The sequence below is a fragment of the Phyllopteryx taeniolatus genome, chromosome 1, assembly GCF_024500385.1.
Source record: "Phyllopteryx taeniolatus isolate TA_2022b chromosome 1, UOR_Ptae_1.2, whole genome shotgun sequence".
NCBI lineage: Eukaryota > Metazoa > Chordata > Actinopteri > Syngnathiformes > Syngnathidae > Phyllopteryx > Phyllopteryx taeniolatus.
The window spans coordinates 15,814,897-15,956,320 of record NC_084502.1 but is presented as its reverse complement, the minus strand read 5'-3'; the positions used below and the strand labels follow the sequence as shown (position 1 = coordinate 15,956,320).

Below are 141,424 nucleotides of genomic sequence, written 5' to 3'. Positions count from 1 at the left end.
TTATCTATTATCGTAGCCCACAGCGTTGAATTTAGTGGTGCTATTTGCAGTAATGGTGGCAGCTCGGGTTTGAGGCAGCGTTAGATGAGTGAAGTCGTTAAATAGATTGCATATAGGCCTACTTAGAATCGATAGTCTATCACCTTGAGTGTCATTATGCGATGCTTGTCATATGGTGTGGATTTGTGGAAGTGGTATGTCAGCACAGGTAGTAAAATCAGCTGTTGACGGCGGAAATGGTTGATTGAACTGTGAGAGAGTGGACAGAGAAGTCCGACCTTTTGCTTATCGCATTTGATATCCCTAATGGAAGGCTAATGGAACAATAATCAACGTATCATCATCAGTCATCGTATTGGAATGCATTGGATTAGTTATAATATCACCATCTTGTTTGCTTTTAACGGCGAATAAATCTACAACTGTACTAAGAAGTACTTTTGGGTTGGTGGTTTTTGCTGACAAATGGTCAGTAATTGCACTTTATAGAACCACTTTATTATTTTTTTTCTCATTATGTTTTATCATGTTTTTAAATTGAGAACATCAATTTTGATCCTTTTTGTTGGCTGGAACAGATTATTGGCATTTAATTTCATTTAAACGGTGAACATGTATTTTCTATACACTGGTTCCTCCACTTTCGAGTGACCAAACACAATTTTTTTCGAGATACAAGCCATGGCTCAGCTCTGTGTGTGTGTGTGTTTGTGTGTGTGTTTGTGTGTGTGAACAATGATTTGAGTTACGACCGCTAGATAGCGGCAGCGAACTTTACAACAAGTAGCAGTATGGCAAATAGTGAACAATTCTTCAAAAAGATGCTAGATTAAAACTTCACCTGTATTGCCACTCCCAATTGAAGTTTACTGTAAATGTAAACATAAAACAAAAAGAGATTCAACCAACATAACATAACTTTACTTTATGCAAATCTGTTAGCACAATGGTAACACACAATGCAAAATTCCATACACGAATACACTAACAAAACTACCATGGGTCTTGTGGTACTTTTAAACCTTTAAACAACAGCTATTAAATACAAACAGTGCAGCAACACATGTAGCCGGGAAATGTAACAATATGCACAGGCATATATTCTTAATGCTTGCGATGTAATTTAGTCTTCTTTGTGGTTCACCATCAAATTTACCTGTATGATACTGTCCCCTGTTGGCCCAGAGGGAGCCAGATAATGTCCATGGGATTAAAGCATGAAAAATTAGAGCTGAAACAGTTTAATTTTTTTACATTGTATTTATTTGTATTATAACTGTATATTTTTAGACAGTAAAATAATGTACATTGCTATTTTTCTTATGAAAAAATATGTTACAAAATAATTACTCTTTTTTTTATGGCATTTCCTTTCATTTTACTGGTGGAAGATGACATGAGATGCAAGTGTTTTGAGCTATGAGTGTTGCCTCGGAATGAATTAAACCTGCAAGTCAAGGTACCACTGTAGTTTTGTAATCTTGCACCAACAAGCTGATCCTCTTCTTCTTTGCTGCTTCATTCTTATTAAGACCCGTTTATTGCTACACTAAAAAACATCATTATCTCATTATTGTAATTTCACACCCTTACCGGCCTTTTGTGTCGCACAGAGACTTTCACCCTTTATTTTGCAGTGTTGCATCATGATAAAGTGAAAGCTGTTGTTCATGTTGTTTGAAAAATAAACGTGTGTGACATGAATGCTGCCCCTCACGCTGTCCAGCTGCCTTGTGTCAACCGTCGAGACCTTCAAGTTCCTGGGAATTACAGTCTCTCAGGACCTGAAGTGGGCGATCAACATCAACGCCGTCCTCAGAAAGGCCAGCAGAGGATGTACTTCCTGCGGCTTCTGAGGAAGCACGGCCTGCCACAGGAGCTGCTGAGGCAGTTCTTCACAGCGGTCATCGAATCAGTCCTGTGTTCTTCCATCACAGTCTGGTTTGGTGCTGCTCCAAAAAAGGACAAAATCCGACTGCAACGGACAATCAAAACTGCTGAAAAGATACGCACCCTTGAGGACTTGCATGCTGCCAGAACTAAGACAAGAGCGTGCAAAATCCTCTCGGACCCTCCACGTACCGGTCACCAGCTCTTCCAGCTCCTTCCCTCAGATAGGCGCTACCGATCAATGCAAATTAGAACTAGCAGACATTCCAACAGCTTCTTCCCTTTTGCAATCAACTTCTTAAACAGCTAACCTACAATTCCATTGCAACATGCTGCCATTTTTTTTGTCTTGAGTTTGTTGCCACATTTCTGTTGGGCCAATTATACATACTCGTGCACTCCTGTAGTAGTCTCGCCATGCTGCACTACCTGCATATCTGTTGTTGACCAATACTGGCCACTCATGCCAGAGTAGCATCTGCACCACTTGCACACTGACTGAGGAGTATCTGCAAAATTTGCACAATCAACATTGTCCCAGAGTGCTAGGGGGCTCCGCATCCTTTTGCACAATTGTCAAAAAATAAAATAAAATAAATAAATAAATAAAATTGTACCGGCATTACCAGATAACTAGCAACCCTTTATTGCTCAGTGACTGTTTTTCTCAATGTCTTTATGTCTCAAAAGTGTTCTCTGTCAATTGACTGTCTGTTGTCGTACTAGAGGGGCTCCAACTACCGGAGACAAATTCCTTGTGTGTTTTTTGGACATACTTGGCAAATAAAGATGATTCTGATTCTGATGATTGACTCTTGAGATCAACTTTTGCCTTCATATTTGTTGTTTTTTAAAAAATGTTTTGGTTGTTTTTGCTTTGCGTTGCCTTCATATTTGTTTTCCGTAAAAAAAATTAAAAAAAATAAAAATAAAAATAAACATTCCAGATGACGTCACGTCAACTGTCAATAGTCAACGTCGATGACGCCCCCTGAAGGTAACAGGATTTAAGTCAGCCACATGTACAGTCATCATACTATTATTTTAGACATACAATACATATTTAATTACTTTGTTTAAAAAATATTTTGTGTGTTTGGATTTAGGTTTATTCTATTCAAAGTAATGTAATTGAATGCTTAACTTGAGTTTAGCTTGAACGTGGTTTCTATTGTTATATGATTTTGATTTTACAATAAAAAAAATTTAAAATAAAAACATTTAAAAATCTGGTGCAGATTACGTTGAGCGTCGAGCCCATTCGACATATGGCCGAGCCAGAGTCTCCGGTCTCGGCCGGCTTGGTTTATTTGTTATTAATGACTGGGAGTGTTCCCTTTATTCGAGTCGCCGGAGGAAATTCATTGGATTCGACCAGTATGTACACCGGATTTTGAAAAAATAAATCCAATACATTCGGATGAACACATTGAGCTGTCCAGCTAGATGTTCAAGGTCAAGTGTCCTACGTGTAAAAACTGGATTTATAAACAAACTTTATACATATTCCCAAATTGCATGATAGACGGGATTAGTTGTCATACATTCGTAATGTTGTCCTTATATTTATTTTGAAAGCAAATTACGGAAGTGTCTGTTATCCACCACGGCTGACTTGACTCTGATGTCGGCACATGACAGGTGTGGGAACTCCGGTTCGACGAGGTAGCAACAAATAAGACAAACGAGACGACGACAAATAGATACTCGTGCTAAATATATACAATACGTCGAATTGTGTTAGATTAAAACGGTGACCGAAGAAATTTATGGGATTTCAAGGGGAAAATGAGCTAACAGAGAGCGAAATTTTCAAGAGAAAGTGCGCAATAATAGTTTGACGTGAATGGGCTCGGTGACCTAAGCAGGTAAGCGGTTACATTTATTTATCACCCCGTTTGCGTTTTTTGATATGGTGGCAGGTGAGCTGCCTCACGCACAATAGCAATAAGCCCGTTTATGAGATGTATTCAATGTGTTAGTCATTTCCAAATATCTGGTCGTTGGTGACTCCTCTATCAGCGCTTTGCTTCGATCAGACGAACACTATTTTAAAAGCTTTGTGGAAGAAATGAAGCACTTCCGCATCGGGGTGAGGGACGGTCTTTTTCCTAACCTTTGGCGCAAGGGCCATGAAGAGGGCCATCATGGTCCCCTACCTGCTACGTTTCAATGGGTTGTGATGGGAATCATTCTCTCATTCCCTACTCCCTAATATTCACTGTATGGAGCTTTTTATATAGCGAACTAAAGTCCACTAAAAATCCCTGTAAGGGAATTTTTTTATATACAGTAATGGACTATGTAGTTGACCCCTGAAAATCCCTAAACGGGTACATCTCAGTAAAGCTGAAATAGTGTCAATAGCTTAATCTTGTTAGATAGTTCAATTCAAAAAGTTAAACTCATAGAGCTGCACTACACACACACACGCCGAGTGAAATATTTCATGATTTTTAAATATATGTATCATTGTGATGATTATAGCTTACGGCAAACGAAAACCCAAAATTCACCATCTGTGGAAACTCGAATATTCTAATTGATTGAGATGTACCTGTCTAGTGATAATAGGGAGTTGGGGACAAGGGAAGGATTCCGTAGTACACTGATTCTCAAACTTTTTACACCAAGTGCCACCAACTAAAAAAAAAAAAATTACACTTTGCTCTCTAAGTACCACAATAATGAACAACTTACAAATGCAATAGTGTGGTCGGCCCAAGTGTTCATCAAAAATAAGACCGTATAACAACAGACACATTGAAGAGTGTATTAAGGTTACATGAAGAAACATTCAAACTAGGGATGGCGAATAAACAATGGTTACAACAAATAAAACAACAGTTTTAATATTAGCTGAGAAAAATAGTAAAGTATGATATTCATAGCAAGATGACCTTTAATTGTTAAATGAAAACTGCTGTTGTCGCAGACATAGGCACTTAGTGCTTGTCTCATCAAAATGAGTTTTATTCCTAAAAAGTAGTTAATATTGTAAGTCACTGTTACATAATGCCAAGCTCGAACATTAACACGGTGCTTGGAAATATTGAAAAAAGGTAAATAGAACTGAATTGCGACCCTAGTGAGGATAAGCGGTATAAGCAAATGGATGGATGGATGTGTTTGGACAGTGATTTCTTTTGTGTAGTACATTCACATGTTGTCTTCAAAGGGGTCTTTTCCTAGTGATTGACATCAGGAGCTGCAGTTGGTTGGGTTGACCATATGCTGTTAATTCATTGTTTGCGAATTCTCAATACTTAATCCTAGTATTTTGTATTTGTGTGTTTGAGTGTTTGTCCCGTTCAGTAAAAGGCCTAAAATGCTACTGTGACTGTTGTTCAACTTTTTAATTCCCACCTCACTCGACTATCTCAAGTTTTCTCTTTGCTCGCTCCAAAGTCAGGGTCACTGTATTTGGGATCAGAGGATTGCTGTGGAAATTTCAAGGTCCTGATGTTGGTGTGACATTTTTTTCCAGATATGCCAGCTGATGACAAGGTTGCCATTCTGACCGACGATGAGGAGGACCTACAGAACACATCTGTGCCGGAGGAGGCGTTCAACAAACTGTCATTGCAGCAGAGAAGTGTTCCTGTTCCAGATCCTCTATCCATCGACGCCTCAGCCGAGCCACTGGAGGTCTCGCAGTCCAGCTCCTTGGACTGCTGTCAAAGGATGTTCCTCCACATCAACACTCACCTCCTCATCTCTAAAGTCTTCTACTTTTTCTTCTACGCTGCCTACGGCTCACTGCACCCGCTGCTTGCGGTCTACTATAAGCAGCTGGGAATGTCTGCCAGTCGAAGCGGCCTCCTGGTGGGCATCCGTTACTTCATCGAGTTCTGCAGTGCGCCGTTTTGGGGTGTGGTGGCTGACCGCTTTAAAAAGGGGAAGGCCGTGCTACTGTTCTCGGTCTTCTGCTGGTTGGTGTTTAACTGCGGCATCGGCTTTGTGAAACCAGCCGACATGAAATGTGTGGAGAAGGGTGCCGACGTGACGATGCCGCCCCCGGTGGCCACCACTCACCCACCTGGAAACTTCACACAGGAGAGCAACTCCAGCGATCGTGTCCGCCGCAGCCTCATTGACGTCCTTTGGCTCCCTAAGTTCCCAGCCTCCAGAACCAAGCGAAGCATTAATGATACATCCCCTACGATTAACACCACCACCGCCACGTCCACCACTTCTGTTCCGACAATCAGTCCCAAGGAGTACCAAATCATCTATGACAACACCCAAGTGGAGAACATTTTCCTCATCATTCTGCTGGTCATCATCGTCGGCGAGTTCTTCAGCGCTCCTGCCGTCACCATCGTGGACACGGTCACGTTGCAGTATCTCGGCAAGGCCCGCGATCGCTACGGCCTGCAGAGGATGTGGGGCTCTCTGGGCTGGGGGCTCGCCATGCTGCTGGTGGGCATCTGGATCGACCACACCCACATTAGCGCCACGATCGACGGCCTCGGCTGTATCCTGCCCGACTTCCGCTTGCGCAACTATCAGATCGCCTTCATCGTCTTCGGTGTGCTTATGGGTGCGGCTTTTGTTGTTGCCACTCAGTTCTACTTTGAAACGGGAAGTGACTATCGGCAGGAGATTCCAGAAGGCGTAACTGATGAGACGGGCGGCCCTAGGGCTCCACCCGCCAGCAATAGAACCGTTCTCCATCAAGAGTTCCACTACAGCGATCTTCTGAAGCTACTGTGCAGCGTGCGCTACAGCTCGGTTCTATTCGTAGCCTGGTTCATGGGCTTTGGCTACGGCTTTGTCTTCAGCTTCCTGTACTGGCACCTGGAAGACCTCCATGGCACCTACACGCTCTTTGGTGTCTGCTCTGTCCTGAGTCACGTCTCAGAGCTCACCGCCTACTTCACCAGCCATAAGTTCATCGAGCTGGTGGGACACATCAGGTCAGAGCTTGAACGTTTCATGAAAAAAAAGTATTTTCATTAAAATTTTACGAGTACAAGATAGATCCCGGGTGTCCATTTCAAGGCCTGGGGACCAGATCCAGTCCGCCACATCATTAAATCTGACCCACTAAAGCAAATACTTAATGTTTATTGCAAAGTGTATTTGTTCTTTTCATTTTTGACAGAAAATCTTTTCCGAAATCTTTTCCGAAATTGCAATTTTTCTTCACTACAAGCATTTATATTCATTTATATTATATCCCTTGTTAACAGAAATTGGACAACAGTTGTAGACTAAAATATTTTTATTACACACCTGACACACCTGAGATAAATTACCAGATGTCTTCACATAGATTTTTTTGTGCACCATCAAAACTTTTCTTTGCAAAAAAAAGTCAAGTTTCTCTTTTGTTATACAAATTTTGTTCCCACAAGGGAAAACATTAAACCCTTGGGTTCTTTGGTGGCTCGAGTTCATTGCTCGAGCAGCTTGACGAGCTTCTCGCCAACATCCAGACCCACTCCACTGTTGATCTGCCTGTCATTGATGTGGTTCATGAATTTGTAGTCAGCTGCAACATTTGAGAACATGTATTAGATGTCCTTCTGCCAGCCCTCCACATTCTGTGTTGATGCCATTGAAGGGAAGATTACACATAACTGCATTCTCTGTGTGGACGGAGGCCATTAAAGGGAGACCACATAACTACATTGAAGCGCTGCAACTACATGGCGGTGCTATTTCAGAGGTCACAGCTAGCTGTGACGTGCATGTGAATGTGTGTGTCTGCAAACATGTTGTGTGTGTTCCAAGCAAACACAACGATCTCGATGAATTTGTGGTGTAAGGGTGGGTCATGTTTAGATGGCTTGTTTTCAAATAGGGCAACGTTGATTGTTTTGGACATGAAAACCTCACCAAGATGGCGTGTTTTTTCCCTTAGGGTGCTTTACATCGGCCTGGCCTGCAACACTGCACGCTACTTCTACATCTCATACCTGAAGAATGCCTGGACCGTGCTGCCAGTGGAAGTCCTCCAAGGTAACGCGCATATGTGCTTTACGACACAGGTGCCAAACTCAAGGCCAGATCCGGCCTGCCACATAATTTTATTTGGCCTGCTAAAGCAAATCACGTGTGCCTATTTGTTTCTTGCAGAAATCTCTACCTAAATTGTCTTCACTTTAAATATTAGGATATTGCAAGCATTTTTTTGTGAACAAACCCCATTTTCCAAATAAATTGAACAATAGTTGAACAAATTATTTTTCTTGACTTCAGATTTCAAAACTAGTTATCTATTTGTTGTCCATACTGAATATGATGAAGCAACTCTATATTTATATGGTTTCACACTATATAGAGTGAGAGAGAGAGAGCGAGAGAAACATTTTCACATAGATTGCATTATATACGAACATAAAGTGCATTAGTCACACATAGTATATGCAAATATAGTCACATGAATTTCATTACTTACATCGACTACATTGAAAAATATAGCCAAAAGAAGTAAATATGTTTTGTTTGCTTTGTTTCTTTGGAGAAGAGGTTACAGGATGTCATGTGACATGTTTGCATTGCAGGTGTGACTCACGCCTCTGTTTGGGCCGCTTGTATTTCCTTCTTGAGCGCTGCCGTCCCGCCAGCTCTGAGGACGTCCGCCCAGGGCATCCTGCAGGGTCTTCACCTGGGGCTGGGTCGCGGCTGCGGGGCCATGGTGGGAGGACTGCTGGTCGGTTATTTTGGTATGACGCCCTAATACATTTGAACTTTTTTTTCATACCTACAACTTCATCCTCCAGTGATGGTAATGTGCCACTGCTATAGCAGAGGTCTTCTTTACTCATTGTTTTCCCCTCGGGAAGCATTGTTAAAGATTATTGGGGGTGATTCAGGATGACCACTCACACACACTACAGAAATGCTCTGTACCTCATATACTCTATGGCAAAATGGTATTTCATTCATGTATTTGAACGGCAAAAAAAAATGTCAGTAGTATGTGTGAGTGTTTCGGTAGTTTATGAGTGAAAAAAAATCAAAGATAAATAAAGCAGACAAAGCCGATAAAGCAGACATCCATGCAAAAGCCTGGATGAATATACAGACACTGTCACATCCTATATCAGTGTCAGTGAAGAGGTGTGTGTACCAACAAAGTCATTTTGCACATTCAATAAAACCACACAATACCCACATTGACCCTTTACTAGCATTTTCCCAGAGCTGTCATCCTTTTTTCCATGTATGGCAACCCAGAGAAAGCAAAACAACTATACACTGATGTCAGTGCTTTCAATTTTTGCAGGCGCTGCATCATCATTCCGGGGGATCGGCATGGCCTCCCTGGTCATACTCCTCATCTTCATCCTCATCCAGTGTCTGACAGGCGAAACGGAAGGAAATGGTGGGTAACCCCCTGTCTTCCAAACCCTCAGTCTGTGCCAGGGTATCAGTGGGCATGTACAGGATGTAAATACAGAGAGAGGCTCCCTGGTTTACACGGAGGTCCTGACATACCACATTTCGAGGTTAGAAACGGAGTACAAGCAATACAAAGGCACGCTCAGTTCGCGCTGTACAAATTTTTTTCCCAGGGTGCCTACCCAAGTATGGAAAAGTATGGAATTTGATTGCATAAATTTCCAAGTCTGGAAAAGTATGTAACGGTTCCAAGAATGTTAAGACAAAAGAGTTTCAAAACAGTGTAGGTTTTCAAATTAGGATTTCAAGAGATGACGTGAGAAGGTCAGGATAAAGTTGTTTGCGTGTTGCTATTGCGTCCCACATTCATAAATTGTGACCACTGTATTCTGAGTTCTCGGGGTTACATTTTAAGAATGTTTGTCTCCCGATGAAAGTGAGCAGGATGAAGTTTTCGGGCTGTTGGGATTGCCCATAAGGAAAATAGAGTAAGGTCACACATTCTGACGGTTGCAATTAGGGTTTCAAAAGAGGGCTAGGGTTTCAAAGTAGGATTTAAAACAGGGTTAGGGTTTCAAAGCAGGGTTTCGAAACAGGGTTCGGGTTTCAGAGTAGGGTTTAAAATTAGGGTTAGGGTTTCAAAACAGGGTTAAGGTGTCAAAGCGGGGTTAGGATTTCAAAGTAGGGTTTCAAAACATGGTCATGGTTTCAAAGTAGGGTTTAAAACAGGGTTAGGGTTTCAAGTTAGGGTTTCAGAACAGGGTTAGGCTTTCAAATGAGGGTTTCAGAACAGCCCGCGACCCTAGTGAGGAGAAGCGGCTCAGAAAATGGATGGATGGATGGATGGTTTCAGAACAGGGTTAGGGTTTCAAATGAGGGTTTAAAACAGGGTTAGGGTTTCGAAACAGGATTTGGGTTTCAATTAGGCTTTCAAAACAGGGTTAGGGTTTCAAAGATGGGTTCAAAGCAAGGATTAGGGTTTCAAAGTTGGGTTCAAAGCAAGTATTAGGGTTTCAAAACAGGTTTAGGGTTTCAAAATGAATTAGGGTTTCAAGACGGGGTTAATGTTTCAAATATTAATTGTAATAAGTAAAACAGATTTTTATCATCATACCTGTGGTTGTTATTTAACATTATCAAACCAGAAAATGTATTTGCTGGAGTACTAAATAGTTTTTACATTCCCTTCCTTGTCAAGCCCTCAAGTGTTGCAAGGGGAAATACATAGGTTTTTTTTTTTAAACTTTGTTTTGACTACAAAACATGAAATTCTGAAAACAATATTTTGGTTGGCAAGTGACCATGGTATAAGCGGGTTAATGGCCTTTGAGTTTTAATTTAAAAATTTCGAATGTGTAGTAACACTGTTTTTAATTTGATTGTTTTATATTTATTGCCACATGGAACAGTAAATGAGTGGCTAGCACAGAGGCTTGGGGGATCGAATTCTGCCGCCTCGTGTGGGGTTTGCATTTTCTCCCCATGCTAACCACTCAGCTATTCACATCTAAGACTGACATTTTCTTCTTTCTCTTTTCTCCAACTAGAGGACAAAATGCTGGCAGAGAACATTCCAGTCCCCTCCAGCCCTGTTCCCATTGCCACCATTGACTTGGTGGAGAACCAGAGCACCAGAGGGAGCCCCGCCCTCAACAAGCAGGCTGCCCCTCTTCCTGTGAAGAAGACTAAGTACCAAGAAGAGCAGGAGGACATAGCTAAGCCCGCCTGGGTGCTCTCGGGTTCCCCCTGGGTCACCATCGCCTTCGCTGTTGTCCAGATCACAGAGATGATGAACATGGCGAAGATTGGCCAGCTGCCACGCGAGACTCAGCCGCTACAGGTGAACAATGTCGCTTTCACAAACCATATCAATTTATATTTATTTGTTTTACTGTCTGGTAAGAAAATGTTTCATTTAGTTTCTGTTTGGTTAAATAGACCTTTTCATTGTGCTTGTGAACACCGCCTATGGAAAATCAGGTAAAAGATAAAAACACCTTCAGATTACAGTAAAACCGTATAACTTGATTATTTCTCAACACGTATCCTCTTTTATTTTGTCTGCTACTCGGGTAACACCGTTTTTAATTGGCCGACAAGTTTCTCTTAAAAATATCCACCAATAAGCTTGTACAAATTCCAAGAGGTTTCTCCAAGTCGACGAATCAATATTACAGGGACGTTTCAAACGTCCAGTGTTGGGAAAGTTTATTTTCTACACAAACTAGCTCAAAGTTCAGTTCACCAACTTTAAAATAAATTTTAACCACGTTCACCATTCAAAAACTGAGCTACTTCATGGTTGTTGTTGTTGTTTTTCCAGTATGTTGCTGCAAGCTATTACCCTCAAAATACTGGCATTTCCTCATAGTTGCCTCCCATTCAGTCTGCACGAGTAGCCAACTGTAGCGTTCACCCTACAATCTCAAAGCATGAGGAAAAACATGTTTGAGTCCTTGAATGGTCTTTTTTTTAAATGTGGAATTAAAATAAATAGACTGTAGTCTTTAATTAAAACAAAAACAACACTCTAGTCCTTAATGTGCAAACACAATCTAAGATAGGAACCAGGCTAAGGTAGGAAACTACATCCACCTCCAAGGATAGCATGCGATTCTTGAAATTTAAAGGAGTGTATCTTATAATCTTTGGAGGCAGAGGGAGTGGTGTTACTCATACTATAGTGCTGCTGTGAGTTGCATGTGTGACGAGCCACTACTGAATGTGGGGAAATGCAGCTCCACACCACTGTCGCTTCAATACACTACAGAGACTCTGGTGGATTACCGATACATGTCTTTTATTGTTCCACTCTGCATTCTGCAACACAGTATGATGGGAAAGATGGTGAAAGTCACACTCAATCTCAGACATTCATCATTATTAACAAATATTTTTAGCTTATCTCAAACAATAATTTCCATATTATGATCCGATGATAGCTGGGATAGGCTCCAGCAGGACTGCGACCCTAGTGAGGAGAAGCGGCTCAGAAAATTGATGGATGGATGTGTGATCATAGTGTTTTAAGTAAAGCATTCTTATTAAAAAAAAAAAATAAAATCCTTGTGATACATTTGTACAATTGTGTATTACAAAAGAACCAAAGAAGACATTCACTTCTGTGAACGCACTGCACTCAGCCACAATGTGACTGCCTAATGTGAACATAAATGGTGACTGCACTGAACCGGCTGACAAATGATGCTTAATCCCCCGACATATAAAGGCTTGTTAACAGTTTAGCCGGGTTTTCTTCTGGAAGTCTTAAGAAAACCTGGCACTCTTGAACGAAAATCAACTGCCGCTTGAAAAGCGTTGACAGACGCCTGAATGAGCGTGTTCACAATATTGTTCCTCAGGCAGGAATACACAATGTTTAGCTCTCATTTGACCAAAATATGAACGACTTATGAACTTTCGTTGACTGAACTTATTCAGGTACAACACTGCGAAAGGTGTCACTTGCCCTAAAAAAAAAAAATCAACTTAAATTAAACATTGTGAAAAGAATGTGGGCAGTAGAATAGGTTATGTACATCTGTAATCAATGTTTTGGGGGGAATTTATTTGTTATGGAGGATTTTTGAGGCGTTTGAAGTGCTCTTGCCATGTTTTTTTTCTTAGGAAATTTCACAAAGATGGCAGCCACTTGTCACGGTGCTATTCGATGCTCGGGATGTTGTATTTATATTTTCTAAATGATTGTGGTTTGTCTACACCCCTTCCCAGCATTTCCACCTTCTGGCACTATATCCAGCCACGTTATCACGTTGACCAAGTGTGTTTGTCCCAGGTATTGCCCCACCATCAGTAATTTTCCACCGCATCCTATGTGAGATGTTTTGTATGTATAAATCCTTATTTTTTTATTTAAAGACTCACCATTAGGGCTGTAAACAAGTCTTTGTTAGTTGACTTTCATAGAGTGAGTAGGACTGCATAATTACCTGGCAGCACAAGGGCGAGGTGGGTCACACCTACACTATTCATCTCCGTCTATATCAACAGTCTGTATTTCCACCAAGTCTATTTATAAATCGACTTATCTTTTGAAATGTCAATTACGGTTGGCATTCCGTCTCCCAGAACCAATTTACCTCATGTAACATTTTTCAACTGACACTTCACAGTCAAACCATGGTGGTACAGAAGAAGGTTGAAATCATTATTTAGGCCAATTCCCCTGTTTTCTCAATGGCTCTGCCTTGGTCTAATGACATGGAAGAGTTTGCCAGTAGTGCCTTCGGATAACGCTCAGTGTTTTGCTGCCCGTAAGTATGTGTGACGCCTTGGTGAAAAGGTCTATATAGTGTCTTTAACTATGGCCTCTGTGATCTACTTTAAAGTGAGCGTGTACTGTGTATTGACAGGATATGTCATGTTATAATTATTTCCTGTGTGATGATTTCAATCTTCTGACTTGATGCTTCCTTGTCTTAATGGTGTCCTAATGGAAAGTTACCCTGTGGGTACATGTCTTTGTGTGCATTGGGGTGTGTTGTATGTGAGGGGCCATCAGCGACAAATTTCAATTTCACAATTACTTCTCACATGCTACTGAAATGTTCTACTACTGAAATTGTATATTTCAGTATATGAGCATATTTCAGAACAATATGTGAGAGGATTAGTTGTATGAGAGCATTTCATAAGTGCGTGAGCATAAAAACATTCAGTAGTGTGTATTTCAGTCGTGAATATGAAAGAGTTTCAGTAGTGTGTATGGGAGCATTTCAGTCGTGTGTGAGCGTAAAAAAAAAATCAGTAGTTTGTGAGTGTTTCAATCATGTATAGGAAAGTGTTTCAGTAGTGTGTATGAACGCTTTTCAGTCATTGGTATGAAAGCGTTTCAGCAATGAGTGCAAGAACGTTTCAATAGTGTGGATGATATCATTTCAATGGTGTGTGTATTTAACTATGAAAGCGTTTCTGTGGTATGAGAGTGTTTCCGTAGTTCGCATAAGCATTCCAAATTCAATAATGATGTCAGACCATTTCAGGTTATCACAGTATATGTATGTATATATATATATATATATGAAAGTGTTTTAGTAGTGCATATGAGAGCGTTTCAATATCGTGTGAGCATAAAACAATTCTAGTAGTGTGTGTGTGTGTTTGTCATGTACATGAAAGCGTTTCAACAGTGTATGAACACGAACACGTTTCAGCGTTTCAGCAATGAGTGTGAGAACTTTTCAATAGTGTGCAAGATATCATTTCAGTGGTGTGTTTTATTTGAATATTTTATTCGTGTTTATGAAAGCATTTCTGTAGTGAGAATGTTTCCGTAGTTTGCATGAGTGTTCCAAATTCAATACTGTATGTGTCTGAATATGGGGAACGGTGGAGACTGGTTAGAGCGTCTGCCTCACAGTTCTGGGGAGTTTGCATGTTCTCCCGGTGCCTGCGTGGGTTTTCTCCGGGCACTCCGGTTTCCACCCACGTCCCAAAAACATGCATGGTAGGTTAATTGAAGTCTCTAAATTGCCCGTAGGTATGAATGTGAGTGTGAATGGTTGTTTGTTTATATGTGCCCTGCAATTGGCTGGCAACCAGTTCAGGGTGTACCCCCGCCTCCTGCCCGAAGATAGCTGGGATAGGCTCCAGCACGCCCGCGACCCTTGTGAGGATAAGCGGCTTGGAAAATGGATGGATGGATGTGTCTGAATATATGTACAGTGGAGCAAAAAAGGTATTTCGTCAGAATCAGAATCATCTTTATCTTGTCACGTATGTCCAAAAAACACACAAGGAATTTGTCTCCGGTAGTTGGAGCCGCTCTAGTATGACAACAGACAGTCAATTGACAGAGAACACTTTTGAGACATAAAGACGTTGAGAAAAACAGTCACTGAGCACTAAAGGGTTTCTAGTTATCTGGTAATGCTGGTACAATTTTATTTATTATTTTATTTTTTGACAATTGTGCAAAAAGATGCAGAGTCCTCTAGCACTTAGAGCAGTTTGAATGACTAATATAGCAATAGTCTGGTGCAATGACCATTGTGCAAAGGGCGTCCAGACTTCAAGGAGTGTATGCAGTTTAAAGTGACGAGTAGCGTGATAATCTGGGAGAATGTTGATTGTGCAAATGTTGCAGTCGGTGTGCAAGTGGGGCAGATGCTTCTCTGGCATGAGTGGCCAATATTGGTCAACAACAGATATGCAGGTAGTGCAGCGTGGCGAGACTACTACAGTGAGTGCACAAGTAATGAATGTATAATTGGCCCGACAGAAATCTGAAAACAAACTAAAAACAAAATAATTGGCAGCATGTTGCAATGGAATTGTAAGTTAACTGTTTAAGAAGTTAATGGCAAGAGGGAAGAAGCTGTTGGAATGTCTGCTAGTTTTAGTTTGCATTGTTCGGTAGCGCCTACCTGAGGGAAGGAGCTGGAAGAGCTGGTGACCAGGATGTGGAGAGTCCAGGAGAATCTTTCATGCTCTTGTCTTAGTTCTGGGAGCATGCAAGTCCTCAAGAGTGGGTAGGGGGGTACCGACAATCTTTCCAGCAGTTTTGATTATCCGTTGCAGTCGGAGTTTGTCCTTTTTTGGAGCAGCACCAAACCAGACTGTGATGGAAGAACACAGGACTGATTCTATGACCGCTGTGCGGAACTGCCTCAGCAGCTCGTGTGGCAGGCCGTGCTTCCTCAGAAGCCGCAGGAAGTACATCCTCTGCTGGCCTTCCTGAGGACGGAGTTGATGTGGATCGCCCACTTCAGGTCCTGAGAGACTGTAATTCCCAGGAACTTGAAGGTCTTGACGGTTGACACAAGGCAGCTGGACAGCGTGAGGGGCAGCTGTGGCGAAGGATGCCTCCTGAAGTCCACGATCATCTCAACAGTCTTGAGCGTGTTCAGCTCCAGGTTGTGTCGGCCACACCACAGCTCCAGCCGCTCGACTTCCTGTCGATATGCAGACCCCTCACCGTGTTTGATGAGGCCGATGACAGTGGTGTCATCTGCAAGTTTGACAGCCGGGTGCGTTGAGGTGCAGTCGTTCGTGTAGAGAGAGAAGAGCAGCGGAGAGAGGACACAACCTTGGGGTGCTCATGTTCGTGCTGATGAGGTGGTCTCCCCCAGCCTCACCTGCTTCGTCCTGCCCATCAGAACGCTGTAAATCCACTGGCAGATGGCAGGCGAGACGCTGAGTTGGAGAAGCTTGGAGGAAAGGAGTTCAGGGCTGATGGTGTTGAACGCTGAGGTGAAGTCCACGAACAGGATCCCTCGCATAGGCCCCTGCACTGTCAAGGTGTTCTAAGATGAAGTGAATGTGACAACAAACTCAAGACAAAATAATTGGCAGCATGTTGCAATGGAATTGTAAGTTAACTGTTTAAGACGTTAATGGCAAGAGGGAAGAAGCTGTTGGAATGTCTGCTAGTTTTAGCTTGCATTGTTCGGTAGCGCCTACCTGAGGGAAGGAACTGGAAGAGCTGGTGACCAGGATGTGGAGGGTCCAGGAGGATTTTGCATGCTCTTGTCTTAGTTCTGGGAGCATGCAAGTCCTCGAACAGGATCCTTGCGTAGGTCACCACACTGTCGAGGTGTTCTATGATGAAGTGCAGTCCCATATTGACTGCATCATCCGCAGACCTGTTCGCTCGTTAGGCAAACTGCAGGTGGTCCAACAGGGGACCCGTGACGCTCTTGAGGTGGTCCGGCACGAGACGTTCAAAGGACTTCATGACCACAAATGTCAAGGCGACAGGCCTGTAGTCATTTAGACCCAAGATTGTAGGTCCGCGCAGACTTTGAAGCAGGATGGGGACACATGGTCTGGGCCTGCTGCTTTGTTAATCTTTTGTTGTTTGAAGATGGTTCTCACATTCTGTTTGTGGATGGTTAACGCAGAAGTCAGATGTGTGATTGTGGTTGGTGGTGCGGCTGGGTGGGTGTGGGGGGTGAAAGTGTCCTTTTCAAATCTGCAGTAGAAGGTATTCAAGTCGTTGGCTAGTGTGCTATTGTTCTCAGCTTGGGGTGATCGTCGCTTGTAATTGGTCAGCGATTGGAATGCATGCTGGACTGATTTAGAGTCGTTAGAGCTAAACTCTTTTTCCAACTTTGCTGCATAGTTTCTCTTTGCAATGTTAATTTCTTTAGTCAGCTGGTTTCTAGCTCGATTATACAGGGCCTTGTCCCCACATTGATTTGCGTCCTCCTCAGCTTGGCAAAGTTGCTTAAGTTTGGCAGTGAACCACGGCTTGCCGTTGTTGGAATGTGCGAAATGACTTTGTTGGTACACACACCTCTTCACAGAAACTGATATAGGATGTGACAGTGTCCGTATATTCATCCAGGCTGCTAGCTGACTTTTCAAAGACACTCCAGTCTGTGGAGTCTAAACAGTTTTGAAGTTCTATCTTTGCTTCATTGGTCCACTTTTTCACTGTTTTCACTGTAGGCTTCACACATTTAAGTTCTTGCCTGTATGTCGGTATTAAGTGATTTAAGCAGTGATCAGACGAGCCCAGTGCTGCACGAGGTTTGGCACGGTATGCGTTATTTAGCGTAGTATAGCAGTGGTCTAAAATTTTATTTTCCCTGGTAGGACAGTCGATGTGCTGCTTGTATTTAGGGAGTTCGTGGTTGAGTGTAGCTTTATTAAAGTCCCCGAGAATAATGAGGGGTGAGTCTGGGTGTTTTTTCTTCAATTTCGTTTACTAGTTCGGCGAGCATTTCCATTGCGGCATTCATGTTAGCTTGAGGCGGAAGTAGACACCAGCGAGAATGAATTATCCGAACTCACGAGGCGAGTAGAATGGCTTACAGTTCAAAAACAGCGACTCTAAATGCGGGCTGCAGTGTGTGCTGAGCTCCGTGACGTCCGTACGCCATTTTTGCGTTGATATAGAAGCACATCCTTTTGTTTTCCCCGAAGATTCCATGGCGCGGTCTGCCCGGTGAAGATGAAAGCTGGGAAGCATGACGGCGCCATCGGGTACAGCTTCACAAAGCCAAGTCTCCGTAAAGCACATGGCGGCGGAATGTCCATATGCTCTCTTCAGACGGGCCTGGACATGTATTGGCTTAAGCAGGGGGACACGTCCGGCACTGCAGGGTTTGAGTCTCTGGCGGCGTAGTGTGTTACTGATGGTAGCCTTTGTTATTTTGGTCCCAGTTCTCTGCATGTCATTCACTAGGTCCTCGTGTAGTTCTGGGATGTTTGCTCACCGTTCTTGTGATCATTTTGACCCCACGGAGTGAGATCTTGCCTGGAGTCCCAAATCGAGGGAGATTATTAGTGGTCTTGTATGTCTTCCATTTTCTAATAATCGCTCTCACATTTGATTTCTCCACACAAGCTGCTTAGGTATTGCAGATTCAGTCTTCCCAATCTGGTGCAGGTCTACAATTTTGTTTCTGGTGTCCATTGACAGCTCTTTGGTCTCGGCCATAGTAGAGTTTGGAGTGTGACTGTTTGAGGTTGTGGACAGGTGTATTTTATACTGATGAGTTCAAACAGGTGTCATTAATACAGGTAACGAGTGGAGGAGAGAGGAGCCTCTTAAAGAAGTTACAGGTCTATGAGAGCCAGAAATCAAATACTTATTTTCCACCATAATTCGCTAACGAATTCTTAAAAAATCAGATGTGATTTTCTGCATTTTTTTATTTTTTTTCTCATTTTGTCTCTCATAGGTGAGGTATACCTATGATGAAAATTACAGGCCTCCCTCATCTTTTTAAGTGGGAGAACTTGCACAATTGGTGGCTGACTAAATACTTTTTTTGCCCCACTGTATATGAAAATGTTTCAGTAGTGTGTATAAGTGTTTCAGTATCGTGTGAGCATAAAAATTCAGTAGTGTGATAGTGTTTCAGTCATGTATTGTATATGAAAGTGTTTCTGTAGTGCATGAGAGTTTCGGTCTTGTGTGAGCATAAAATTTCACTCATGCGAACGAGTGTTTCAGTCGTGTGTGGGGTAATCCTGCATTATGTCCCTGACAGCCCCCCGTAGTGGTATAACCGTATGTGAAGATGTCTTCGTGCATGTTCTCACTTCCACTGCTCTTCTTTCCATGACATTGCCGTGAATGTGTGAGCACAAACCTCGATGGCATGTGTCAACTATTTCTCGTCTTAATCGTCAGGTTCCTAATGACGGAGCAGTGGTGATGGCGCACGGAACTACAGGTGACTGTGGCGTCGTACCCGCATGTGGACCGAGCCCCATCCCCACAACATCTACAGACTGAAACAAAATGCAGGAGACGCCAGATGTCTTTCGGTCTGCAAATTTAAAAAAAAAACAACAAAAAAAAAACTTCAAATCTCAGTAGTTGGACTTGGTGTCACTTTAAGACTTTTTAAAGCCTTCTGTTGATGACAAAGTGCCTCTTTAATAAGGTGATATGATGGTGATTTAATTTAATTTAAGCGTTGTCTATTTTCGTGCTTTTCTGAGCTGGAGGCCTTTATTTTATGCAAAACCAGTTTTTACGTCAATATTCAACAAGTCGATTTTACTCTCCATATGTTCCACATTCCCAGTAAAGCACTATAATACTCGAAACAGTGTTTAAATCCCTTCTGTCATCGCAGTCATTTCAGATGGTTCGTATCATGGATTAGAGGTGTGATGACTGCAGTTCGGGAAAGAATTGTCGTCAAACTCTCATTGAAAGTGACCACTTAAAATAAAATGCCAAAGAATTCCCAATGCTGTACATGTATTGTTAAATGCCTTTCATGTTTCTGATCTCGAGCCTGCGCTGGTGATTTGACCTTTTGTAAACTTTTTGAATGCACGTTCAACTGTTTGTGTCACTACTTTTTGTACAACTAGCTGTTCTCTAACGAGGCGCTAAACGTCAAACTGCACAATGGATGTACCAATACATTTTCTTGTTCAATAAGAATTTGTATTTATACAGTCCTCCTCCTCGTGCTGTTCGCATTCAAACAGGAAGCGGCCACGGAGTGTCAGTTATCAGCGGGTTGCAATAAATATATAGAAGGACAGGAAGAATTACAGAGAGGCATAAAAGTGGACGTAGTTGGAAAATAAAAACAAAGAAAACGGTTGTGACTTGTGCTGTACAGCTCCTGATTAGAGAAAAGCAAGTTGTACAAAAAAAAATCTGAAATATTGAACAGTTTTAGATGCGCATTCAAAATTTAAGCAAAGATCAAAATTACACAACATGAGTTTCATGAACTTTTTGGTAGTAGTGTATAACACAAAGGTGAATTAATACATGGTGTAAAAAGCTAAATGTTAGATGACTGGTAGGAATGTTGCGCTAGCTTTAGTACCACATGAAATGCTCTGCAGTCTTCCCTGCATGCAGGATCCTGCAGAATGGTGTAGAAGTTGTCTCATTAACCACTTGATGGCAGTAGCGCACTGAGAGGATTGCCTTTTTTCCTACCCCGCCCCAGTGGCGTGCGTGTGGTAGGTTATTGAGGTCGTGGTGCGCTGGCTTCTGATTGGCGTGTGTAGGAGGACAGTATTACGCTTCCTCAAAAAGTAAGACTATTGTTTTTAAAAAAAAAAATGTCAAAGTGAATTTGTTAGTGTGATATGTGTGCAGCCCCCCCAGGACTCATGCTGCTGCTTCACAACATGCAGAACCCAAGTGTGCAGAAAATTACTTTTCTAAACCCCCTCGGGACCCCAAGCAGAAATGACTATGGAGCACCCCCTCCCAAAAAAAACAAGACAATGGAAAAACAGATTTTTTAAATGGATTAATTTAAATAAAATACAATATCAGCTGTGTCTCTTGGGCCACCTCCTACCCAGCAACAGCTAGTAAGCAGGCGATTTCCGACATGTTCTCATCGCAGCCTCTAAAGTGGTGCCGTTGTTTCGTCATTGATACGGTCCCCTTCAACTTGGGGCCCTAGGTTCAGGGGCAGAGCGGCTCTATGCTCCTCATGCGTTGGGCAATCATTGTGGAAACAAATTCTGGTCACGTTACAATCAGTACCCCGGTTGACGAACGGCATTAAAGGGGCAAAAAGTTCGATCGGCACCCCCACCCCAACTAAATTTTGGGCCACACCACTGAAAAATTCCTGACTCCGGCCCTGCCTTGGTTGCAGTCTGGGTTGCCTGCCCTTTTGCGGAGTCTATGGTTACTGGGTCAGTATTTGAAGCGCCGCTTGTGACCTTATTGTTTACTGTATATTTTCTATTATTGCCATGATGGAGTCCCAGGAGAGCGAGGACATTACCTGGACAGCCACATATCAATCATGAGCTCCATCATCAGATGTTAATCGATAAAACTTGTTGAATCAATGATTTCAAATCACGGGATCCACAGTGGTCCTTTGGTGTGAAGGGTTACGCTCTGGATGATTAGTGGCGCTTTCACATTTCTCAGCATGTTCCATGTTGTATTTCATCTTAAAATATTAAGCACATTACAAGCATCTTTGCAGCCATTCTGTTAACATAATCACGTTTGGAAATTACATGCATGAAACATGATCACAAGAGAAAATTTTACATTTTCATCAACGGGCTACAAAGCTTGATGGCTTTGTCCCAGAATGTTAAATTAGCTTAATTTTTTGTTTTTTAAATATATAAATACATCTTCCTACCTTCAAGGTACTCAAAAGATTTGGAATACGGATACACCGCAATTTTAAACATCCTAACCCATTTTTAAAATGGGAGCGTTCCACACACTCAACTATATCTCTCCAGCCAATTGTAGCTTTCCTCGCTCAAGCAAGTTGTCTGTCCAAGTGGCAGCATGGTGTCACAGACTGCTAGAAAATACAAAGAAAAAGAAAGAGAGTAGTTTTGTAGTAGAAGAATTAAGGCAAGCCTTTTGACCGTTATTTGACATTGTGATCTCCAGTTTTTGGTCCATGTATACACTGCATAGATCTTATCTAGTGAATCTTATTTTGAGTGAAAACATCTTACTGCACTTATTTTAAGGCTGTTTTGACATTTTGCTAACATTTGCAACATGTCAAAAAGATTTAATTTTATGAATCTTAAGCCAATTCATACTTGAGGTATTTTTTTTCCCAGTATACGCATGTTGTCCTCAATAACGACAAGTTGTTCTGTAAATTGTGGCATCCAGTGAAGATGCCTTTTTTTCAGTCAGTCAAGATCTCAACAGCGGTTGACTTTACCTCCCTCTATTTGTTTCTTTTTTACTTTGTGTCATCATCTGCGGAGGATGTAAAAATTAACCAACCTATTTTGGCGTTGTAAGAACAGATATCTTTTTTTTCATGTATTTTTACAGTAAACAGACAAACTTTGGTCCACATCCTCCTCGGCCTCAACAAGGAACCTTTTTGTCCCGGCTGGATCAATCACGCCATAGATGACGCCCACCCTGTCAGGCTCTTCGTGGGTAGCCCGTAGCCCAGCAGGCAGGCCAGTTGGACCCCGCCTGGCGTGGTGTCCCTCTGGGCACCCCTCGGGCCCCCGCAGCCTGCTGGGTCAGCACAGTGGGAGCTCTGACATTCAAATTAACCTTAGGAGAGAATCTACAATTGTTATTAGTATAGACTGAATTAGACATTTAGATATGATAAGCTGCAATAAACTCATGAAAAATGGCAGCTTTATGCAGGGGTGAAAAGTACTGTACTGAAGTAGATTTTTTCAGATACCTGTACTTTACCTGAGTATTTATTTTTTTACTTCTACTCCTTCCGTTCGAAAACAGATATCCATACTTTCTAATCCTTACCGATTCAAAATAGGCTAGCAACTTTTTCAACCTTACAAGGATGACAACCTGCTGTAAAAACATAAAAGTGAAGTCTAAATCTTGGTTGACTGTAAGACATGCAAGTAAGGTGTGATTTTTCAGATGTTATCATGAGCTTGTTTAACAATTTTTGTTAATTCGTCAGACGTTAGCAAAGCCATTTTGTTTTGCCATTATACAAACAGATATTATACGGGACATTTTCATACATTTTGATCAATAATATATATATATATATATACACACATGATCTTTCTCCTATTTCTTAATAGGCCTTTTCCGTGAAAACTAACACAAATGCATCTTAATGTCTTCAGACTTCTTTTTATGGTTCTTTTACAAATGGTCTGTCTTTGTCAAGCTGTCTTCACCGCGAATGCCGATGGAGAGAGCCTCAATATCTCGTTGCAATACACCAGCGAGATCTGTGAGCTGAAGCAGCCATTTTGCAGTCACACAATAGCAGACAGCAAAATAAATGGCTATTTCTGAGATATGAATGAATACGTGTGAATTTGTTAGTGTTGCAACTATTACATGTCTTTACTGTTATTAGGATTGTATAAAGACGAGTGTAATGGGTTTAATCAATGAGTAGTCGGGATCACTTATGCACTTGTATCCTCAGAGTTTGAAGGGCCACATTAAGATTGATGCACAAGTTCATACATTCTAAAAGATGTGTTCTTTTATCAATCTAGTTCTAGTTTGCATAGCTAACTTACGCCGTTACTTTGTCAGTTGCTTAAAGTATAATTTGCTAAAGTTTTAACATTTGCCAAAATCATTTGAGTTCATTTTTCCCCCTCATTAATGTACACACAATACCCCATATTGACAGAAAAAAACGGAATTGTTGAAATGTTTGCAGATTTATTAAAAAAGAAAAACGGAAATATCACACAGCCATAAGTATTCAGACCCTTTGCTCAGTATTTAGTACAAGGACCCTTTTGAGCTAATACAGCCATGAGTCTTTTTAGGAATGATGCAACAAGTTTTTCACACCTGGATTTGGGGATCCTCTGCCATTCCTCTTTGCAGATCCTCTCCAGTTCTGTCAGGTTGGATGGTGAACGTTGGTGGACAGCCATTTTCATGTCTCTCCAGAGATGCTCAATTGGGTTTAAGTCATGCCTCTGGCTGGCCCATACAAGAACAGTCACGGAGTTGTTCTGAAGCCACTCCTTGCTTGTTATTTTAGCTGTGTGCTTAGGGTCATTGTCTTGTTGGAAGGTGAACCTTCGGCCCAGTCTGAGGTCCTGAGCACTGGAGAAGGTTTTCGTCCAGGATATCCCTGTACTTGGCCGCATTCATCTTTCCTTCGATTGCAAACACCCCAAAAGCATGATGCTGCCACCACCATGCTTCACTGTTGGGACTGTATTGGACAGGTGATGAGCAGTGCCTAGTTTTCGCCACACATACCGCTTAGAATTAAAGCCCAACATTTCTATCTTGGTCTCATCAGACCAGAGAATCTTATTTCTAACCATCTTGGAGTCCTTCAGGTGTTTTTTTAGCGAACTCCATGCGGGCTTTCATATGTCTTGCACTGAGGAGAGGCTTCTGTCTGGCCAGTCTGCCATATAGCCCCAACTGGTGGAGGACTGCAGTGATGGTTGACTTTCTAGAACTTTCTCCCATCTCCCGACTGCATCTATGGAGATCAGCCACAGTGATCTTTGGGTTCTTCTTTACCTCTCTCACCAGATTGTTGAGTTTGGCCGGACGGCCAGCTCTAGGAAGGGTTCTGATCGTCCAAAACGTCTTCCATTTAAGGATTATGGAGGCCACTGTGCTCTTCGGAACCTTAAGTGCAGCAGAATTTTTTTTGTAACCTTGACCAGATCTGTGCCTTGCCACAATTCTGTCTCTGAGCTCTTCAGGCAGTTCCCTTCACCTCATGATTCTCATTTGCTCTGACATGCGCTGTGAGCTGTAAGGTCTTATATAGACAGGTGTGCGACTCCAATGAAGGTGTAGAACCATCCTAAGGATGATCAGAAGAAATGGACAGCACCCGAGTTAAATATATGAGGGTCACAGCAAAGGGTCTGAATACTTATAGCTGTGTGATATTTCAGTTTTTCTTTTTTAATAAATCAGCAAAAATTTTAACAATTCCATTTTTTTCTGTCAATATGGGGTGCTGTGTGTACATTAATGAGAGGGGGGGGGGGGGGAACTTAAATGATTTTAGCAAATGGCTGAAATATAACAAACAGTACAAAAGTTAAGGGCATCTGAAAACTTTCCGTACCCACTGTAGGTTTTATTTACTACTCGGTATTTTATCACTGACTACTGGAGCATTTATTAGCCTCCTAATGCAATCCAGCGAGGCCTATGGAGCTTCAGAGTCGCTTAACAGCACAAGCCAAGATGGGAGCAAGCGGAGGTAGAAGCTGCCTCAAATTTTGAGTTGTAAATAACTTTGGGAGAAAAGCATGGGAGACATTTACCCATATAAAACCACAGCAGCATTTAAAAAATGCTAAATCCTAATTTAAATTAAACCTGAGTTTCTTTGTCGTTGGAGTGATTTCCCGCTTTGACTTTTGAGCAATAATATGAGATACAAGTGCTACATGGTGGCAGTGAACTCAACTCACATCACAACAAGCAGCAATTCGGCAGATTGTGAACAATCTTTCAAAAATGCTTCGGACTTTATTGCCACTTCCATTTGAAGATTACTATCAAGCGAAACAGAAAACAAAGACAATTCCACGTTGTGTATTATAGCTAATATCCTATTGTGTATACAGTGCTGTGAAAAACTAATGGCCCCCTTCTCAAATGATGTTTTTGCAGTTTCCCCATTTTGTTTAAAATCATCCAAAAAATGTAAATATCAGAAAACTTTAAAATGCTGTTTTTAAATGGTGATTTCATTTATTAAGGGAAAAAAAACTATTCAAAATTACATGCCCTCTGGACTCCGATTAAGATGGGGGTCCTTTGGGAATTTGTACGGGCTAAAGATCAGTCACATTGGAACATTCTGCAACCGCACAAAATTTGGGCATCTTAGGTTTTCTGGACAACAGGTACTCCCTTTGTTGAACTGATACTGCATGAGCTACTAAACAAAGCAACTTCATGTCAACCGCTGCCGTCACGCGTCAAACTGAGATTTGAAAACTGAAAGGTGACAATCATTTGACTAATTCAATCTAATTCTGTTTGATGACTATTGGCATTTATATTTCAAAATAATGCATATTTTTTGTTCATGACAGAAAGTATATTTCAGCAGATTCGTCTCATCTTTGCTGTCTTTTTATAAAGCAGTAAATTGCATTGTTATAATAAACTATCCTACAAAGGCTTTGAGGACCAGTTACATTTTATTTGATGATGTCACTACTGTATGTTTTTATAAAATGCAATATTATAGAGTGCTATTTTTATTATTAGAAAGAACTACAAACATTTTGTAGGTTTTTTTTTTTAGGAGGCTGGAACGGATTAATGGTAATTTCATTCATTTCAGTGGTGAAAAATGATTTAAGATCCGAGTGTTTTGAGTTACAACCGTGGTCATGGAATGAATTAAAGTCGTATCTCAAGGCACTACTGTATTTGACAAGGAAAAAAACATTTTGACTTTTGAATTTAAGTAGATTTCAGTGGCTTGCAGTGGAGTTGAATCAGTATTTTTACTTTTTTTTTTTTTTTTTTTTTTAACAGTACAGGGTGTGAGTACTAGTGCCACTTCTGGCTGTATGGGGTTGAAGTAAGCTAAAGGCTCAAACGTAGAAGCATTTTTGTGGACGCTTGCTTACATAGTGTTTGTGTGTGTGTGCCCGCCATGTCAAGGTGCAGTGAGTGCCCCCGCCTCCTCATGAGATGTGATCTGTAATTAAAAGTGTTTGTGTGCCGACTGCTCTTCTTTGTATGAATGTCAGTGACTGCGCTCACTGCGAGGTGGGTGGGGCAGCATGTGGGTACTTGTGTGCCAGGAAGTTGCAGAGGTTTTGTTTCTAATTGAGTCAGGGACTTGTGCTGGCGAGGTGGGCGTGTGCGTGGGGGGGGGGGGGGGGGGGGGGGGGAGGCGGTGACTCTAATCCCAAGATGCTGCTGCTGTTGTTGTTGCTGGCTGCACATCAAAAAGTTCACAGCAGTAATCATGCAAATTATGCCTATGCCCTCATTGTTTTTAAAATTGGCATTGTTCTGTCTTCCTCATCTCTGATAGCTGGTGTGACTTTTATAAAGAGTAACACATGATGGGTTTCCAAACTACAGCCGGGGGTGGTGGGGGGGAATTGCAGCCCGCCATCTGTTTTTTTCTGCAACCCATGGCGGCATATACTAAAATTAACAATGACACGCGTGCTGTTTTCCTGTTAACTGTCTACTACTACTCCTATTAATAATAATAATAACATTTGTATTTATAACTCGCTTGTCATTTGAGGACCGAAGGCAAACCCAGTCATCGAGCCCTCCACATTCATGGACTGCAAAGATTTTGAATATTAGTGTTTATTATCAACTATAAGTGTGAATTTTAGAAAATTCTCATCGTTCCTAAAATCGATAAAGTCCTTAAAATCCTTCTTGAGGATTATTATCCAACAAGTAAATCAACTAAAAACGTTTACTGTAACGATAAGAATTTAAAAATCAAATGAATACTTACATCTTGGTGAATTATCTTTGACTTTTCTGTCACTCTCCACTTCATGTCTGCTGCACCCTCCTTGGCCGTCACTGACAGCAGTGCCACCGCTACTTGCAAGAGTTGTCGGTTACGCGCATTCACTGTGAAAAGGTTTGAAACCTTTGGTCGTTTTGATTTCAAAATCTGTTTTCCAATTGCCTTCTCTTCTCCACTCATCTGTTCTAACTTTGTTTCATTGTCCTCACAACGTGTCAACAAGTTTGTTTTCCTAGTGCTACCCTCTTTGTGCAAGTCTGCACATGCACGGTAAGAAAATGCAATTGTCCACTGCATGAAAAGGGAGGGGTGACTATTTGAAACAATTGTGACATCTTATGCATTTTGATGTTTTTAATCATGTGAATTCAGACTAAAACAATAATAATTGTTTGAAACTGAAAAAAAAAAATCACTTTTGGGGGGCCCTGGAAGTCTTGGGGTCCCAGGCAATTGCCCATCATTTCGTTTTCAATGTTTCTCTCCGGTTTGGTTGTATGGTGTCAGATAAGGGACCTGAGTTTGATTTTCATATTTTTTTTAATTTAGGAATGAAGAAAATGGATTGTTTTATTTGTTGTTTTGGCTACGTCCACCCTGCTACCAACATAGAAGTTGACTGCAAGTGTCGTGGCCTTGGTTTTCCTTGGGAGTGTCAACCGTCTCTTCAGCTCGGGGCCCTCGGCGATTGCCTGGGTTGCCTGGGTGTGACTCATCTCCAGGCTGCTCTGTGTGTTCACCATGGTCATTTGCACTTTCCACTTTGAGTCAAGGCGGATTTTCACACTGCAAACGCCTATTGAAAGTCACATGCACACGCACGCGCACACACACACGCACGCTACTGTCTCTGTCTGCATGTCGTATAACCTCCGTCTGCACATGCTACGCCCACACACATCCTTGCCCAAAATGCCCGCACACAGTTAATGTCCTCTAATACACACACACACACACACACATCTACATCACTCCTATGTACACACTTCCCGCCCACACAAGCACACACGTGTTCAGTCAGACGTAAGCCGCTCATACATCCCACACTCAACAGACACAAAGTAGGAGCCTTACGCACACACACACGCACACACAAGAATTGTGCCTGATAAAAAAAGCTGCTACTTTTATACTAGATCGACTAGCCTTTTTCCCAGCGGCGTCCACGCCCGTCGACAAACTTGAGAAACCATGTTGGCTCCAAATGAGGAGGGACGTTTGTGCCTTTCGGTTGCTGCCTCTCCCCCCCCTCCCCTGTTTACCCCCACTTCTCTCTCCACCAAAGGGGGAAGTTGGATTAAAAGAGCTGCTGGAGTGCTGAGGATGTGGGCTGTCTGGGAGCGGAGAAGGGGAGCAACGTGGGTGCTCTGACAGGGCGAGGGGCTGACAGGCCCAGGCGTGGGCGTGTCATTGAAATGGCGTTCTCCTCCGGGGGGAGCAAACAGAGGACGAAGAAGAAGAAAAAGGCATAGAAGGAGGGAGCGGTGAAAAGTGAGATATGACGGGGCTTCCTGCCAAATGAGGCACATGCCCTATCAGCAGGTGGGAGGGCAGACGCCAACAGACACAAAGAAATTAAAAGTCACACCTACGCTTGTGAAATGACTGACGGGACTTTAGGAGTGTGAAAACCTTGGAAGCTGCCTACTTTGGTGCTCTGCAAATTCCCACTATATTCAACTTCCCTCTTTTTTACGCAGCTCAGTGGAATGTTCACATCCGAACCAAATATCGACAAAACGATGTAAAAAAAGACAGAAATAGAGAAAGGGAAAGTCAACCAAGGTTGAGATCAGCGCTTGCATTACTAAGCTAGCGTTAGCACAGTAAACCAGCCGACGTTAGCCAGCGCTGCTACTTTGGTAACACTGAATGTTTTTGGTTTGAACTTTTATTATTTGGAAATCACAATCAATTAAAAATCCAAAAAGAGGTGATAAACTGACCTGTGGAGCAGAAATGTTGCGAATTCCACATCGTTTGCGAATCCTTTCGGCTGGCTGATGCCCCTTGACCTTTGAAAGGCAACTCTCATCTTCACCAATGGGCCTTATCGAAAAGAACCGTAGATGCTGTCTGCAACGAGAATTATTCACGGATAATGCCTTGTCTTGTCCTAAAAACCACCAGCATCCGGCATTCAAAATATTCTCTGTCTAATCAGAAATCCTATATGTTTGAAATCGACATCATGAGCTAATTTATCTTTGTTTTGGTTTTGTTTGTTAGTCAGTTCACAACGTTAGCAAAGCTAGGGGAACATGCTCAGAAACGACTGACAGGACTTATTCAATTCAAATTTGCTGTGTTTTCACATTGGAACCAAATATCACAATAAGCCACCAAGGTTGTCCAATGAGACAGTTGATTTTGTTGGAAGAGGCTCCACGCAAAGCACCAGGATGTTTGGGAAACAAGGACTTGTGGGAACAAGCAGGCCCAATGTTGACCCACCTCGCTGCGTGGGTGTGCGCACATCTTATTTGCTGCTGGCGCTCTAATTTGTTTGCTCCTAATTCTGCACTATGCCGTGCGTTGCGTGTGCATGTGTCCGTGTGAAGTGGGTGAAGAATGAGGTCAAAAACAAGCTGATGCTCCTTTGTCGTCTCCTGTAGTATTGGATTTGATCCTGTCTGATGCGCTCGTCTACAGCAACACTATGTGGGAAGGTCATATCAGCATACGAATACACGTACACAAACGCATATACGCAAAAGAGTTCAGACAAGGATTTAGATGGAAGGTGGGTGGATAAAAATCCTATACCTGTTTCAAGTGTGCATTTTGAGACCACATTGTTACAATTGTTTTATCCATTTACAGTAGACATACAGTAGATAGATAGACAGAATTAGTAGTGTGAGCAAGAAGTTGAGGCGGTGAGTGTTTAAGTAGTGCACGTGAGAGCATTTCTGTAGTGTGTGTGACAGTAATGAGTGTGAGCAAATAGTCGTGTGAGTGTGTGTGTGTGTGAGAGCGCATTTCAGTAGTGAATATCAGTGAAAGAAAATGTGTGAGATCATTTTAGTCATGTGTTTCAATAGTGCCTATGAGCAAAACGATATGGTGTGAGGTAATCCTGAATCATACAGGATCTTGCTTTGACCTCGACCTGTTCACCTTTTTCTATCACTGAGCATCAATGATTCATGACTACCTTTGGTGCACTTTTTCGAGCCCTGTTTATAAGGTGTGCCATCGAAGTGAAAAGAGGCAAAGTGCAGCGGATGCATGAATGCAGTCATTGAAATATGCCGACACTAACTTTGTGCGTGTCGGCTTGCAAAAGTCCTTTCGTGTCTGTGGGCGTGTAACCTGCTCGTGTTTGGTATTCCGTGCAGAAAGCCTCCCACGCCCGGTGTGTCCACCCACGCGCGGATTTGCGTCACACGGGGAGCAGCGTGGGCGCGAGGCACACAGAAGACGTGAAGACGTGGAGAGAGAGAGAGAGAGAGAGGCAGCGGAATATCCCACAAGTAAAGCTGAGGGTGTGTTGAAAAAATAAAGAGGAAGTACTAAGAAAAAATAAAAGCCTTGGCTTCCTTACTGAGGTTGCTTTGTTTACATAAGGCAGAATTCAGTCTACAAAAGCAGTTTCTCATTTCTTTGAACAAGTTGCAAATGATTAGATACAATTCTTGATTGTTTCCTACATTATCAATTGCATACGTCATGTTGATCAAACTATATTGTCCTGTTCTCTGTTGAATAGTCTCACCCCCAACAACATTTAAGCACTCGTTAATTGTCTTTACATGGAAAATGGTTGAACAATTTGTCATAATACTGTATGTCAAGCCTACTGTATTTATAAACATTTTCATTCGACTTTGCATCTCTAACAAAGGGAAATGTGTGAAGCATTAGCTCAACCATTTGATCAACCAGTTTTCTGGAATAGCTCAAAGGTGCAGCTCATGAACCATCAACTGGCAAGTACTGTCATTGGAGCAGAACACAATGTTGCAATGTCTGACAATGGAAGAACAAGAAATGTAATGAGGTCAACAGCAAAAGAAAAGAACAAGAGAAAGAGCAGTTATGCTGTGTGGCGAGGGAGTTGGGAAGTAAAACAGTAGTAGAAGCAGAAAAGGCTGAGGACAAATGCATGTTCCTGATGAAATACTGTTAGAGTCCATCTTGTAGACCACCTTCTTAATCATGGCTTGAGGTGTTTTTTTTCCACTCTTTTCTTCTGTTTTTTTTTTTTGTGTGCTGTCTTTTACTTTCTGTATCACAATGAGCTGAGGTTTGTCAACAAATTACAGTACAAACATCCATCGATCCATTTTCAGTACCGCTTATCCTCACTACAGTCGCGGGCGTGTTGGAGCCTATCGCAACTGACTCTGGGCGAGAGGCGGGGTACACCCTGAAACTGGTATCATACAGAAACAGACAACTATTCGCACTCACATTCACACCTACGGGCTATTTAGAGTTTTTCCAATTCACCTACTATGCATGTTTTTGGGATGTGGGAGGAAACCGGAGTACCCGGAGAAAAGAGAAAACCCACACAGGCATGGGGAGAACATGCAAACGACACACAGGTAAGGCCGGATTTGATCCTGGGTTCTCTGAACTGTGACACCCAGACTTGTCATTCTGGTGGCACTGACATGTTCATTGAAGCAAATATTTAGCTTTGAGAGGTGAAGAAAGGATTTTGAGCAAGAGACTGACTTTTGCAGGAAATCCATGGTGTTTTGATTCAACATACAGTTTTTACCAAAGTGAGTGAGAAAAACTGTAACGTAACGACCATGTGTACCGATAAAAGCCATAGGACTTAAAAAGTTGCTTACAGTATTTTTTTAAGAAAAAGTTTCAATGTTATGATAACAAATCCATATTTTGGGAGAAAAAAAATACAATTTTATTATTTGTTTTTTTATTTAAAGTCAGCGTAAAACGAATAATATTTTAACAACAATTTCCAAAATGCAACTTTATTTTCATAACATTACCTATTTAATCCTGGAAAATACATCATTTTTCTCTGGGGAAAAAGGTCTTGAAAAAATACATCCTTCATTGTCAAAAAATAGGGTTTGTAATCATATGCCTATTGTTTAAAAATCAAAGAAAACGTATGTAAAGATACATACAATTGTATCAGCTCTTTTAGTGAGCCCAACGCTAAGGTAACGAAGAGTAATTGCTTTAACATGTTTGTCCCATTGATCACCGTATGCAATTTTTTTACATAGCAAATGATAATTTATAGCAAATGATGTTGCAGATCCCCATCAATATGGAACTCAAATTTGAAAACCATTGACTTAGATAAACAGCTTGACATTTTCAGCGCTGATAGTATTAAATAATAAAATATAATATACTGTTTGATATTGATGTTATAATAATACACAATTATACATTTGGTAAGAGCGTGGGGTCCACTGAGGTGGTTGCGGCTCGAAATCAGATATAGTATCCTTTTGTTGTTGTTGTTGTTGTTCTTGAAATAACACGCTTAATTGGTCCAAAAATACATTTCACAAAAATACATTGGTCCAAAAATACATTTCACACTGAGTAAGTACATTTAGGGGTAAATTGAGACAAGATCATTTTTATTTCAGAATATATACTCTACTTTTTGTGACTGTTTGTTTGGTGGTGTGCCGTGAGATTTAGATCTAATGTTACATAATGTGCCTTAGTTTTAAAATTCAAAATTCAAGACGGTTAATGTCATGTGCGCGGTCCCAAAAAAAAAAAAGTCGTTTTTTTAAAAAATGCAACGAAAATCTTACTTGCATGCTTCCCTTCACAAGAATAGACAAGCTAAATAAAATAAGGTTAAAAAAAGAAGTGAAAGAGACTATAAGAGACATCAGAATAAAAACAGTATGAGTTGGGGTTTAAGTGCAGTGTCATTGAGTTCATATTACAACCAGTGTCGCCACTAGGCCTAATACTCAAGCCCCTCCAAACACACACACACAATGGGCCACAATTATTTGAGCCCCCACCCCCGCTCCCAAATCCACAAATATTTTTTAGGGTGTGCGAAGCCAACTCGAAAGTCTAAACCAATCGACACTCCTGATTGCAACAGTTAGTAATGTATGTGTATGAGGTTTACAACTAGTTTTATGAGTTGATGTGATGGCCCAAAAAAGGTTGAAAACATTCAACTCACTTATTATGAGTGCAGTACATAATAAAGATTCAACATAAAACATGAAACTGCTAAAAAGCTTACGCACTTGTGAGAGCATGGGAATATGTACACTATATATTTTGTAAAGCAAAACCGGGACAAGCCAGTTTGACTCAATATAGAAAGAATTTGTAGATCATTGCTTTTCAATGTGAACGTCAGCTACGGGTTCTGATAGTTTTTTCTTAAAGTTAAACAAGCACTATTTATAATATCTCGACTTTTATTTTCTTAAACAGGCGGAAGTGCTCGTGTTTCCGTGAGTGTCAATTCGCGTTGTGTGCTCAGACTGTGCTGGGGAGTGGAGAGACCCGAGAGGACTCAAACACTTAAACGCGCAACACACACTCCGAGAAAAAGGACGCACAGAAGTCTTTTTTTCTGATTTTTCCTATTTGCTTATCTTAACGACAAAAATAATAATAATAATAATAAAGTTTACAGAGGAGGCTCAGATAACCGAGCTTCGCTCCTCTCGAACCAACAAATAAATCGCTTTCGCATTTCTTTTTCTTTTATTTCCAACTGGAAATTATCTATAGATTCTTGACATTGGCGTCCGTGGCTTTTCCGCGCAAGTCGACGCTGCGGGGCCGTTTTGTTTGCGAGCTGGCCTGCGTGCTGAGGACGAGTGAGGGAGAAGGGGAGTGGAGCGCCACACGAACGCACCAAAGGGGCCCAAAACACACCAGGTAGGCGCAACTCCAGTGCACGGGATCGCGTGCTGCTGGACTACTGAATTGTGCACTGCATATTGTGCAAAACGGGACGTCACAAACATACATGCTGTTGCGCAGAAGGGTGCAATGTCAAATTGAATCGACAATCACACCGAAACTCATGGCGGACGTTTAATTAATTCATGCAGCCTTTCCTCGTCATCTATTGAGCCTGCGTTAGACACATCTCAACACACAGCACCAAACAACAACGTCTCCAAAAGAATCTATACTGAAACCATGATCTTGTCTCAATTTACTCACTTGTACTCAGTTTGAAATTTGGACAGCAAAGTGCTCCACAAAGTCTACTTGCTATGCAGCTTGTTGTATTGTAGTAATATACTTCAGATTTAACAAACAAACAAACAAACAAACAGAAAAAGGACAAAAAACACCAGTGTTAGCAGTCGCCATGGTGATGAAGTTGCTGGGAATTTCTTGTGAATCAGTTGATTCAAAGTGTCTCTGCATGTGCAAGCACTGAAAATAAAAGCTGAAACTTGTGAATCAGGAGTGTACACAAACACTGGTACAACAGTTCAAACATGTAGTGATGGCCTATCACAGGTCATGTATATTTGTAAGACGCTGATGATCTCATGACAACATGTAGATTTTCTTCTTTGCAGGTGGTTCATACCAATACTGCTAAAAACCAAGATGAAAAGAATATGCATATTTGGTCTGGCAGCATACAAGTTTTATTTCTGTGCTTGTGACCTGTCACTGTTGTCTCTAAAGCTGAAAAACAACAAAATAAAAACGGAGCACTTTTATGACTCTATTCAAAGCTAAAACCTCACCTCTCACCCAGAAAGGACGCGATACGACATACTGTATGTGACGCAACCTAAAACAGACAAAGACAGCCACAAACATGAAGGCATGAATTTGCGCCGTAGCCTGATGAGCACTACATGCATCCCCTTCCATCTGAAACCCAGGGGTCCTCACATCCACGCATAGAGCAGTTATGGCCGCAAACACCTGTGCAACATTAATTCTAAGATCAACATGTAGATACCGTGGTGCCTTGAGATATTAGTTGTTCAGTGTAGAGGATAAAGAATATATGCATGAGAGTATTGTTATATTTTCTGTCGACATGTGTTGCTCCACCGTTTGCTTAAAGGGTTGTAAATACCGACGTAAATACCGACGTAAATACCGACGTAAATACCGATGTTATTCGTTCACCCATCTATGGTGTTTTGCAATGTTTGTTAGCATTAATCTAAATGGATTATCTGAAGAAAATCTACGTGGTTGTAAATACACGATGTGTAATTCTCTTGGTTTTTGTTTAGTTTTACAGTAAACTTCAAGTTGGAGTGGCAATAAACAGCTTGAAGCCTCTTTTTTAAAGAATTGCTCGCTATCTGACAAACTACTGCTTGATGTGAAGTGAGTTGAGTTCACTCCCAACACACAACGCTCATAACTCAAATGTTTGCTATCGAGTCAAAGCAAAAAAAAAACATCTGCCAAACGATGGCTCGTATCTCAATAAACCCGTAAGACGGGGTACTCGTATCTCAAGGCACCATTGTATTCTGGCATTTGACGCGACAAGATAGTAAAGTGTCGTACTGGGGGGGGGGGGGGGGGGGGGGGGGGAACTCCACCTAGTATCATGGTTGATACCTCTTTGCAGCAGCTGGGCCTGGCCTTTTAGAACCGCTTCACAACCTCATGCTACTGTCTTGGTTCAGACAGCTTTTGTGTGTTTCCCACCCGGGGCCCCTGCTCGGGGCTATTCTAGGCGAGGCGAGCCCACCACCTACACATCCTGCAGGGGTGGAGAGAGGCATGTGGTCCTCCCAGCAACTGTGCCTATTGCCAATCTCTCCTCTGCTGAAATGACAAACAAGGTTTCCTCAGGATTGGACTATTGCTCAATGTAAGGGTGAACAAGGTCAATATAGGGTGAAGTGTCACCTCTTTGCGTGCCTTTGGCATGTGCTAAAAGGAAAACTTGACATGGCCTGTGTCGTTTGTCATTGTAATCCTTTTTTTTTTTTTTATATCAGGGGTTCGCCAACCTTTTTATTTTCTGTGAGCTACTTTTACACACTGAAAGTGCCCCACAGCTACTCATGTTTAGTAACATTTATTAACATTGCTAATGTCCAGGCCACAAGTGAATATGCTTGTTATGCACATAATGTAGCAAACAAAAATAGTAATACATGACCCACATTTTGTAAAGCAACTTAATTTCACCAATAATATATATATTTTTAAAATTGTATACACCAGCATGTGCCCTTTAATACTTAAAAAAAAGAAACATTTCTGTATAAAAGCTCAAATAATATTCACCAACAAGCATAAAAAAAATTGAAAATGTGTATATAACTATGTGCATTTCCTGCAGGTCTTCCAGGCTTCCTGTGTGGAGTTTGCATGTTCTCCCCGTGTCTGCGTGGGTTTTCTCCGAGTACTCCGGTTTCCTCCCACATTCCAAAAACATGCACAGTATTTTAAATGAAGACTCTAATTTGTCAATAGGTGTGAATGTGAGTGTGAGTGGTTGTTTGTTTATATGTGGCCCGCGATTGGCTGGCGACCAGTTCAGGGCATACCCCACCTCTCACCCAAAGTCAGCTGGGGTAAGCTCTTGTTTCGGTTCTGAATGTGGAGATGGAATGTTGCTGCTGCTCAATTCAGGGGTGGATCTATTCTAGTGATCCCACAGGGCTGCTGGCCACCCAAAATATTTGGAAAAAATCCTTCAATTTTTTATCTTTAAAAAAAAAAAAAAAATGTTAAATATATCTAAAACTATGTATAATTGCTGAGTATATTTTTAACTAAACTAATGGATTGGTTTTAGCATGTGAAATTACAAGTGAGGAAAGTGGCACTTCGATTTTTCTGCATGTGGCCCTAAGAAGAAAATGTTTGAACAAACCTGATGCAAAGAAACAGGCAACAATTATTTAAATCCACCCAATGCTGAACGTCATTAGACAAAACCGGGAAAACAGATGAGTGGACTTCCTGTGTGCGCAGCCAAACTACGATTGCTACTGGCTGATGACATGTTGGTTTGAACCCGAATTTGCTAGAATATTCATTTCTTTTTTGCTAGCATCTTCGCACAAATGTTAAATACATGTATATTGTTTATTTATACATATATGATATGATATGATATGATATACATACATGAACGAAGCCTAAACATCGGATATGATCATCATTGATAGCTCTCTCATCTTGTTACAACTTGTGTAAAACAAGTTCTATTTTAGATGTTTAATATTCCTACAGGTGCTTTGTCCCAGTCTCCTGCTGTAGGGCTCCGCCACTTACGTGAGGAAGCGCTCCGTCCTGTTTTGCCGAATGCGGAAGTTGGTCGCACATAACCCCTGTTTGTGAAAGGCGTTAACGCCATTTCCTCTCATCTCTCCAGACATGGCGGCGGTGTTGCCGAGGACGCTGGGTGAGCTGCAGCTCTACCGGATCCTCCAGCGAGCCAACCTGCTCTACTACTACGAAGCTTTCATCCAGCAGGGTGGCGATGACGTGCAGCAGCTGTGCGAGGCCGGTGAGGAGGAGTTCCTTGAGATCATGGCACTTGTCGGTATGGCCAGCAAGCCGCTTCACGTACGCCGCCTGCAGAAGGCGCTGCGCGACTGGGTCACCAACCCGGCCATCTTCAACCAGCCACTCACCTCGCTGCCGGTCTGCAGCATTCCTGTCTACAAGCTTCCTGAAGGCTCACCCACACTGCTGGGTGCCCAGGACCGAGCCAACACATCCAGTGTCAAGCTGCCCAAGGCAGTCGCCACCTGCTCTGACACGGGAAAGCTGGATCTGACTCGGGACAAAGTATCTGTAGGCTCGCCCCTTCCGGGCAATGCCGAAACACGGTTCTGGTCGGGACACAGCAATGATAGCGAGCACAGCCTGTCGCCGTCTGAGCTGGGCTCCCCATCCTCTCCCAGAGACGTGATGGAGGCCCTGGATGCGGCTGCTGTGCAGTCGGTCCTAGAGTGTGTGGACAGGATGACGCCGGGGCTCACAAAAGCAGACCTCACCGAGGTCAAAGAGCAGCTCAAGAGCAACAAGAAACTGGCAAAGATGATCGGACACATCTTTGAGCTGAGTGACGATGACCCGCGGAGGGAGGAGGAGATTCGCAAGTACAGTGCTATTTACGGACGCTTCGACTCCAAAAGGAGGGACGGAAAGCATCTGACACTCCATGAGGTGGGACAGTATTCCTCCAGCGTAGAAACACATGAAGTAATCCATTTTGGGCTCATGATTGTCTTTTTGATGGTGCAGCTGACAGTAAACGAGGCAGCGGCGCGGCTCTGCATGAGGGACACGGCCCTGCTCACCCGCAGAGACGAGCTGTTTGGACTCGCCCGGCAGATCTCCAGAGAAGTCACATACAAATACACCTACCGCACCAGCAAGTAAGCGTCACTGCCCTACATCGTCAAGTTCTGGCATCACAACAACACTTGTGATGTGAAAAGTTTGCTGTTTGTCCTCAGGTCTCGCTGTGGGGACCGAGACGAGCCGTCTCCCAAAAGGATTAAAACTGAGGTGAATTCTTTCTTCTGTTTGTTTCCCAGTAATGAAAAAGAGTAGTGTCAAATAAAAAAAATAATAGAGATCTTTGGGAGCACCACAAGCACAACATTTTGAAATTGGAAGTGTAAGAGAAAGAGGTAAACAATCATATTACTTAGTTACAGAATAGAAATCTATCACTCAATTTTTGGGAAGCCAGCAACCCACATAAAAAAAAACGTGTTTTGTTTGCTTTGAAATTGGATGTACAGTAAATGCCCATTCTGCGTAAGATTGCATTTGACTCTTCGGACAGCACAGCTGAAAAACTGCTCTGGGGGAGGCTAGCACCAATTGGCGCAGTCCGCTGATAATCGGCGCGATGCGCTGATATGACCCATGCAGATGCCAGGAAGTGCAGAGTTGATGCTGAGTTTTGTCATAGATGATATGGTGTGAGTCCTTCTTGTGACTGGTGAAGAAGTCTTAGCTCATCCACATGCTCCAAAAATTCATTGCTGAATAGAACATACGTCATGGTAATTTTTGTTTCTGGCATTTCAAAAATGTTAACGGGAGCGAAAAAGATCCGTCCTTCCCGTTGCCTCCCATTTTTCCTATCCTCTTCCTCACCACAGAAACCACAGTCGTGGTTACGCGCAGCAATGCCGGTTTGCATCTGCCTTTCAAACACGCTATTTTAAGACGCAAAATCAACCATCGTAATTTGTCTCAGGTTTGACAAATCACGTTGCACATGCTGACTTAATCTAATTGCATCTACTCCTCCCAGAATGTGCAAAATTAATTGCCTCGCAGTTTTGCCGGTTTGACAGATGCAATCCTGGGTGTGCTTGTTTAATAGATCAGCTTCCACATCTGTTTGTGTGCGCCTATTTTTTGCATGTGCAAACCTTTAGTAAATCAGGTCCAAAGTCTTGAAAGATTATGACGAGAAGAGCCGCACCTTCTTAGTGAGTTAATCTCTGTTTTGCTTCTTCAGGAGAACTTCTTCGACATCCAGGAGGCGTTGCAGGCCATCCACATGAGGCAGGAAATGTTGAGGGAGCAGCTGGCCTGCGCCAAGTCCAAAGGAGACGAGAGCATTGGACGGAATCTGCAGGTATAATCACGAAGGTCATGACCCCCCCCACCCAAAGTCTGATTTGGTTTCAGATGCGATGCGATTAGTGATGTTCCAGCTGTGGCCTCATTGACATTGATGTCAGTGGGTATTTGTGGCAACTGATTTTGGTTTTTGATGAACATGTTCCTCATCACAGCGCGTGGTCCATTCATTGTAATGTGGAAACACGTCTCTTTATGCGTGCGACTTCCTGTGTTAGTGTGTAGCGTGCACGTCTGAGCTAATGCGATTTTCCAAAACGTTATTCAGTGAGGGAAGAGATTTCATGGCTCATTCTCAGTGGAGGACGTGACACTTTGATGTTCCAATTAAAAGCGACAGTGACATGCGCCATTTCACTTCCAGCGAGACGTTCGTGTTGACGCTCACTGATGGGCAGTGGTGCCAAGTAACGAAATGCAAATACTTCGTTACTGTACTTAAGTTGATTTTTCAGGTATCTGCCCTCAAAATTCAATTTTTTTCTACTGTTTTATGCATAACATACTGTAGCTTGACATCTATGCGGTTTGTCGATTGAATGCATAAGGCAAAACGGTTGGATTTAGAATTGCTGTTATTGTGACGTAGTTTCGTCAATTCATATTCAAGTACCTGCCACTTCGTGGTTGATACCCACCACCTCAACTCAGCTGAACAGCAACACGGTTGTGTTTTACAACAATACAGTGGAACCTCGATTTAACGGACTCCGATTTAACAGATATCAGAAGTAATGAACCCTCTGGACAGTGTGTGTGTCCAATGTGTGTGTCATTTCCAGTTGTCACTAAAACCGACATTGAATGTTAGTTCCAGAATTGGCCAGTGTTGTTTACTGGTGTCGTTCCACAATATAGGCAGTGACTGGGACACACATACTGTATTTCCAGGTCACAGATATACAATATGACTACATCCGACCAACAGACATGGCCGTGCCTACGTGGTGGCCATGTTGAATGTAGCGAAATTCAACAATGCATCGACGTGGCGGCCATGATGGCAGGAGTTTTATCTATCATTGCATAGAGCTGTGTGTAGAGACGCGTAATAGTGGCGTTTTTTTCCTTTAAGAGATGTCTCTGGAGCCGTGCTGCAGTATGGAACATACTATTTTTGGTACAGTAACAGGTTTTTTTTGTGTGTCAAGCAGTTCGTCTATGGCATCTAATTAACGGATTTGGAAATTGGAAGCACACTAATTCCTTGCGGCTCATGAAAGCGACCCACCTGGACTTGTCACTAGTCACTACTACAACAAGCACACCAGTATGTCAAGTTTGGATAAAATGTCAAATTTTTCAGACATTTTCAAGCTTTTTTATATTTATTTTCAATGACTTTGCACTGTACTTAGTGTTTTAGGCTATGAAAAAAATATAAAACAATAATTATGTGCTGTACAGTAATACGGGTGCATTTGGCCACAAAAATATAACAGACAATCGCCTGTAACGGAAGACCACCTCCCGCCCCTATTAGTCCATTAAATCGAGGTTCCACTGTACTTTACTACATTTGTAATTTATTATGTAACTGTGAGTGAAATAACGAAGCTGGCGGTCGTTGTCGCCAAAATGTGCCCCAGTTCAAAAGTGAATGGGAATGGAGGACGAGCTCATACACGACATAAAAAGGACATAAATTGAGAGAGGGAAAGTCAAACATCTTGAGGTCTTGATTGAGATCTTTGAGAATCTAATGTGAGAGCCACCGTGTGGACAAGGGCTTCGTGCTGGCGTGGCTGCTTTAGAGAGTCTCGTTGTGATGGTGTGGAAAAGCCCAACGATGACCCAGTAGGGTAGACAGCATTCCACCCACCCTCGGCTTAAGAAAAATGCTAGATCAAGAAGCATCCATTTTCCTAGGACTAGTAGTGGTGTTTGTTTGATAATAGTTGCGGGCGTGGTTTCAGCGCATTCAGCGGACGCACCCACAGCATCTGAGAGCGGACACAACAGCTTGATTTGTCACGATTTTGAAGCCTCATTTTATATTATTGGCGATTTCTTTTTATCAAATTCAGCAGGGTTGTTAACAGCACTCCTGTTTGTGTTTGTGTCAATTTTAGAAGACATTTATTTTCACTTTACAGGGACTTTAAAAAAAAAAACACACGTAAGGTGTATTTTTGTCCGTGGTTATCATTAGCAAATGCAGCATTTTTTGGCAGAATTAGCTCATTTTAGCCACTGCAAAAAATGACACCATCAGAAAAAAAGAATTAGTCTGGGGTTACAGGGGTTGTGTTTGTATCCTCAGATGCAGCTGGAGCGTCTGCTGGCGAGACAGATGGAAATCCTCCAGGACGCCGCGGTCCAGGAGCGACTGCAGGCTCTGGACTGGAGGATCCCCCCTGCTGCCTTGAAGTACCTCACCAACACCCAGAACACCAATGGGGCAGCCAATGACGCCACCAAGGAGAATCAAGGTAAACTGGTTCACAACACCTTTCTGGTCAAGGACTAACATTAAAAAAAAAGCTTTTTTTTTTTTTTTTTTTTTTTGCATGTAAACTGATTTCTCTGAATTTGATTCTTCTTCTGTGAAAAAAACAAAACGTGAGGATTCAAGTTTTTTTCTTCAGGGCTCATCTACTCTTCCTACATCACCCACTCTGACAGCTTCTTCTATCGCTCTTCCCACAAATCCCACAATGCACCTGTAATTAAGCCGCCTACGCATGTTTACCTCCAGCCAGTTGCCCAGAGGGGGCGTCTCTCTCTCTCTCTCTCTCACTCCCGTTTTCTGTCTCTGTTTGTCTCTTTCTGTCTCCTCCCTGCCTTAACAACATTGTTGTCATTGATGTTAAATGGTATCTATGTGCAGCATCTGGTTTAATGTTGCTGCTAGAATGAGCTGAGCCTCATTGCTCCTCGTCCGTCTCTTCTCCAGATGAGCGACCCATAAACTTACGGGTCGTGAGTCAAACCATGCAAGAAGGGGACCTCCCGTTAGGCAAACAACTGGCCAATGAGCTGAAACGTCACCACAACCACAACAGCAGCACAGATGAGACCAAAACACCCGCAACAGGTCAGTGTGTGGTGATTTGATTGACTGCTGTTCATTTTTTTGTTCTTGCTTTTGTACGCTGACACTGTCAATCTAAATGTTTATGTTCTCAGAAAATGGGATGTCACTGCGGGCAGCCGGGAACACAGAAAAAAAGACCATCAAGTCAGAACCTGAGGACTCCACATAGTGCCTCCCATTTGGTCTCACTCATGGTAGTATGCAGTTTTCAGCCGTCACTAGAAACTAAGCAAGCACAGCCACAGTAGAGCCTTAACAACCAATGTTGCCTCATGAAGAGCATTTATTTTCCTTGATTTCATCTCTGTGTCAGTGCCAAAGCAACAAGAGAGCATGAAGACATGCCCCTTCGTGCTTAGCGGGTCTTTTCTCGACTAGAAGTATGTGTTCTTACCTCAGAACAATTGTTTTTGTTGCTTCTGTTGGTGACATTTATGCTGGGCCTGAATCTGAACTCTGCCTCCGTCATTCTCCCAAATCCACGTTGGTGTTGGAACCAAATGGGTCGACGGTACTGTCAGGAGACTGAGTTTGGGTCCAGTCCCAGTATCAGGTTCCTTTTCTTTATTTTTGGGATGACTCCACCTCTCATCTCGCTTGTCTTGTGTATATTTATGGGAGATCATTTGTGAAGAAGTATTTCTGAGCAACAGCAGAGGACCCGTGTGACAGTCAGGTTCGCTAAGTAGTCATTGCTTCATGTCACACTGCTGGTTGAATCCAGAACCACACATCTGCAGACAGAGTACTCCAGGACTGAAGATGTGACATTGCACCAGGGTTCACCTTTAGGTGCGTGTCCTTGCAGAGTGTAAATAGTTCTGTGATAGCAAATTGTGTTAACCTAATCTCAACCAGGGTTCTGCCATGTCAAGTGTAACTTTGCTGTATATGTTTGTGTCAATAGTGTTCATGTGTATAAAAAAGAACTTTCAGTGTCACAAAGGAAACAATTCAAGTGTGAAAGTGTGGTGTATAAAACCGGCTTTACACACCGTCTATGATGATGTTGATTAGGTATCTCTTAATGCATATTTCATGTCTGTTGCTGTCTAGCCGTAGAAACATTACAATATTCTGTGCGTTCTGACAAGTTGGTCCGACACTTCTCCCCCTGCAGGTAGTTCACTCAGTGGAAGACCAATGCAATATACAGTATATGTGACTAACATGTAGGAATTGTTTTGTGACTGTATGTCTGTCCTCCGAAGCTGATAATGTTGTCTTAACGTGCGGCACACTGTATTTGTATTTAAAGACTTTTCATGGAAGTCATTGTTTCATGTCAAGAAACTAGTGAGGACTCCCGATGACATTGTGATGTTTTCAGTGGAGCTCCCCAGCCTGAAGCCTTGTCGGCCTCTCATCACTGTCTCCTCATAATGGTATATTAGGCTCCACCAACTAGTTATGCACCTGTTTTTGTTTTTTGTTTTTTTAACACTAATATATTTTATTTGTTATACAGCACATAACATTAAACTTTATTTTTTGAACCCCATTGTGATGACTGCTCTCTGTCAGTGACTGCTTCCTTCAGCTCCCATGCGGCTTTTTATGGGTTTCATCTGATTCCCTTCTTTGCTGACCAGGCTGGGGGTTGACACTGTATTCTACAACAGGTGTGTCAAAAATAGGGCCCCTGGGCAAAAACCGGCACGGTAGGGGGTTAAATCCGGCCCGCAGGATGAATTTGAAAGTAAAAAACACTGCAACAAGCCTGCAGTTGTGTGGTTCTGTAATTTAGGGAGTATATTTAGGGTTTGAGAATTATTATGCATGGAGTAAAAATGATTCCTATCATGTGCGTAAGTTGATTTCATTTTAAAGTGCATTGACGTGGCAAGTCATTTTTTCCTTCCAAATGACTTAAAGTTTTGTGCTTTTAAATCACTGATCAGTTATAAAGCGCACGTAGATGAGCAACTGAAGCAAAATACACTTTTTTCTTATGAAATCAGGTTGTTCTGATTGTTTTGTTAAAGGTTCACAAAATATTACTTCCTAATTTACTTCCATTGCTTTGCATTACAACAAAGGAAAAAAACACTAAGGCTGCACTTTGACACCGATTCTGTTCATAACTTTTATGGACAGAATTTCTAGGCACAGCCGAGGCGTAGAGGGGGTCCGGTTTGGTGGCCTCACCTCTGATTTTTGCAGATGATTTAATTCTGTTAGCTTCATCAAGCCGTGATCTCTAACTTTCACTGGAGCAGTTTCCTGCCGAGTGTGAAGCAGTTGGGATGAAAATCAGCGCCTCCAAATCTGAGACCATGGTCCTCAGTCGGGGTGCATCAGGATGGAGTGCCTTCTCCAGGTTGCAGTTGAGATCCTGGCCCAAGCGGAAAAGTTCAAGTATCTCGGGGTCTTGTTCATGAGTGAGGGAAAAATGGAACGGGAGATCGACAGGCGCATAGGTGGAGCGTCTACAGTGATACAGACTTTGTATCGGTCTGTTGTGGTGAAGGAGCTAAGCCCAAAGGTGAAGCTATCAATTTACCGGTCGATCTACGTTCTTACCCTCAACTATGGTCACGAGCTGTGGGTCGTGACCGAAAGAGCAAGATCCCGGATACATGCGGCTGAAATTAGTTTTCTCTGCAGGGTGTCCGGGCTCTCCCTTACAGATAGGGTGAGAAGCTAGCTCATCCGGGAGGGGCTCAGAGAGGATTGAGAGGAGCCAGATGAGATGGTTTGGGCATCTGATTGGGATGCCTCCTGTTCCGGGCACATCGCACTGGGAGGAGACCCCGGGGAAAATCCAGGACACGCTGGAGAGACTATCTCTCTCGGCTGGCCTATTAATGCCTCGGGGTCCCCCCGGAAGAACTGGATGAAGTGGCTGGGGAAAGGGTAGTCTGGGCTTCCCTCCCTAAGCTGCTGCCCCCGCAACCGGACCTCAGGTAAGTGGACGAAAATGGATGGATGGATGGATGGATGGATGGAAAAACACCAAGCTTTTGTTATTTATATTACGCTGTGATTACACTGGTCCGGCCCACTTGATGTCCAACTAGGCCGTATGTGGCCCCTAAACTACAATGTGTTTGACACCCCTGTTGGACCATGAATGTGCCTGGGCTACAGAAGTCCAGCCAGGTTACAATTCCACCTCTAGCCCATTGAAAGGTATCATTCTCGGTTGGCTCTGGTTGAATCCCAGCATCGGCTATTTGCATTCACGTCACATCAAGACATTGTGAAACTAGTTGATGACTCACTCTGACGCAGGTTCTGTTCACATACTTCCTATCTTTTTCCTCACACGCATATGTACACACTCTCACACACACACGCACACACACACAGACACACACACACTCACAGACTTTCTCTGTAGAATCGCTCAGCTCATGAACGCCCACGCCCGCTGCTGTTCAGTGGCAGCCCTGTTCTGCACGGCCACCCCTCCCCTTCCTGTCCTCCTCCCTGTCCTCCTCCAGCTTAAGTCACTGATGATGATGAGGATGAGGAAAAGGAGGAGGATGATGATGGGTTGCCGTGGCAATGGTTGGAGGTGGGTGGCTCCACGGGCCTGGTGGTGGGCGGCAGCCAGCCACTAAGCAACGTGGGCGGGATCTGCAGAACGCACCCATCACCCTCACTTTGAAAGCTTTGCAGAATGTGTGGGTGTAGAAATGATGTGATTCCATGGGGAGGGAATTTTTACACAATAATGGACTTTAGGGGGTGAGAAAATTGGCACTTTTCTTGACAATTTTCACATCATACATTTGATATTCACGGCACCAATATTAGCAACACCACTTGCAAGATTGTCTTTCTTTAATATCCATAGGCACATTTTTGGCAGAGATTTTGTTACCTGCTGAGAAAGCTTTTCCGTGTTATTATAAACCAGGAGAATATCAGATTTTTAAGCCAAGTGGACCAAATGTTGTGCAGAAGCAATGTTACATGATTTATAGACATCCAGAAATAACGTTGTTGTGGGAATGCACGTTTGGCAGAAGCAATTTTAATTTCCATTTAAAATATAGCCCAACATGTGTCATCAGTATTTTACCAGAGCGTGGTGCTGTGATCTGTGATACAATACTGAGGTAGCACCCGTCTGTTGAGAATCGACCATGTGCACTAACGGGATAGTTCACATGGTGTCGCAGCACCACAATAATATAACTGCACTGTGCACCATGGACCATTCAAAACTACATTCTGCCTCCAAATCGCCGTGACCAGCATGTACACAAATTCAGTACATATGGCTGAACTGTGCAACAGTCATTATTATTAGCCTCATGAAATCATAAATAAATAGTATATAAATAGTCTGCCTTTACTATTCTTTATTAGTACGTTGGCGTATGTCTTTTTTTTGTATAATAAATGAAAGATTGCAAATATTTTTCCCAGCCCAGAAAAGGAATATGATTTGGTGATTGACGGCTTTCTTGACCAATCGGATTGAGAATGTACAATTTTCCGAGAACCAATCAAAATCCGTACATTTCTATCGCGAGGACAGCTGGTCGTTGTCCACTCACGGGGCCCCGTTACTCAGTTACTCCTTGACTTTATTCCAGTGAGAAACGCACTCCACTGCTCGGGATCATTCAATTTGTTGCTGGATTCTCTCCCCGTCAAGTTTACTCTTTGTCGACGGGATTGAAATGTTCCATTTACGGCCAACGGCACTGCTCAAGGAGATATTTCAGAGGCAGCTGAAACGACATTTGGCAGGCGGAGTCCACGCATCACCTGCAGCCGGCTACTGGAGCCGCTCTCCGGCCACGGGGACAGCTGAGCAGCACAACGCCAGACGCTTTTGTTCCAAAGGAGATGGACACAATGAGGCCGCAAAAGATTCTTCAACGGAGAAGTGAGTAAAAGCGATAAGCTTCGGATGTTAGCCAGCTATAGCCAAGTTCAGTAATGGGAAAGACACGATTTCATGTAATTTACTGAAACTCCGAATTACGATTGTAATAACGTGGGTTTGTCAAGGGAGGGTTAGTTAGCACACAAATTTGTGTTCTACAATAAATAACATTAGCAAGGCCTCTCGAAATGTTTAGGAAGCTAGTTGTTAGCGAGTAGTACAGTAGCTTGAGACTGTACTGCTGGAGCAGTGGTTGGAAAAATAACCAAGTACAAGTACGTTATTGTACTTAAGTAATTTTTTTTTGGGGGGGGGGGTATTTGTGCTTTACTTGAGTACAGTGGTGCCTTGAGATAATAGTTTAATCATTCCGCTACCACGCTTGTAACCCAAAACACTCGCATTTCAAATAATCTTTCCCTATTGCAATGAAGGGAAATGCCATTAATCCATTCCAGCCCCCCCCCCAAAACAACTCAACAAAAATGTTTGTAATGGGGTTTTCAATTAGAAAAATAGCACCCTATAATATTATACTTTATATAAACATACAGTAAGGACCTACAGTGGATTGGAACCTCGATGTAACAGAATAATGGGGTAGTGGTCGTTCGTCAAAGCCGGTTGTCCATTTATTTTAAGCCCTTTTCTTTGTGGTCTAAAAACACCAAGTACAGTAAAAAACAAACAAACAAACAAAACTTTGTACATACATATTTAAAAAAAGCATGAAAATGTTTGAAAAGTTTATCCAAACTTAGCTTTAAACATTGCTGTGATGGTCGAATACTGTCGTGAATGTGCCGTTGCACATTACCACCTGTAAACAGCTTCCTTCAGGTCCCTACTTTAACACACTTTCATGCATTTAGGCTTATGCGCAACACCTGGGGGTCCACCAAAGATATGAATAGGTAGATACAACACGCCCCCTTTTGAGCTATTACTTAATTTCAATGTCCGTGGTTTGCCTTTGATTGGAACACCGACCTCCCCAACATGGCCGCCACCTTGGCATTTCTGTTAGCCTTGGTGTTATAGCGCGACAAACACAGCTTTTCTCTGTCTGTTCATTGGCACTCAGTGACGGTGTGAATGTGAGTGCGAATGGTTGTCCGTGTCTATATGTACCCTGCGACTGACTGGCGAACAGTTCAGGTGTAGTTTGCCTTTCACCCGAAGTCAGCTGGGTTAGGGTCCAGTGCCCCATGACCCTAACCAGGATGAGCGGTGTTGAAAATGGATGGATGGATGGATGCCTGTTCATTGGGCAAGTAAACACCGGCCAATTGTGGAACTAATGGACTCTGTCTGGTGCAATGGGGCATGTTGCGTACCAACTGGACACCATCATTCAGTATGTTAAATTAAGGTGCCACTGTAATTAAATCCTTGTTTTCCCAAGGGAGACGCAACAACCAAAACACAAATTTCATTTGGACTATTATTTCGGAATAGTACAAGGAGTAATGATTTGGAAGTCATATGTTGCTGTCAATACAAATAGCAAATGGGGATTGAATGGGGCGACATGGTGGCCGACTGGTTAGAGCGTCAGCCTCACAGTTCTGAGGACCGGGGTTCAATCCCCGGCCCCGCCTGTGTGGAGTTTGCATGTTCTCCCCGTGCCTGCGTGGGTTTTCTCCGGGCACTCCGGTTTCCTCCCACATCCCAAAAACATCCATGAATTGGAGACTCTAAATTGCCCGTAGGTGTGAATGTGAGTGTGAATGGTTGTTTGTTTGTATGTGCCCTGCGATTGGCTGGCAACCAGTTCAGGGTGTACCCCGCCTCCTGCCCGATGATAGCTGGGATAGGCTCTAGCACGCCCGCGACCCTGGTGAGGAGAAGCGGCTCAGAAAATGGATGGATGGATTTAAAGGGCGAGTCTGAGCTCCATGTGATGGCAACATTTTCTTTCAATGTTAAACTTCACAGTCCAACTACATGCTTGTGTTGTTCTGTCACTGTATGACTTTCACACTACAGTTGTGCCTTAGCTAATGAATGCTCCAATTTCCTAGTTTTACGAGTTACAGAGCTGTCAATTGGTAGATTTATTTATTTGTCTTTTGCCTTGTGTTACAACCCAACGTTTTAATTACGAGCAAATTTCAGATACGCCGCCATTCGAGTGAAGTGGAGAAAAAGCGAGAGTAACAGTCACCGATGCACTTTCTGCCATTTATTTAACAGGACAAACAGTCCAACACGTAAATACAAAATGAAAACACTTGCAAGGAGAAGACAGCTAAACTGTACTAACCAAAACAATTTGAACTCACAAGTTAAGGTATCACTACCCCAGAAGACGGCAATTTCACAAGTGGGCTATAACCCTCTGTTAGGTGTCCTGGCAGCTTCATATCGTGACCTGCATCAACTGTCTGTTTTCAGGAGGCACCCAATGCAATGATCAATGATCTGAACACCAGTACAGTGTCTATTACTTGGATTTAGATTTAAAGCAACTGAGCTGTAAAACAGAGGCAAGTTCTAATGAGTCTGACTGCTCCAGATTTTGCAGATGTTCCACCTTTAACTGTAACACCACCCTCATTAAGGAAGCAAGTTTTTTTTTTATGTCTTGTCAGACAGAAACAAACAGATGTTTTGTTCATGTTATGTTTGTGCAGTATGTTATGTATTTTTAGGTACAAGACTAAACATAATACTCGCAGGCATAAAGTTTGTTCTCTGAAAACGACTAATATTACAGCAAGTTACTGCATCACTTAGTTGTGACCGTGTCCATATACATTCACATGTAATAAACTGGCCCCAGTTTGCCAACTTTGCCAAGGCCAATGAATTTTGATATAAATTGTTGAATTCTTTACATTCTCTTTAATTATGTTCATTATTATGTTATTATAAAGTACAATATCATAGAGTGCTATTTGTCTTATGAAAAACACATTGTAAAAATTAAGTGTTTTTTTGGGGGGCGGCGAGGCTGGATGGAATTCATGGAATTTCCATTCATTTCAATGGGGAAAGATGATTTGATATAAGAGTGTTTTCAGTTACAAGCATGGTCAGGGAGCAAATTGAATTCATATGTCAAGGCACGACTGTAAATGCATTGCTGTACTTGCAGATTCTCACAGAATCTAAAGTCCCTGTCTTAGTATATACACACACAGCACCTCTGCAAAGTTTTGTAAAAATGTCTGTCATTTGATTGTCTGTTGTAGTGTTTCATGACTGCTGTTAAAAAGATACTTAAACAACAACAAAGCTATAGGTGGCCTAAAAAATGTTCAGTCCTTTACACTACATAGATTTCTATACCTGTTGTATGGTCCATTGTCACAAATTCATGACTATTTTCTCTGCACATTTTCTTCCCTATGTTGATCTGCTTGCGTTGCTTTGTAAGTATCTTTCTACTTTAATTTGACTTTTCATGTTTTCCATCAGTAGAAGAAGCCCCCACCCTCACCTATGCTTCCTTTAAATAAGACCATATCCTTTCAGCAGCTGCTTTGCTCCTCCGCCTCATCCACCGTAACCATCGGCTACTTCCAGTCTCCCATCCTCTCCAATCCTTTTTCATCATCTTCCCTTGAGAGGGAAAAAACGTCTCGGTTTCAAAGGTCCAACCAGCTTTGCTTCTCCCAGCACGCTGGCCTGTCTCCCATATTGCACTCCAGCAGCCTGTGAGCAGACAGCTTTGTGCAAATCCAATCAAATGTTGATTTAATTCATAGCTGGGTGTCCCCATGCCCTCCTAACCTAACTAACTCTCTTTGATGCTGCAAGTACCAGCCAGGTCCAGACCTAGGTGCATTCTTTCATCTCTCTGGGAACATTTCACATTCACTATCTCATCCACTATTGCGTGTTGCTTGGATTTGACCTTCAAGTATCATGTCCCAACAGCAACTGCTGCACTGACACAGACTCTGCTTGCAATTGATCGGAAAACTGTGTAACACGATGAGAATCACTGACACTCCCTGGCTGGTAGTCTATCAAGGACACATTGGTGCAAATGCACTAAGTTACTCAACTCAGTTGAGCTTGTGATATATCACAGCACAGTGAGTTTGGGATATTCTTATTACTCAAGTCTCATCTCACCTGTCTGTCTGTCTGTTTGTCTGTCTCATGCAGGAGAAGGAAGGCAGGTATTCTACCTAGCCTGGAGGACCTGCTCTTCTACACCATAGCTGAAGGCCAAGAAAAGATCCCAGCACACAAATTCACCACAGTGAGTTCTTATTAGGTTGCAAAATTCTGGGAATTTTCAACGTTTGAAACTTTCAATGGGAATTCATGGGAATAAACTAGGAATTTACAAAATTGATGGTTGGCTCGTAATAGGTTAATTTAAATATAGTTGGGGGAGTATTTAGCATAATCCTGACTGAAACAAGCAGATTGCATGCAAGTGCAGATGAATATAAGGAACCCATTTCCTGAAAGTGTTTACAAAAAAATGCAGCGGCTCGGCTTCAGAAGACTGAAGAAGGATGATTATTCATCTGCATGTTAAATGGGACTTCTTTGAAGGGAAAAGAGCTTTTTATTTTACATTCTGTGGGTTTTTGGGGATGGGGGCCACAGTTTTGTTTATTTTTTAATGGGTTGTGTCAGGAGGTTGAGAAATATTTAAGTCAACATTCGTGTTTTTGTTCAATGAAATAATTGATTTTCCAATAAAGTACTTTAAAACTACTCAAGAGGCAATACATACATTTACCAGAAATGTTCCTCACCTTTAAAACCAATAGTCCTTACTAAGAAAAGTGCTCGTCATTGTTTTTGTTGATTTTTAAAATTGTTTGTATTTTTTAAAACTTACTAATTATTAATTATCCACCCAACCATCCTCTCCTCCATCCTCAGGCTCTCAAAACCACAGGGCTGCGCACAGGAGACCCCCGTCTGAAAGAATGTATGGAGATGTTGAAGGTGACCGTGAAAACGACATCAGACGGTGCCCTGGATAGACACCTCTTCAAGAAGTACGTGTTTGAATAACAACAACTGTTTTTTAAAGTTCTGTGTTTTCTCCATTTGAAGATTATGGCTCTCACCGTGGTTCGCTGGAACCTAAAGCTTACGAAATGGCTTTTTAACCCTTTCCAGACTGATAGATGTCAATTATTTTTCATCTGTTCTTTAATTTCTTTGGATCGTGGCATTTTTTTAGCAGCTGTTTTAGATCTTTTGGGCGACTTTATTTTGCCAAACAAGTTCTTTTCAACTGATTTCTTGAATGAACAGGTCCGCAGGTAATCAGGATTGAATGTGGTCAGTGAAAATTAACCAAAAAATTTTATTAGCCACACTTAATTCATGATTTAAAAACGGCGGTCATTACTTTTTCACACAGACCCAGGTAGCCTTGAATAATCTTTTTGCCATAATTAATAAAATCACCTTTTAAAAACAGCGCTTACTGTTTACTTGGGTTATTTTTGTCTGATATTTACATTTGTTTCATGATATTAAATATTAAAGTGGGGAAACTATGCAAAAAAGAGTAAATGTATTTGAGAAGGATTTCACAGCACTGTAAATCAGTCACTCAATCAAGTTTAATCTTTTCGAGAGGGGAAGTAAAAATAAACAACTGACATAATATAGTTGCAAGTATGCACACCCTCTTATAACTAGCAGGGGGCTGTTTTAACCAATAACATTCAAACTCATGTTAAATGGGAGTCAGCATAAACCCTCTGATTAACCCTGAATAAAGTTCAGATGTTTTAGTATGCTTTTCCTTACTAGCAGAACCCTGTAGGTTTTGTGCTAACACTGACTGCTATTTGGAACTATTCATAATTCCCTCCACCTTGACTAAGGCCCCAGTTCCAGCTGAAGAAAAAGCAAGATGATGCTGCCACCACCATGCTTCACTGCTGGTATTTGTGTTGTTTTGGTGATGAGCAATGTTGTGTTTGCGTCAAACATACCTTTTTGGAATTATGGCCAAAAAGTTAAACCTTGGATTCATTGGACCATAACAAAATCTCTCAAACGTGGGAAAATGTGAGATGAATAATCTGACACTCAAGGTCAGGATGCAAATGCAAACAGCCAATTCAGTACAGAAAATTCTGCATTGTTCTCCAAATGTAAAAAATATCTGCTGGGGTGACTTGGTTGGTGTCAAGTGGTTGAAATTTCCACTATGCACATAGGCAAAGCAGGTTTGGTACAAATTATGACAACGATGCCCGACAGACTATGTTGACTTGCAGATGCAGGGCATGTACAGTATGATGGCTCGTGGCCCTGATCCACCGTGTCGTTTTCCGGAGCTTATTTATAGAGCACATGCAAGAGGCACGTGAGCAGTGGGTAGAATGTAGCGTGTGTTTTCCCCACAGGGATCCCACGCTACTGGGATTACAGCTAGTGATGCCAGAGAGATAGCTGAGACACAAATCTCTGTTAGCCCAGACACTTCCACACCATTGCCTTGTTTTTAATGGCTGAAACAACTTGGACCAAAGGAAAAATTCGAATTATTTGATGAAGTCTTAATACAGTGGGCTTACAGTTTACTGGAGGGGATACATTCCAGACCCACCCAGAGGTGAAAAACGTGATAGAGTGACCATAACAAAAATGTGCTTTATAACATATTTAGTCTTAATAAAACACACTTTTTAAAATATTACTTAGTGCCCCTTGTTACTCTCTCCCTTTCAAGAAATGGGAGACTATCGTATAACATTACTTTGGTGAAACAAGCAAAAGGTAAAGTGTGGTAAATGGGCTTTCAATTTATTGTGCTTTTCTACCTTCTTTAACACTGTCTCCTCATTTACCTACTGGTGACACAGCCTCAGGAGGAACTAGGGGTTAATTATATTGCTCAAAGACACTTTGACGTGATCACGGGCTCAGGATTGAACCCACAACCTTCAGGTCGAGAGACACCCCCCTGAGTCATGCCGTAACAAGCCATGCTTTTTTACATCCATCCATCCATCCATTTTCTACCGCTTATCCGAGGTCGGGTCGCGGGGACAGTAGCTTTAGCAGGGACGCCCAGACTTCCCTCTCCCCAGCCACTTCATCCAGCTCTTCCGGGGTGATCCCGAGGTGTTCCCAGGCCAGCCGAAGTATGTAGTCTCTCCAGCGTGTCCTGGGTCGTCCCGGGGTCTCCTCCCGGTGGGACATGCCCGGAACACCTCACCAGGGAGGCGTCCGGGAGGCATCCGAATCAGATGCCCCAGCCACCTCATCTGGCTCCTCTTGATGTGGAGGAGCAGCGGCTCTACTCTGAGATCCTCCCGGATGACCGAGCTTCTCACCCTATCTCTAAGGGAGAGGCCAGACACCATGCGGAGGAAACTCATTTCGGGATCTTGTTCTTTCGGTCACGACCCACAGCTTGTGACCATAGGTGAGGGTAGGAACGTAAATCGACCGGTAAATTGATAGCTTCACCTTTCGGCTTAGCTCCTTCACCACAACAGACCGATACAAAGTCTGTATCACTGTAGACGCTCCACCGATGCGCCTGTCGATCTCCCGTTCCATTTTTCCCTCACTCATGAACAAGACCCCGAGATACTTGAACTTTTCCGCTTGGGCCAGGATCTCAACTGCAACCTGGAGAAGGCACTCCATCCTGATGCACCCCGACTGAGGACCATGGTCTCAGATTTGGAGGCGCTGATTTTCATCCCAACTGCTTCACACTCGGCAGGAAACTGCTCCAGTGAAAGTTAGAGATCACGGCTTGATGAAGCTAACAGAACTAAATCATCGGCAAAAATCAGAGATGAGGCCACCAAACCGGACCCCCTCTACGCCTCGGCTGTGCCTAGAAATTCTGTCCATAAAAGTTATGAACAGAATCGGTGTCAAAGGAACGTAGATCAACCTGTAAATCGAGAGCTTGCCCTTCGGCTTAGCTCCTTCTTTACCACAACGGATCGATACAAAGTCCGCATCACTGCAGACGCTGCACCGATCCGCCTGTCGATCTCCCGTTCCATTCTTCCCTCACTCGTGAACAAGACCCCAAGATGCTTGACCCCAAGATGCTCCACTTGGGGCAGGATCTCATCCCCGACCTGGAGATGGCACGCCACCCTTTTCCGACTGAGGACCATGGTCTCAGATTTGGAGCTGCTGATTCTCATCCCAGCCGCTTCACACTCCGCTGTGAACTGCTCCAGTGAGAGTTGGAGGTCACGGCTTGATGAAGCCAACAGAACCAGATCATCTGCAAAAAGCAGTGATGCAATACTGAGGCCACCAAACTGGGCCCCCTCTACGCCTCTGCTGCGCCTAGAAATTCTGTCCATAAAAGTTATGAAGACCCTCACAATGCATTTGGGCCTGCCACGTCGGACTGGCATCTTCCCCCACCATCGGAGCCAACTCACCACCAGGTGGTGATCAGTTGACAGCTCTGCCCCTCTCTTCACCTGAGTGTCCAAGACATGCGGCCGCAAGTCCGATGACACGACCACAAAGTCGATCATCAAACTGCGACGAGGGTATCCTGGTGCCAAGTGCATGTGTGGACACCCTAATGCTTGAACATTGTGTTCGTTATGGACAATCTGTGATGAGCACCGAAGTCCAATAACAGAATACCGCTCGGGTTCTGATCGGGGGGGCCGTTCCTCCCAATCACGCCCTTCCAGGTCTCACTGTCATTGCCCACGTGAGCAATGAAGTCCCCCAGCAGAACGTTGGACTCCCCAGCGGGAGCGCTCTCCAGCACCCCTCCAAGGACTCCAAAAAGGGTGGGTACTCTGAACTGCTGTTTGGTGCATAGGCACAAACAACAGTCAGGACCCGTCCCCCTACCCGAAGGCGGATGGAAGCTACCCTCTCGTCCACCGGGGTGAACCCCAACGTACAGGCGCCAAGCCGGAGAGCAATAAGTATACCCACACCTGCTCGGCGCCTCTCACCGTGGGCAACTCCAGAGTGGAAGAGAGTCCAACCCCTCTCGAGAGGACTGGTACCAGAGCCCAAGCTGTGCGTGGAGGCGAGTCCGACTATATCTAGTCTGAATTTCTCGACCTCACACACCAGCTCGGACTCCTTCCCTGCCAGAGAGGTGACATTCCACGTCCCTAGAGCCAGCGTCTGTCGCCGGGGATTGGATCGCCAAGGTCCCCGCCTTCGGCCACCGCCCAGCTCGCACGGCACCCGACCCCTATGGCCCCTCCCACAGGTGGTGAGCACATGGGAAGGGGGACCCACGTTACCCTTTCGGGCTGTGCCCGGCCGGGCCCCGTGGGTGCAGGCCCGGCCACCAGGCGCTCGCCTTCGAGCCCCACCTCCAGGCCTGGCTCCAGAGGGGGTCCCCGGTGACCCGTGTCCGGGCAAGGGAAACCTGAGTCCATTTTTTGTCATCATCATAAGGGGTCTTTGAGCCGTGCTTTGTCTGGTCCCTCACCTAGGACCTGTTTGCCATGGGTGACCCTGCCAGGGGCATAAAGCCCCAGACAACTTAGCTCCTAGGATCATTGGGACACACAAACCCCTCCACCAAGATAAGGTGACGGCTCAAGGAGGAGATGCTTTTTTCAAAGCTGTTTATTTGTCACTCCCAGTTAAAGTTTACTGTAAATCTGACAAACGCAAATTAAGCTTTGTATATTTAAACACGAACATGTTTAACCAAACCAAATAATAACAAAAAATGGCTAGTTTAATGCAAACATATAATGGAAAAACTGAATCGACGGGCTTGCGGAAATTTGCATTGGTTTTAGGGTAATTATAAATCTTCAAAAACTGCCACTTGAACACATTTGGAGCAGCATCACATACAAGAAAAACATAAATACAGTGAAGTCTATATTTAAACATCAACATTTTCAACCAGACCATACAGTACTAAAATACTCGTGGGTATATAGTCACTCCTCTGGGGTAACAATGACTATCACTGGAGTTTAGTTGGGGACCTTCTCTGCATCGTCTTCTTGCTCTTAATTGCACTGCATCCCTTCCAGTAGACCTCAGCATGGCCCTGCATGTTGTGGCACAACGTGGTATTATGCTGAACGCAAGTCTCAATTTAGGTACTCTACTGTAAAAATCCATAAAAAGCAATCAATCTTAAAAATCCACGATATAACTGTTGCGGAAAAGATGGGCTGCGATATAGCGGTGGTTCACTGTAATCTATTTTAAGATGCTGGTCAACCTCTGATGTTGTTGTTTTTTTTAATATTAAAATATAAATGCAATTAATTATGTAGTCACCCTAAAATTTGATGACGGGAGTTGGATGGTGACAAAAAACCCCACAGAAGACACACTTATGGACTTAATTCACTGTTCAGAAGTATCACAGGATTTGTTAAAAATTTTGCTCAATGACTACCACGTTCAACTTAGGGGTTCCCACTGTACATTTCACTCAATATTTAAATATTCATTGTTAACCCAGCCATCCAGCCCTATGCTACCTATTCTGGTTGCATCTGATTTAGGGTGAAAGACAGACTACACATGGATTGCTCGCCAGTCAATCACAGGGCACATTCACACCGTTGCTGAGTGGGAACTGAACCCAAGCCTCCTGCATGGAAGTCAAATGTTGGTATTGGGGTTTGGTGATGTGTCTGCTGATTGTGCCACTTACATATAGCCTCACACTAATTGACAGTGAAATTTGGTGTATTGGTTATGAAGTAGAGAAGACAGAAGATGCAAAACAATTTGCAGTTCCCCTTTGTTTTGTTTTTTTAGGTTCGGGATCAACAAATAACTGCGGCCTAGCTCGGCCCCTAGTCATCATGGTTATGAAAGCTGTACTCTGTGTTAGCCTGATAATAGAAAAGGAGGTAAATTGGACTAATTTAACTTTGATGATCCTCTTGAGGAAAGCATCTCACAGACATGGGAATAAGACACATGGGAACTGTTTTAAATTGTGAGTAAAAAATGCATACTATGCCTCCTTCAATACAGTACGTTTTCTTTTGTGTGCAGATGCGTGCAGAGCAACATTGTGTTGCTAACTCAAGCCTTTCGAAAGAAATTTGTCATCCCGGACTTCCAACCGTTTTGCCACCACATTGACGAGCTCTACGACAATGCAAAGAACATGTCCGGAGGGCAGGTGAGTGACAATACAAAAACCGGACTGGCTAGGTGGAGTCAGTAGAATTTGTTATAAAGAAATTTTCCTACAGGTGGCTGACTACATTCCCCAGCTGGCTCGCTTCAGCCCAGACTTGTGGGCCGTCTCCTTGTGCACTGTGGATGGTCAGAGGTATAACTTCACTTTGTAATGTACATCCCAGTACAGTGAACCTCAGTTTGTAGGGGGGGGGGATGTATATTCCAGACCCACCTGCGATAGGTGAAAATACATAATAATATTTTAATTATTTATATAGCGCTTTCATACACAAGGTAACTCAATGTGCTTTGTATGATCAGAACCGTTTGAAAAATAAAGAGAAAAGCTTAAAAACATTACAAAACAAAGAGAACAAATAAAATTCAAAACATACAGTGCAGGAAAGATCATTTAAAAGTGGAAATGTTCTAAAAAGCATGAGAAAAAAAATAAGAGTTTTTGACCTGGACTTAAACACATTGACACTTGGGGCTGACTTCAATTCTATTGGTCACTTATTTCATTTGCCTTCAGCAGAGCAGCTAGAAGCTGCTTCACCATGTTTGCTTCGGACTCTGTGCTTCATCATCTCATCTGAGTCAGCAGATCTCAGAGCCTTACTGGACTTATATTCCATTAGCATGTCTTTTAATGTATTCAGGACCTAAACCATTTTGTGATTTATAGACCAGTAGCAGAACTTTAAAGTCTATTCTAAAGTTGACTGGGAGCCAGTGTAAAGACTAGGAATTGGAATATAATGTTCGGATCTCTTTTTTTCTGGTCAGAACCCGAGCTGCAGCATTCTGAATAAGCTGCAGCTGTTTAATGCTCTTTTGGGGGAGTCCAGTCAGAAGACCATTACAATAGTCAAGCCTACTTTAAATAAAAGCAGGGATGAGCCTCTCCTTCTGCTTGGCACATGCAAACCTTCACTCTGGATATGTTCTTCAGCTAGTAGAATGCTGTTGTAGTGATTGATTTTATATGATTGTTGAAAGTCAGGTCGGAGTCTATCAACACACCAAGGTTGCGGACTTTGTCTGTGGTCTTTAAAAGAGTGACGCCAGGTATTTATTAACAGCAATCTTTTTTTCTTTACTGTCAAAAACAATTATCTCGGTTTTGTTGTGGTTTAATTGAAATGTCATTCAATTACTTACATAATGTGAAGCAACAAAGACAAGCTAATGGAAATAAGCATCGATGTTATGGTAATTATAAGCCTTAAAACAACTGCTATTTTACATGGAGCAGTAACACATACAAACAGAGTATACAACAATACTCACTGGCATATATTCCCTCTGCTCAGTGGGAACGACTATTATTGGAATTTAGTTGGGGACCTTTGCTGCCTTTTCTTCTTGCTCTTAATTACGTTGCACGTCTTCTAGTAGAGCTCAGTGCTGCCCTGCATGTTGTGACACAATGTGGTACTACACTGAAGGTGTGCAACTCCAAAACCCACAAACCTGTTTTATCGCTTAAAATCTGCAATACAGGTGAACGGAAATATAGCAGGGGTTCACTGTACAGTACCTTGTGTCAAGAATTGCTTATGACTGCGTGCCACCATACATGTGCATCTTTGTTCCAGGCACACTGTAGGTGACACCAAGGTGCCCTTCTGTCTGCAGTCTTGCGTGAAGCCTCTGAAATACGCCATCGCTGTTCACGACCACGGCACAGAGTATGTGCATCGATTTATTGGCAAAGAGCCCAGCGGCCTGCGCTTCAACAAGCTTTTCTTGAATGAGGATGGTGAGGAAGCACACTTGCACGCCTCTGACTGTCATGGCTGCCCGAAAGAGGTGGCCGTTGCCGTGGAGGCAGGATGAATTATTGATGAGAGGTTGCATCGGGGGCGGCAGAGTGGTTGAGTAGTTAGCACATCCGCTTTATAGTACTCTTTAATCTGGGCTGTCGTCTTGTGCTCCCTGTGCACAAATTGGTTTTCTCCGGGTAGTCTGGCTTCCTCCCACATTTCAAAAACATGCACGTTAGTTTTATTGAAGATTCAAAATTGTCCATAGGTGTGAATGTGACTGTGAATATTTGTTTCTCTATATGTGCCCTGCGATTGGCTGGCGAACATTCCAGGGTGTACCCCCACCTCTGGGCAAAAGTCACCTTAGATAGCCTCCAACTCATCCACAATAAGGATAAGCGCTATTGAAAATGGATGGAGGGGTTGTATCAGAGCGGTATGGGTGTGGTGAGACGAAAATTTCTGGTACATTTCTGTTAAGTTTCCATTGGAAATGTTGTAAATAAGAACCATAAATTTAAACATTATGTTTTGTCATGAGCAGACATCCATACAAAATGTACGATTAAATAGCATGGCATTTCAACAGATTTGTAAGTAGAACTTAAGTTTCAATATTTTATTGAACAATCAATTCTTTCATCGAATAACAAAAACTTGAAAGTTGAGTTAAATACTGTATTACTCAGCACACCAACCAAAATCGTTCAAATATTAACAAAAATGCAATTCATCATGCATTTCAAACAGCATCTTCCCTCAAGCTTCTCAAGACTAGGCTCTGAATTTTTGCCAAAACCTTCAACATGGAATGGGCTCTTCATATTTAACTGTACTTACATGAAACCTGCTAGTTTGAGTCAGTATTATGCTCAATATATTCTCACCAATGATATTTATATTATGTTCCCTATTAAGTAAGAGCCATGTTTTAAATTTGTAAATTCCAGGTTTATTCCCATTATTCCCATGGAAAGTTTCAAATTTGAAAATTCCCTAGAATTTTGTAGCCCTTCGTGAGACTTCACCCGAGTACCTGCACGGTGTGTGTTGTTGGTTATCTGAACAAGCCTGGCGGTCCAAAAAGTCAGCAGTCAATATATTTGTTTTCATATTGACCTGGAGTTATTTTGCTTTTGAAATCTGCAAATCTAATGTCATTTCTATAAGAGATGTGATTTCTCAGATGTGATCTTGAACTGCATGTTGCAGACAAACCACACAACCCCATGGTGAACGCCGGCGCCATCGTCTGTACCTCTCTCATCAAGGTAATATAACAGACAAGTCAAATAGTCTAGATTTATTAACCCAATGTTGATTTAAATTGAGTTAGTTGGGCAGGTTTTCAGAAATGTCAGATTAGTGCACTCAGGGAGATTAAGGTTATAATCATGGTGAAAGGGGATTTGGTGGAAAGCAGCATAACCCGGACATTGTGCGCGTGTGTGCTCAGTTGCTCACACTCCTAAAACATCAGGCTCAAGAGTGCCCCCTGCAGTACTTTATAAAAGTGACTGGCAGCGTGAGAGAAAAGGCTACTATTGTTGTGGCTTGTCTTAAATAAGACTGAAGCGATTGAAGTAATTTGTGACTGTGTTACAGCAAGGAGCCAGCAATGCTGAGAAGTTTGACTATGTGAGTATCACCACCTACAGCTGTCTTACAACATATACTACTAGTGATTGGAAAATACATTTGCTTGACTGTTCAACAAACGGAAATACGGTGGTACCTTGACCCATCCCCCTTTTCTTTAGCGGTAGTTTAGCGGAAAGTTTTTACTTATTCCTCCTTTGTAAGGTTTGTTCGCAAGTGGTACGACAGATTTGTCATTGAACTGCTTTTCATGGTGACTGTTTTTCGGCCCATCTTGCATACAATGTTATTTTGAACGACATCAGTCTTGTTAAATTCTAACCATTTCCAGGCTAGTGACGTCTCACTATTAAATCATCCGCTAAAACGGGAGACTCATGCATACTTCCTTGATGGGAAATGCTTGCCACTGAGTCATGTGAATGAATCCTGTCCGCTGATTCGGTGAATGAGGACTTTGATGCACTTCCTTCTTTCTCTCCTCTTCCTTCTTTCTATCCACCCATTTGGTTGTTTTCCTCTCGAGACAATATGAATATTCGACAATGTGAAATTTCGTTAAAGCAACGTTCACGATGACATCATAGGCAATATACCGTATTTCGCCGACCCCTACTTAGATCGCAAAGCAAAAAAAACAATATCAAGCAACTTAAAAAACTCATAGGTTGGGGCTTTGGTAAGTCACGGTGTCTGTACTATACTTCCACATCATGATTACTTTAAATGATAACCCTGCAGGTTATGAACTTCATGAACAAACTGGCGGGAAACGAGTATGTCGGCTTCAGCAACGCCACGTGAGTTTAACAGTGTGTCAATATTTAACTGAGAATGAAACAAAGTTGATCCATGCTGGCTGTATCCCAGGTTCCAGTCTGAGCGTGAGTCTGGAGACAGAAATTTTGCCATCGGCTACTACCTGAAGGAAAAGAAGGTCAGCTATTGTTTCTAGATAGAAGGACGGTCACACATGAATGCCATGCGTACTTTCACCTGCATATCGATCCATTACTCTCAGACCCTTACAATATTCCCACTCTTATGCCCCCTTTCCATTGTACCGGTTCTAACCCCAACCAGCCTCACTCCGCCACGTGTGGTCGCTTATTTGCATATACAACTATTGTCCAATTTATGTTAATGGATTTGCAGAAAAAGGCTTGTAAAACTAGTTGAAGTAAAAAAAAAAATGTAAAAATTGCAATTTCAGCACACGTTCTAAGCCCAAATGAAAAGAGCAAATCAATTTTCCAACAAACATGAAATAGACACATTTTATTTGTGTTAGTGGGTCACATAAAATTGCGTGGCGGGCTGTATCTGGCCCTCTGGCTTTGAGTTTGACACCCATGCAAGTGTCAGGGGGCCTTGAGTGACATGGAATTCTCTCAAAATAAAATTCATTGATTGTGAAGATTGTGTCCACATGTGGCTTGACTTCCTTCTGTCTCCAAAAATGAGCTGAGTCATGTTAACTCTGTGTTTGTGCTTCCAGTGTTTTCCAGAAGGAACGGACATGACATCCATCTTGGACTTCTACTTCCAGGTAAAAGATGATCAGGTAATCGGCTTAAGAGAAATGACTACCAGAGATACTGACAATGTGATTGGTTTTCTGCCAGTTGTGCTCCATTGAGGTGACCTGTGAGAGTGCCAGTGTAATGGCAGCAACCCTCGCCAACGGTGGCTTCTGTCCCATCACAGGAGAGCGTGTACTGAGCCCGGAGGCAGTGCGCAACACACTCAGCCTGATGCACTCATGTGGAATGTATGATTTCTCTGGACAGTTCGCCTTTCATGTAAGTATCTGTGTCCCGCTGGTGCAGGGATGTCAAGCTAATTTTCATCAAGGGCCACTGTTATGCCCCTTCAAGGGGCTATTGTCTTTATTTGAAGTTGAGAATGGATTTGGTAATAATAAGTGCATCTAAAACTGGTTATAGTGGAGAAAAATTGCAAGTTCCATACAGATGTTCTGCCAAAATGAAAATAAGCCAAAATTAGCCAAAAGCGGGAAGTAGACACACCTTATTTGCTTTCATGGCCACATAAAATGATGTGGCCGGGTGGATCTGGTTCCCAGGCCTTGAGTTTGTCACTTGTGCCCTTGTTTGTATATGCTACACTACAGAGGGAGGAAAAAGTAAGCGAACGCTTGGATTTAACAACTGGTTGACTCTCTTTTGGCAGCAATAACCTCAACCAAACTTCCCTGTAGTTGCGGATCAGATGTGCAAAATGATCAAGATGAATTTTGTACCATTCCACTTTACAAAACTGCTAAAAGCTTCCTTGAGGTCATGCCACAACATCTCGGGATGGGCTCAGGACTTTGACTGAGCCACTCCAGAACACACACTTTCTTTTTTGGAGGTAATTCTGTTGTTGATTCTGGATCATTGTCCTGTTGCAACACCCATCCTCTTTTGCACTTCAACTGTTAGACAAATGACCTCAAGTTCTGCAAAATATCTTGAACTTCTTTCCCTTTCTGCTTGCCCTGCAAGGGGTCACACCAAAGCGTGTCATTGTTTTCCATATAAGCCTATCTCCTGCATCCTCCTCTCTAACACCAACTGCCCTCATGTTGTCCCTCACTACATCTACAAACCTCTTTGGTCTTCCTCTAGCTCTCTTGCCTGGCAGCTCCATCCTCATCACCCTTCTAACTATATACTCACTATCTCTCCTCTGGACATGTCCAAACCATTGAAGTCTGCTCTCTCTAACTTTGTTCTTCTGCAAAATAGCGAGATAAACTTGTGAATTCCTTTTTCCATTGATGATAGCAAGCTGACCAGGCTCTGAGGCAACAACGCACACCCATACCATGATGTTCCCTCCACCATGGTTCACAGTTTGGATAAGGTTTTGATGTTGGTGTGGTGTTTAATTTTTTCTTTGTTCCATTGTGGTTTCCTCCCAGACAGTTCAACTTTGGTTTAGTCTGTCTACAGAGTATTTTGCCAGTAGTGCTGTGGAACGTCTGAGTGTTCTTAAGCAAATTTGAAACGTGCAGCAATGTTGTTGTTTTTTTTTAAGACCGCAACAGCTTCCTCCATGGTGTTCTCTCATGAATCCCATTCATGTTTAATGTTTTAAACAAACATTAAACAATTTGCTGTTCTTGCAGTCATCTTTACAGGACAGTAGCCCCTTGGAAAAGAAGCAACAGTGCTGAACTTTCTCCATTTGTAGACAGTTTGTCGTGGACTGATGATCATCATCTTTTAGAAATACTTTTATAACCTTTATTCAGGTCAACAATTCTTAATTGTAGAGTTTCTCAGAGACTACTTTTCCCTGTCCTGTGAATCTTTACATTATTTTCAATATAAATAAGAGAGCATAATTGTTTGTGTGATATTAGTTTAAGCAGCCACTGTTTATTCTTGTGATTTCGATGAAGACCAGACCATATTTTATGACCAATTCATGCGGAAACTTAAGAAACTCCAAAGGGTTCACATACTTTTACCTCCCACTGTATGTTGTACAGCTCACGTTCTCAAATTGGTTTCAGGTGGGTCTCCCAGCTAAATCTGGCGTCGCTGGCGGGATCCTGCTTGTTGTTCCAAATGTCATGGGCATCATGTGTTGGTCTCCTCCTCTCGACAAGCTGGGCAACAGTGGGCGAGGAATCCAATTCTGCACGGTAAAGTTTCAGCGTTGGTCATTTAAACATGTCGTCATAGCAGGAGAAAGAGACACGGACAGAGATATTTTTTGTTTGAATTGAACTTTATTAGCCATTTTTTCAACTGTACACGTACAAGGTCATTGCCTAATAGATTATCTTACAAACATAAATATAGCCGTTAATTAAACCATTACAAAAGTAAATCTGTTAACTCTTCTTGTGACACAACACAAATTTAGAGGCAACACATAGAGAAAGACAGACAGAGAAAGAAAGAGAATGCGAGACAGACATATTTTTAAATCAGCTTTACTTGCTTTTAGAAAGACAAAAGACATACAGAGAGACAGACAGAAAAATGGAGAGACAGATGGATATAGAAAAAGCAACAAATTAACAAAGACAGACACACTCAGAGAGAGAGAGAGATCGAAAGAGTGGCAGGCAGAGAATGTCAAAATAACAAGACTGAAAAAAAGACAGACCGACAGAGAAAGACAGAGATAGAAAGAGAGACAGAGAGAAAGATAGAGACACAAGGGCAGAGAAATCGAAAGAAAGCGCAGTGCCCTGTCAACCAACCCATTCATTGTGTATGTGCTGCATGAGTATGCTGTGATGACATTTTAGTTCATCCTGTAGGAGAGATTGTGGTGGAGTGATTTCAGAGTGACAATAGCAAGAGATTTTGGCAGACTTGTACAGTGAGGAGAACATGGAGGAATCATTAATTAATGTGGTGTCCCAGTGTCCAGAGCTCTGAGACAGATAGATGACCTACCACGACAGGGTGCAAAAGAAACTGCTCACTGGTCAGCCTGAAATATACATCTTGAAGCAGTCTTCGTGGAGCTATAGCTCACGGGCCAGCCTAAACCACACCCCCCGCCTCCCCGTTAAAATCGGATGAACCCATACCCTTCTTTTAGCTACTGTTCAGCTCCTCCCTCCTCTTCATTATAAGTATCCAGGACTTTCCGTTAAAACTGTGAAAAATACACATTAATAATCCATGGCCAAACCAGTGTGAAAAGGCACCATGTAGCATCCTGTTCGGTTGCTTTGCAACCACCGCCAAATATGGGCATGCTTGCGCCCTGTCGCCATTGTCCCTGTACCCTCCTGCATACCCCACGAAGGTGCCGCGAAAACTAAGTGCAATATGTAAACACCTAAAGATGGTGAGAAAGACCTAAATGTGTTGCTGTCATCTTGCAGGATCTAGTTTCCCTCTGCAACTTTCACAACTATGATAATTTGAGACACTTTGCAAAGAAACTGGATCCTCGCAGGGAGGGAGGTGACCAGAGGGTAAGTGATGACTTGTTTGACGTGTCATATTGTCCACTTAGTGGTCTGAGCGGCCACCTAGTGGAAAATCTCCCAATTCATTAACTTTCTGATACTGAGTGCTTGCTGAATTTGCCTCTTTGGGTCCTTTCAGGTGAAGTCTGTGATCAATCTGTTGTTTGCTGCTTATACGGGAGATGTGTCAGCCCTGAGGAGGTACAGCATCATGTCACAAACCTTCAACACAATACAGCTGGATTATATTTGTGTCCTCAGTGTTGTCCACCTTGCATCCCTCTCAGTCTGTGTTTTGTCTCTGCAGGTTTGCATTGTCCTCCATGGACATGGAGCAGAGGGATTATGACTCGAGGACTGCTCTGCATGTGGCTGCAGCTGAAGGTGAAGATCTGAAAATCTTCATCTGTTTGGACAGCTCATAGTTTATGTGTTTGTGTATGTTTGTTTGTCTTTCAGGCCACACTGAGGTTGTTCGCTTTTTGCTTGAGGCCTGTAAGGTCAACCCGGTCCCCAGAGACAGGTAACTACTAGAGCAGGGATTCTTCAAGTGTAGTACAACAAAGTACGCGGCACCTTTGAGATGGCAAAGTCCCCCCCTGTACACTCCCCATCACCTTGGGGAGTGTATAGGGGTTCTCCCCCACCAACGATTGTTTTTTTTTTAAGGGTGAGAATTTTTGTTCAGTCTAATTTTTATCCAGTATATATTTTTTTACTTTTCGTGTAAATTTTCAGTTGTATTTAAGTAGGCCTACAATATTTATACGCATTTAATGGTTTGTTTTAAAACATTTTTTAAAGTCCAATTTTTGACAAGTGCAATATATTTTAATTGAATCTTTATTTAAGGCATTTTTTTCCCTTATATTTAAGCAGTCTTAATGTTTGAATTGGCATCCTGTTCCAGTGGCTTACTGTCATATTAAATATACAGTGCTGTCTAAAGATAAGAGTTTAATTTGTTCTGTGACCAAGCTTGTATCTCAAAACAATCGTATCTCAAATAATTTTTTCCCACTGAAATAATGGAAATGCCATTATTCCTTTCTATCCTCCCAAGAAAAACCATCCATCCATTTTCCTCCGCTTATCCGAGGTCGGGTCGCGGGGGCAGCAGCTTCCCTCTCCCCAGCCACTTCCTCCAGCTCTTCCGAGGGGATCCCGAGTCGTTCCCAGGCCAGCCGAGAGACATAGTCTATCCAGCGTGTCCTGGGTCGTCTCCACGGTCTACTCCCGGTGGGACGTACCCGGAACACGTCACCAGGGTGGCATCCTAAACAGATGCCCGAGCTCCCCCGCCAAGGAAGCCGCTGCAGAGGAGCGGATGAGCGAGCTTCTCACCCTATCTCTAAGGGAGAGCCCGGACACCCTGCGGAGGAAACTAATTTCGGCCGTTTGGATCCGGGATCTTGTTCTTTCGGTCACGACCCACAGCTCGGGACCCTTGGTGAGGGTAGGAACGTAACCCCCTCTACGCATCTGCTGCGCCTAGAAATTCTGCCCATAAAAGTTATGAACAGAATCTTTGACAAAGGGCAGCCTTGGCGTAGTCCAACCCTCACCGGAAACGAGTCCAACTTACTGCCGGCAATGCGGACCAAACTCTGACACTGGTCGTACAGAGACCGAACGGCCCGTATCAGGGGGTTCGGCACCCCATACTCCTGAAGCACCTCCCACAGGACTCTCTGAGGGACACGGTCGAACACCTTCTCCAAGTCCACAAAACACATGTAGACTGGTTGGGCGAACTCCCATGCACCCTCGAGGACCTGCCGAGGGTGTAGAGCTGGTCCACTGTCCCACAGCCAGGACAAAAACCATACTGCTCCTCCTGAATCTGAGATTCGAATTCCCGACGGACCCTCCTCTCCAGCACCCCTGAATAGACCTTACCAGGAAGGCTGAGGAGTGTGGCCCCCCTGTAGTTGGAACACACCCTCCGGTCCCCCTTTTAAAAAAGGGGGACCACCAGCACAGTCTGTCAATCCAGAGGCACTGTCCCTGATGTCCACGCGATGTTGCAGAGGTGTGTCAACCAAGACAGCCCCACAACATCCAGAGACTTTAGGAACTCCGGGCAAATCTCATCCACCCCGGAGGCCTTGCCACCAAGGAGCTTTTTAACCACCCAGGTGACCTCAACCCTAGAGATCAGAGACCCCAGACTCTGCTTCCTCATAGGAAGGCGTGTCGGTGGAATTAAGGAAGTATTCTCCCCACCGACTCACAACATCCCGACTCGAGGTCAGCAGTTCCCCATCCCCAATATACACAGTGTTGATGGTGCACTGCTCCCCCTCCTGAGACACAGGATGGTGGACCAGAAGTTCTCCATGGCCTCACGGAACTCCTCCCACGTCCAAGTTTTTGCCTCAGCAACCACCAAAGCTGCATTCCGCTTGGCCAGCCAGTACCTATCAGCTGCCTCAGGAATCCCACAGGCCAAAAAGGGCCCCTTGGACTCCTTCAGCTTGACGGTATCCCTCACCGCTGGTGTCCACCAATGGGTTCACGAAGGGCACCGGCTACCTTACGGCCACAGCTCCGGTCAGCCGCCTCGGCAATGGAGACGCGGAACATGGTCCACTCGGACTCAATGTCCCCCCGCCTCCCCCGAGACGTGGGTGAAGTTCTGCCGGAAGTGGGAGTTAAAACTCCTTCTGACATGGGATTCTGCCAGACATTCCCAGCAGACTCTCCCCTCCTTTCCCACCACGTCCGGGACCAAAAGGGAAGCTGGACCGCCTTTGAATGTTACTTTTCCATTTTAGGAATATTTTGTGGTTTAAACCCAGTGGAATAAAATATTAATTATTGATTTAAGATAACGAGACCATTGTCCAGCTTTGCATTGTCACGCGCCCATCCTCTTTAATCCCGGTAACGAATGTTTCAATTGTATCTGGTTGTTGAGAACACTAATATTTGCAATGTGGCATTTGTGTTGTGTGGGGTGAAACATTTCATCCGGTTCAGTTGACAACAGATTTGACATTAGACATTCAAATTTGCAGAAATAGTCACGAGTGGCGTTCATGTAAGGTTCTTAAAATATATCACATTCAAATCCAGTGAAGATTGTGATTAGTTAATCCGGGGTTGCAGCGGATTTCCGTCACCAGTGGGTGTCGCTAGTGCCCCATCCATTGTCCCAGCCCAGTTGGGCAGATGTCACGGAACACAGCAGGAAGGAGACGTCTTTGTTGGTGAGCCTCTTCAGGCTGGAAGTTAATTAATTTAGCGTCTGGTCTGGGTTCGAAACAAAGATGTCTGTGTCTCAGCTTTGATGCTCCTGGCTTGTAATTCATTTAGCGTCGGTGTGCTAAATTGAATCTCGCATCTCCGTGGTCGTCTTCCTCGGCGGGGGACCGGCGACAGCGATGCCGCTTGGTCTGGAGTTTTGCGGTCACAGTGCCATCGGGTGAGAGCATGTCCATTACAACAGTAATGGCATAATTTAATAAAATGTAAACAACAGGAACGTTTTTGCACCATTTTTCCTCTTAATTCAATGGACATTGTGCTGGTCCTTTTGGTGTGTGTGCTTTGGCCATCTGGGGGCAGTATAATCCATCCATCCATCCATTTTCAACACCGCTTATCCTGGTTAGGGTCGCTGAAGCCTATCCCAGCTGACTTCAGGCGAAAGGCGGACTATACCCTGAACTGGTCGCCAGTCAGTCGCAGTGCACATATAGACACGGACAACCATTCACGCTCACATTCACACCGTCACTGAGTGGGAGCTGAATCCACGCTGCCCGCACCAAAGTCAGGCGAGTGTGGCACTACACCATCAGTATAATACAGAAATACGGATATATTGTACATGAAGACGTCAGTAATATGAGTTGTTCTTCGCAGAGTATTAAAAAAAAATTATATTTGTTATATTATGTCTTCATGTGTTGCTTCTGTTCACATATCCACTGCTTAAAGCGTTACAAAACTTTAAAATAGATGCTATTCATTAGCCCGTCTGTGGCGTTTTACATTGTTTGCTAGCATTAAGCTAAACGGAGTTATCCAAAGCAAAGCTGTGTGGTTGTTTTAAATTCTACTTCTGTTATTCGCTCTGTTTGATGTATAGTTTGACAGTAAATTTAACTCGGAGTGGCATTAAATAGCTTGAAGCTTTTTTTTTTTTTTTTTTGGACTAACTATTCAGTGTTTGCCAAACTGCTGCTTGTTTTGGAGTTAAGTTCACTGCCACAATACAGAGCTTATTTCTCAAATTTTTGAGAAAAAAAAGAACAAACAACAGCTCGTATCTCAAGACACCACTGTATATCAATATACTATATTCACCAAAATGCTTAGGTCGCAGCTCTGCACTTTTCCCTCTGCACCCATTTCTGCCGTCCACTTCAGTCTATCACTTGCATGTCTTCTCTGCGCACTATGGGTGGAGGAACCCATAAAATGTGGGCGTTCCCTCATATCAGGCCTTGCACGTATTCTGCTTCAGACTTAAGCAGCTTTCCTTTTGCGCGCTCCAGAGGCTGTAGTAAGTCGAGCGCCCCAGGAAGATGAAACCTCAAATTGCACGTCTTGATTCTCCCTCGTGCTCCGAGCGTCCAACGGCTGCTGTTTGTAGCCCTGCGGCTGACTCAGCACGCTGACGGACACCTGGCCCATCACCGAATGCTCAAAGGCTGTAATATGTCCTGACCATATTACGCCGATCGACGGCGGAATGTCAACATATCATGGCATATGAATACATTTTCTCCATTTTCATCCACGTGCTGCAAGCGGCATTTTCATTTCAAACATGCTACATTGTGGCTTAGGCGTTTGTATGTGCCGCTTTCAGTAATTGCAGTCATGTTGATGGTGTTAGATATGGAATAATTCTGTTCTATCATGTCATTTAAGTGATGCGCCCCCGTGTGTGACGCTAGTATGGTTATCAACAGCTGGCTCACTTACGTTCTTATTGATGGCCTTCCAAACACTTTCACTCATAAGCACAGTGTTATGATTAAATTACATACAGTATATTGTACAATATGTTATATAGTGATTGGAGAACAAAAACACGTTCCTTAGCCTTTTAGACCAGCGGTGCTCGCATCTCACAGGCAACTATTAACTTCTGTTTGCTCTACAAGCGTTAATTTCGCATCTGAAGTGTGACATAGTCTTCGTTTGGATTTCAAAGGGGTTTCACGTCACAGGAAAAGTCCAAATTCTGGGAATTTTACCCAGCTGCAGACTTCAATGAGTGACTTCTCTCAAGCTGTTAAGCGCAAACTGGCCGAGTACGCCGGAGGAGTGCGTCAGAAGTCATTATGGCAGAGTCGGTGTCACTTGAAAACACACAAACCAGGCGCGTAAAATACTAATTTAGGCACCAATGGGAGAATTTGGCTTATAGCGCATAATTTGCCATATGTCACGATTTTTGCTATTACTTTTGGGGGCGGGTAAAAATAAAAAAAATAAAAAAATACTTCGTAGGCTAAAATGTTAAAACTGTTTAAAAAAAAAAAACTAACATATTACAAGGAATAAAATGTAGATAGTGTACATTTGCTAGTGTGCATTACTGTTTAAGAGTTTAAAAGGTGTTTAGAAAGTGTTGATAAGAGTATGGTAGAGGTTAATAGGATTCTGGAGAGGTTCATACTGCTTTAAAATATGTATAATTAAAAAAATGTGGTTACTACTTCATTGATTTCACCTATTGCAGGGATAATCCAGAACATACTGTCACTCCTCAGTAAATGAAGGAATAAAACCCCCGCCTCGTTTTTGATGAACACTCAGGCCGACTTCACTCCTCTATTGTAATGTTGGCCCACCATCATGGCTGTACTTGAAGAGCTACAATATTTTTTTAGGTGGTTCTTGTAAAAGGTTTTTAAGAAGCACTAGCGGACAAAGCACTAGAGGAGTGATTGCACTTGATTTTCAGTGGTGTGTTGAAAATACAAAACATACCTTTTGCAAAGACAGTGAAAGTGAAAATGCAATGAGTAGAAACATAACGTCACTTAATCACTTGCGTTGCAGGTGGGGAAATACGCCGATGGATGAGGCGGTTCACTTCGGCCACCATGATGTAGTCACCATCCTGCGCGATTATCACAATCTGTACAGTTCTCAGGAGAACCCAGCGACAAAGGAGAACGCAGAGAAGAACCTGGATGGCATGTTGTAATATGTCTGGAGGGAGCATCTCAACTCCAAAGCGTGTTGCGCAGAACTTTATATATACTTGTACATTGTTCTGATGACAGCAAATGTTAGCACCTAAGAAAAATCTTAATCATGTTGTTGTTAGCTGGTGTTGTACTACTTTCGATGTATGTATGTTGGAGTAGTTTTAGGTGAGAGTTTTACTGTAATTTCCCATTAGCATAACTTTTGTAGCCTCTTGCAGGATGGTACCAGCCAAAGGCTGAATGCTGGCTTCATTTAGTGGCAGCTGGTACACTATTTTGTTTTAGGCAGGTGTAGTAAACAATACCTCTGTATGTTTAACATCGGCATGTGGTGGAATGTAACGTGTCCGAACAATTTGTGTGTTTGTATGTGTTTCGGTATTAATTTATTTATTCATGTATTTAAGATCAAAGTTGAGCGTGTGTGTGTGTATATGACTAGGTCTATTCGTGTGGCATTGTGGTGGATTAAGCCATGACTAAGATGTCATTCCCAATATTATGACTGTAAAATGTTTTTGCTGTTTACATTTTCCCAAAACGTTTTTATTTTACTTATTTGCTATTTATTATGGAAAAACCTGATGTAAAAATGGTAACAATGAACCAAAGTTCAGGTAGTTTGTAGTGACTGTACAACTAGGAGCAGAGCTTTTGACCCCTTAGCTTAAAATGGTTTGTGCTGAAGCTGTTGAATGTTTTTATTTTTATTTAAATGTGGTGACAGTTTTACATAGTTGTAGCACAAATTGTTAAGTATCGCATGAAATTTGGGAAACTGTTTCTTCTGGAGACAACTCAGGAAGGTGTTGGCCAAATTTGAAAAGCTCCATGCAAAACTTCATAAAAATGGTCAGGGTTGTGTGTTTTGGACGATTAAAGACATGACAATGTCTTGAATCAATCAAAACAACGTAGAAGCACAATAACTGCAATATTTATGACACATTTAGCAGACCAGAAGGTCATATAGACTTGAGCTGATACCCACCTCTGTCTGTGTTAGTTGTTGCTGCTGTGACTGGATGTATCGATTTCGGGAAATCTTCTCACAGATTAAATATATATTAAACAATTTGACAATTTGTTCTCTGCTTTGGGTTGTGATTTGTTTGTTGAGGGAAAAAATGCTGATGCGAAATGTCAAATCTCAGGTTAAGCGAACTCAGCAGCTGCTGGGGACACGGGGGGTGACCCAAAAGCTTAACGATAAAAAAAAAAAAAAAAAAAAAAAAAAAACACACACACACAACACTGGCTAAACTGAGGAGAAAAGCGGGCTGACATGTAGCCGAGAGGACACTGAACAAGCTTCTGTCCATTATGGACAATCCCATAGCAACCACTGCTCAGCACCATTTCAAGGTAGAGGAGCAACTTCACTGACAGGCTCCGTCCACTGACAGATTGAGGAAATCCTTCCTCCCCCATGTCATGTAGCTTTTTAATTCCACCCTAGAAGGGAAACGCAAATATAACATTCACTTAACCAGTGGTCTCGCTAGGTCTATTTGATTTAGAAATCTTTGATCCGCACCCACTGTTGACGATGGGTTTTTGGGGTAACAAAATGGGGACAACTCGCGCATGCCAGCAATGCCCTAAGCATTGACAGTTCATGGCAGTGCTGGAGCAACCTCCCTACTTATCCAGTCTGACCCCATGTGCTTTTTTTTTCCTCTTTCCCAAGCTCAAGGGGGTGATCAAGGGGACCCGTTTTGAAGGCGTGGATGACATCACATGGCCCGTGTTGTCGGGGTGGCAAGGCAAGAAAGGAGAAGAAAAAGAAAATCTCTTATTTCCTTGTTTCCCACCTTCTTTCATTTGGTAAGACGCGCCTCGGAATCGCTAACAACCATTTCTCATCCTGCTCATCCTCCTCAGGGTTGCAGGTGTGCTGGAGCCGATCCCAGCTGACTTTGGGCAAAAAGGCAGAAAACACCCTGGACTGGTCGCCAACAATCTCAGGACAACCATTCACACTACAATCACATCCATCACTGAGCATCACATCCGTCAGGCGAGCGTACTTCTACACCATCAGTGACTTATGATTGTTAATAATTATTATTACTTTGAAACAATATTTAATGACACATTTTTATAGTCTATTAATTGCTACATATGTTGAACAGATTTTGTGTTATTTCTGGCTAGCTATTTTTATACACTTTTTCTCTCATTTGCACACATTCTCTTTTAGAGAGTATTTAGACATAAGATGACCTTGTGAATAAATTCAAAGTTCCTTGAATGAACGAATCGGGACAGAACAGCTCAGTTTTAACCCTCGAAGTCTGCCGTCATCTGGGAAGAAAAAGCCAAAACAAGATAATTGTATTTCCTTTATGTGTAAAGCGTATTGGCTTCATCTTGAGGTTAGTTTTGTCTCACCGCATCAAGGTCCGCAGGCCTGACCGACTGCTCCAAAAACCTGTAGACGTCGGGCGACATGGGCATCATTTTCTCTTGCAGCCGGGCCGGATGTCTGCAGTGTCATGACAGAGGTCATCAACTCAGAGGTCATTGACGAAACACATTGATCGTTTGAATGCTTTGCTTACACTTCGGAGACGGATATGAGCTCAGTCTTCATGTAGCCGCTCTTCCCTGCGTTTTCCACGTCCATGGGCTCTGTAGCTGGATGGGAGGATTGACATACTTTACAAATCTAAGCACAAGCGCAATAATATGAGATATGAGTTTAACTTGTTCCGCGACCACGCTCGTATCTCAAAACACTCATTTCACAAATCATCTTTCCCCGATGAAATGAATGGAAATGCAGTTACAGTAGTCCCTCGTTTATCGCGGAGGTTAGGCTCTGGACTACTAAAAGGTGAAATCCGCGAAGTAACGACCACATATTACCATATTTTCACGACTATAAGGCGGCGCACTTAAAAGTCTTAAATGTTCTCCAAAATGGACGGGGCGCCTTATGTGTGCACTGAGTTCCAAAATCTGTAAATGTTGTGTGACTTTGATGAGCGCTCCGCTTGACTGACTGGGAGCATTTCCTGCCGAGACGCTGCTTATATAGAGGAAAGGAGGACGTGACTGAGGACAGCATGCGGACATTAAAGGGGGAAGGGTGCGCGTGAAAGAGGACGCTAAAGGCACGCCCCCAGTAGGTGTATAGTGCGGGTATGTGCATTGTGCAAAACAACATCGGTTTGACTAAGGACCCCCGAAAATGGCACCTACGAAGAGAAAGGCTTACGAAGCACAGTTTAAACTGCAAACTATCAGTTACGCGGAGAAACATGGGAATCGAGCAGCCGCGAGAGAATTCAAGATCAACGAATCCATGGTTTGCAAGTGGAGGAAGCAGGAAAACAAGCTTCGCCAAGTCAAGAAGACGAAGCTGAATTTCCGCGGAAACAAGGTGAGGTGGCCCGAGTTGGAAGACCAACTCGAGCAATGGATTAATGATCAAAGAACAGCCGGGAGAAGCGTCTCTACAGTCAAATGAACTCGGAGCTTGCCATCATTCCAGGAGGCTTGACGAAGGAACTCCAACCCCTGGACATGGGTGTAAACAGGGCGTTCAAAGAGTAGGGCTGGGCTAAGGTATCTGCTTTGACTGTTGTCCGAGCTTTCGCGAAAGCCGGCATCATTAATGAACAGCCCCCCGGCATCGAGACTGACTCCGACGAGTACCAGAGGGAACCTGGCATGTTTGATGGAGAACTTGCCCAGCTGTTAATTTCAGATACAGAAGATGAGGACTTTGATGGATTTGTGGATGAGGATTGATCAAAAAATAATGTGAGTACATTGTTAAATACTTCAATAAAGTACAACCAAACACGTTTACATTGCTAAATACTTCAATAAAGTACAACTGAACTCAGTTTTGCTCCCGCTACCTTTTTAAAAACATACACTAGCATGCATGCTAGCGTATGTTTTAAGCTAGCATATGTTTACCATGCCTGCGCCCAATAATACGGTGCGCCTTATGTATGTGTTAAATACAGAAATAGAACCCGTAACTGAGACTGCGCCTTTTAATACGGTGCGCCTTATGGTCACGAAAATACGGTAGTTTGTTTATTTATACATATTTTAAAGCTGTATGATATGAACCCCCGAGACTCTTTTTTTTTTTTTTTTTAAATCTTCCCCACATTTGTTTTAACCTCTACCATACTCTTAGAAACACGTTCTATACTCTGAAACACCTTTTAAACTCTTAAAAATACAATAATAGACACTAGTACTGTACACTATGTACATTTTATCCTTGTAATATGTGTTTTAATGAATTTTTCTTTTGTTTTCTTCTTTGAAAGACTAACATTCATGTGTTGATGTGTCTTTAAGGGCCGTCGCCTAGTGTGTGACATCGGTACTTTGAGTCAGTCGGGTTGGCCATTTACAGAGCGGTTACCATAATTTCTTATGTATAATACGCTCTCGAGTATAATGAGCAACCCCAAATTTGACCCCAAAAATCAGGAAAACCCTCCTTCCTATGTGTAATGCGCACCACTGATTTGCTACTATCAATATGCTCAAAACATGTTTTTTCAATATTGTATTAGGTTTTCCCCAAAAATATTCTGCCATGTATGATGCGCTGATGTAATTCTTTGATTTAAAAAAAAAAAAAAAAAAAAAAAAAAAAAAAAAAAAAAAAGAAAAACCTTTGCGTCCCCCCCCATGTCAGGACAGTCTAAAAGGGTTAAAGTAAAAAAGCTTAACATTGCTAAATGTCACAAAACTGGCCAATGATCACCAAAATTTATGTGGACATCTCGACCTCCCCATCTGAAATTATCAGAAAAAAAATCCCCAATATTTTGGATTCTATGAATTTGATATCAATACGGCACAAGAAGCTAATGATTCCTGGGTGAGTGGTGAGAATCTACCGTGATATACATATATATAGGAGAGAGAGAGAGAGAGAGAGAGAGATAGAGAGAGAGAGAGCTATAGATCTAAATTTTAAATAGAATTTAAATTTGGAACATTAGACATTACATAACATATTGGAATGAAAGTACACCTGTTTCACAACCCCTAGGTACCGGTAAACATTTATCCAATGTGAAAGTATTTTTTTCATACTCCTTATACCCATGTATACTGCGCTCTGTCAACTTGTGATCATTTTTCAGGGGGGAAAAATGTGCATTATACAAGAGAAATGATGGTAGTTCAGTGTGAGCATCTGCTCCATGCTCCTTTCAAGTGTATTCATTTTGTATTTGTGCGTTTGACTTTTTGCCCTGTTCAGTAAACAGCTGAAAGCGAATTAGCGATTGTTGCTATTTTTGTTGTTTTAGCACACTCGAACGCCGCCGTATCTCAAACTTGCTCATGAACTCCAAATTTTGCCTCACAAGACAAAGCAAATAAATTGACAAAGTGACAGCATGTAACTGGAAAACGCCTCAGTTGGGAAACTCGTAAGTCAAGGCACCATTATATTTTATTCATAAAATATAAGAAAGAAGGCAAGCTTACACTCAGAGTTTTTGGTGTACTTCTTAAAGGCCACATCTTTTGGGATGTCCGGGTAGAGGAAGCGGAGCGGGTTATCAGGGATGTCGTCGGTTGCCATCACTTTGTAGGTGCGGATGATGTCGGGCAGTGAGACGGCACTCAGATCTTTCTTTGTGTACGGCTCCACTGAGTGGAAGATGGGCTTGTCTGGAGGAAAAAAAATCATGTGGAAATAAACTGAACACACTTGAGTAAACAAATGCGACGAGCGGATCCAGTGCTCACTGTGCATGTCATGTTCGACCCAAGTGAAGGTAATTGCTCCTTCTTTGCTGCTCTCACTAAACCTGAGCAAGAAGGTGCCTGGACACTTGTCGCTCAGCAGAGCCTTTTCGCGCTCCTTACTGATGAAGCCCATGATGAAGCTGCACACACACAGGAAGTAGAGAGTCAAGTCAAGACAATTATATTTGTATAACAGGCAATGAAAAACAGAAGGCCACTTACGATACTTGCGATACGAGTGACCAGACTTAAGAGTTACGAGCCGTTGGTTGGCCGATTTTCTGTTTTGACTTGTGATGAGAACTCCATCGACTCACTTCACAACAAGCAGCAGTTGGGCAAATAGTAAACAATTCAACAAAAAAGGGGCTTCAAGATGTTTATTGCTAATCCCAGTTTAAGTTTACTGTCAAACTAAACATAAAGCGAAGAGAATTACAGGTTGCGTATTTAAAACAACCACATACTGTAGCTTTGCTTTTGAAAAATGTGTTTCGTTTAATGCTAACAATGCAAAATGCTGTAGACGGTCTAACGAATAGCATCGGTGTCATGGTGCTATACAGCTTGACGCGACGGCTGCTTGAACACAAATGGTGGAGCAACGCATGCAGACAGATACTATAACAAAAGTCACAGGTATGTATTTATTCTTTATCCTCTCCAAGAACAACTCATAAAACAGAAGCTTACTGAGGACCATCTCCATGTACAGTACAGTAATCCCACGTTACATTGCGGTTGGATACAGTGCACCTCAAAGTTTGTTTAAAATCGTATTTATAATGCTGATAATTTGCCATATCATGGGATTTCTTAAGGTTTATTTAATTGGTGTGGAAAAAAAAACAAAAAAATGAAAGTTCATTAAAACACACATTACAAGGAATTTGCATAGTGTGCATTACAGTACATGAGCTCGGTCGTGCCGAGCGCTGAGATTAGCACTGGTACTATTATTATCCATATTTCCACTTTTCTAATTCAGATTTGTATTGATGTAATCAAATGGCTTTCAATATTATGCATACAAGCAATTTGTCTCCAGTAGTTGGAGCCGCTCTAGTACGACAACAGACAGTCAATTGACAGAGAACACTTTTGAGACATAAAGACATTGACAAAAACAGTCACTGAGCAATAAAGGGTTGCTAGTTATCTGGTAATGCCGGTACAATTTATTTTATTTTATTTTTCTTGACAATTGTGCAAAAACATGCAGAGTCCTCTAGCACTTATAGCAGTTTGAATTACTAATATAGCAATAGTCCGGTGCAATGAACCATTGTGCAAATACCCCGAAATGCTCCCCGGGCGCTTCAGCTGCCCCCTGCTCCAGTGTATTCCACTAACGTGTATGTGTTCACTGTGATGGGTAAAATGCAGAGAACAAATTTCATGTGCATGCATGCATGTTCATGACAATAAAGGTGACTCTTCTTCTTCTTCTTTCTGTCGGGCCAATTATACATTACTTGTGCACTCAATGTAGTAGTCTCGCCACGCTGCACTATTTGCATATCTGTTGTTGACCAATACTGGCCACTCATGCCAGAGTAGCATCTGCACCACTTGTACACTGACTGAGGAGTAACTGCAACATTTGCACAATCAACATTGTCCCAGATTATCGCACTACTAGTCACTTTAAACTGCATACATTCCTTGAAGTCTCTGCGCCCTTTGCACAATGGTCATTGCACCGGACTATTGCTATATTAGTCATTCAAACTGCTCTAAGTGCTAGAGGACTCTGCATCTTGTCAAAAAAACTATAATTTGTACCGGCATTACCATATAACTATCCATCATCCATCTATCCATTTTCTGAGCCACTTCTCCTCACTCGGGTCGCGGGCGTGCTGGAGCCTATCCCAGCTATCATCGAGCAGGAGGCAGGTCCACCCTGAATTGGTTGCCAGCCAATCGCAGGGCACATACAAACAAACAACCATTCACACTCACATTCACACCTACGTGCAATTTAGAGTTGTCAATTATCCTACCATGCATGTTTTTGGGATGTGGGAGGAAACCGGAGTGCTCTGAGAAAACCAAGGCAGGCACGGGGAGAACATGCAAACTCCACACAGGTGGCGTCGGCCACCGTGCCGCACCAGATAACTAGCAACCCATGATTGCTCAGTGACTGTTTTTGTCAATGTCTTTATGTCTCAAAAGTGTTCTCTGTCAACTGACTGTCTGTTGTCGTACTAGAGCGGCTCCAACTTCCCGGAGACAAATTGCTTGTGTGTTTTTTGGACATACTTGGCAAATAAAGGTGATTCTGATTCTTCCTGAGAGGGAGTTTTTCCTTGCTTCTGTTCCCAATTGCTTGCTCACATGGTGTTAAGTTGTTGTTTTTTTTTGTTTGTGTTTGTTTTTTAAACAGTATCAAGTAAACACTGAGCAAGGCCACTTCAGATTCCACAAATACACCACTACAAACAGGAATAACTTACCCGTCGTTCCAGAGGAAAAGCAGGTGTCTTCTGATCAGATCCAGGATGCCTTCAATCCATAACCAGAAGGGAAAAACTTTCTCGCTGGCATTTTGTGTCTAAATAAAAGCAATGTTTGTCTTAGTGGAGACACAACAACCAGACCATCTTATCCCACCACGTGGGAATTCTAAAGAGCTGTGTGATTACTTCTGTTTGTTACCTTGCAGAACTTGATCCAAGGAATTAGCCCATCTGGGTTCCTCTGAGCTTTGGGACCTGCAGAGAGTTACAGATCCTTCTCAACAACCCACAAATATACTTGAGGATTGTTTTATTTACAGTTTTTCATGTTTTCATGTTTTTGTGATAGATGAGAGTTATGGTTGTGGGTCTGACCCAGCAGCTTGTCCGCCAGCATGTTGAGCTGCTCTTGGCTCAGGCCTCGCTTGGTGACAGAGGAGAACTGCCAGCCGAGAACCTCGGAGAGCTGAGACCACTTGGCTGCCGGGGGTGACAGGAAGAACTGCAGATTCTGCGAAGGGAAATGAAAAGAAACATTCTTACACTAAACTGCACAAATGCACAATAACCTTTACATGTGAACCTAATTTGACTTTCTCCAAATGTTTGAATTCAAGTCTGACTGCTCAGTTGTTTCCGTACTGTTTCCACATTTTGCTGTTCTCTTAACATGGATATGAACTGAAAAATTCACAATAGGTGTTTGATCAATGAGCATTTCTAAGGCCGCCCATTTGTATGCCTTTCTGTGACTTTTCTAGTCTCTTTGTGTCTCTGTTGCAACCTGATGACGGCACTCCGTGACACTCTAAGAAAGTTCAGAGGCCACTACCAGTTTGAAGCCTTACTTCCTGTTTTAAATATTGTTGATCTATTGTGAGGTGTCACCTTGGTCTTATGGTGTCAAAATGTGAACAGCATGATAAACAGGACTGTTTAAATACCAATTCTAATTGAACCAGAACATTTATTGGTCGATTCATGAATTGTGAATTTTGCCATTCAGCTGTTGCAGTACAATAATTTGACAATGGAGGGTGCTGCTAATCCATGGGTTCTCTGTTTATGACTAAAGAAGAACTTCCGGGTTTGTTGTCAGTTGTACTTTGTTGTTTGCTGCGCACTTGAATAAAGCTCATGTTCAATATCAGAGCAGCAAGTTGTGCAAAACGTACTGCAACATTAAACAGTTGGACACGTGCATTCAAAGGTTTACAGACCATCAAATTGGTTGGGGACACATGCCCCCCACTTTTGACCCTATGTGTGTGATGTGCTCCTTTGCTCAACCACAATACCGTTTCAGGAATGGAACATTTTTATCAGCCACCTCCACGCCCCCCATCTTCATCGACGATTGGTTATTGGGCAGTAAAAAGTGTCCCCAAAATACTAAAACTTGTACTGTGCCCCCCACCCCCTCACTCCCCCCTTCTTCTAAAGTTGTTCCGCTGCCCCTGCCTGTAAAGGTTATAGTTCATTTTGGGTTCATCCTGAAATTTCACCCCTAAGCCCAATATCCCCAACTATTTGTGAGTAGTGTAACTTCTCAAGAGATTACAGCCATGAAGATCTGTTCAATACATCCAATTGAAGGAGTTAAGTGGCCAATGATGAATGTGCTGGTGTGGTCACCTTGTGTTCACTGGTCAGCATGTTGTACCACAGAATGGAGGCCCAGCCGCTGGGCAGCTGGCACACGTTGGAGATCACCACCACAGGCAGAGACAGAGCCTGAGACGGAGACAATCATCAATAATCTACTTTGGCAGCATCAGCCTTCCTCCACAATTGTCATATATCACCTCCAGCTTTATCTTAGTTCCAGACTGGCTGAGCTGCAGCTCTGACTCAAAGCTCAGCGAGTGAAGCTCCTTTGTGACGATCAGCGGACCCTATACACACCAACATACCTGTGTCCATATATTTTGCAGCCTGGCCTAAGTAGTAGCAAAGAAGTAACAATCTTACCTCACTATTTCGGTTTCCTGCTACTTTCTGCTCTTTTAATTGCTGTGAGGAAAACAAAACACAGAATTATTCTGCACATTCTGTACATACACTACTAGAGGTGCAACAATTAATTGATCATCACATTAATAAACAATTGTTTTTATTAGCAATTTACCGTTTACAGCCCTTGTTTAACTTACAATTGTCCAAATCCTCGGAATTTCAGCCGCTCAACAGTAAATATTCACAGATTCCTGTAGTCTTTCATGAAAGAAGATGGATTATCTTTGTTGAATCAAATGATATTTGCAAACATCTGCTTTAACTTTGGAAAACAATAATCAATATTTTGTTCAATTTTCTGACATGTTGCAGACCAAACCAGTAACTGAATCTTATGCCCTGTTTTTGAAAAGGACTGAGGTTTAAAAAAAAAAAAAAAAAAAGGGTTTTTTATCAGTCTCATTGATTAATCGAATAAATAATCAACAGATTAATCGATTATTCAAATTATCGCTAGTTGCAACCCCAAACACTACTCACAAAAAGTTAGTGATATTGGGCTTGGTTCTCTACAAGGAGATGAATGGACAAATTCGCAACAGGTGTTTGATCCTTGAACATATTTAAGGCTTTTTAGGTGTCACCTTGGTCTCATGATGTGAAAATGTGAACAGCATGATGAAGACTCCTCTTTAAATACCAATTCGAATTAAACCAGGAAATGTATTGGTCTATTCATGAATCAAATCCTGTTGTCAATTTTATCACAGAGCTCCTTGTTAGAGAAAAGCAAGTTGTGGAAAACAATTGAACAACAATTGAACAGTAGGACATTCAAAGGTTTATAGAAGTTCAAATTCATGTCAGTTCACCTGTTAAAGTGAGAGCGCAATTTACCCAATACAGTGGAACCTCAAAATTTTAATAGAAAACTTACCTCTGTTTATGTATTATTTTCGGTTTGCAAAAAGTCTTGGTATGGACGAATGGAAGGCTCGACATTGCGCTTCTACCCGCGCTGCGTGACGATTATTGACTCTGCTTAAGACTGGGATGTAAAGTGAAAAGTTCGACCATCCATTCATAAACCTAATGGTGTTTGTGATTGACGGGGTAAAAAAAAAAAGCCGGAAATCATTTATTTCGTCATAAAATATTATTTATATTTTGTGTTATTTATTAGCGGCCTCGTTGTATGCCCGGGTTCAAATCCGGCCTCGCTGTGTGGAGTTGGAGCTGTGATTGGCTGGCGACCCGTTCAGTGTGTACCCCGCCTCTTGCCCAGAGTCAGCTGGGATAGGCTCCAGCAACCCGCGATCCTGACCAGGATAAGCGGTGTAGAAAATGGATGGATGTCTTCAGTATACAACAAAAACAAAGGAATTGACCTTGCCGTTCCAATAGCTTTTGAGGGAACTGTAGATGAACAGAAATATCTGTGCACTGTGCAACCGTCATTTCCTGTGCGTCACACAATCCGACTAAGGTAGGCACTGTATCTTTGTTGTTGTTGGTTGTTTTTTTTTTTGCTCTTTATTTGACTGACAAAAATGAGAAAGCATTCGCTGGTGATAGTTTGAGCGAGGCAATAATTTAAAAAAAAAAGATCAAAAGAAATGTGCAGCAAATTGGCCAGAAGAGCAATTAATTTTTTAATTGACAATGTGATGTCCCACTTCCTGATTTTTCTTCCGAACAGAAAAAGAAAAGTTTCCCTGGATCGGTTAGTTTTGCCACAATAAACAAATGAATTAGAAAACAAACAGACAAAAGGGGAGGGGGGGGGGGGGGGGGGGGGGGGGGAACACCTGAATCAGAATTTCCCTGTGTAATTATGGAAGAAGGTTCTTCTTCAATGAGTAGCTATAACCCTCCCTTCGCTTTCCCCTCCTTAGTTAAAATTAATGAGCAATAAACTGTCATCATATTTTTTTAGTGTTTTATTTCTTTATATTAGGGTGTTTTCACTTATTTCTATATTGCACTATATTTTTAACCACACACTGGTCAAAAAAGGTAAATATAATTTAATTTTGGGGCTAGAATGGATTAATTGTATTTCCATTAATTTCAATGGGGAAAATGACCTTGGTTTAAGGACAGGGACCGAACTAAGTTCCTAGCATACGTCTCCTGTAACCTTTTATTCAAATCTCACCAAGTGAAATAAAAGAATACTTGCCAGATGTCTGAACTCTGCTGCCAAGCTCCCATTAGACTCCTCCATGTTCATGACTTTGGTGTTCGTTCCCAAAATGTTGAACCTTCGGAACCTAAGAAACACACACGGATCTCTCATTGACATTCAGCAAGAAAAATGTACTTGACTTTAAAAGATGTGAGAAGGGAGACATACCCTTTCTTGTCTGTCACATCTCTGAAAAGGGCAAGATGGCATATTAATGAGAAGTTCAAACAATGTTTTGGTTAAAGGGCCTATCTCACTGGCAGAGACGTCGCTGCGACTCAGACAACTCCGGAAGTGGATGTCTCTGCATTCAATCAATGACATTCCATCTCCGTATTGTAAAAAAAAAACACACACAAACACGTAATATACGTTGTATTTTTGTTTAAAGATACACAAGATATATATACTGTATATAGACCTATATCAGCGACTTCCAGGTGAATTGGTTGTCACCTTGTCTGGAGACATCTCCAAGGCAGTCCTGGTAAGCGCAGAAGCAATATTTTGTTTTCCGGGGTCACCACGACTGAGCAACCTCGGCAGTCTCGGCGACATCTCTGCCAGTGTCTTAACATATATGTGACAGCATGAGATCATACTTGTCGAACACCGCCTTGACTTTGAGCTGGTAATTAAACTCTGGCAGCTTCACCAGGAACCTGAACACACACAGCAGATGGCAAATAATTTGCGCGAGGCCTATAGTAAATATGCCTTGTTTTGTAGGCTTTTGGTTGCTGCATGTCCAGCAGAGCTGCTTCTTACCGCAGTTTTACTGTGAACTGAATGGCGGTTTTCAGCACCAGTGGCCTCTGAGGGTGGGTGGGCATGCAGGGCTGCCTCTCCACAACCAAAGCGCTGCACAAAAAAAAACAAAAAAAAAACCTCAAAGTATCACCATGGTGGATAAACAACTGACCAGGAGATGATCAATATGTACTTGGAGAGGAGGTTCTTTAGCAGCTCCAGGGCTCGGACCTCGAGGAAGTCTTTCTTTTGGGTGATGGGGTCGCATTCGTACGTGAACTTCTGCTCCAATTCTTGCAGCTTCTTCAGATGCTGGCGAAACTGTTGAAGAGTCTCTGCTACCGTGGTGAACCTGCAGGAGGAAGAGGTGGTAAGAAATGCTGTCTAGACACAATGGTACCTTGAGTTAAACTTTTCCACAGTGTACAAGTTTAGATTAGTTTAGTTTTGGAGTTCCGCGCCATCATTGTCTTTTGCGTTGTGTTGCGAGCTAAAATTTGAGTTATGAGCGAGCTTTGGATACATATAAATGCCAACTTTTGAAACCAGAAAAACCTAGTAGCCAGGGTCAGGTCAACGTCCCGGTGGGGGGTTTAGGCGGCGAAAAATGAATTCTATTATTGAGACACGTTAAACGGGCTCGAATCAGATATCCTTGTTTTGTTTCTAAATACATTAAATATCTTTGAAGTGCTGAAAACATATGCAAAGACAACAATATAGTGCTGAATTGTTGTGATATAGTTTAAGCATCTTTTTCACCATTTGAATTTTCCTGATTTTGTGGGCGGAGCTAAACACAGGCCCTGTGACATCACGGGGCTGGCGCGTATACTTTCTAGCACGAATTCCCTCCCCTTACTATATAAGGACAAGGTGACATCATTCCCTTTGGCTACTCATTGAGTCTTAGCTGTGCTTAGCTTCCATAACAAGCCCCATTTATCACTCCAGCGTACAGTTAGCAAGTTAACGATGGCTACACCCCGAAAACGCATCTTCGCTGGATGTCTCAATTTACAGAACAGCTCGGTGATGTTTTTTTTAAGCTCCCAAAAAAATGAATACAAATTTATTCATATTGTCTGATCTCAATTAATATCATGGTTGGTTTATATTGTTTTTAAACTTTTTTTAAATAGCCAGTTTTAAAGCATCTGTGCTGAAAACTAAAGAAGCAGGAGAGTAATTCAACATTCTATTAATGCCTTTTGTTAACAAAACTCCACATAGTCCGTCCCGTTCCGTTCCGTTTTCAACACCGCTTATCCTGGTTAGGGTCGCGGGGCGCTGGAGCCTATCCCAGCTGACTTTGGGCGAAAGGCGGACTACACCCTGAACTGGTCGCCAGTCAGTCGCAGGGCACTCCACATAGTCAATATTTGAAATAGTAACCCAATATATATATATAATGATATTAGCATACTCAGCAAATAAGGCAAATTAAAATAAAGAAACGCATAAAAGACTATTTTCAATCAACAGTGAGTATGAATGAATGAATCACAACAAATTTATTGTCAACGATTTTTTTTTTTAGCTGATTCAGGACAATTTTGATATGTTGAATCGAAATATCAAATTGGTTTTGCACAATCAGGTCAACTTTTTTAACTATGGCAACATGTTTTTGTTTACATGTACAAGTAATGTCCCATTAAATGTTAAAATAAACAGAGATTCATGTCCTGAATTTTGAACGATTATGTAGGTACTTACTTTTATCAACGTCTTCTATTCAATTACCGGTGTACCGGTGCTCACCAGTTCTGCAGCTGATCCAGGCAGGCGTTGGGCGGCCCGCCAATGCAGGCAATCTGCTGCCGCTGCTTCCACTCGGGCAGCTCCTCATTGATCAGGTCGGACACTAACGCTTGAGTTACATTTAGGAGGTCGGTCAACTGGAGCACCACATCCTGATTGGAGAAAGGTTTGCATGACTTCAAGTCATTTGATATAAGTGGGAAATATCCCAAATGGATCTTACAAGGTCTGACCTCAAAATGTACAACCAAAGAGTCAAAAACTGATTTGAAAGAAGACTTCAGAAATTCAGCATTGTCTATAGTATTTAACAAATTACATTTTTTAACAGTCGACTTCCACAGTTGCAGCCGACATTGTTGTGTGATATCAAATTTCTCCAGCCTTAATCCAAGGAGGAACCAACCTGCCGTTTTGATTTCAGATCCAAGCACATCCTAGTGATGATCATCTTCTCCCTCTCCAGTTCCTTTGGCATCATATCATTAAGTTCGTTCTCTACAGAAACACACAAGCCCTTTTGTCACCTACATAATGTCACAGTTACGTATCTTAGCCTTGCAGGCAGGTTTCACCTCTGTTCCTCAGCGTGTTGAACTTGAAGTCGTATTCATCCTGCTGATCTTCCAAGTTTTTTATGGTTTGATCTGCCACCTGAGAAACACATTAGTGAATATTTGAAACATCACCAAATTGAACCTGAAGCAGAACAGAATGAAATAAGTGTCACCAGAGCTTTGTCCCTCATCTCCTTCACTTTGCTGCCCAGCTTCTGCTTGTCCACCACCACTGCTGATGCTGTTCCCTCAACTTCCTACAAATTTATGTTATCACTTTTACTCGATATCTGGAAGTGACCATCCTTTCAATAATTTGGTTGAGAGGACTCCACAATTGTATTTTTACCATGGCGCTCTTTGCGCAGGCAAGGATCATGCGTTCATCCTTCAGGTTCTTTGAGATGATCATGGCCATGTGCACCGGGTCGTCCTGGAATTTATCCTGCAAGACAATCATATTGATGAATAGAATAGAATAGAATAGGTTTTATTGTCATTGTTACATGGATAAGGAAATTGAACGTGCCCAACCATTTATGCAAAATAAAGCATATAAAGGCTAAACTAAACAATGATAAACAACAAATAGTGCATAAAGAACACAACGAGACACAAAAATCATACATTCATCTATTTTAAAATGAGGTCAAATTAAATTTTCACACCCTTGAATCAGTATGGTGATGATCTTAAACAGCACTGTAGAATTCACTGCACTTGAAATGAGTGCATCGATGATTAAAAATGTGTAAAATTTTATATAGTGTTCATAATAATGGAGACAAGTTGTGGCATTTTGATATATGTAACTGTTTAATTGCCTTTACGGTAGAATGATCTGGATGGTGTGGTAAGATGATGTACAGTATATCTTTCTTTTGTTTTTGTCATTTTATTGATAAATTCTTTACAATTCTAATTATTTATTTGTGTCTTCTTGGAATAATGTCTGAGGTAAACTGGAATATAAGCAAGAGGAGCATGTGGAGTTTTCAATGTAGACAACGAGGAAATTATTACAGTGTCAAACTAGACTTCATTCTTGACGAAGATTAGTAGAGTACGATGTTGAATAAAAAGTGTCCCAGGCAGCACAGTCTGACCTGCAGGTTCCGCTTGATCTTGCGGCAGTTGTGTTGCTGTAAGAAGTTGTTGTCCAGAGCAAAGCGGCTGTGCTGGTCATCCAGCTGGGCCAGGAGGTCGTGAAAGCGAACGATCGCTAACGATTCTTGACCTGCCACCAAGTCCCTGGGGATGCCGAGAAATGCAGGAGATGTGTTGGATCAGTGGTACAACACAACATATAACAACGGACAATCAAAACTGCTGAAAGGATTGTCGGCACCCCCCTACCCACCCTTGAGGACTTGCACGCTGCCAGAACTAAGACAAGAGCGTGCAAAATCCTCTCGGACCCTCCACTTCCGGCTCCTTCCCTCAGGTAGGCGCTACCGCTCAATGCAAACTAGAACTAGCAGACATTCCAAAAGCTTCTTCCCTCTTGCAATCAACTTCTTAAACAGCTAACCTACAATTCCATTGCAACACGCTGGCAATTTTTTGTCTTTTTGTCTTGAGTTTGTTGTCACATTTCTGTCGGGCCACTTATATTATATATTACTCGTGCACTCACTGTAGTAGTCTCACCATGCTGCACTATTTGCATATCTGTCGTTGACCAATACTGGCCACTCATGCCAGAGAAGCATCTGCTCCATTTGCACACTGACTGAGGAGTATCTGCAACATTTGCACAATCAACATTGTCCCAGACTATCATAATACTCGCTTGAAGTCTCTGCACCCTTTGCACAACGGTCATTGCACCGGGCTATTGCAATATTAGTCATTCGAACGGCTCTAAGTGCTAGAGGACTCTGCATCTTTTTGCACTATATATTTATTTATTTATTTTTATATTTTTTATTTGATTGTTTATTTATTTTTTATATTTATTGCTCAGTGACTGTTTTTCTCAATGTCTTTATGTCTCAAAAGTGTTCTCTGTCAATTCTCTGTTGTCGTACTAGAGAGGCTCCAACTACCGGAGCAAATTCCTTGTGTGTTTTTTGGACATACTTGGCAAATAAAGATGATTCTGGTTCTGATGTCATAATTCGCCGATCTTGAACGGCTCCGAAAAAGACATTTGCTCTGCGTCACCGCGTGCACAGTATATTTGAATCCAAAAGCTAGTTTATTTTTAGCCTTGTCGCATGTCTTTTGACATAGTATTGGAAATATCTGACGGACAATAGTTATTTAAAAAAAAACAAAAAAAAAACATGTCGCGGTGTGGAACAGAAAACACGTCTGAGACAGACAACACGTAATGCCCGGATCAAACTACAAGACAAATATGCTCTTTCACAATTGCACTATGTCAGACTACTGAAATAAAATCTTGTATTCCGATACCACCGCATCCCGTTTTTTACGATCATTGGGCTTTATCTTGTCAACTCAAATGCGACCGGATACACTCGTTACCGTGGCGACGACAACAAGAGTGGATTGCGCCGACTGTATTATAAGGACAAAATGGGGGAAAACGTGTGTTGGTGGTCACCGGTGCTAAGGACAGGAGAGGACGTTCGTTTAAGGCTTGCTTGAGGTATGTTCCCGTACTTTTAATACGATACGGCTCGCAAGCGGGCAATAAAATGTTATGTAGCCTAGCAAGCTAGTGGTAGCACGAACGGTTGGATGTAAACATGCCGCCGTTCTGTCAAATACTGCTCTAAAGTTTCGGTGTGGGTGCAGTAATTTAATTAAAAATAAAGTAATTTAATTAAAAATAAAATAATTTAATTACAGTACGTTAGCACCCATTATTTCTGTCATGTTGTAATGTTGGTTTGACCTGACTGATTAGAATACACAATCTGACTAGAGCAGTGATTTCCAACCTTTATGGAGCCAAGGAACATATTTTATAATTGAAAAATCTCACGGCACACCAACAAACAAAAATGTCACAAAAAGTGAATACATTAATTACTTCCTCCCATCTAATAGAAGACCATTCATTTGTTCTGTCTGTCACTATGCCTCACTGGCATAAATAGAGGAACAAAGATACATTATTTATTGTAAATATCATTTTTTGAGCAATTAAGTACACAAGTACATACAGTAAATGAACAGGTAATTTAAATAGACACATTCCTCCATCTTGTGATCGGATCGGTGATCGGTTATCAGTTTTTTTAAACTCGCTGATCGGTGATCGGCCCCAAAAATCCTGATCATGTAAAGCCTAATTATAGTAATAATAATTATAGTCATATTTATTTCATGTAGGGATGAAACGAGTACTCGAGTTTTTGCAAACAATGATCGAAGAATTTTTCAATTGTAAAGCTCAAGGGACGCACGGGCACAATGCGCTTACGTCACTGTTAAATATACTGTAGAAGTTATCATTTATTTGCTTAGCTTGCATTAGTATTATGGACCATTTTGAGAAAGGGAGATGTCTCGCCTTCAAGAAGATGACTCAGCAGGAATCATCAGAGAGAAGGATGCGGCCGGGACGAGGCAGGTGTTGGTCCCATGTTTTCACCTTGAAACCCTATCCTTAGTGTGTTGTGTCGTGTAGCTTAGTACGTTATGTCTTGTAAACTTAGAAACCTCCCTATTTTCAAATAAATGCAGGAGCGACGAGAGAGATTGTTTAGAGCGTGTTGAGAGGCTGTAATCTGAACAATCTCCCATACGCCCTCCTCATGAGAAAAAGAAACCAGCGTCTTCATTCCTTTTGTGTCTATTTTTTAGAATGTTGGGTAAGATCAATCCAACAGTCACCTACGCAAGGGAAGGAGGCAAAAGCGAAGCACACCTATTTGAATCAAGGAGCAAAAGGTGGCAGTGGTAAAATGCTAGCTGCTCAAGTGACAACATGAAGGATGTTTATGCCTTTGTAATTAATTCCTTGTGTTTTTATACTTACAAGAAATGTTAATTTGAAACTGAAATGTATTTACATATTTGTGTTTTACTTATTTTTGTTTGTGTTTGCAATTGCCGCACTGAAAATGTTTCTTTTCTAGACAAGAAAATACAATTAGCAGCTACGCACAAGGTGAATTTAAGAAATACAAACTCTTGATTATCTATAAAAGGAAACCAATTGGTCATTATTATGTCTTATTGTCTCATTCATAATTGTTCTTTAACCAAGCAAAAATAGTTTATCTGAACACTTGATTATTTGATCCAATTTTTAGTAGGATACTCAAATACTAAAATATTCAACAGCTGCAGCCCTAGTTCCATGAAATGTATTAATCACATTCCCTGCTGGCACGTTATCGCTACGTTGCCAGCATAGCAACTGAGTCGATTCATTTCCCTTGGCTGCACTGCTTCCAGTACATGAGGATGCTAAATTTTCTGTCCAATCAGATTTCAACCTTTATATGTTGCTATGTCTCTCTAATCTGCCCAGGGCCGTAGCAATCAGTATAGCTGGCCCATCTAACTAAATTAGCATTGAAAAACGCCAGTTAAGATTTCAAATTCATTCTCACAGGGCCCTCAACAATAACTCGATAACTTCAGCATTATTCTGTCCTCTGATTGGTTGGTTCGAGCTACTTGGACTAGCAAAACATGCCTATAGCGACCTGTACAAATGAATACATTTAATAATCAGCATCTATGTGAGCGTGATGTGATTATATTTATATTTTTGCTTTTTACCATGTTATTATTTCAATATTGTACATATCTGTCACACAGTTGCATGCTGCTTTTTTGCATTTTTGACATAGTATTCCTGGTTTCTGTAATTGTGACGTGATAGTGTTGGTGGATTCAGTTCGGTATGAGTAAGTCCCCACTGAGTGCCCAGGTACCAAATGTACGCCCGCCAGTGTGTTGAATATAGTGGTAAGCACCATTGTCTGTTGTCAAAAGGGATGACATAAAACATTTCCCTACACGATTCAAAGGACATCAATTCAAAGTCATCCTACAGCCATCTTTTCAAGCATCTATGTTTCAAATGCTCTTTTGATGAGTTTTAGTGTGTCTTGTGGTCAACTGTACATTATGTACACAGTCTGCGTAATCTCACCAGTCAATGCTCTCAATCCACTTGCTCAGGTAATCTCTGATGTCCATGGGGAACGAGTCATCGTACAGCTGGTCCACCTGCTCCAGGTACTTGGAGTCCAGCATCTGAAGATGGTGCCACTGAGCCATCTCCTAGGCAACATGTAAATTCAACAGTCAAGCCTTGACATATCTTATAATAGCTAAAAAATAACATTATATGCATTTTATTTGTTACATGCAACTCTTGATACTTGTAATGAATGATCTGTGCTACCTCAGAATCAGGACTCACCAAATATGGTGAAGCTATTTAATCGTGTTTACGTCTGGCCAATACGCAGGTGGCAAAAGTACTCACACTCTGTACAGATAATTGTGTAAAAACAACAAAATTACAAATAACGATTTGACTCCTTTACTGAAGTGAAAGTTCTGTACGCTTTTATAATTGTGTTGTTTTTACACAATTATCTGTACAGAGTGTGAGTAAACTTCGTTACTTCCCACCACTATCGACATGAGACATGCGACGCAGCGTAGGTTATCATATATAATACCATATATAACTGCACATAGGTTATCATATATAATACCATACATAATAACTGAACATAGGTTATCATATATAATAGCATATATAATAACTGCACATTACATTATTTGCATGGTGGAATGACAGTAAAGCAAACTATTGTCATTATTATTGCTCGACAGAGCAGCAAACTACGAAATTGTGAACCTTACCGTTTGAAATTAGGTCACAATAATAAGTAACAGAAGATTAGGAGTGAGCCGAAGAGATTGTTATCTTCTATTTCCCTTTGGCTTGTTTAGTTCTTGTTCCTTGTTCTGTCAACGATTCTGAACAGGCACAACTTGGTTTGCCTTCGAAAGCTCAAGTAACCAATCAACGCCAGGGATGTATGAGAGTGGACCGCCCTTTTCTTAGGAAAGCCAATCACATGGGCGAAGAGTGGCTGTTCTGTCATTTAGAAGGCGCCCCGATAATTTCAAGAGTACATCGTTGAGCTTTTACATGTCAAATGTCTTATTACATCATAAAACCAAGCCAAAACACGGGGGTGAGGTATTTTTGGGGGTTTTGGACATATAAATACAGTATAATTTTTTTTTTATGATTTTAAAAATAAAAGAAAGACTCGCTGGAGGGGGGATACCACTTAAAAGAACAGCCACTGTGAAGCCCACGTGTTTTCGGAGAACGCGAAAGGAAAAAGCCTCTTAGGTACTGAAACTTAAACTCCTCGTCAGTCACTTCACGCAATATTGCGCAAACTCGAGATAAACATAAGTTTATGGCCCCTTAATGTATATCACATTAGACAATCAATATTTTTTTTTATACACAAATTATGTTAAAATGTTCAAAATGTTTAAAGTTAAGTTTCCTTTTCCAATAAATGTCATTCTTGGCTATTGGGGTCTTTTCCGTCCCCATGAAAATAGTTTAAGTAAATAAGTAAATAAAATGCTTATCATGAAAACATTTTACCATAGACTGTGGTCTTACTTCTAACATGAACACAAAATAATGTCTCCAATTTTGTTTCCCCAGTAGTAATTAACAGTTTGTGTGTGTGCATGTACATTTGATAAAACTTTCTGTTCCAGAGAACTAATTGCATTGTCAATGTAAAGGAATTGAACTGCACCTTCGTTATTAGTTAGCCCTAGGGAAGATAAGCAGTTCAGACAATGGACGGATGGATGTACTGTATATATGTTTGTCAGCATTTTTCTCACTAAATATATTTCCAAAGGTGCTATCTACATGAAAATTTCACCAGACGTTGGGAACAACCCAAGTGATCCACACATACAAAGAAAGTAGAACAAATAAGAAATTAAGTTATGTGTAATATTGTGAAATGACACAGGGAAAAAGTATTGTACAAAAGCCTTTGTTTGCAATGACAGGTTGAAGACGCTCCTGTATGAAAAAACGAGTCGCATGCAAAAACACATTTTCCCATTCTGATTGCTGTAGTAGGTGGCAATGTGAGGCCACTACTTACTACAGGTCAAATTTTGCGGATATCTTGCACTATTGAGTAACTGGATGCAATTAATTGACAAAAATATTCACTAAAAATCAATAAAAACACTTTTTGTCATTCTGATTGCTGTAGTAGGTGGTCAAATTTTGCAGATATCTTTCATTGTGGTTAAACTGTGCAGAATTAATTGTCAAAAATATTCATCAAAATTCATTCAATCATTTTCCGTACCGCTTATCCTCAATAATCATCAAAAATATTCACCAAAAATCAATCAAAACATGATGATTGTTGCGTCATGCAAGACATATATTCTAACTCTACAATTGTAGTTAATCGTTATTTTTTTAATTCAATTTGGTAATTTGTCGATTGCGCAAACTGTAATAGTAATTGAAAATAATATTATTATAATTATTAAGATAAACAAGCTATCAACATTAACCAATGGCAAAATCCTGCCATAGAGCGTATAACACTAGAAAATATATCTGCTAATCATAATAACCAAATGGATAACTTAAAAAAAAAAATGGTCCCCTCTTATTAAAATTAACCTTGAAGCTTGATTCTTGTCTGCCTGGGAAAGAACGTGATACAAAAATGTTGTGTGTAATGTAAATGAAATGTAATGTGACCATTTTAGACTCCTGTTCACGCCAAAGGGTCACTTGCATGTTCAACCCAATTACAATTAAGTTGGGACGTTGTGTTAAACATAAATAAAAATAGAATACAAATCAAATTGCAAATCATGTTCGACCTATATTAAATTTAATGCACTACAAAGACAAGCTATTTAATGTTCAAACTGATAAACTTTATTGTTTTTAGCAAATAATCATTAACTTGGAATCTTATGGCTGCAACACGTTCCAAAAAGCTGGGACAGGCTCAAGTTTACCACATTGTTTTGTAGCAAGCTGAGAAAAGACAAACACAATGAGTGTCAGGTAAAAAAAAAAAAAAAAAGCTATCGGCCCAAAATAAAGTAGACTTTACACCGATCTGATCGGCTCGATCGGTATCGGCAGATAATTAGCATTTTATTCTGATCAGCCGATCGGCTTTAATGTCATAATTCGCCGATCCGATCAGTGACGTCATTGATTGACACCGCAAAAGACATTCATCAAATCTTCTTAGACGTACTTGTCCTCCTGACAACAAACAGAATCCAAGAGAAACATGGAACTATGCAGAAAACTAAAAAAAAAGACAGTCCATTAACTTTAAAACAGAGTGCTCTTTGAATTGCGGCTCGGCAAATTGGACTGCAAAGCCAAATTCATGCTTGCGCAGTTAATTGTGCTTGATGCAAAGGGGGCTATCCGTGCCAAAATATGAGGCATTAGAGGTACTAGTTCCTGATAGCCTCCTGCACAACATCACCAGCTGAAATGTGCAAGCATTTTAGTTGAATTGGACAAACTGGTGTTGATCAACTTACATCAAGCTAAGGATTTGACCTAAATAATTGTTTTAAATTCCTGCGTAAAACCTCTAAACGCCGATAAAGAGAAATAACTAGGGGTGGGACTTCAACCCGTTGATCATGATTTTCATACAACCGAAGCACTTCACCCCTCACGTGAACCAACTTTTCAACTGCCAACAGAAACCATTACGTCAATACTGTTCGTAACTGTTTAATGTCTATGTATGTGAGTACTGAAATCAATTGAGTCTTCTACCCTATTCAAATGTTTGTAGATGTGCCTGTATTAGATTACTATCGTTTTGGAAACAGTTACGCACACAGATTACGTTCAAACAATATTTTATTTCATATCGACAATATTTCATCAAACATTTTTTTTTGTCATTCATAGTTATTTCCAGGTGCCACAACAGCCACCAATATTGCAATGAATCACACATAATGTGGCCTAAAATACAGTTGTCTGTGATTATACACTTGGCCAGCAAGTGGTTTCGTGTGCACATGAAGCATCACTCAATGGACCATTACGCGAACCAATTATTATATAAATAAAATATAAACAGCTAAACGCAACACACAAGCCTTGTCGGGCGTTTGGTACGTGTTCAAGATGTCTTCTGCTCAATCATCTGAGGCACACAGACGGCATTAACACACATGCTCACATTCACAAATACACGTATTATTATATTATATTATAATATTATATTATATTATAATATTATATTATATTATAATATTATATTATATTATAATATTTTACAGACCACTCTTGATCATAAATCACACCAGTCAAAACACGCACAAAGAAGAGATTTAAAATCAATAAATAAATAAATCACAAGTCACACCTGACTATAAGTTGCAGGATCAGTGAACAAGTGTGACTTGTAGTCTGGAAAATACAATTTATCTAGTATAGTATTGTATTTCCAGATTATAAACTGCTCTGGAGTACAAATCGCATTGGTAAAAAAAATGACATGCAGCCAACCCCCCCCCCCCCCCCCCCCAAAAAAAAATAACAGAACAGCATAAAAAAATACCCTAGCAGCTAACGTTAGCCGAGCCATCTATGATTAAAAAAAAAAGGCCCACCACCACACAAAAATGTCACAAAAAGTGGATATTACTGTATGTACTTTCTGCTATCTGATAGAAGAGCATTTATTTGTTCTGTCTGTCACTATGCCTCACTGGCATAAATAGATGAACAAAGATACATTATTTCTTGTAAATAAATATTTTTTTTAGCATTTAAGTAAAATTTGATAATTTTCCACAGCACACCTGAAAAGTGCTCACAGCACACTGGTTGGGAATCACTGATTTAGAGCACTGATTCTCAACCTTTATTGAGTCAAGGCACATATTTTACCTTTGAAAAATCTCACAGCACACCACCACACAGAAATGTCACAAAAATTGGATAGACAAGTAATGTATGAACGTTCTGCCATCTCATAGAAGAGCATTTATTTGTTCTGTCTGTCACTACATGTGGCTGGCATCAATGGATGAACAAATATTCAGTATTTGTTGTAAATAAAAAAATTTCTGACCAATTAACTGAAATTTGATATTTTTCCGCGGCGCACCTGAAGAGCGCTCATGGCACACTAATGTGCCACGTGACACTGGTTGGGAATCACAGATTTAGAGGATAGAGGAAGTTTGTTGGTTTGACTAAATAATACAAAAATATTTTGACATTTTAAAAAGTGATTACAAGTTGCTGGATGGAGCACGATTTTATTTAAGGTGAAAGGAAAATATCACTACTTCTTGTTTTCGTTTATCCACTTTCGGTTTTGCTGGTTATACACACACACAGATATCTTATATAACACTAGATGAAGCCCGCACTTCGAGAGCGAGTTGGAGCGCCATCTTCATGAGGGAGTCCTGCGATGTTCCCGCCCCTCCACTCAATTCATTTTTATTGAAATTTCACTTTGGGCATTAGCACACACACACACACACACACACAAATAAATAAATAAATAAATATAAATAAAAAAACAAACAAACATCAGAACTCACAATTTGTTTTCTGTTTTTATGCGCTTTGTTTTGTCAGAAACATCTGGTATGTGGCTAGGGTACATAAAAATCAGTGTGCATTTGAAATGTTTTTTTTTTCCCCTGAAGAAATTATTACTTTTAAGGAAAGAGTAGGTTGAAAAACAGTCTCTTAAGATGCATGAGACCCGCATCGCCTGTATCCAATATTCATACTGCATCATATGAGAGTTGCCTGATGGCAACATGGCCTGCAAGAAATAACTAACACGAGAAGATGTACAGTACTTTTTCTCCTAAACAGTGTGCATGTACACTAAATAAGGTATCATTATTGTAAGTGTAATTGTAGACTGAGGCTGTTTATTTCCATGTAGAGCAATGCACGGCTGGCATGGTACTGACCTGTCTTAAATTCTCGGACCAACGGTGCGGTGCATTTATGTGGTGCTGACCCGCTTCTGCCCCTGCAGCAAGGGCATCGAAGTGTGAGTGTGTGGGAGGGGGGTGGTGGGGGTGGTGGGGGTGGAGGTGTGTGGGATTGGAATATTCTACTACGGCCCCAAGCACGGAGAGAGCCTTGTACTTTTGTAAAGTTTTGAAGATTTTTTTCATATACAGTCCCTTCCAAAAGTATAGGAATGGCAAGGTCAATTCCTTTGTTTTTGTTGTATACTGAAGACATTTGAGTTTCGGATCAAAAGATGAATATGATACAAAAGTTCAGAATTCCAGTTTTCATTTCATGCTATTTACATCTAGTGTGTCATGTGTTAAACAACTCAGGACACAGCACCTTTTGTTTGAACCTACCCACTTTTCAAGAGCAAAAGGATTGGAACAGACAATTGAATTAACTGAAAGTGAATAACATTTAATATTTGGTGTCATAACCCTTACTTGCAATAACTGTATCAAGCCTGCAAACCATTGACTTCACCAGACTGTTGGATTCTTCATTTGAAATGCTTTTACTGCAGCCTTTTTCAGTTCTTGTTTGTTTCTGGGGGGTTCTCCCTTCAGTCTCCTCTTCAGGAGGTAAAATGCATGCTCTATTGGGTTAAGGTCCAGTGATTGACTTAGTCAGTCTCAAACCTTCCACTTTTCCCCCCTGATGAAGTCCTATGCTGTGTTGGCAGTGTGTTTTGAGTCATTGTTTTGTTGCATGATGAAGCTTCTCCCGATTATTTTGGATACATTTTTCTGGCAAATTAGCCACCCCCCACAGAATGCCGCCATGGGCGACGGCCCATATCGCTCATATCAGAAACTGCCCCTGCTCACCATCGTGTGTAAAAAGGTTCAGACAGATGGAGGAGAGTTGCTCCATCAGTAAGCACCTAGCATACAGAATGGTGTTGTGTTAGCTGTGGTGGAGCGAATGAAGTGAGGGATTGGTGAATTACAGTACTTCAATATAACATTTTTTTTAATGATTGTTTCACAGCGGTTACGTTCAGCAGCACGGATCGAAGACTTTCCCCCTAGAAAAATAAATGTCAGCGGTGGTTGGCGGGGGTTACATCAGTGCCCACCCCAACTCATTTGGATCCCCAAGGTGGATGCCTGAGGCCACTGCACCCCACCCTTTGCACGCCACTGCACCAGCCTTTTGATATACAATATTGTGAGCTCAAACTTAAAACACAAGTCACAAAACATAATAAAACAAGTAAAGGATCGACTACAGTGTGTGTATAGGGCACAGTGGAGGTGAGTTTTAGGTGTGGTGGGGAACCCTTCAAGAATCTTATGTATCGGGGCCCAGGATTTGTTGCTACGCCCCTTCCGTGGAGAGCAGTCATACCCGTGAGGTGTGCTCTTATGATAAAGATTGCCCCAAGACATCAAAAGGTCGAACCATTAAGATGACCCAATTGGTTGACTGTGATGGCAATGTGGACCCATTCAGTAACATGGGAACAACTATGGTGGTAAATCTGCTTGACCAGCATCCCATACTGTTCCACTATACATGCCATGCTGGTTCAGCAACATCCCATGCTGGTCCACCAGCATCCCGTACTGGTCCACCATCATCCCGTGCTGGTCCATCAACATCCCATGCTGGTCCACCAACATCCCATGCTGGGCCACCAACATTCCATGCTGGTCCATGAGCATCCCATGCTGGTCTACTAAAGTCCTATGCTGGTCCAGCAGCAACACCATCATCTGACCAGCATTAACCAGCTTACACCAGCAAAAAATCCATGCTGGATTTTTCAGCAGGGCTGTCTGGCTCCATTTTCAATAAACATTAGAATGATTTTTTTAAAATAAATAAATACATAAATAAATAAGCAGAAGAAGTATTTCAAACTCACCTGTTTCACAGCAAAACTGTTCCAGCAAAAAAAGTCATACATATCCACCAGAACAGAACAAGTTGAAAAAGAAAGAAAATAATAAATATTGTAAATATTTAAGACAATTAATTGCACTGTTTGTCTACAATGCAAGATATCCGCAAAGTTTGAGCTGTAGTGAGTAGTGGACTCCCATTGTCAACTACTACAGCAATCAGAATGAAAAAAAAGTGTTTTTGTTGATTTTTGGTGAATATTTCTCACAATTAATTGCAGAGTTTAACCTAAATGCAAGATATCAGCAAAATTTGACCTGCAGTAAGTAGTGGACTCCCATTGCCAACAACTACAGCAAACACAATGAAAAAGGGAAAAAAAAAAAAAAAAACATTTTTTATTTGATAGATGGTGATTTATTCCACATTTGTCACCCTGGGATCTGTAATTTGTAGACAGTCCCTATAACACAGACTTAAAGCGAAATGTAGAATTAAGCGCCGTTTGTAGTGAAAACAAATCCAGCAGCGAATTTTTTATTTGTTTTTTATATACAGACAGTTTAAAAAATTGTCCTCCACATACTACATATGTGATATAGTCGAAAATGTAGTTATGAGGCAGAGTACGAGCTTGTGAGAACTGAAAGTCAGGCAAATAACAAACATCCGGCCAACTTTCTCTGTCTCCAAATATTCAGGTACATCTCAATAAATTAGAATATGGTAGAAAAGTCAATTTATTTCAGCAGTCATGCCTTATATAGTCATTAAACACTTGGGAAAATACTTGCCTAATTTCTACATTTAAAACAATCATTTTCTTGATTGTTATGTAATATAGTAGTTTTGAGAGATGGTGAATTTGGGATTCTCGTTTGCTGTAAGCTATAATCGTCAAAATTGTACAAATACATGAAGAACATCATGAAATATTTCACTCTGTGTGTAAGTGTATTTCTATAGAATATGAGTTTCACTTTTTGAATTGAACTACCTAACTAAATAAAGCTTTTGACACGATTCAATTTTTTTTTTTAGATGTACCTGCAACTATAGCTGTGAATACTGACAATGCCAGGAATATAGATAATGCTGTCACAGCTGCTGAGCAAGTTATGGTATAACTTTTATTTTCTAAGGAACCACTTATTTGTAAATTATACCCTGTTGCTTAGACTGCACATCAGAAGATGGGTGATTTCTCCATCAGTTACATTTGCTTATTATTCATATTTTTACATGTTGGTAATTTAAAAAAAATCCTTAAAAAAGGCAAGAAAATATCGACACTTAATATCGAACCAAACCAATATCGAATTTTGCATGCCCACGACCAAAGTGAGGATAAGTGGCACGGAAAATAAATGGATGGAAGGATGTTTCCAGCTTCTGGTGATATCATGTTAAAAAACCCTCAATTGTTCCCAAAAGTTATCACACTAAAAAGTAACCAATAGCCAAGAATGAGCCATTTCCTTATTGAATGTGTGTTAGTTAAGTATAGTAACTACTTTAATATACTGTCGATATTTTTGCTGCAACTCGACATCACAGATTGTGAACTCAAGTTCAGTGCAATAAGAGAAATGTCACATGTGGACATTTATGTTCCAGGAACGTTTGGGTCAAAAATTCCCATGAAGTACATCAACAGCCAGGACATCTGCACTCAGCTTCAAACCAAGACAAAACCTCCCTCTGAGATTTTTTATTTTTTTTTCCATCCTCTTGGTTTAATTCTTGCAGCTGCAGGACCAAAGTGCTACATCTCCCTTAATTTCACCAGTTGTATAAAACCCATTTCCCATTTGAAGACCTTGCAACACAAAGCAGTCAAATTGCATGATATATATAGATATAAAAAGAAAAAAATGGTGAAATGTTCTGATAAATTAATGGTCTGTGATTCTCAGCATGGGGTTTGCAAACATGCACAGGGAAGGAAGGGCACTCAGTTCATTGTTTATCAAATAAAAGTACATGCTCGACATCCTGCAGGCTTTTCTTTTGGTCAAAGCTCAAATCAGACAGAAAGCACAGGAAGCAGGAGGGAGCAATCACGGCCTAACAGATCTTGCATCCCTCTATCAAACCAAATACAGTGGTACCTTGACTTATGAGTTTTATTTGTTCTGTGGCCAAGCTTATAACTCACTTTACTCATATATGAAATACATTTCCCCCATTTAAATGAATTAAAATGCCATTTAAACAGCCCAAAACAAAAACACCACAATTGAAAAAAACAAAAAACAAAACACTGTGTAGTATAAAAACATAAAATAGAAGGTCAACAAAATAAACTGGTTTCATAAAGTGTGATTACTGTACACTGGGACAAGCGGAAAGCCCCAACAACAGCAACAACTGTGTGAGCATTACACGATTCGTATTTACTGAAGCCGTCTATTTCCCCCCCCCCCCCCCCCCCCCCCCCCGATATTTCTGGTAATCTAGCGGTTATTTTCCACTGTTACGCGGTTTCCAGTTGACTAGCATCAGAGCGTATCAGTCAAGAATTCACTCCTTGGATCACTGCTCTACGTTTTTACAGAAATCGCTGCTAGCTCTTTAGCTGCTCGTGGTTAGCAACTCCAGCTCCAGATTAGCAACACAACACCAGTGAAAACAACCATCCAGGCTCAATTGACACTAAACAACCAAACTCCCTGTGCACCCTTGTTATACTTCTGTTCAACGACTTGACTCATCCAACAATGTTGTCTTAAGGGGAGCCTCTGCCCCTTGCATACGTGTAAGTACTCGCGCCATTTTGCTAGATGCCACCAAAACTGATCTCAGTAACTAAAGTCAATGCTATGTGCTCAGATAGTAGACAATAGACAGAACCACCACCACTATTGCTAACAGCGCTTGGTATTGAACTGCAGCTAAAAAAAACATTTTTTTTTAACTTCATTCATGCGGCAGAGTATCTGAAGTTTGCTTGTAAGTCTAGTTCTGGCTCCCAACACAAAGCAAGACATCCATCAAGCGAAGACAGGTCATTACTTTAAAAAAAAACAACAACTCATAAATTGGTGCACTTGTAAGTCAAGGTACCACTGGACAACAATACGGTACTGTGCTGCTGTTTATATTATTACTGTTTACATTGTTTTTAAAACTGTAAAGGTGCTACAAATCCACGAGTGTATCTAATGGTTGCATGAAATGATGCTTTCATGCTGGCCTCTTGTGTGTATCAGGAGCAGCCGCAGTGGTCCACAACCATGGACGGGATCTTTCCGTAGATTATCTGCTCTTTACGGTTGAAGTAGAGCATGTTAATTGGCGACATCTTTGTGGGCGTGCAGCAAGGTCCTGCCGTGCCACGCGGGTTGGCCTTGTTTACCAGGTGTGCGTGCGGGTACTGCTGCAGGTGCAAGAACTCGCACTCCCCTGAGCAGTAGTTAGCTCGATAGCGCTTGGGCGCAATGATCCAGTCCCAGCCAAACTCCTCAAAGTCCACGGTCAGCGGGTAACGACAGCAGCGCGTTTCAGATGACTCCTCATCACAATTTAGGCCTGAGTCACGACGAGATCTCTTTGGACTGTCCAGGATCTTGACTTCAATGAACGGTTGCTGGAAAGGAATCAGTTGTAGTATCAAGTGGTGAGCACATCTGCCTCACATTTCTGTGGTTAGGGGTTAGAATCAGTATAATCGTGGTGTTTGACTTCAGAGGTTTCACTATATTTAGGGTTAAGTCATCAGAAAATGCTTGTGTGGTCCCAGGTTCAATTAGCAGCTAAGACCCTCCTGTGAGGAGTTTGCATGTTCTCACCACGCCTAAGTGGGTTATCTGCAGGTATTTGTCCACAGCTGTGAATGTGAGTGTGAATAGCTGTCTGTCTACATGTGCCCTGCGACCGGCTGGTGACCAGTCCGGGGTGTGCTGGGCTCGGCTGCGATTGAGCCTGTGACCAAAAAGAGGATGAGCAGGATAGAAAATGGATAGCTGAATATCCATCTATCCAGCTACAGCTCTGGAAAAAAAAAAATCACAAGACCAAAAACAACACAAAAAGAAAAAAACACCTGGCTTCTTTTGGTATTTTGACATTTAATTTTCTGTAAAGAAATGCTATATGACACTTCGTATATGGAATTTGGATATTATTTTGTCAAAAATGTTCTTTTTCTCAAACATGTACCTATAAATAGCCAAATCTGAGAAATGTATAATTTTGCAGTTTCCAGAGCTGTATTTTCTCTGCCGAATTTCCTCATTAGCGCCTATGCCATCTGAATTAAGGGAAAAGATGCGGTACACATCAGATTGGTTGCCAGTCAATCACAGAGCACAGATATGTAAGCAACCTGCCAATAACATAATCTTGTCTCAAAGATTAAGTAAGTGTAACTACACACGGTCTGCACAGTGAAACTTCCAATGCCTCATTAGATCAACCATTCACACCTACAGGCGATTTGGAGGCTTCATTCAACCCAAGAGTAACTTATGTCTTTGGAATGTGGGTGGAAGCCGTAACACCCGGAGAAAACCAGCGCAAGCACAAGAACATGTACATGGGAACACGTTCTAACGGGGATTATAACCCAGATCTCCTGACTGTGAGGCAGACATGCTAATCACTATACGGATTTTCACATTGTAAAACGTTTAGTTAGCTACAGTATATACGATCTCTAAAACAAGAGGCTGACTGAGTTGGTCTCAGTAAAATCATGCAAGATTCACTCACCAGGCCTTCCTCCCCAGGCTCTGCAGATGTGACTGCCAGGTCTTCTCCTTGAGGGTCGAAAGCATTGATGTCAATACCATAGTTGCTGTTTGGCTGACGCAGCCATGCCTGCAGCAGAGACTTTATGTCCAAGCTCTGCCAAGAGCCAGCACCAGCATCAGTGTCCACCTTTAAAGAGCGCACTCTGACCCAGGTGTTGTTTCCCTCCCTGTTGGGTTTGAGTCGGGAGATCTGCAGGAAGACTGTGGTGACCATATGGACTGGCCGCAGGTGAACCCACAGCTGAGCGCTCAGGATGTTTTCAGTGTGGATCTTTGGACTGAGGCTGAACAGACAATAGGACAACCTTCCATTTGCAATGGAGTCTGCTGGAAGACATTATTCACAGCAAATGTTTAACTAAATATCAACAACTTCCAAGTTCACCATCCAGTATAGTCAGGGTCCCTACAGGAATCCTCTTTCACCTGATAAAATAAATGTTACTATCTCTGGTCTACATGGTCATTTCCTCTATCACAACGGTTCTCGAGCTTTTTACACCAAGTACGACCGCCCAAATATACCACCAAAATTGAAGTGCAGTTGCATAGTAGATCCAACTGTTCATCAACAACGATCATTATTCCTAAAGAGTATATTTAATATTATTGTATGCTACTGCTACTGTAACATTATGAACAGTTTGGACATTGCCTCACTTAAATATAGGAAAATACAAAAATAGTAATTAAATGGTTCAAATGAGGCGGCATGGTGGGCGACTGGTTAAGCACTTCTGCCTCACAGTTCTAAAGGCCCAGGTTCAAATCCGGCCTCGCCTGTGTGGAGTTTGCATGTTCTGCCCGTGCCTGCGTGGGTTTTCTCCGGGTACTCCGGTTTCCTCCCACATCCCAAAAACATGCGTGGTAGGTTAATTGAAGACTCTAAATTGCCTGTACGTGTGAATACGAGTTTGAATGGTTGTTAATTTATATGTGCCCTACGATTGGCTGGCGACCAATTCAGGGTCTACCCCGCCTCTCACCCAGAGTTAGCTGGGAGAGGCTCCAACACGCCCGCGATCCAAGTGAGGATAAGCGGTACGGAACATGAATGAATGAATGGTTAATGATTAAATTAAAACATTTCCTAAAGATTCATGCAAATGTGTTGTATTTAAAAGTTAAATACAACTGAACTGCATATAAAAATGTACTATAATGTCCATGAAAAGTAGAAAAAAATACTTTTAATTACGTTTAGATTGAAAAAAAATCCACTGTAACTTTATGCACAGAATGAACATGAGCCTAAGAATTTGCTTAAATACAGAAATATGAAAAACACTACTTTAAATAATGATTCAATTAAAATGTTTTTCACATAAGTTAAAATGTACTGAATACATTTTTATAAAAGGCGGCACGGTGTGAATGTGAGTGCGAATGGTTGTTTGTTTATATGTACCCTGCGATTGGCTGGCAACCAGTTCAGGGTGTACCCCGCCTCCTGCCCGATGATAGCTGGGATAGGCTCCAGCAAAGCCGTGACCCGAGTGAGGAGAAGCGGTTCGGAAAATGGATGGATGGATGGACATTTTTATACACAAACAGGTCTTAAAGATTAAATGCAAATGTATTGTACTTAAGTTATATACAAGTGAACTCTATTGAGGTTGCTTCTTCCACTGTTTCAGACGCTTTTAAACGCACTTGCAATTTGAAAAAATTCTTAACTCAATGCGATATTTGAATTCATTCTTAAAAGTTTGATTGTATTTCATGTTTTCAATGTATTTGATTTTATCTTTATATTTCAGTGATTCTTTTGCATACCACCAGATGTGGTACACGTACCACACTTTGAAAATCACTGCTTTGTCACATGCAATGTTTTATTTACACATTATCCATCTATCCTTTTTTTTTTTTTTTTTTTTACAGCGCTTACCCTTATTACCCTTATCCCACCTGACTTTTGGGCAAGGTACACCATGGACTGATCGCCAGCCAATCGCAGGGTGCATCGAGACAAACAATCACTCAAACTCACATTCACACCTAAGGACAATTTAGTCTTCACTGAAGCTTACATGCATATTTTTGTAATGTGGGAGGAAGCCGGAGTACCTATTTAAAAAAAAACACTAAAAAAAAACCTAGCAAGCACAGTGGGAAACACTCAAACTCCACACCGGAAGGCCAGAGCCCAGAGTCAAACCCCCAACCTCAAGATTGTGAGGCGTATGTGGGAACCACTCCTCCTAGTGGCACATTATTAAAAGGAAAATTCAAATGGCAATTTGATTGAGGCCATGTTTGTAAAGCCTAAGGTGCTATGCTCTGCTTTGTGCTCAGGTGCTCTGTCAATTTTTATCAAACAAAAGTTTATGAAATGAATGTATTTGGTTAGTTACACTTGGTAGCCATGGTGATGATGGTTTCTGTGGTGGCGTGGTCCTCATCTTCCACCCGTGGGTCGTACTGGTCCAGGAGCTGCGTAAGAGGTGGTGCTTTGGGGAGCAGCTGCTGGATCATGTCCCTGCTAATGTTGGGTGCCTGCTCCAGCCGCAGGATGCTGAGGATCTGGGACTTGATGCTGTAGAGTCTCATCTGCTTGCTGTGCTCCCGGAATTCGCAGGCTGAGCACGGCTCTGTGCCGTCTGCCAGCAGGCCGGCGGTCCGGTTCAATTCCCTTGAGAAGCCCACAGAGAGGAGGGCAGCCACACCAAGCAAGAGGAGCATCTTGGACACAAGTGCTTGGTGGGCTGACGCTATCGAATGTGATTTTGTCTCTGCCCTCAGGACTCTATGATTGGCTGCTTAGGAGATCCCCTTTTAATCTCGAACCAGATTTAAAGAGGTAGCAATGTTTTCCCATTTAATATGCTGGTTGAGGATAGATCTAAGTGGTTTCTTTGTACAGGACTTCACTGAATAGTTTGAAATTAAAGATTTGCAAGACAAGACTGAAAATCAGAAAACAGTTCAACATGTTAAAAGAGTGAATGAATGAATGAATGAATGAAGACAAAAATATGAGAAGAATACTGGTCAGGGAGGCTGCCAAGAGACTGACAGCAACACTGAAGGAGCTGCAGAAATTTCCGGCAAGTACTGAATGTTTAGTATATTGTCTTGGGAATGTCGTGGGGTAGGGTGGCAAGACGGAAGCTTCGTCTTTCAAATAAAAACATCCAAGCTCTGCTACATTTTGCAAAAACCCGCTTGAAATCTCCCAAACACATGGGGAGAAATATGTTTCGGTCAGATTTAACCAAGGTTGAACTCATTCCAACTCATTCATGTTTGGTGCAAAAACAACACTGCTCGTCACTAAAAGAAGACCATACCAAGAGTGAAGCATGTGAATGGCAGCATTATGCTTTGAGGTCATTATTCTTTAACTGGAACTGGGGCCTCAGTCAAGGTGGAGGGACTTATTAACAGTTCCAAATACCAGTCAATGTTTAAGCTTCTGCTAGAAAGCAAAGAAATGTCAGGAAATGCCAACTCGATGACCTGAACTTTATTTGGGGTCGATCTGGGGCACTTTAAATGGTGACAGGTATATCCTGACTCCCATTTGCCATGAGTTTGAAAGTGATTAGTTCATTCTGAACACAGCAACATCCCCAGTTATGAGGAGTTATAGCTCAGTTCTTTATTTTTTCTTCCCCTCTCGAAAATATGTTTATTTTATTTTATTTTTTTTTTTATTTGAGTTATACAGCTTTTAGGTCAGATTAATGGTAGAAAAGTTTTGAATTTTTTATCTTGGTCTCAATTTTTTAATATCCCAAAAACCTGGAATTTGAACAAATTTGTGTAAACCTTTTATATCCACTGTACCTGACCTGATTTTCATAAATGTTCAGGGACCTCGTTTCACTGTGAATGCAAAACAACAATGAGTCGCAGGAACTAAATGTTCCTGGTAATTTGGAGGTGCAAGTGCATTAATAGCTATTTAAAATTTAGTACCACCAGGGGACGCCATCAACCATCTCTAGTTGAGTGCTTCCCAACCTTTATTGAGCCAGGTTTGGGGTTAGGGTTCGGTAAGGGTTAGGGTTGGTAAAAGTAAAACTATTGATTCAACTCCTTGATTAATTAAGAGTAAAACAAAAAATAAAAAATGGAGTACGAAAGTTACAAGAGCTACTTTTCTTGTTTAGGGTCACCACAGGAAGGTGTTTTTTGGGGGGCAAACTTAAATATGAATATATATTTCAGAATGACCGAGCTTCTCGTCCTATCTCTAAGGGAGCGCCTGGACACCGTGCAGAGGACAGTATGTACCAGTGATGTTGTTCTTTCGGTCATGATCCACATTTCGTGACCATAGGTGAGGGTAGGAACGTAGGTCGATTGGTAAATTGAAAGCTTTGCCTCAGCTCCTTCTTTACCACAACAGACCAATGCAGCAATCGCATCACAGCAGACGCTGCACCAATCCACCTGTCTCCTGATCTCCCGCTCCATTCTTCCGTCACTCGTGAACAAGTGCCCAAGATACTTGAACTCCTTCCCTTCATGTAGGATCCCTTTATCGACCCGAAGAGGGCACTCCACCCTTTTCCGACTACGGATCATGGCCTCAGATGTGGCGTTGCTGATATTCATCCTTCCTTTCCTGGATGAAGCTATTCCATAGTAATACATCTGTACCGAATGAAATCAGTCATTTTATGAAATACGTATGAATGTATTTATGTATTAAACACAATTCAACAATGAGGCCTATACTACTAGTTTTTCTTTCAACATAGGCCTGAGAATGCTTTCATGTGTGCCCTGAAATAAAACCCCAAATCTTAAATCTTGTTGGTGTGCCTGTGAACACAAACATCTGTAGTAAACATTTGCATGATCCAAAGAGAACTTTTCATCCTCATCATCCATCTTTTTTCATCCTCCCTTGCTCCTCCATATCCTTTCCTTTTATCCACAGCAGGGGTGTCCAACCTGTCGTGGGCCACATTGTTGATACGATTTCCCTCAGAGGGCCGTTATGACCGTGAAACTATATAAATGCTTCATCGCCTGATCATAGTATTGTAGAGACACAATAAAATGATGGATAACTAGTTTTCAAACCCGAAGTCAAGGATAATAGTTTGTTCAACTATTGTTCAAGTTACTGTAAAAAGGGGTTTGGTAACAACAACAAAAATGCTTGCAATATAGCAACGTTATTATTTATTACATATTACGATGTGAAATTTTGGTACATATTTTAGCACTGTATTGATGTACTATGTTCTGTATTAATCTGTTATTTGGACTGTTGATCATATGTGGACCCCAGGATGATTACGTAGCAGCTACAGCACAAATTAATGGGGATGTCAGCAGCGGCTGCCGCTTAACACAGTCATTGATATTGTCAGCAAAATACTACACCAAAAATAGTCAATATCCAAAGTAATTTAGCATATGATTACCAGCACTTTGCGATCATCCAGTGATTTTGAGTTCGTAACTACGATGATTGCCGCCGAGCTAGCCAAGCAAGCTACCTTTAAAAAATAAACAATGGCAGCGTGCACTCGAGCCATTTAATTTTCTGGGTCACACTGAGAGCAAGCAGGTTTTCAGATTTACTCCAAACTTCACAGAAAGCAAGAATAATAATAGTGAATCACGTCCATAAAGTTTTCTGTTGTGTCCGATTCCTATAAATGTGATTTTCAAGGCCTAAAACACTTTTTGCAGTCACATTTGTGCTCTAACAACCACAAGAAACATTTTCATCTTTCCATGTTTGGCTGATGCCGTTGTGCGGGCCAATGTCATACTGACTTCAAATTGAAATTGCTGCGTGGCCCGCAGGCCGGGAGTTGACACTTCTGATCTCTAGTATTCGTCCCTTTTCTGCATCCATTTCAAACTACCCACTTTACTCTACATTCCACTTGTCCAGTTTACAGGAGAATACAAACAGAATCTCTCCCTCGCTTCCTTGGCTGCTTTGTCAAGGACTTCAGTGGGGGCTGAACCCCTGTTTGTTTTGCACTTATACACACGGGGAATGATGCCAAGGTCTATTACGATTTTTTCGTTCATATTTGACATTTTCTGATTTTGTTTTCTTTTCAGGTTAACGTGAACAGTATAATTCAATTTTTTTCAAGCACAAAATCCTTGAAATTGTCACAAATGGGTTCGGACAAGGGGGCATATTAACTTCCGTAAAACACACTGTGTCACATTGTTTTGTGTGCATGCGTGACACTTCACAGACACATTCCGTTCATATTACAAATTTGTTTTTGTAATGTGAACGACTACATGCAATATTGGATTTAACAAAAAATATGAATTGGGCATCATACCCTGCAGTGTGAACATAGCCCAGTCTAGATACACATAATATTAAAAGGTTTTATCCAAAGATCTATTTGTACCCCTGTTGAACATACAATGTATTGTTACAATGCACAATGATGCAAAATCTGAAGGAGCTTACATCTATTACATTGCCATACAGCCAAAATACTCAAATAACTTAGATTGGGTAAATTACTCCACCACACCCTGACCATATTCCTTAACTTACCCGTAATTTCGTGTATAATGCGCATTTCCACCTCCCCCCCCCCCAAAAAAATTTTTGTCAAAAGTCAATAGTGCGCACTATACATAGGTATAGGGGAAAATGGAAAAAAACCTTCACATTTTATAAATGTATGCCGCCATCTAGAGGTTATGAAACAGCTGTACACTTTCATATGGGTAGAAGCAAAATCATGCCTTGTAAAAATGCGTGATACATAGGTAGAAAGGTTTTCCAGAATTTTGAGGTCAACTTTGGGGGTGCGTATTATACATGGGTGCGCAGAAATTACAGTATCCCATGGCTACATATATTTAATTTATTATCCCCCACAGCTAATACGGTGCACTTTTATGCTAAATATAATATCCAATTTTGCAGCTTATAGCTATCCTTACTGATGTATTCACAATTTTAAAACTATGTACATTGATTGTTACACAATCATCATGAACCTTATGATGAGTAAATTTACTTTTAGGAGTGAAATACCTTTTGGGGATAGAAACGGCTCACCACTTCTGCCATGTCGCTCTTTCCTTCACAGATTCCATGAAATGGAGTCTTCTCCCTAAACAGTCACATGCTTATTTTTTTAAAACGCTTCCTTAGCAACAAGGGGTGGCTCATTAACTTGCACATATACTCAGTTTACCCCAGTCACATACCCGTTTTGATAAATTGGCACAATGAGGAAAAAAAATCTGCACAAAAATAATTTACCTCTTCCAATAACTTTCATAGTGCTCATACCGAGAAGAAGAAAAAAAAGCTAGCGGCTCAGCCTTTTATGATGTTAATATGCATAATACGCACAATACGCATCCCATAGCTTTGCTAATGTTGTACAATAACCCCGAAAACCTGCTAAATTATGATAACTAAAAAAATACACATTACTTGTATGCATTTATACAGATGTGACAGATCTATTTAGAATGCCAAAACCTGGTGTTTTTTAGGCTGGCAAAAGACAACTCTCACCATAAATCAGTCTTGGAGCCGACAACATCAAACAATTCTCCAATTAATCAATTCTTAAACTAAAGCTAACCCACAGGTGTGGACCATCTTGTGTCTCTGAATCTGTGGGGTAATCGTTAATGTGCCCTGGTTCACGTTCTGCCTGAAGTCCCAAAGATCTCAATCAGTCAATTCAAATCAGTCTTTTTTTTAGCGTTGTGTCGTCGTCTGTGGCGGTTGAAAAAAAGTAACAGGCCTCTTTTGACAAAGTAAGGATTACAAAGTAAAGATGTCTGTTTTGAAATATAGGGACAAAAAGTAAAAAGTTGTCAGCCTTGGAGTTTCACCCCGAGTCTGTGATCATCACTAAGATGAAAATGCATTGTCATACAATGTTTCCGACTGACAGTGTCAGGATAAGAACATAGACAGTGCAGACATTCTCAGGTTACAGGACTCAATTTTTAATCAGATCTCTCAGGTTGCTCCCAGATGATGGGTTGGAACCAGGGGCGGCTTTTGAAATGTGTGGCAGAGGCCGTCCCCCTAACCCCCCAACCCCAAACACTCGACTTTGCTGAAAGGACTTTCAATGTTGCCCCTCACATTTATGAACCGTTTATGATCAGCGAAAATTCACCACCCACCCCCAACCCATTGACGAGTGGCCATCCACTGCCCCCTCCACCACCCACCACCCCTTTGACAGATGGATTTATAATGTCAAAAAGTAGGCACTCCGGTTTCCTCCCAAAAAACATGCTTGGTAGGGTAATGGAAGACTCTAAATTGCCCGTAGGTGTGAAAGTGAGTGCGAATGGTTGTTTGTTTATATGTGTGCCCTGCGATTGGCTGGCAACCAGTTCGGGGTCTACCCCGGCTCCTGCCCGATGATAGCTGGGATTGGCTCCAGCACTCCCGCGACCCTTGTGAGGATAAGCGTCTCAGAAAATGGATGGATGGATGTTATTAGATAATTCAGTTTGAGTCAGTTGTCGTTTTTTAAACTCCTGTTTTTATTTGTATTTCAGTTAACGAAAATGTTTTTTCTATTCTAGTTTCTGTTACTTTGTTCATTTTCTATTAACGATGACTACTAACTATAATAACCTTGACGTGTACATTTGTTTTTATGTTTTAATATTCTTGTGTGCTGTCAATTGATTATGCCAAGAATGTCCCCAGATAAAGCAGGCAAACATTTTTCTTTGTATTTCACTATCTTGTACTCAGACATCGTTCAGAGCTGGGCTGCTTAGCTTGGTGACGTTTGAATCCAATTATGAGTTGCAAATCCACTGGTTGGGCTTCAGCTTTTGGAGGTGGGTGGAGGGGTTGGTTTGGGTTTGGTTTGGGGGTGGGTGAGGGGGGCACAGATTGCGGGATCTACTCATCTACTCACCAGGAGAGACAAATATACTTGATGTAATAATCACAGTAATGATAAAGCAGCTGATAGGAATAGGTCGACTCAGTAAAACGAGATTTTAGAGTTGCCCTCAGGTGTGTGTGTGTGTCCAAGCATCCTCCCCTGCTGCAGGAGGATGGTATGGCCCATGTTGCCTAGGTGAGCTGGACTGCTGAGTGGGAGAGGCCATACCCGCCCAGTTCATTGTGTTCACACAGAGTGGCTGCTTTGACCCTATCTGGACTTGGTGGATTCCACTCACAGGTACTTCCTCTTTCCTTCCGCCATGTTGTGTCTTTCTTTCATCTGCTGTGATAGAATCATGGGCTTTAAAGAGAAGAGGGATTAGATCAGATGGTAGTGTGTGAGTAAGCGATAATAACAGCTAGATAACGCGTGAACATTTAGTGTGAGTGTTTGGTGCTTTGTTTGATTGTGCTTAGAACTGAACAAAAGCAAGAGTGTCAGGTTTGGCAGATGTGTTTAGGACATTATTGTTCTACTCTCAGGCCTTATTTTCTGTTACAACCAACGGCACCCAGATAAGCCCAGCCATGATGACTGTGACACTTTGCTTTGTGTTACTGCATTTGTATGCGTGGTGCCCTTTTGGCCCCTTAGGCTGCATGTTTGGGCCCTGTTGTCAGCAGGGTGTTGAATCAGAGGGGCTCACATGCTCAGGTGACTGAAGTTTAAACATCACTCATCAGGCAATGTTGTGCGACAGATGACAGGATGATGTAGTGACGTTTTGTGCTTTTAAGTGTGCAGAACTCGCAGTCTCCTCCCCTGGTGGAGGACTTTTACAGTGAAGGGAGCTCAGGGTGAAATTGTCTGCTATCTCCACAGGCAAACATTCCTGTTCGGCTGCGCCTGCCTGCCCACAAGGGCACAGAATCAGACGAAAAACAGAAGAACTCTGGCCCGTGAATCACATTTGTCCTGGACTGCACCCCTGTGAGGCTTCACAGGAAATTTGACACACATTTGTTTATGAAAATTGAATCCAGTCTGATTATCTTTGATGGAGTGTTGAGCTACTTTCCCAAATCCTAGATTACAGCAAGGACACTGTGCCGGACAATAACTCCTCCCCTTCTCTCAAATCCCCCTTTATAATCCCTGCAGAGATCTGCCAGCAGCATAAGGTGTGTTGTACTTGTTTGTAGGCCTACATGGCACAGACTCTTGTGTCACACTAGTGTGAAAGTATAACTTCTTTACAGGCTTAGCTGCGGGAAAGTGACATGAACATGCGTCTTAGCCGAGCATTCAGAAAACAAAAAACAGCCATGCGTTAGGTAAGTTTGTTTCTTCACTGTTTGATAAATTGTAGCATTTGAACAATTTGGAGACAGATACCACAAGTTGATCACGTTGAGCTTTGATACACCTCAGTAGCTCTCTGCTTGAATTAGTACTGTCAGAACCACAAGGGTTCTTGGTCAACTGGGTGGACTGTGAACGTGTCATTTTGGAGTGATATCCTAAATCTATGGATCAGTTTTTCTTGGGAAAAAACAGTGTCTCCTCCCCTGAGGGATATCTGAGACCCCCTGACAATGGACTAAAACACATATTTGCATTTGCCTTGTGGACCAGCTTGTTGGGAGGCAACACAACTCGTACTTTGTTCATCACGCTGACATTTGACTGTCAAAGTAGCAACAACTTTACCCAAACTATGGTACAATCTTCTGTCTCAATTCTTCAATACCAACTGTTTGCTTTCTGGAAGATGCAGAAGAGACAGATGGGTTTCAATCTATACGGACATAGATTATAATGTTGTTGTTTTTCCCTCTACATTTCTTTCATGTTACCTTCTGGCTTGCGCTCATTAATGTACAGTATTAGCCTGATTGTTTTAACACCAGGAAAGCTAGGAAATTTTCTACATGCAACCGGAGAATGGCAGGAAAGGAAAATACCTCCTTGCATTCCTCAGTGAAAAGAATGTGCTTACATCATAGCCTGGCAGTGTCAAACTTTTGGATAAGCCTGTTTAACGATTATATTAAAACTTGGACAGCAACAACCAAAAATGTTGTAGTCATGCTGTAAAATTGGTGAAAGAGAATCTTCACATCCCTGCAACAGTAACTTATTTCTCTTGTTCATCCTGACAAGTTTCAGTGGTTTCCAAGCAAACCGCTGTAAGCCTCATTTGACCCACATGACCTCCCTTCCTTTAGTGAAAGTGTGGGCTAGTTCAGTGTTAACTTTAGCGTTCAGAGTTGACAAAAGGCTTCATGGTGTTTGTGACTGGCTTGCTCTTGAGTGTCCGCTTCAATTAAGGCTGATAGGGACATAACCACGGTGTCAATTCACTTGCATGTGTCCGCAGACACACACCCATGGGACTCAGTTGCTTGGTGCAGGACCGCTCTTTAAAAGCTACTGTTTGAACGACTCTTGTGACCTTGCGAATTTCTTGGGATGTCCCGCCACTTGCACTCTGCTTTGACAGATGTTTAGAATTTACATAGCCCCTGCCACCATACTCCAGTTGCACTGCCGGATCCACTACCCTTGTCCTATTATCTTCCCCTCCTGTCAATGCCTTATCCTGTCCCATATTGTCCTGTTCTTCCCTCAACGTGTGTTGCACTACTGTCCCGTATAAAATTCTAATCCAATGTGACATTGTAGCATAACGCTTTGTTTTGTTTATTTTGCTTACAGCTAGCGTCCTGTCTTGTCTTTTAGATTTTTCTCTCAGTCCTTTGCTTTTTTCTTTTCTGTCAATCCCCTTTAAAACCTCATTCAATCCGAGTGAAATTTTCAATAAATATCTGTCATAATGCAAACAACCACAGTGGCACTATAAAAATTTATTTTTTTTAAAATCCCCTGTTGCACTGAAAAACTATTCCAGCATAAATGACCTAGCAGCCGAACAGGACTGGTTTAACAAAACAAAAAATAAAAAATTTAAAAAAACAAAGAGAGAGAGAGAGAGAGAGAGAGAGAAAGAGAGAGAGAGAGAGAGGCGCACAACCAGGGGAATTTGTTACTGTGTCTATAGTGAGCTCACACATCCAAATGCTTCAGGATAATAATTGCTGTTGGGAAATCATTCTCTCTTTTTCCCTTTTCTCTTTCCTTGCTCGCCATTATCAGGGGTAAAATGGTTGATGTTGTATCACCACACACCATGCCATCGGAAAGCAAGGTTCTTGTGGCAAGGTGCTTTCTCACCAAGATTTTGCAAAGCTCTATGAGGTACAATTACATACAGTAGCTAGCCCCCTCGGCTCACATAGCGCTCTGGGCTGAAGGATGGATGATGTATTCTCCATTGTCCTGCTTCACTAGTTTTTATATACTTAGTCCATTCCTTGTCTGTCGTTACTGCGCAAGTGAATTTGACATTTTTGTACTTTATCACAAAAATGATAAACCGTCATGTCTTTGTTTTGCAACATGCAACCTAGGAAGAATCGCTTCAAAGGGTATGTGAGACCAAAATATATGGTGTTATACTTAGTGAAGGTAAATACTCCAATGTGTCATATTGTTATGGTCATATAGCCATGTTGATAATGATATGTATTCCATATATTTTAATCATGTTCTGGAAGACAAACAAGAAGCTCCATAATTACACCTTGTAGTGGTGCATTCTTAAATGTGCAGCAATTATGACAGGATTTGGAAGAAGATAAATGGTTTCTTGACTTTCGGCTTGACAGGAAGAATGATCAGAGCTCCTGGCCTCATTCCTGGCACTCCTCTAAGCTGACAGAGGAGGGGTTCCAGCCCCTTGGCAGAGAAACCACCCCAGTGTCGGTGTGGCAACAAAAAGAAGCAAGGTGAGCCTCACTTGTTAGTATGCAAGAGATTCTGTAGCTTATTTTAAAACTCAACAACTCAAAGTAATTGTTATGGTGACAATGGTGGTGGTTACGATGGTGCTGTAACCCTAAATTTTCATCTGACCTTACCAGACTCAAAGAGTCACCCTGTCAAAAAGACCACAATAACCAGCATCTGCTAACTGGCCATCTCAGCTCAATGAGCCACATGGAGAAACTGGGGCATCTTGCTCCTCCTTTCCCACCACATCGTGCTTCCCTGACTAAATACACGAGCAGCAGCGAGCCTCCCAGTGGTACAGAAAGCAAAAGAGACACATTTAGCTGTTTCTCCAGTGGCTCCAACACTCTGGTTCTAGACTCAAGCTCACTTGGCAGGAAGGGAACCAGGATGGATAACATTTTTTTCAAGGGTGTTCAGGATGAAGGGCCCTTGACAGTGGCGCGCCCAGAGTACTTGCAGACTCCTTGCCAGGAGGGGTTATGGTTGGACGAGCAGAACTCCTCATGGATGTCAAGTAGATTTAGGCCCAGCGTTGGTTCAGTGTGGAAGGTACCAGAAAAGAAGAAGCCCAAGTCTCCTCCACCTCCCTTAAAGCGCAATGACAGTTGTGTTGCCACAAGGGTGTTTCCATACTCTGAGCGATCTGAAAAAAATCCAAACACTCATCGCAGGTCAGTTGAAAAGCTGGTTGAAGGGAAAATATCTCACCCAGAAAAAAACACCAAGTCCAGATATAGCGTTACCTCACTGTCAGACAAAGACTTTCTTCATCCCAGCAGAGTAGGTGAACACAACGAACTACACCCAAACAAACATTTTTCATTGTCTAGCAATGATGTCAGACAATCTCAGTACACCAACAGACCTTACCATTTGAAACAGTACAGTGATGAGAGCCCCTTGTATCTCCAGACAAGCCTAGCTCCTCACATTCAGAGTGTTGGAAGTTACTATCGCAGTTTACAGGATCTGCCAATGAAGGCCTCCAGCGGTAAATTGGTCTGTTGTTCTTCAGCCTCCAGGGCTGCCACAAACCTAGAAAATGACACTTACTCTGGTCCGGTAAACAAAAAAGGAAACCATCAGATGGCCCACACAGAAAATAAAGGGCACAATGGTCTTCTGAAAAATGTCCTTCTGCTTGACGCCCAAAGCTCTGAATGCTCTCACTACTGTGACCCAGAGGAGGCCACAGAGAAAAGTGAAAGACATATTAACAAACAAAGAATTTTCCCAGCTCATCAAAGTAGTAATCACAAGATAGGTCTTTCAAGGCTCCATGACCCCTGGGTGCCACAACAGCACCACCGAATATCCCCCTTAGAAACACCAATGCTTCATTCACTGACAAATGAAAGTAGAATTGAAATGGGAGTTAAACCAACAAGTATTGTGTCATCCCAGAATGTCTGCGACTCCATGGTCGCCAGTGTTGGGAAATCCAGTCGGCGTGGTGACCGTTATGCCACTACACTACGGAATGAAGTGCAGCAGAAGCGAGCTCAGCTGCAAAAAAGCTGTAGTGCTGCAACGCTGACTTGCGATGTCCAGGAGGAGGACCCTGCAGAGTGGAAATATGCAGAGCCTTCTTCATCATGCAGCATCTCCTCCACAAATACCTACAAAGACAATCTGAAAGAGGTGCAGGCCAGGGTCCTACAGGCTACCTCTTTTCAGAGACGCGATCTAGAACCCCTTGGAGCAGAGGCACCAGTGCTTAAAAACTCTAATGAACGCATTAGAGGACGTAAGCATTTTCCCTTGGCCAAACGTATGCATTCCTTCTCAGAACCTGACATGATCGATCTGGTAGGAGTGGACAGAGAGGATCAAGAAAAAGCTTTTGACCAAATGACCTTCTTTGAGCCCAAGCCAGCATTTTCAAAACCATTTAGGCCAGATTCAACATCCAATACAGATTTGAATCCAAGTGGAGGTAAGGCAATTGAAACCAAAGTGACAAGTATGTCAGGGGAGGCTCAGGAGACTTATCGGTCAGTAGAAACCAACTGTCTCAGCCCCCCAGGGGAGAAGGTCCTACTGGAGCAACAGAAGCTTGGAACCTTTGCTGAGTACCAAGCCACGTGGAACAAACAGAAGAGGACATCTGAAGCCAAGATTCAAGGCAGGTACTACTCAGCAGAAAACATCTTGGAAACTGAAGCTGAGGAGAAGGCAGTGTCCTTTCATGAGAGATCCAGATCTTCTCCCTCTGCAGATTTCTGTACTCAGGTGAGCCAAGGATTTAAGTTCTTTTGCATGATTATTTTAATGAAGATTCACAGTTTAGATTCATTTTTTTGCTGAATAACGCTAAAACTTAAATTTATTTTGTAGAATATTCCATCCCTGTGGAGAGATCCTCAAAAGAAGCAGAGCAATGACCCTGCAAGGTAAGATTAGAGAATATTTCTTTAGTGATGAAAGAGGGAGAACATCATCAACTAAAACAATACAATAATAATTAAGTACATGTTTTCAGAGTGCAGGGGGAACCCAGAGAAACCAATTTTAAAAAAAAACTTTTATCAACATTGTTCCAAGAATCAAGCATTTTGACAATTCTTCAAATAATTAAATATAGAATTTCTTTAAATTAAAAGGACAAAGAGCCCAAGTTTCTAGGCTGTATGTCTGAATGTCTTCTTCTCCATTTGACTACTAGAAACGATTCTCCAGTCTCCAGCTTCACTGACCAGCAGCCTGGTCCAGATGCTGTCAACCCAACCTTTGCAGTCTCCTCTGGTCCTTGTAGCCTGGGCCCTCTCCTTGGCTTCCAGCTCCCAGCCCAGCCTTTACAAGCCAATGCTGTCTCACCATCCAGGCCCCATTTAGGCCCAGAAACAACTTGCTTGTCCCAGGATTTCCTTTCAGCAAAACTTGCAGACCCAGTGATGCTTCATCCCCTTTCCAGTTTGGACACCACCACGAAGGGCCCGACCCCTCCTGGCTCTCCGCGCACGATGCCTCAATCGGACAGGAGCACAGGAGATGTAGAAAGCAAGAAGGAGCAGATAGCATCTTCCTCCTCTTCGTCTCATCTTGCAATGAAGCTCCCTCACTCTCCCTCGCCACATAGTCACACTTTGCGGCTGATGGACAAACAGCTGGCTTTGTCCATGCAGGAGGATTCACCTCTCTGGTAAGAGGCTTATTTGAAGTGCTTCAAGTCTGCAACATCTATTTGGCTTCTTGTTACCTAATAGTTTGCTGTTCTAGTAATACCAACTTCAGTTGAAGAAAAAGATATTTAATTGCCCAGTACCAAATTTCTGCACAAGCTTTTTGAAAATGTTGGGATTGTGTTGCTTTTCAGGTCTGAAAATGACTCTAAGCTCTCAAAAACTGTGATGAACGTTAACAGGTCAGGGAGAAAAGTTCTTGGGGTGGTCCCAACTAACCCATCTCAGAGCTGCAATACCTCTGGCATCATGAAACCAAGCTCCGACATCATCTCGGTGGATGCCAGTGAGATGTGGCCCTCCTCAGTATTCAATGTCTGCAGACAGCAGCCTACTAAGGACCTGGGACCTGAATCGCAACAGTTCAGAGTCAAAGATAGCATTTCCGAGTCAAACCTAACAGGACAAGGAGACGCCAAGACAGAGCAGCTGGTCAGGGACATCTTGGTCAAAGATAAATCCCTGATGGAGATCTTACATCAGAGTGGAAGGAAGACTACAATGGATTTGATGGAGGGACTATTTCTCCAAGAGAAACAGATCTTGGAGGGGGTCCAGCAACGCAGGAGACCCTCCAGTGGTTCCAAGCTGCCCAGCACAAGCAGGTTTGTCTAATGCCCGCCGCACATGGAGCAATGCAAGTGAACAAGACTGAACTTTCTATGTACCTGTGGCTAAAAACCAAAGCGTGGAGCCTCTGTCTCTGAAAGACACATGTGTTGTCAATTAATGAAGCTATCGGCCAAACAACCTCTCAAATATCCAGACTCTCTACTTTAAGCCCATTTCCTCTTTGTATGATTAGAATGTACGTGGTGCATCAAAACATTGTTTCCTAATGAGAAAACCAGGCTTTGCAATTATTTTGTTGAAACAAGTTGGTAGGTTTGTGAGGGTAACTCACCAGGTGTGCATGGGTGAGTCACGAACTGTAATTTGTTTGCGATTGTCCAGTGCCCACAAGTTTAGCCACATCGCGATATAATTAATGAATATTGCGATATCGATATTGCAATATTTAATATGCCCGGAAAGAAATTATATTTTCATTATCTAATGAACTTAATCCATTCATTTAATGTGGCAAAAATAAGCTATATGTAGTCTCCCAGATCTCAGACGTGTTATTCATTTTAGGCACAAGTTGTTTGTTGTTTTCGCCCTCGTACATTTCCTCTTCTTTGGTGTCTGCCATTCTTCCTCTGCCCTGCTGCTGAGATTCTCACTTTACGCCTATGAGTCCGCTCTAGCCAACAGGAGACCAGTATGGAGGGGTGCACATTTTAACTCAGATAAATGTCACACACGTGCAACAAAGCATACAATAGCGTCTTTGCTATATGCATATTGGACGTGCCAACATCGCAATGACAATATAGTTTCGATATATTGTGCAGCATCACTTTCTTTTTCTCTAAAGTGTGTGTGTGTGTGTGTGTGTGTACATGCGTGCACACGCGTGTGTACGTGTGTGTGTGTGTGTGTGTGTATGTATGTGTGCTGTTAGGAGGGATGAGGAGGATGTCTCTACAGCAGATTCGCTGGTTCCCAGCTCCTCCTACTACAACACATCAGCTCCAAAAGCTGAGCTCCTCATTAAGATGAAGGACATGCAGGAGCAATTGCTGGAACAAGACTCTGAGGATGAGGTGGATGTGGACTTGGCCAGTAAAAAGGTTTCACTTCTTTACAAAGCATGATCTTAAAGCAATGCTTCTCAACTTTCATTGAGCCAAGGCATGTTTACAGAAAAAAAATTCTCACCGCACACCACCAAACAAAAATGTCACATAAAAATTGAGGCACAAGTTAATTATGTAGTGTAATGTGTCTAGTGGAAGAGCATTTATTTGTTCATATACATCAGAGAGACATTATTTGTGGTAAATGAGTAATTTTCAGACCAATTAGGTAAAATTTAATTATTTCCAGCGGCACACTGGTTGAGAATCACTGCCTTAAAGAAGTCATCTTTAAGATAAGTGAGTTCTTTCTGGAATCTCTCCAGCAGGAGCTGATCTCAAGCCTGGCCAAGAAGCTGGAGGTGCTACGGGAGGCACGACGAAGCCTACAGGAGGATGTAGAGGACAACGAGGCTTTGGGTAGCGAGGTGGAGACAACCGTGCAGCGCTTTTGCCTGGCCAACCAGCTGGACAAGTTCCGAATGTTTGTGGGCGACTTGGACAAAGTCGTGAGCCTGCTGCTGTCACTGTCGGGTCGTTTGGCGCGGGTGGAGAACGCGCTCAACGGTCTGGAAGATGGAGCGCCCCCGGAGGAGAAGGTAGCTACTCGTATAAAGTACCTGAAAGTGACTTACTTCTAAGTACAAGCACGGGTATCTTAACAGGAAAAACCTTTGGTAAGTCACCATGTGTAATACTGTATGTATGTAACAAATATGTTCATATACCTATATATCAAAATGGACGTGATACACGAATCAAATGAGCCCTAGTTTGTAAGAATCGGATAAGGATTAAGGATTTTATGTCACTTTTTATGTCGCAAATTGCCCCAGAAATCCATGTAAATCAATAGGAAACGTGTGACTGAAAGCTTGACTCTTTGGTAGAAAAATGCCCGGATGTTTGTTATTAGTTGAGATGAAAATGTGTGGTCAAACTGACAGAAAGCGCATCGTCAGATTTACTTCAAACTTCACAGAAAACAAGAATAATAATAGTGAATCACCACAGGCAGGACTATACTTCCGCTTTACGCCCCGTGCTTCAGGCATTTTGTCAACAAACAATTGCTTATGATTTTATTTTGCAGTAACTAGTAACGAATTAAGTAGTATTTTATTTAGTAAATGTAGGGCAGGCAGTAAATAAGATAATTGTCAGAACGATAAATAACGAAGTAAAGCACAAATTCGAGAGAAAAAAAATGACAGTGATGTAGTACAGTATTTGTACTCGTTTACAGCACAATACTGCCAGAGGTGTTTCCTGACCTCGTGGGGACCTTTCACAAGAAAGACCATGGAAGCGCCCATAAAAAACAAAAACGAGTGTGCTGTGTGCTGTTGACCAATATCAGCAGTCTCTGAGGCAATCCATACCCTACTAGCCACCAGCCATCAATAGCTGGTAAAGGGCCCTGGGTTTTCAACATGTTGTCTTCGGAGTGTCTAAAGCGGTGCCGTTGTTTTGTCATTGATATATGGGCCACTGTCAGACATCTTTCGGGGTCCCCTTCAGCTCGGGGGCCCAGGTTACAACCTTGGTTGCTGCCCTTTTGAGAAGTCTCTGAAGACTGGTTACGTTTGTCTCTAAATTGCCCTGTTAAGGTGACAGATGTCTCTTCTCCCCTCTTATCAGCGCACCCTGACTGAGAAGCGCAAACTGCTAATGCGGCAGTATGAGGATGCCAAAGAGCTGAAGGACAACTTGGACCGACGGGAGCGTCTGGTGTCCTCTATAATGGAGGCCCACTTGGACCCTGAACGCCTGGACGACTATCGGCATTTTGTCAAGATGAAGTCCGCCCTCATCATCGAGCAGCGCAAACTTGAGGACAAAATCAAGCTGGGTGAGGAGCAGCTTAAGTGCCTACTGGACAGTCTGCCACTACAGCAGAGGTCACAGTTTTAATACCCCCGTCCTGGAACCAAACCCAGCCCCAGAGTGAAAGAAGAAGCTCTTCACTGGCCTCTGGACTGGTTACACTCTTTTAACTGGTTACGCTGTCACTGGCTGTGTATCCCATGAAGGATTTCTTTTGCACATGATGTGTCATGCTGTTATGCACGTACTGTATATCACAGTGCTCAATATTACAGAATCAATGCACTTCTAGTCCTATGACTTCAATGGGATTATTGATTTAAATCTCTTTTGACATTCATCTCTCAAGATGGAAGGCTGGATCGAAAACACTGAAAATTGAAATATTCCCCAAAATCATACTTTTCAGTTTGATGGATGCCGATAGGAGATAAATGCCTGCTAAATGAGAAATGATGCTTTGCATCTCCTAGGTAATTGATGGTGTAAATCATATCTATATGGCTGCATCTAGCTGGGAAAGCAAGCCAGAAACTGGACACAAGTGTCTTTGTGAATCGTGCAGCCAAAATACACAGAAACAAAAAACTGGTTTATTCTCCAATGTCCATGTCAGTATTGATATGCTTATCTCCAAGTTGCAAAATCACTGCCTGGGTTTGTATTTGGTATTTTGTTCTCATTTGTTACATATTCTTTAAAGTCTCGGCGGAGACACAATGCCACAAAAGAAGTTATTTGGGATTTTTTTTTTTTGCTTTTGTAATCTCTTAAAATGCATGATGTTTGTTGTTTTCTATTCAGTAGAAGACTTAAGACATCTAGGTGGTTTCTACTGACAAACAGGTGTTTACTGAGGTGTGACACTGATTTAAAAGTCTCCAACGGGATACAGTATCCCTTGTCTGGTGCTTAACCAGGAATTGTATACAATATCTGTCCATTGGCATTCTTAAGCCACACCTCATGTGCACCCTTTCACCGGGGCAAATGCAATAAAAGATCAGGTGATCACTTCTTTTTGTTTCCTGTTGTCCACTCCATTTAGAAAGATGTTTGTCACGGAAAAGACAACAGTAGAGTGCTGATTATGACTAATGCCAATTTGAACAAAAGCACAATAAAAGTAGGCGCTGTCAATCATTTACAGCCAACGCCATTGCGGGAAACAATCAGAGTTACTGGGATAAGGTCGAGGAAGTGTGAATACAAACCACAAAGAAGGATTCACTGAGCCTGGAGACGTTCCACAGGTGCGTGACTCTAAAATAGCTGACTGGATTCATGTGTGGGGGCATCGGTTACAACACTGAGGTGACTGATTAAATCGGGGGTGTCCATACTTTGTTCTCCAAGGGCCGTGTGCAGGAAAAACGAAGGCTGCAAGGGTCACTTTGACATTCTTCACCTTTAATTTACTGAACAATAAACCAATCCATCAGTGTAGGTAAATATATATATATAGCGAAAAACTTTTAAAATTGCATCTTTCTGTTAAAGGGGAGAACACCAGAGCCAAAACAGGAGCAATCTGTAGAAAGCTGACAGTATTTATTGGGGTGTGTGTTTACTGCATTACGATAATTTGTGTGATATGTTTCACAAATAGAACACGGAGGGACAATTGTGTTTGACAGTATTTACTGTACTTCTGGAACTGATTTATTATTATTTGACCTTCTATGACAATTTTAATAGTTGTTTTTTTTTATTCTTTTCATATCAAGAAAAACCAATTTATTATTAGTATTTGTAGTAGTAGGAGTAGTAGAAGTTGTTATGGGAGTCACGTCTGTGGAGGATGTAGGTGTCACAAGCCCCATACTTTATCAGCACCCACACTTTTTGCACTGACCCCTCACCCCCAACCTTTTTTTCTTAAAATAACTTCACAGGCAGTGTCAAATGTGTTGTTTTTTTTGTATGCCACAGGCCTAAAAAAACCCAATCCAATCCAAAAATCCTCCAATGGCTCCCTGGCCGTAGTTTGGATACTACTGGATTAACATGTTGGTTGTAGTTTGGATACCCCTAGATTAAAATGTTAGTCCAGGATTTACTTTCCTCATTCTTCTGTGTGTGTTCATCATCTCATGCTGGAGTCCAAGAGATGGAGCATAACGAAAGATTCCGGTGGAAGTGTAGTCAGTTGACTATCCTGATGTGGACTTGTTTGTGAAGTTGTTCACTTACTATGAGCCCCTCTCCCTCCCAGCTCTGTGCTTTATGGCTGGGTTGTGTGGGCTGGATTCTAACCGTTGTAGCCCTGGGACTGGTCCAGTGGAGAGTTTGGTTGGTGTATGGCAGGTAAGCTCTAGCTTAATGGTCAGGCACTGCGGATCCATCAGCCTGTCGGATTCGTCCACACCACCTGAGATCGCGGCGGCTCAAGTCCTCATGCTCCTGTCTCTGCTCGCGGGCCTGGTGGGGAACGGTGGTGGTGTTTACACCCTGAGGAACGTCAACTTTGGCTTGGAGAAAAATTTAACCACCTGCTTCTGGATCACTGGAGCATTGTTCTTGTCGGCTTCTGGGATGTCACTCGTGCCCCTCGCATGGAATCGGAGCTCAGTGATAGCCAATCAGACCATCACATTCCCCCCTGGGATTAAGATGCCCCGGGCCCCTGATTCTCAGTACAAGTTGTGTGGCATCACAGTGGGAATGGTGGGCACGGTCCTTACGGTATTGTCTGGGCTTATGTTCTGTAGATTTGGGTTATGTCTACCAGTGAAATCACCAGTGAAGTCACCATGTGACAGGTTTGTTGAAAAAGATAACCCAGTATTTGATTTGAATGAACTTCGTCGTGAAATTTAAGATCATGAGTTAGACTGGTTAGAGCGTCTGCCTCACAGTTCTGAGGACCGGGGTTCAATCCCCAGCCCCGCCTGAGTGGAGTTTGCATGTTCTCCCCGTGCCTGAGTGGGTTTTCTCCGGGCACTCCGGTTTCCTCCCACATCCCAAAAACATGCATGGTAGGTTAATTGACAACTCTAAATTGCCTGTCGGTGTGAATGTGAGTGTGAATGGTTGTTTGTTTATATGTGCCCTGCGATTGGCTGGCAACCAGTTCTGGGTGTACCCCGCCTCCTGCCCGATGATAGCTGGGATAGGCTCCAGCACATCCACGACCCTAGTGAGGAGAAGCGGCTCAGAAAATGGATGGATAGTTCTGAGGAAGTCAAATCTGTAACTGTTTCAAATTGGTGTTTTCCAAGTCCATGTGAAAACTGTAATGTTACTGTGGCAGCAGAAAGATATATTTCAAACCCAAGCTACTGGTTTTCCACTTCAACTTCGTTGCCCTGGAGTATATAACTGTGACTTTAGCTCTTTGTAGCTGTTGAACTTTATTCCTCATGATTTTATATGCATAAGACAGTAAAAAAAGAAATGGATTCTGATGGAAGGGGAGCTTCAAAAACACTTTCATAACTTTCTTAATCTTCATTCTATTATCAAATGGTTGGTATCACCTCAAAGCTTGCTATACACAACACATAATAATCATGTTAATCATTTTTAATTAATTCCAAAGTGAGATTAGACAATGTGGCACAAAATATACAAAAACAATTTAAGAGCAGGGAATGAACAAACACTGAATACGTTGTTAAAAAAATATATATTTCTCAAGGTTATCTACGTCACTAGCAAAGATCTCCGTCTTCCCTTTCCATTCCCGAGCCAGTGCTGTCAACATAACAAACACGTGTGCTCTTACAAGTAGGTCTTCTACACAGAGGCAACCAATCAGAGGAAATGGGGCGGTCTTAGCCAAATATGGACAAAGCGGATACAAAACTGGGTCAAACAGAGGTACTGTTGCTGTCAGAGGGGCATTATTAGGATTCCAACAGTTTCTAGGCAGGACTTGCCCTGCTCCAATATTACTGGCTCCAGTAAACGCACCGTTGCACTATAATTGGCTGTTGTATCCCTGTAGAAAACGGCCTACTGCTTCCAGACAGTAAAAGTACAGTATGTGACTTAAGTGTGGTGGCCTTATTATGTTTACCACTAAGCCATCCTAAATCACCTTAAGCACCAACTCTAGCCCTAAACCTAACCATACCAAACTTCTTTGTTTTTATTTTGTACAACTGTGACACATTTGGGATGGTCGTCATATTACATCTACGTAGCCTGGCTTTCCTGTGACGCAGGAACTAATCATGTTGCAGTGGGGCGTTTGCTGCCGAGAAACTATGTGGAATCCTAATAATAATAATAATCCTAATAAAGTGTCAGAGGTGCCTTTTTTGGACACTCGTATGATAAAACCAAGGTATTTAAAAAAATTAATCAAATGAAAATTAAACTTTTTTTTTTTTTTTTACTAAGTCCATGTCAGAGAGTCACTCTATGGAGATCTAAATAGCCAAAATAGAACCACTGAAATCTATTTGTGACAACAGTCCTGGAACATTTCTGACACACGTGGTATTGCTCCTCATCTAACAGTCAAAACAAAAATACAAGATCTTACATTCTCCTTTCATAAATATTTTATTTGGAAATTATCAGAATCTCAAACCATCTGTATCAAGGTTCCTCTGGAGAATTATCAGTGCTTGGAATCCAGTAAAAGCTTGCAATGGTTGCAGCACACAGCGCTGGGAGACTGTGACCTTTCCCTGGATCATCGTCTTGGACATTGCAGTTGAAGTGAAGCTGACGTTCAACTGTTCATACATGTGTGTGCAAACATGAATTTTCTCTAGGAACTTCACACTACTGTATATAGGATTGAAGCAGCATGGAGATGAGCTGCCACCACAACAGCACAACCCAACCAAGTGTGTCCAAACAGATGCAGCAAGCATTTTATTTACACAATGAAATCTTCCAATATGAGCAGTAGACCACACAGGAGATAAACATGTTTTTATCTCTCAAACACTCTAAAACCGACACCAACATGTACAAGCACAGTTAACATTGTTATTAAAAAAAAAAGAAACAATCCATACCCAATACCACATCAATTTATGGGAAACATTTGCAAATGTAGACAGTGGTCTCTTACAAATTATTGCATCACCACCCCAAAGCAAACAGTAGGGCTTTGCAATTCTGTACAAGGGAAATGCAATGCTTAAAATTAAGTACATCAAAAATTGTATGTCACTTGTTTACATCCTGATGCCGTTGCTGCAGAATGTTTGTGTACGTGACATTACAGGACATGGCTTCCTTGAGAGAGATGAAACCAGAGAGACTCCCATACAAATCCCAGTTGTGTCATCACATGACATAGATGGTGAGCTCATGAGCCCTCCTGCAACACACTCCAGTCCTCATCCTCACCTTTCTGTCCCACTGCATGGAAGCCCAGATAGTTTTGATCCAGATGGTTTGAAAGTGAACAAAATAAATTCATAAAAAAACAAGATACAAAGTACGAATACAAGCGGTTTAATCGTTCCAAAGTCCGCCTGTCTGTTCTTGATATACCTCAATGACGTCCTCATCCTCCATTCCCAGCTGTCAGGAGAAGAAAATGTGTTTTATTAAGGTGCCTAAAGTTGATGAGCACACCAAAGTGGTTATCATTTTTAATGGGAGGCACCTCTTTTGGAGTTTGATTATCTGCAATTCTCTGTCCTTCAAACAGAAACCTGAGTGTACTTGCCGGGACGCCCTGCAAAACATGCACACACCTTAAGATCCAGTTTCTACCGCTCGAGTTAATTAAGATAAAGATACATTAAATTAAACTAAACTATCAATGTGACAAGTGGCCACCATCTTTGTGGAATTTTCAAAGAAACATTGAATGAGCAGTTCACACGCCTCTTAAAACAAATGACTGAATTCCGAATGACTGAAATGACCTATTCTACTGCCGACAATGCTCTTCTCATGAATAATGTTCCATTTGTGCTGTCATGTTCATTTTGAACCGTTGACTTTAAGAACCACTCAGAATTTCTATACTATTGTTAACTCAAACTTGTCAGCCAATCCGAGAAGGGGTCCACCGAGTAGCAGACGAAACTAAACGGTCAAAGAGATAAGTTGAGAAATAATCAAACTATGCTTTTTTACTCAAATTTAAAGGCATTTTTGGTACCAGATTTTCTAGAGGCAATATCACACAAAAAGAAGCCCGAAAAAGGCAATTTTTACCACAAACAAAAACACTCAATTTCCATCATCTGATTAAAAAAATTCTTGGTGCATTGTAACTTAAGATGAACTGGCCATTCCTTCGCATTTTGACAGACTGTCATTTTTGGGAAATCTTGTCACATTGCTAAATAAACTTTTTTTATTATTACTATTATTATTTATTTTTTTTTAAATATGAGGTTCAGGTCCCGATATACTTTGTGAGTGCTAACCTGTCTCTGGCTGTAAGACTCCTTCAGCTTTTTCAGATGTGTTGTCATCTTCACTTTAAAGTGGATTTCACTGCTGTCCTGTGGACACAAGAGTGGGTCCATCAAACAATAAGGCTAATAACTGTTATTAGGTAAGGAGGGTATATGTATTTTTTGTCCATCCTGCCATGAAACCTATCAAATGTGTCATGTGCCAAGATAACAAGCACGAACGTTACAATATTTTGGAGATTTCAGAAATGCTCCTACCTGCCCGATCACCTTCAACTTGATGTACTCCCCATCCTTCTTATCACCGCAGTCTTGGCTCGAGGGTTTTGTCTCCTACAAAACAACAACGAGTACACTATTAATCGTCATTGTCGTGAAAAGTATACAAAGGATTCCTTCAGAATGAACGGAGAAGAGTAAGAACGTCAATGAAAGTTGTATTTGGAACACCGTCGAAAATTCACGTTGCGAAAACAGATTTTGCGAAGTTTGAGCTATAAGCTAAACTGGGTGATGTTTAAGGGGAGTTTTGGGCCTCTGGCTAGTTACGTGAGCTAACAGTTAGCATACGAGAGCTCCAAGATACAAAGTGACAACCATAAGGCACTGTGGTGTCTCGTTTTGCGTTACATGGACGTGAAGAACTTAAATCGCTACTAAATAATTTCATCTCACCGTATCTGACATCTTTTCCTCTATGGGAGAAATGCACTAATAGAATGAGAGAAGGTTAGCTCATAAGCACACTTAGCTTAACTCAGACGAGATGTTGTTAATGTGACTCACAGGAAACGGAAATTACGCACACCAACGCTTCACTTTCAAAATACGTTTTTTTAATTATTTTTTTTTAGCGTCAACAAACCGGAACGATCTCAAAACAACGAATTCACTTTCAAAATAAGAATATCATGTCCGCCAAAGAAAACGTTTGGCTATCCCTCGACTGATACATTCCGTAAGGAGTTATATCGGTTTATGACTCTGACTTCACTCTTCATTGGTAAAATGCATTGTTTGGTTTCTTCAATAATGGTAGCAAAAAAGTAAACAAGATGTGTTATAGATTGAATACTTATTTTTTCATAATTTCATATGCACAAATCAAACTTTTGCCATTCAAAACCTTTTTTAATACTTTAGTACCATATTTAACGCTAAAAACAAAACAACAAAATAAAGCGAATGAAATTGTAGCTTTCTCCTCGTTTAATTGTCCATCCATCCATCCATTTTCTTAGCTGCTTCTCCTCACTAGGGTCGCGGGCGTGCTGGAGCCTATCCCAGCTGTCATCGGGCAGGAGGCGGGGTACACCCTGAACTGGTTGCCAGCCAATCGCAGGGCACATAGGAACAAACAACCATTCGCCCTCACAGTCATGCCTACGGGCAATTTAGAGTCTCCAATTCATGCATGTTTTTGGGATGTGGGAGGAAACCGGAGTGCCCGGAGAAAACCCACGCAGGCACGGGGAGAACATGCAAACTCCACACAGGCGGGGCCGGGGATTGAACCCGGGTCCTCAGAACTGTGAGGCTGACGCTGTAACCAGTCGGCCACCGTGCCGCTCGTTTAATTGTTTTTATTTAAAATTCCTGGCTCCTCTTGTGGACTCATTCATTTTCCATACTGCTTATCCTCGCTAGCGTCGCGGGTGTGCTGAAGCCTATCCCAGCTGACTCTGGGCGTGTTATTGTTGTTGTGTCTGTTTTGCTTGTAAATTGACAAAAAAAAGTGCTTTGGAATAAGTCATGCATTTTTGGTCATGATCGTTTTAATATGTGTGAAACTGTGCAGTAAAAGAAAGTGTGCAGTCATTTGAAAACACTGAAAACGATTTCATTTTGTCAATGTCCATTTTGTTGAAATAGAAAAAAAAAGAAGTAGTTTTGCTCATTTTGTTGACTGCAACACTGTTTCACATAGTTTAAGTTGCATTTAGTGGATGTACTTTCTCAAATTATTGTCAATCTTTAGTTGTATTTTTGCACATTCTTCCAAATTGGTCGAAGGTTATGACATGTCAGATAAGCATAATAAATTGTTTTTTTTTAAAACGGACTTTCTTGTGTTCGGCTAGAAAATAAAAGCGTTCCCATTATATGACATTGTATTACACGTTTATCTTGTTAAAAGTGAACCGACTTCCGGCACTCACTATCAACAATCCAGTAACTTGATGCTGTTAAGGCCAAATCAAGCAAAAGCTATCGCAGTCAGCCAACACGGCGAAAAGTAGCATAAAATCAAAATAAACTTCGTTAAAAAAAATCTACAGAGAAGGGGCTCCACCGTTGGCTCAATGGCACGTTCGACGTTCGTATTCCAGGACAGACGGGGCTCGTGACAGCCCGAGGGCCTCGTCGTCGTCGTGTCCCGAGCAGGTCTCGAGCGAACTTGTCAGCTCGGTGCCAAACTTCGGCTCGCGGCGGCGGCTCTTCCGCGGGGCCCGGGGCGCCAAGCTCCGGCCCTGTGGATGACGGGGTGAATTCCCTTCCATCCAGGTAAGATATCTGAAATACGATATCAAAGCCGGAGTCTTATTGCAATTATGTTACCCCACAGCAAGAGAGCGTTGAATAGCTTCACCATTTGCCCGCAGTTAGCTTTAGCATCGCTTGGCAACTTCCGTGGCCTGACAGCTAACTGAACGCCGAAGTGTCTCCTGCGTTTGGTCACCAAGATTATTTGGTAGTCACAAGTACGTCGACGTATGTCGTGAGATGACATGGCCGTCAATAACTGTAGCTGCTTCGCTTGGAATCGAAAAATCCATTCACGAAAGTTGCCGTGAAGCGTCAGCTAGCCGCGCTCGTCGAAAGCATTTGGGCTAATTCTCTGCAAAGCAGGCCATAAACACGGCTGCAATGTTTGTTGTCAAGTAATGTGCCTGCAGTGTTTTTCAACTCATATTTTATTCTGTGTGTGAGATTTAATAGATTAATTCAATTACAAGAGACCAACATTATCAGACAGATCTTTCAAAGGCTATTCCAGTGTTATAATTATCCTGCGACAAATATTAAGGAAGTCATGAATCTTTAAAACCGATTTAATTGCACCAGTTTCTGGCCAACGTCTCAATGGAAAGACATTAGAGGTCGAGATTTTGTGACCTTTTTTTGTTGGGGAAAAAACGTTGTTGTGTGGAACTTTCAGAATCATTGGACAGCTTGCTAAACACATATAGACAACATAATAATGATGAACTTAAAGTAATTAGAATTGGTACAAAGAAAGCGAAAGGCCATGGTCATCATGACAGTCAGGTGATGTGTGGTTTATTTGGCTCTTAAACATGCATAGGAAAAAAAACTAATTTACTGTCCAGAAAGAACAAAAACTCCATAAGTTGTCAAAATACATAAGAACAAATAAATATAGCAATGTTACGAGTTAAAATTCATGAAATTGGTGCTATAAGCGACAGAAAATTTTAGCCATAATGGTAGGTTACGGTAACATCACAAGGGACCTGGCCAGCAGTAGGTCCAAAAATGAGTCTGCAGCTCGACCAATTTACATCAAATTTGGCAGAAGCATAGAAAAATATACAGTAAAGCTGTGCTAATGGATTTGAAAAATGGGCTTACCCAACAAGAAATAGTAAAGTAACAAGATTTCCCAAAAATGAGAATCTGTCAAAATGTACCAACTTATAAAGCTCTTGTGTGTAACTATGAATTTTGCTGCTACAAAGATAATACTACTTGATGGCTGAAGTTGTAAGTCAAAACCCCCCCCCCCACAAACACACAAAGCTATTCTTTTGTAACCTTGACAACAATATCTTGGGAAATACAGTATTCATTATAAGTGGTTGAAAATTCTTATTTGCTTTAAGGATCGTATCATGCAAAAGCTGTGATTAAAGCTATCATCTTGAGTAGGTAGTAAAGTACATAGATTATAGAAAATTTTGTTCTGATCATGCCACAGACTTCCATTTTTTTAAGGAGTAAACTGTTTCATCGCATTTGTCGCCATGCAAAATGACTGCATTCTTCAAAAGATTACTCAAGACATACCAAATATTTTGCTGAACGACGTGAGTACTATTATTTAAGCTAATTCGTCCACATCATTACAAGTTCAATGTCGACCAATAGTCTTGTAACTTAGTTAATGTTAGTTAGTTCATCCTCATTCTTTGGTCAAAACTATAAGACTACCCAATCATTGACATTTGACCAACAACCACAAGCGAAGTTAACTACATTAACACAACATATACGTTTTGTTTTCCTTTTTTTAGTGGTGACTTCAAGTAGCGATCGTGGGTTGGCCACTGCATTTTGGATAGTAAGGAGGTGGACGCGACCGTGTATGTTATTTATTTTACAGATTGAAAAGAGGTATTTGTGCTTTGTTAGTGGAAGAGGCAAACAACATACATGCAAATCATTCGCCTTTCGGGGAAATTCGCAGTTTAGAACTCAAAATAGGCCATTTACGTGAATCGTAAAGATCCGATGAGTTTTTCCTGGGTGGGTAGGGTCGCCATCGCTGTCATCATAGGCTGTTTCGTACTCCTTGAAATGTGGCAGCTAGATCCATTCCACCCATCCACACACAGATGTAATTGTGAATATTACTCCGCGGCGGACTAATATGCCAGCGCATTGGCCTGAGGTTCCGCCTGTGTGCGCTCTTGGACCTGCTTTGGATAGGTCACAGGAGTTGACGAGACCAGAAAAAACACTTCTGCTGTTAAGAAGTAACGGTACTTTTACTCCGTTACAATGATCTAAATGTCGCTCGCTACTTTTATTTATCAATTATTGCTTATTTATCAACTATATTGTGCTCGAGACTACAACTTCAACTTCCGCATTGGGCGCTGTTTGAGTAAGAGTACTCTTACATGAGTACAATATTTGGCTACTCTACCCACCTCTGGAGCGGACATCCTCTATTGCTACTCTTACGTTTAACCCTTTAACACATAAGCCTCAAAATGTCCGCCAGACTTTTTTTGTGCATCCACCGCTATCTAATGGAAGAGCATTTAATTGGTCTCCCTGCCACTATATGTAGCTGGTGTAGATAGATGATCAATGATACATTATTTGTAAATAAGAATTTTCAGACCTGTTAGGTGGAATTGGATAAATTACCACAGCACACCTGATGATCTCTCACGGCACACTGGTTGGGAGTCACTGCTGATTTTGTATGAGTTTTCTTTTGTTGGACAATGTCATGTTTTTATTTCGGAATAGTACGAGGAGTAACAGTTTGATTGTGATTTGCTAGTCATTTGTTACTGTCACTGCGAATAGGGATTTAGGCAGCGAGTCCGAGCCCTACCTATTACACAATCCCACATTATCGCACATTTAAAGACTGAGGTTATTTTTTCATCTGATGGCGTCTCAGTAGCTTGAAACATAAGAGCACCGGAACCAGCACACCTGATGATATCTTATGGCACACTGTTTGGGAATCACACCTGGAATGTACATCTCGCAGAAAGACAACCCTCCCTGCATGTGTGCATTTTACAGTGCAGTCTCGTCAATGGGACTCTCTGATGTGACTATCATATGTGTCAACTCAATTTATGTAGTAGTCTTGTTGTTGACTGATCCAGAAAAAAAATAGTTTTATGGACAACTCACAAAATGTGGAGATTTTGAGTGGAAATGCATTTTCATTGGACAGTCACAATCTGGAGGTAAACATGGTGCTGCATGAAGAAAAGATGTCTGAGTGTCATTTGTGCTCATCTTCTTGCTCTAACTTGTGTCTTACAGGAGGAAGGAAACTCTTTGATGGGAGAATCCTCTTTCCTCTTGGGTCAAACATTGGGCCATTATGATGGGTATGTAGAAGTGTATTTTACATGACAACTTGACATCTTATTCAGCAATCATTATTCAACGTTGGCATTAAAGCAGATGAGAAGTAACAAAAAAATCAGAATTTCATGCACAGTGGAACCTCTAATGTTAACTGCCTGTGAGGTTGCGTAATTTAAATCTGGTTAACTTTTTTGGGGAAATAGCGGCATGTCATGTCATGCGAGACCTCAGCATATCTCACGAATCATCAGTATTATATAATTGGCATCAAAAGAGTGATAATTTTTCCTTTGGCTTTTTGTTGCAACACTTATAAAAATAATAATAATAACCCCCCGCCCCATATTGCAGTTCAGACTTTGTGGACCCAGCTACTCATCTTTTTTTATTCACGGATTCCCTGGCAATATCCGGCCCACAGCTTTTTTTTTTTTTTTTATTGAATTTGTGCAGTACAGGGGGACAGGGTTCCATCCTTAAGATCTGATCCGCTTGATTGGTATCGGCCGATAATAAGCATTTTATGCTGATCGGCTTTGTCATAAATTGCCGATCTGAACAATGACTTCATTGATCGGCTCCGCAAAAGACATTTACTCCACATCGCCATTGTGTACAGTATATTTGAATCCAAAAGCTAGTTTATTTTTAGCCTTATCGCGTGCCTTTTAGAGAGGGGGGCGGGGGGTGTAACAGGACGCTGACGTCATATCGAAGCGACGGGCCGCTTTGTTGTAATTTGGAATTCCAGCAGTAGGGGGCGCAAGAAATCTGATTATAGTTTTAAGTTCAGTGACCGTTGTGTTGTTACATATTAATACCAAAAAGACATTTCCTAGGCATTTTTATTATAAAAAAAATTTATGTTGTTTTTATATTGTCTGTAAAGAAAATATTTATATTGTTTCTGTAGATATTTATACAAGTTATTTCTGGGGGGAAAAAAACTGTTTGGTTTCGCAAGAAATAAAGCATACCAGAGAAGGCAAAACAAAAAATCCTATAAGCAAACTCCATTAGAAGAATGTCACGCGTCTTTTCTTTTTATTGGGGGGTCAGATGGGCATACAGATGGACAATTACACTTGGAAACCGGAGACTTGATTTTAACACCATATTGCTCAGCTCTGATTTGGAGGTACAGTATATTTTCCCCCAAACCTTGGTCAAATGCCAAATTGTACAACTTTAGGGGCTTCCACTTTACACTCGAAGTTTGGACTAGATTTGAGTGTCACCATATGCTCTTGTTTGTTATCAAGGTTTTCATAGTTTTGTTAATTTTAACATGGTTTAACTTCCTTTTACACTTGTGTGCCAATTAAATGAGTAGATGAGCAGGAGGCGCTGCAGTCAATCATGCAGGACCTGGCAGTACTCCATCGCTCCAGCCGTCCTGCCGGGTTCCTGTCAGATCTAGGCAAACCCAAAGCTTCCTCCCCCAAGAACCTGGTAAGCCCTGTACTCAGTGTCAGATTTTTGGATTTATTTTTAGCCCTCTCCTCGAACAGTGATTCCCAACCAGTGTACCCCGAGAGATCATTAGATGAGACGTGGGAAACTATCCAATTTCGCTGAATTTGTTAGAAATGCGTTTGCTACAAGTAATGCATCTTTGTTCATCTATCGACGCCAGCGATGTATAGTGACAGGGAGAACAATTAAATGCTCTTCCACTAGATGCCAGAAGACTATGTGTCTTGGCTCACTAAAGGTTGGGAAACACTGCGCAAGAGGTTATCTTAAAAATGCATGTCATTTTGCTGTCATTTGACTTTCTCTCACTGTTTGTATTTGGGACAGAACGACGTTAGAGTGAAGTTCGAGTTTAAAGGAGAGAAGAGGTGAAGCTCAGACTGGCTTTTGTGAACTGTATAGCTCTGTGACTGCGCAACACTTGACCTTGACCTCTTCTCCTCATCTATGTAGGATTTTGCAATTCTCCCGCCCCATCAAGTTGGACGACCTGAGGGAAAAAGCAAAGGTGGCTTTCGGTCAGATCATGGACCTTCACTACAGCAACAACGAGGTAGAGCCAGGACTATTATTCATCATGACCCTGTGTGAAGGCCAGCCGCACACCAATTGACGCTACAGAAGGCGAGGCGACTGACCCTCGCACACCTGGTGACTCGCTGCAATGGAAAAACTACGACCCTCGGTGTTCTTATTGGGGGGGATAAAACTTTTGAGGTGCCGCATACATTATTGTACAGCCAATCAACAACATTTGATTGTCAGGGAAAAAGCGGATATCCATGGCCATTGTAGCTAGATTATAATAATACAGAGAAGAAATGGGCAGGATCAAAGAAGAGACTGGATATTTGAGATGCTATTGGCAATGACAGCCCCATTCAGGGACTCCACTCGTGCATTTCGGCAGCAGAAAGACTTTCCATGTATCGCTCGTGCATTTCGGCAGCACTGGTATAAATGGAATTATAAATATCGTTTATAATTACTGTAAAATATAATAGACCGCTGCAAAAATCTTTTCTCAGACTTTGCTATTTTAACTCGCAAAAATCTGAAGATTCAGTGGAGAGAACATATTTTTACGTATTTTTTTTTCCCCCCCCCGCGATAATGGCTTTGGGAGGCTCTCACTGTGCTAAGTATCAACAATGCAGAGTGTTAATGACCAAAAAACACCAACGAAGGGTAGCAGTGCACCATTTTAGAAAAAAAGATACGTTTCAGTTTTAGACAGTTTCTAGTCCCCCCCCCCCCCACCCATACAATATTGTTTAATGTGGAAATGGGGGCGGTCACAATCGGACACATTGACGCTTTTTACACTCGAACGAATATTGTATATGTATAGATTTCACAACATATGTCTAGTGAAGTAAGCAGAAGTGTGTGTGTTATAAGTGTGAGAAGTACAACAGATCTAGGACGTATACGCGGACCACAAACGCCATATAAGTAGTGGCTTTGAACAGTAGGAGTCCATGACTGATGTTGCAGTACATCTGGAGAGTTGCCATCAGAGTGCATGTGTATTAATACATTATTACTGTGAAATCAAAAGCATTCCTAAATGTTGTTTTAGCTAGTTCATGAAATAAAAACACTGTTCAGATGTCCAGTGTGTCACGAAAGCAAAAATGTATGCATCAAAGTAGCTCTGAGCGTCATAGTGTTTCGTTAAAAATATAAAGAAATTCCCAATCCCCAGCTGGTTTTAGTGAAACCTACCCATGTTCTACTGATGGTTACTAAAGAATGGAAAAAGGTAGAAAG

General features: G+C 41.9%; 9 protein-coding genes across 35 annotated transcripts in view; 6 read left to right on the top strand and 3 right to left on the bottom strand.

The window, feature by feature from the left end:
* LOC133478993 (leucine-rich repeat-containing protein 4C) overlaps positions 1-1,704 on the top strand; it is a 7,063-nt gene extending 5,359 nt beyond the window's left edge. For all 3 annotated transcript variants that reach the window (XM_061775374.1, XM_061775388.1, XM_061775381.1), the window contains one exon: positions 1-1,704. This exon is cut by the window's left edge and continues 1,334 nt beyond it. The gene's annotated coding sequence lies outside the window, so the exon portion shown is untranslated.
* A 1,798-nt stretch (positions 1,705-3,502) lies between these two features.
* Positions 3,503-22,957, top strand: mfsd6a (major facilitator superfamily domain containing 6a). 3 transcript variants are annotated; one of them, XM_061775351.1, is made up of 7 exons: positions 3,503-3,758; positions 5,378-6,809; positions 7,760-7,857; positions 8,403-8,564; positions 9,128-9,226; positions 10,791-11,083; positions 19,349-20,006. In XM_061775351.1, the coding sequence occupies exons 2-7, from the start codon at positions 5,380-5,382 to the stop codon at positions 19,451-19,453; spliced, it is 2,187 nt and encodes a 728-aa protein (XP_061631335.1). In that variant the 5' UTR covers positions 3,503-3,758; positions 5,378-5,379; the 3' UTR covers positions 19,454-20,006. The 3 variants fall into 3 exon arrangements, with proteins under 3 accessions (XP_061631335.1, XP_061631344.1, XP_061631326.1); XM_061775360.1 differs by lacking the exon at positions 19,349-20,006 and adding an exon at positions 22,478-22,957 and having other exon boundaries at positions 3,509-3,555; XM_061775342.1 differs by having other exon boundaries at positions 3,510-3,555.
* A 9,086-nt stretch (positions 22,958-32,043) lies between these two features.
* LOC133478970 (NGFI-A-binding protein 1-like) lies at positions 32,044-44,710 on the top strand. 3 transcript variants are annotated; one of them, XM_061775318.1, is made up of 9 exons: positions 32,044-32,173; positions 34,335-34,484; positions 37,933-38,732; positions 38,811-38,944; positions 39,026-39,077; positions 40,048-40,167; positions 42,436-42,604; positions 43,069-43,209; positions 43,302-44,710. In XM_061775318.1, exons 3-9 carry the CDS (start codon positions 37,935-37,937, stop codon positions 43,376-43,378), a joined length of 1,491 nt encoding a protein of 496 aa, XP_061631302.1. In that variant the 5' UTR covers positions 32,044-32,173; positions 34,335-34,484; positions 37,933-37,934; the 3' UTR covers positions 43,379-44,710. The 3 variants fall into 3 exon arrangements, with proteins under 3 accessions (XP_061631302.1, XP_061631312.1, XP_061631295.1); XM_061775328.1 differs by lacking the exon at positions 32,044-32,173 and adding an exon at positions 36,277-36,414 and having other exon boundaries at positions 34,082-34,484; XM_061775311.1 differs by lacking the exon at positions 32,044-32,173 and having other exon boundaries at positions 34,083-34,484.
* Positions 44,711-47,686: 2,976 nt separating this feature from the next.
* Positions 47,687-74,702, top strand: LOC133478935 (glutaminase kidney isoform, mitochondrial-like). Of its 4 annotated transcripts, none has more exons than XM_061775291.1 (18): positions 47,687-48,055; positions 52,181-52,271; positions 52,910-53,028; positions 58,991-59,120; positions 59,194-59,273; positions 60,724-60,887; positions 62,107-62,165; positions 62,500-62,532; positions 63,235-63,293; positions 63,364-63,430; positions 63,992-64,042; positions 64,119-64,295; positions 66,020-66,151; positions 67,355-67,447; positions 67,581-67,642; positions 67,749-67,825; positions 67,901-67,964; positions 73,466-74,702. In XM_061775291.1, exons 1-18 carry the CDS (start codon positions 47,847-47,849, stop codon positions 73,611-73,613), a joined length of 1,815 nt encoding a protein of 604 aa, XP_061631275.1. In that variant the 5' UTR covers positions 47,687-47,846; the 3' UTR covers positions 73,614-74,702. The 4 variants fall into 4 exon arrangements, with proteins under 4 accessions (XP_061631275.1, XP_061631274.1, XP_061631280.1 ...); XM_061775290.1 differs by having other exon boundaries at positions 52,175-52,271; XM_061775296.1 differs by lacking the exon at positions 67,355-67,447 and adding an exon at positions 51,438-51,717 and having other exon boundaries at positions 47,958-48,055; positions 52,175-52,271.
* Positions 74,291-95,005, bottom strand: stat1a (signal transducer and activator of transcription 1a). Of its 2 annotated transcripts, XM_061775288.1 has the most exons (24): positions 94,848-95,005; positions 94,123-94,253; positions 90,146-90,290; positions 89,389-89,484; positions 89,213-89,296; positions 89,058-89,136; positions 88,889-88,980; positions 88,483-88,634; positions 86,912-87,070; positions 86,737-86,829; positions 86,571-86,630; positions 86,137-86,157; positions 85,963-86,053; positions 83,796-83,837; positions 83,630-83,719; positions 83,460-83,558; positions 82,200-82,335; positions 82,024-82,079; positions 81,822-81,919; positions 79,360-79,499; positions 79,096-79,281; positions 76,182-76,257; positions 76,012-76,105; positions 74,291-75,924 (listed from the first exon to the last, which is right to left on the bottom strand). In XM_061775288.1, exons 2-24 carry the CDS (start codon positions 94,248-94,250, stop codon positions 75,901-75,903), a joined length of 2,241 nt encoding a protein of 746 aa, XP_061631272.1. In that variant the 5' UTR covers positions 94,251-94,253; positions 94,848-95,005; the 3' UTR covers positions 74,291-75,900. The 2 variants fall into 2 exon arrangements, with proteins under 2 accessions (XP_061631272.1, XP_061631271.1); XM_061775287.1 differs by having other exon boundaries at positions 79,096-79,499.
* A 9,299-nt stretch (positions 95,006-104,304) lies between these two features.
* LOC133478883 (growth/differentiation factor 8-like) lies at positions 104,305-109,648 on the bottom strand. Of its 2 annotated transcripts, none has more exons than XM_061775285.1 (3): positions 109,004-109,648; positions 106,606-106,973; positions 104,305-105,481 (listed from the first exon to the last, which is right to left on the bottom strand). In XM_061775285.1, the coding sequence occupies exons 1-3, from the start codon at positions 109,329-109,331 to the stop codon at positions 105,101-105,103; spliced, it is 1,077 nt and encodes a 358-aa protein (XP_061631269.1). In that variant the 5' UTR covers positions 109,332-109,648; the 3' UTR covers positions 104,305-105,100. The 2 variants fall into 2 exon arrangements, with proteins under 2 accessions (XP_061631269.1, XP_061631270.1); XM_061775286.1 differs by having other exon boundaries at positions 106,606-106,970.
* A 5,864-nt stretch (positions 109,649-115,512) lies between these two features.
* On the top strand, positions 115,513-127,047 carry LOC133478759 (protein Shroom2-like). Of its 15 annotated transcripts, XM_061775268.1 has the most exons (14): positions 115,513-115,780; positions 116,366-116,473; positions 116,573-116,664; positions 116,743-116,817; positions 118,640-118,741; positions 118,954-118,971; positions 119,212-119,331; positions 119,467-121,570; positions 121,676-121,731; positions 122,004-122,480; positions 122,655-123,125; positions 124,028-124,196; positions 124,529-124,801; positions 125,844-127,047. In XM_061775268.1, exons 5-14 carry the CDS (start codon positions 118,647-118,649, stop codon positions 126,114-126,116), a joined length of 4,056 nt encoding a protein of 1,351 aa, XP_061631252.1. In that variant the 5' UTR covers positions 115,513-115,780; positions 116,366-116,473; positions 116,573-116,664; positions 116,743-116,817; positions 118,640-118,646; the 3' UTR covers positions 126,117-127,047. The 15 variants fall into 15 exon arrangements, with proteins under 15 accessions (XP_061631252.1, XP_061631260.1, XP_061631259.1 ...); XM_061775276.1 differs by having other exon boundaries at positions 116,366-116,664; positions 122,703-123,125; XM_061775275.1 differs by having other exon boundaries at positions 116,366-116,664; positions 124,532-124,801.
* Positions 127,048-130,836: 3,789 nt separating this feature from the next.
* sumo1 (small ubiquitin like modifier 1) lies at positions 130,837-133,203 on the bottom strand. Of its 2 annotated transcripts, XM_061775230.1 has the most exons (6): positions 133,046-133,203; positions 132,629-132,703; positions 132,380-132,457; positions 131,605-131,676; positions 131,490-131,519; positions 130,837-131,354 (listed from the first exon to the last, which is right to left on the bottom strand). In XM_061775230.1, exons 1-6 carry the CDS (start codon positions 133,055-133,057, stop codon positions 131,280-131,282), a joined length of 342 nt encoding a protein of 113 aa, XP_061631214.1. In that variant the 5' UTR covers positions 133,058-133,203; the 3' UTR covers positions 130,837-131,279. The 2 variants fall into 2 exon arrangements, with proteins under 2 accessions (XP_061631214.1, XP_061631220.1); XM_061775236.1 differs by having other exon boundaries at positions 130,837-131,519.
* Positions 133,204-134,526: 1,323 nt separating this feature from the next.
* Positions 134,527-141,424, top strand: part of map3k2 (mitogen-activated protein kinase kinase kinase 2) — a 27,007-nt gene continuing 20,109 nt past the window's right edge. The window contains exons 1-5 of the mRNA XM_061775216.1: positions 134,527-134,875; positions 138,128-138,195; positions 139,509-139,627; positions 139,979-140,019; positions 140,105-140,204. Coding sequence (XP_061631200.1) covers positions 138,189-138,195; positions 139,509-139,627; positions 139,979-140,019; positions 140,105-140,204 — 267 coding nt within the window. The 5' untranslated portion in view covers positions 134,527-134,875; positions 138,128-138,188. The remainder of the gene's footprint in view (positions 134,876-138,127; positions 138,196-139,508; positions 139,628-139,978; positions 140,020-140,104; positions 140,205-141,424) is intronic.

Excerpts from the sequence above, each read along its gene's own strand:
- mfsd6a (XM_061775342.1), top strand. The coding sequence starts at position 3,525 with ATGACAGGTGTGGGAACTCCGGTTCGACGAG. Across the intron at positions 7,858-8,402 it reads GCCAGTGGAAGTCCTCCAAG|GTGTGACTCACGCCTCTGTT; the intron begins GTAACGCGCATA and ends TTTGCATTGCAG. Across the intron at positions 9,227-10,790 it reads AGGCGAAACGGAAGGAAATG|AGGACAAAATGCTGGCAGAG; the intron begins GTGGGTAACCCC and ends TTCTCCAACTAG.
- LOC133478970 (XM_061775318.1), top strand. The coding sequence starts at position 37,935 with ATGGCGGCGGTGTTGCCGAGGACGCTGGGTGAGCTGCAGCTCTACCGG. Across the intron at positions 38,945-39,025 it reads TACACCTACCGCACCAGCAA|GTCTCGCTGTGGGGACCGAG; the intron begins GTAAGCGTCACT and ends GTTTGTCCTCAG. Across the intron at positions 43,210-43,301 it reads GACCAAAACACCCGCAACAG|AAAATGGGATGTCACTGCGG; the intron begins GTCAGTGTGTGG and ends TTATGTTCTCAG.
- LOC133478935 (XM_061775289.1), top strand. The coding sequence starts at position 51,503 with ATGCTTCCTTTAAATAAGACCATATCCTTTCAGCAGCTGCTTTGCTCC. Across the intron at positions 64,043-64,118 it reads TCTTGGACTTCTACTTCCAG|TTGTGCTCCATTGAGGTGAC; the intron begins GTAAAAGATGAT and ends GTTTTCTGCCAG. Across the intron at positions 66,152-67,354 it reads GAGGAATCCAATTCTGCACG|GATCTAGTTTCCCTCTGCAA; the intron begins GTAAAGTTTCAG and ends GTCATCTTGCAG.
- stat1a (XM_061775287.1), bottom strand. The coding sequence starts at position 94,250 with ATGGCTCAGTGGCACCATCTTCAGATGCTGGACTCCAAGTACCTGGAG. Across the intron at positions 89,137-89,212 it reads AGATGAGGGACAAAGCTCTG|GTGGCAGATCAAACCATAAA; the intron begins GTGACACTTATT and ends TGTGTTTCTCAG. Across the intron at positions 86,054-86,136 it reads GATGTGACAGACAAGAAAGG|GTTCCGAAGGTTCAACATTT; the intron begins GTATGTCTCCCT and ends TGTGTTTCTTAG.
- LOC133478883 (XM_061775285.1), bottom strand. The coding sequence starts at position 109,331 with ATGCTCCTCTTGCTTGGTGTGGCTGCCCTCCTCTCTGTGGGCTTCTCA. Across the intron at positions 106,974-109,003 it reads CATCACCATGGCTACCAAGT|CAGACTCCATTGCAAATGGA; the intron begins GTAACTAACCAA and ends AATGTCTTCCAG. Across the intron at positions 105,482-106,605 it reads AGCCTGGGGAGGAAGGCCTG|CAACCGTTCATTGAAGTCAA; the intron begins GTGAGTGAATCT and ends ATTCCTTTCCAG.
- LOC133478759 (XM_061775274.1), top strand. The coding sequence starts at position 118,647 with ATGGTTGATGTTGTATCACCACACACCATGCCATCGGAAAGCAAGGTT. Across the intron at positions 121,732-122,003 it reads CAGAGCAATGACCCTGCAAG|AAACGATTCTCCAGTCTCCA; the intron begins GTAAGATTAGAG and ends TTTGACTACTAG. Across the intron at positions 122,481-122,654 it reads CAGGAGGATTCACCTCTCTG|GTCTGAAAATGACTCTAAGC; the intron begins GTAAGAGGCTTA and ends GTTGCTTTTCAG.
- sumo1 (XM_061775230.1), bottom strand. Across the intron at positions 131,520-131,604 it reads ATAATCAAACTCCAAAAGAG|CTGGGAATGGAGGATGAGGA; the intron begins GTGCCTCCCATT and ends TTCTCCTGACAG. Across the intron at positions 131,355-131,489 it reads AGGATGAGGACGTCATTGAG|TGGGACAGAAAGGTGAGGAT; the intron begins GTATATCAAGAA and ends GCTTCCATGCAG.